General features: G+C 43.9%; 1 protein-coding gene across 1 annotated transcript; it reads right to left on the reverse strand.

Annotated features, from left to right (window-relative positions):
* Positions 1-957: 957 nt before the first annotated feature.
* Positions 958-105,621, reverse strand: NXN (nucleoredoxin). Its single transcript, XM_083174059.1, has 8 exons — positions 105,125-105,621; positions 41,102-41,219; positions 37,451-37,584; positions 35,943-36,043; positions 28,996-29,102; positions 21,246-21,425; positions 17,642-17,766; positions 958-2,490 (listed from the first exon to the last, which is right to left on the reverse strand). Exons 1-8 carry the CDS (start codon positions 105,455-105,457, stop codon positions 2,308-2,310), a joined length of 1,281 nt encoding a protein of 426 aa, XP_083030185.1. The 5' UTR covers positions 105,458-105,621; the 3' UTR covers positions 958-2,307.
* Between the last annotated feature and the right edge of the window lie 38,352 nt (positions 105,622-143,973).

The raw sequence follows: 143,973 nt of genomic DNA on the forward strand, positions 1-143,973 counted from the left end.
TACGATTTTATATCTTGCAGGTTTTGTTATATGGCAGAGTAAGTGGTAACATGTACACGCCTAACAGGTTTATAGTTTTACTGGATACATGTTTCCTGCCTTTATTACACACATTGTTATACAGATGACTTTTTATTAGTGTATTTTATTGTTTAGTAATGTATGTATGTATGTATGTATGTATGTATGTATGTATGTATGTATGTCTCTTGAAAAACATCTATTTATTCATCTATACTGTGTGGGTGTGTTATGTTATGTTATTTTGTTTATCTGAACTTGGTTAACTTCATTAACCCGTTGAGTGCCAACATTTGTGAGAGATGTGCACCCAAGGCAGGGAACAGGAACTGCATGGGTTTTTAAAGATGGCAGGTGCTAGAATAAACACTATAAAGGGAAACATTACAGGTCATGATAATGAATAAAAATGATTGCTTGGTAATTTTCACACCTATTTTGAGACTTGGAATTCACTTGGCACTCAAAGGATTAAACTTTGCAAAAACGTATTTTAGAGCAATACTGCTAGAACAGTGTTGGGAGAAGGACTGTTGTAATTGGTACCATCTAATGTTCTCTGCTGAATAAAGCTCAAAGAATGTATACACTGAATGTGCTATCTCCTATTCATTCACTTTGTTGGTCAAACAAAAAACATGAAATATAGTATATGTCTGTATTCTAAACATTTCAATAATTGGTTAATTCACAGGTTCTCAATCTCGGCCCTCAGGACCCCACACATTGCATGTTTTGCAGGTCTTCCTACAGAATCACAAGTGAAATCATTAACTCCACCTGTGGATCTTTTAAAGTGTGTCAATGAATGCATCTGTGCACCTGACGGGTGACCTGGAAAACGTGAACTGTGTGGGGTAATGGGGACAGAGTTTGAGAACCACTGGGTTAATTGATCTATATTACCCATGTAACAGAACTTCAAAGATACATTGCAATATTTACACATATGATCACTTTATTGAAACTGGCTTAAATCAGGCAATGTCTGTTGGTCAATATTTTGACTGGGAAATGCTTCTGATAACTCTGTTGCCTGTAGCTGATAGGACACACTCAGTATGTGATCCCATTTACAAAAGTCACAGGGAGGAATGTAATCGGATGTAAGGATCAGAGATTTTTTAAGAGTTCTCACATTTTTTTCAAAGTGGCAATTATTTACACGGCAGAACCAGGTTGATTTTGCCATGTAAATTATTGGAATTTAGAATGCTGATTTGGCAGAAATAAACCACCACAAAAGAGCAGAATAGAATTATCAGAAACCTTTCTCTCACCTTTATACCCAAATGCCTTTTTCCTAATTTTACATTCACTTGCCATCCTTTTTCAAGACAAGGTACAGTACAACAAAATAAAACACACACACACACAACGCCAATCTGTTATACCTTCTTCCCAAACAATATATATTTTGCTCCACAGGAAACTTGTGCAGAATCTCTAAATAATATTACAGGACGAAATGTTTATGAAAATGGATGACTACAATCTGACTTTAATAAACCCTGCAAATATAATCCACACCCTTTGACCTTTTGAATATAAAACAGTGTGATTGTATGGCTGTTGGGATAGTGAAAATCCCAAAAATGTAAGTTACTAATAAAGAATGTCAGGTTTGTGCTTTACACATAGTGAAGTGGGAAAGGTGTGAGGCGTTCGTAAAACTGGCACAGGATAACGTTATACTACAGGTTGGTTACAAAAGAGAGATGAACACGTGCGCAGCACTGCTAAGCCAGAAGGTGACGTACAGTACATAAATACTGACTTGTGTAATTCTATTCACGGTACATGAAGCTCCTTGAACATACAAAAGCAATCAAGCATAAAACAATGACTGATTGTGTATTAAAACTGCATGTGAATCCAAAACAGGGAATGGAAATGCAGAGTTGCAGCAGTGCCCGATACTGCAGACTAGGAAATACATGTACAAGAGATAACACTTTGGCACTGCTGAGGCAGTTCGTTGCAGGAGGAGATCAAAACCTGAATTACAGACATTCTCAGTAGCAAAGGTTTAGGGCCTACTGCTGATGACAAGGGATGCAGAAATCCAGGCTGGCAATACACTTGGTGAAGCTTTCTTGAGAGGCATATGGCACAGCAGAGTTCTGAAGGAGGATCAGATTGTTTAAAAACAAAGACACAAAGGCACCTCGACAAGGCAATCTCAGAAGAGATAATATATAAAATCCTTGTAGCAAGAGGAGATAAGTAGTTGCATTTCCTTTTAAATAACTTTTTGCATGGCATGGAGGATGTATCTGTATCGTGTTATATGGGCTCTGGTTTCAGTTTTTCTGCTAAGAAGTCGTTGACAAAACTCTCCACAATCTCTGGTGTTATCTCCTCCACATCCCTGACATACTTTGCTCTGGCGGACATGTCCAGTATGGTTAACAGAGGAGCGGCTTCTGGGAGGTTTGTGAAGTCCCGCAGGGAGTCTGTCATGTCATCCTGAAAGAACAAAGACAATCAATATTCCTGCTGGAAATGCAAAGCTGTCAATGCGGAAGCAAAACTGTGTAATATAAGGCTGTAAGGGGATGACAGATGTCCATGCTGCTTTAACACCAGGAATAAGTGAGCATCATGCTAAGGGCATATATTAACCCTTTGAGTGCCAACATCTCTGTGAGATGTTCAAAATATCTGGAAAAAAAATGCCAGTGTCGCTCACATTTGTTATATAATGAAAATAATAAATGTTATGTAAAAAAGATGATATTTTCTATATAAAAAGGTAAACAGTACAGGTCATAATGAGGAATTAAAAAAAGTTTGCTTGCCAATTTCTACACCTATTTTGACAAACTCACTTAAAACTCAAAGAGTTAAGTATGTAAAGACATAATCACAGCACCACTGTAGCTGTGGGTGCAGGCGATACAGTGCTTTTTGATAGTACAGAGCAGCCATTGGCAAATTTTATGCTGACTGCTGGCATCCTGACTGTAAAGGCCCCCATACATTAGGCCGACTTGTTCGAAGGACAAGTCTGACCTAATCTACTGACAAGTCCCCTGGAGGGGTCACATACGATTTATCACATGCAGTCCCCCGGGGGAGCTGCTGTCAGCGGGAGCCGGGAGCTGAGCAGGACATGGGGGCTGCAAGCAGGCAGCGGACGCAGCCTGTAATACCTGCGGTGGAGGGAGCCAGATGCCGAGCGGGGGACTGCAAGCAGGAAGCCAGGCAGGGGAGGCAGTGGGCGCACTGGTGCAGGCAGTGAACTCCGCGAGGGGACCAGAGAGCAGAGACCGTGTAGCGTAGGGGAAGCCGGGCAGCAGTGGGCGGACATAGAAATGAATTAACAGTCAGTGATTGGCTGAGAGCTCTCTCAGTCAGAGAGCTCTCAGCCAATTACTGGCTGTCCATTCATTTCTATGTGCCCGGCTTCCCCTACGCTACCCGGTCTCTGTCTCTGATCCCCTTGCGGCGTTCACCGCCTGGAAGTATCTATTTGCGGCATTCCCCCCCCGCCCAGGATAGTGCGCCCACTGCCTCTCTAGCCCGGCTCCCAGCTTACAGTCCCCCGCTCGGCTCCCTCCACCGCACGTACTATACGCTGTTTCCCCTGCCCGCCTTGGGCTGCACATAAGATTTAACAAATCTTATGTGCAGCCCGTCCGACCTCCTGAATCCGACCCGATGCGCACGGGACAGCGCATCGGGTCAGATGGGATGTCTACACATGCGATTTGGCCCGATTTCACGGCCCGATTCCTCCGAATCGGGTCAAATCGGGCCCAAATCGCATAGTGTATGGCGGCGGAGGGATAGCATTAGGTGGTGGTGGTGGTGGTGGTGGGGGGGGGGGGTTTGATGCTTGGTACAAGGATTAGGCACTATCAGGTAGAGTTAGGCTGTGCAGGGAGGTCAGGATGCCTGTGGCCGAATTCTAACTGCTGGCATCCCGTCTGCCACTCATCTGTATGTATTCCAAATGTACATCGCCAATGGTCCTGTGTACACTAATGCCCCTTTCAGGCCGCACTTTTTACCCCTTTACCCGGTATTTTGCAGTTTTTTTACAGTTTCAAAATGGTAATAATGTGAAGTCTGAAAGGTGCAGAGTGAATTTACTGGTTTTATAAAATTGGTATTTTGCAACGGTAATAAAGCAGTGTTTTACTCGTTTCAGAACCGTTTTTTTTTTTTTTTTTCATCCACTGTTTTCTATGGGTTTAAATGGGTTCAATGTTGTGAAGGTACAAAAAAAAGGCATTGAAATACCATTTAAGGACAAAAACTGCATTGAAATACAGTTTAAAGATATGCCATGTGTGAAAGGGGTTTACGCTCTCTGACCCGTTTTTAGAAATATTTAAAAATACCAGGTCCATGCCGTTTTTGCGGTGTGAAAGCAGCATGACTGTAATTCATACATACATTTGTTATGCCTAACATAAGCCTTGTACGTCTGACTCCTCTCATGGGCAACATATGCTAAAACCGGTACTTATGTAGTATCTGGGCTGCCGATTTCAAAATCGGGTCGGATCGGGAGATCGCATCGCATCGCATGCAACCATGCGATTCGATGCGATGCGATGCGATGCGATGACCCGATTTTTCCATAGGAATCAATGTTAAAATAGACTGAGTCCATTTTAACATGGAATTCAATGGGAAAAATGGGTCCTTTTCATACCCCTACTATCCAAGTGGGCATGGAGTTGGATATAAACCTGTGGCGAGCGTAGCGAGCCACCGAGCCCGAAGCGTGGCGAGCGAAGCGTGCCCCGCGAGGGGACGAATACCGTCCCCTCGCGGGGCTCGCTTCGCTCGCCACGCTTCGGGCTCGGTGGCTCGCTACGCTCGCCACAGGTTTATATCCAACTCCATGCCCACTTGGATAGTAGGGGTATGAAAAGGACCCATTTTTCCATAGGAATCATTTTAACATTGATTCCTATGGAAAAATCGGGTCATCGCATCCGATATCGGATGCGATGCGATGCGATATCGCATCGCATCTGATTGTATGCCTTAACTTAAGGCATACAATCAAAAAATCGGCAGCCCAGATACTACATAAGTACCCTAAAACCTTAACTGAGCTAGCCGCTTCCTGGCTGAGATGGCTGCATATGGAAATTGTATCCGCAAACAAAACAAAATTAACAATTCTAAATAGAAAAGCATTGCATTTATATTTTTCTTTCACTAGAGGGTACAAAGTGGGCACTAGATAAAGGGCAGTGCCAGGACAGTATGCTGAAAGCTGAGAACATGGTAACAGGAAATGCAAGGCTAAAGTACATAGATATACAGACAACACCTCTATGTGGGCTGTAATGGGACTTGTGCCAATCTAAATGCCATTTTACAATCAAAAATGACATTGTACAACTGGTTTACTCTGCCTGCCCTGCAAAAGATGTAAACACTCTTCTCTTAAGTGCCAGCAAATTAGTTACAGGATTATATAGTTGAATGCAGCAGCAAAACAAAAGTTATTTTTATAAAAGCGATGCGTTTCCCACCACCCATCTTCCAGACTGAGCACCCTGAGAATTGTTGTGTTGTGCTCTATAAACAATGCTCACACCATGGAGGGCTTTGCCATCTGCCAGCACAAGCAGCACAGCGGAGAATGTTTCATTTCTAGTAGTAAGCTCTGGTGCTCTGGTTATATTAGATCAACAGTGGGGGATTTATCAACGTCGGCTGGCTGCCAAGAACAAAGGCAACATTTCTTCTGTTTAGCTAATAGGCCACTACATATGGCAGCATTTACTAACAGTATGATCAGGGCAAGCTGTAGAATACTGCACATATACACACTACAATTCTCTTTAAGCATAATAAACCATGCTGTATAAAGTCAGTTCTAGACTGGTAAAATAAACACATAGCCAGTATAGGTTTGCAGTTTCGAAAGTCTGTGATCTTCCAGCCAGAGATACTGAAGTTGTTTTTCTGAATTGTCCAAGATGCAGCCAATGGATAGTCACCTGCAGTTTCCCAGCACTGTCCTTACTGTTGTATCAAGCAGCTGCTCCATGCCCAGAGAGGCTGCGGCTGACAGGGCCAGCCTTCATACCTCAGTCAGAAAATAGGCAGAAGTCATACAGGAGCTTCCAACTGTCCAAGAGCACTCCTTGTTGAACAGCAACCTACTGCATGTAAACTACATAGATAAAAGTGATTGGACACTGACTGTAAATTAATCAACAAGATTTTAGGATGACTTCATCCTCCCACAATAATTAAAACCCTGCGAAAGCCTACTGGCAACTTAGTCAGGAAAAACTCTGACATTACTGTAGTCCTTAAAAACGACTACTCCAAATGATATGGCTTACTCCCCTATACACACTGATAAGAAAAAGGCCTTCTGGGATACCATTCAATTGCCCCAGATGTCAGTCTCAGGTAACCTCTTTAATGCTCTGATCTCGAAAGAAGAGATTCAGATTGTGATAGCGGGTTTGCAAATGTCCAAAGCCCCAGGCTCTGATGGGTTTTCAAACAATTTTTTTCAAATATTATCCCCCAAAATCACAGATGTTCTCCACAAGGTATACAATTCAATTCCCACTGTCCCCTTTCCTTTTTTGCCATGGTCCTAGAACCACTCGCAATACAATTAAGGCAGTTGCCACAATTTAAGGGGATTACATGACATGTTACTCTTTGTGTCAGATCTGCTAGTGTCTATCCAGCTATAGTACATCAAATTGATGTTTGGGGCATTTGTGGGATATAGGGTCAATTACTCAAAGTCTGAAATGCTACCTCTCTTCGGATATATGTTGGAACTGCCCTATTGTACCAGTTTCCGATTGTTGCCCTCTATCTGAAGTACCTCATATGGAGATTCCCCAAAACTTTAGATAAACTACATTCTGTCCATATATCACCAATACTATTTACTATTGCTACACTTTTGGATAACTGGTGTTCTCTTCCTCTATCAATTTCCGGGAAGGCCACAGTTAATAAAAGCGTTACTTTCCCCAAGTTAGCCTATGTATTACAGAGGATACCACTTTCTATATCTAGAACAGATTGTAAAAAGTAGAATCCCTTTTTAAATGGTTCCTTTGGTCAGGCAAGAAACTTAGAATTCCATGTCAGCGAATACCGTAGAGCCACCTCATTCCGGTATGTCACCAATTGGCTATGGAATAGATCTATTTATGCTAATTGCAAACTGGAGGGAGAGTTGTTTGCCCCATATTCCCCTGGTGCTCTTTTACGTACTCCTGCCAAATTGATCCCTGGGGTAATTATGAATAATATCCTATTTAAAAGATACATACCGTTCTTGGATCTTTGCTAATGAGAGAAATGGTAGAAATCCATGTTCTTCGACACATACTACAACCAAAATTGTGAATACATGGAAAGCTGCTGGTATTGCAGCAGTCAAGGATGTGTTTGACCAGGGTGGCAGACGTCTTTCTTTTGCAGATTAGAGGGAAATATATCATGTACCAAATATACAACTCTATCTATATCTTCAAATTAGACACTTTATACAAACAATGCCAGAGGCAATGCCACCGGATTCGGAGAGGGACCCTATTACAGTCCTACTAACATTGATGCGCACTAGTCCTTATAGGTTGCGAGACTATTATGAGGGACTTCAGGTGTTCCATTCTCCAAAACTGTGGGACAACACCTTGTGGAAATGGAGGCAAGTTATACCTGAACTCACAGACCATAAAAACATCAAAAACAACCAATTGATATTTAAATATTTACACTCGGCCTCACTGCAGGAGGTCCATCTCAAAATTCTACACAGAGCTTATGTGTCACAAGCTCAAAGAGCTCATATGGGTGGGGATAACTCTAGCGAGAGCCCTAAATGCGCAGTGCAGAGAGTGTCAAAATCGCCTTGTTTTGGAATAAGGTAATTTATTTTATAATATAATACCTTCTCAGTATCAATTACAAATCACCCAATAGCATGCCTGTTGGTAAATTATAAAGTATAGGACATTGGACCTAGAAAAAAAGAAATTGTCCCAGCAATATCAGTAATTCTTACTATTGCCAATAAGTGTATCTTATGCCACTGGATAGAAAGACCAGCTCCCTCCTTAATGGAGGTTACTCATAGATTATTGAGGGTTCTTTACTATGAAAGGCAGGCAACGTTGGCCAGATATTGAGAAGGGGGTGCAGAGATATTATAGAAAATGGGGCATTTACCTGGATACCTTGAATGAGGACACACGTAAACATATTGACAAAATTGTTTGAGCATACCTCCTGGTTCTTGCTGAAGAATTTGACCTCTTAGCTCTTGAACAGGATATATGCGGGTCATGAGAACCTCACGTATAGCTATAGATTAGAGTGATATTACGGACACAAATTATTGAAAAAATATGTAAAAATGCTATCTCCCCTCGTTTTGTTTCCCTATTGTGTTACCCTTTATTTGTATCTTTTATATTTATATATTGTGCAGTCTTTTTGTAGAAGTTGGAGAAACCAAGTATACAGTATACTTCATCTATGAGTGGGTCTGGCTTGTTCATGGAGCTATTTCTGATAAGATGTGGGGTAGAGCAGGCAATAGATAATTTTAAACTGCTACATTTTTCTAAAAACATTTCTTTTTTCTGCAGAAGAGGAGATTGACCATCTACCAAGATGTTTCTTACCTCCGTAAACTAGACTTGACACTACCTATTCTAGATGAGAACTCCACAAAGGTTGAAATGATTACTCACAGACAATATGCTTTGCTTGATATGTTTATATCAATGAGTTTATGGAGAAAGGGGACGTGGGACGATCAGTCGCACAGGATTTATCAAAGCACTGTTATTTAATTTACCCTCAGTATGTTTGTACATAGGTTGGTTAACTGTAAATAGGGAGGGTGTGCTACCACTGGACACAGGTTTGACAATTTTAGAAAGAAGAAAAAGTATGTCTCTGTGTGGTGCACAGATTATCAAGGAAGTAAAATGTAACTTTTATTAGATATGTTTTAAAAGATTGTAGCGAAATATAGACAGACAGTGATACATAAAGGCACAAACAGTGTTAGTTTAAAAAGGATAAAAATCCTCACTCAGTGTGATCCAACTCAATATCCTCCTTAGGATTGGTTAGATTCTTTGTATTGGCAATACTGGTTTATTGTTCATATCTCATCATTAATTTCACAGTAAGAATTCTTGTGCGTTGAGTCGCCTAACACTGATCTCCTGGTAACAGTAATCTGGGTTTATATTCCCCTGTGATGTTAGTATTACTGATCAGAATGCTTCAATTAACAATATGGCAGGCAGTGTGGTGCCCCGCGGGTCACCCCTCAAACGGTGCGTGTCTGGTGAGATCTGCCACCTCTACACCAGCACTACGCGCCGCAAGTAAGAGGGAGAGCCGTGTCAATGAAGACGTATACCCTGCAGAGGAGCTCCAGCGTGTGTGAGTCAGCGCCGGAGATCTCCGTCTGTTAGGAGTCAGATGTAAGCGCTGCGGACGTGACGTCCGCAAGTAGCGCCTCTGACTGAGCGGTCCAGTGAAGACTGGCATGCTGCTCCGACTCGAAAATTTTTAAGCTAATACAGATCAAAATGCATATAATGGGGAAAGGGGAGAGGAGGAGAGCACACTGAGTGTTTAGGTCAGCGTACGCTTCGCATAGGAGCTTCGTCAGGACAACAAGAATTCTTACTGTGAAATTAATGATGAGATATGAACAATAAACCTGTATTGCCAATACAAAGAATCTAACCAATCCTAAGGAGGATATTGAGTTGGATCACACTGAGGGGGTTATTCTCGTTCACTCTTTCTGACAAAATCCTTCTTAGATGGACAAAACCATGTGCACTGCAGGGGGGCAGATTTAACATGTGCAGAGAGAATTAGATTTGGGTGAGGTATTTTGTTTCTGTGCAGGGTAAATACTGGCTGCTTTATTTTTACACTGCAATATAGATTTTACTTTGAAGTAAAACCCCACCCAAATCTAATTCTCTCTGCACAAGTAACATCTGCCCCCCTGCAGTGCACATGGTTTTGTCCATCTAAGAAGGATTTTGTCAGAAAGAGTGAACTAGAATATCCCCCTGAGTGATGATTTTTATCCTTTTTAAACTAACACTGTTTGTGCCTTTATGTATCACTGTCTGTCTATATTTCGCTACAATCTTTTGCACGGGGTATCCAATCACTTCTGTCGACATAGTGTATAATTTTTAGGATATACACAATGTATTAATGAAGCATTTTGTAATTTAAAAGTTGGAGTTGTCTCTACAAATAACATTGTGGTTGCACTATAAGAAAAATGTACATGTTTACAATAAAATCATACATAATAAAGGGTGCTGCTGCTCACCCCATCAGGGGTGATTCAAGTGTTTTGCACTCCGGCAGCCACTGGATGGCGCCCAATGGAGCAATTCAAGCATTACTCCATTTGAGCGTGCGCAGTTGCCATTGCTGGCATTACGGTTATGTTGTTCCTTCTTTTTGACAGGCTGGTAACTAGTAATATACATGTTTGCGTGCACACACGTGCACTGTACAGATGGGGACTTCTGCCAATCACATTGGCACTGCTCAGCTCTCTATTTAGCAGACACTGGAATCTATAAATTACAAGTCTAAGCGCTGTTCTGTCCCCACATTTAGAAGTACCTGCAAGTATTAACATGGCTAAATGTTGTTATATCAGACAGATACACACTGCCAACACAACTACTGCCGTTTCACTCCCAACAGCTGCTTTTCCTCCACGGTACTACAAAAACATATCTCTACCACCTCAAGCACTACAAATCACCCGTTCTGGTGAAAACAATTTAACAGTCATGGTTTTTCCCTGCACATAATGTAAACAACGTGTTCCATGCTGCATTATAACATTCACAGCACTTCAGCGGTGAATAGACGTTGCCTGGAGACAGAAGGAAAGGCCCATAGTGGCAAAATGGTATAATAAACTTTAAATTGGCGGTACCCTTGATTTGATACATGCAGGCTTCCAATGGTGAATTCAGAGCCCATACTGAGAAAGCACCATTGGAAGCCCACGTGTCAAATCAAGGGTACCTCCAATTTAGGGGGGGGGGGGGACGGGGACACTAAGATGTGTTGTACTATATGAAAAAACTGCACAATTGTATTTTGAATTGTAATATGTATTATATAGTGGCATTGTTTCAATAAATGTCTTTTAAAGCTATGAATTTAAGGGTGTTTCCGTAAACATTACACTTGAGAGAATTGGTTGAAAAGAAGTTTATTATAATATCATTAAGGTAATCCATGTACAATTAACACCCATTTCAGACCGCACTCTGAACCCGGGTTATTGATGTCTCACACCTGGGTCAAAGTGTGGTGTGAAAGTGCCACCCCGGGTCACGACCAGGATTGAACATAGCTCTGATCTTTGTTGAGCAACCCGTTCACAGTATGGAGGAGGCAGCGCTGTCAGCTCCAAGCGCTGCCTCCTTCCCCACCCCCGATAACGCGCTGCCCCTCAGCCCCACCCTCTGGGAGGTCACTGATCCGGCAATAAGCCGGGTTGGATGCGGAGCTTTGAGACCGCAAATGTCAGGTTGCTTCTGAGCCCTAATCCTAGGTGTGACCCGGCATTTGCGGTCTGAAAGAGGTATTAATTGACTTCTCAAAACAACTTTTAAGCACACGCACACACACACACATATAAATTTACCCCCATGCATAGGATAGGGGGTAATTATATACAACTCAGAGAGGCAGGGAACAGAGCTGTGGTGGCAGAGCAGCAAGCAGACCTCCACAACAAATGTAATAACTTCATACATTTGTATGAAAATATTTAACCTACAGTATTGGGTAAGGAAACAGCACAGAAGCACAGATAGGCAGTAACCAGAAATATCTAAAAGCTCTAGGTTGGATAGAGATGAAGTGAGGACAGTGATGATGAAGTTCAATCTGTTAGTCACATTGTCAAGCAGAGAGCAGCTTGTCTGTGCAATCCTGAAATGACATCATGTGCTCCTCCTATTTTTAAAATTAATTCCTTTACAGTTGGACTGTAATGCTGAAAAGAAACAGATGTGAAAAATACTAGAAAATCCTTCCTTTCCCAACTGAATAACATGATCGATTACAGGCATGAAAAAGTGAAGCAGAATATATTGAGGATAATAGGTCTACAGTACAACCAGTTCCCACACACCTCTCTTCAAAATGAACAGTCTCTGCCAGATACTAATTTAATGAATGGTATTTTATCAATTAAAACTGGCATAGTAATGTATATCAGGGTTATATACAAATTACAGGCATTTGGTGCAGACCGCTTTAAACTGTAAATTGAGGCATATAAAAGATTATTGCATCACACACCAGCACAGGTGTCCAAACCCCACAGATTGGGGGGAAAGTATTACATGGCTGTACAAGTACTTGAGTCTTTACATGCACATGACATATTTGTTGTACAAACATTATATAAAGATTATTCACATGACTACCTTTAGGAAAGGTCAATGTAGAAACATTGAGGCAGATGTATTAAGCCTTAACAAGAGATAAATGCAAGGGTGATAAAGAGAGAAACGTCCAGCCAATCAACTCCTTACTTACTTTTTCAAACACAGCCACATGGTTGTTAAGAGCTGATTGGCTGGACGTTTATCTCTATCACGCTTGCATTTATCTCTTGTTAAGGCTTAATACATCTGCCCCTATTTTTCAAAATACCAAAAGAAAATAAATATGCATGCTTCTGCCGTTGTTGGGGTTTTTGGTTTGTAAAAACATACAGGAAGGTGGTTACCTATTCAGTATTGTGTCAGACAAGACTGCATAAAAGGTACAGTTAAGGCCCCGATACATTATGGGATTTGGGCCCGATTTGGATGAATCGGGCCGTGAAATCGTCCCAAACCGCATGTTTTGACACCCTGTCCGACTCGATGCGTGGTCCCGTGAGCATCAGATCAGAGTCGGACCGGCTGCACATAAGATTTCTTAAATCTTATGTGCAGTCTCCGCACCGGGTCAGCGGGCGGGGGACGCCGGGAAACTGCAGGGAAGAGCCGGGCAGGGTGAGTTGACAAATAGTCAGTAGGCGGGGGACGCCGGTGAGCCGGGCATGAGGAGAGGCTGGCAGCAGAAACATAGGCAGAGGGCTGGGGGACGGCGGTGAACCGGCGAGGGGAACAGGTCACGTGCTGGGCAGGAGCTGCAAAGAAGAAAAACCCCAATACAAACGAATGGGGAGCCAGTGATTGGCTGAGAGGTCTCTCAGCCAATCAGCAATTGCTGCTGCTGCAGCAACCCCCCACCTGCTGACTATTTGTCAACTCATCCTGCCTGGCTGTTCCCTGCAGCTCCCCAGTGTCCCCCACCCGGCTCTCCTCCTGCAGCTCCCCGGTGACTGCATATGATAAATCCATGCGATTTATCATATGCAAAACACATCAAGTGCCTAATCGTGTGTTCCCCTCCCGGGGAACTGCTGGGGAAATCAAGTCCAACTTGTCCCTAGGACAAGTCGGACTAATGTATGAGGGCCTTTAAAGTATAATGAAGATAAGTGATTTTAATTCTACCCTATATAGCAGATAGATAATTGGATTATTGTCAGAAGCAAGGCAGTCCCTATGTTAAGTGGTAGAAATGTGACAAGTCACCATGACTCTGATTCTGAACAGATAATTTATAGAGTGCACATCTGATTTCGGTATGGAGAATTTTGGTTTAATGCAGAGATAGATTTGTTTAAATTTAAGACAAAAACTAATTTGCTAATAAAATAAGCGTTAAATCGGTATTTCAAAAATGCATACTTTCAATTAAGACCATATAAAAATATTGGTACTCTTTACCTAGCACGGCGCCCATCGCGGGTACATTTATGTGTGCCCGCGACGCGACCGACGCGATGCTCACGATTTCCCATTGAAACCTATGTTAAACATGGAAATCGCATCGGTCGCGTCGCGGCCGGCCATAAATGTGCACACGATGGCCGCGACGCGATGCCCACGATTTGCCATAGGAATTAATGTTAAAAGACCCGATTTTAATGTTAAATGGCTCAATGGACCCGATTTTAGCATAGGAAACAATGTTAAATGGGCCTTAGAGCCCAAATACTTACCCTGAACTCAGAAATGGCCCCCCCAATTTTTTACGCCACCCCACGATCAACGTGAACCCGAAGCGTGGCGAGCGCAGCGAGCCCGCGAGGGGCGGCGGTACGCGTCCTCCGACCTTTTCATACCCCCACTATCCACGTCGGCGTGGAGTTGAGAATAGAATAGTGTGGCGAGCGTAGCGAGCCACCGAGCCCGAAGCGTGGCGAGCGCAGCGAGCCCCGCGAGGGGACGCGGATACCTTCACAGCTAGACGCGTCCCCTCGCGGGCTTCACAGGTGTCCGTTGCGACGCGGACACCTGTGAAGCCCGCGAGGGGACGCGTTTACCTGTGAAGGTATCCGCGTCCGCTCGCCACGCTTCGGGCTCGGTGGCTCGCTGCGCTCGCCACACTATTCTATTCTCAACTCCACGCCGACGTGGATAGTGGGGGTATGAAAAGGTCGGAGGACGCGTACCGCCGCCCCTCGCGGGCTCGCTGCGCTCGCCACGCTTCGGGTTCACGTTGATCGTGGGGTGGCGTACAAAATTGGGGGGGCCATTTCAGAGTTCAGGGTAATTATTTGGGCTCTAAGGCCCATTTAACATTGTTTCCTATGCTAAAATCGGGTCCATTGAGCCATTTAACATTAAAATCGTGTCCATCGGGTCTTTTAACATTAATTCCTATGGCAAATCGTGGGCATCGCGTCGGGGCCATCGTGTGCACATTTATAGCCGGCCGCGACGCGACCGACACGATGTCCATGTTTGACATGGGTTTCAATGGGAAATCGTGAGCATCGCGTCGCGTGCGGGCATGTTTAGCCCGCATACGACGCGACCGACACGATTTTTTACCTCACGATGCCCACGATCAAGATCGTGGGCGCCGTGCTAGGTAAAGAGTACCAAAATATTTTTAATTTAACAAATGGTTCTTATTTTAAATAACAAAATATGTTACTAATGTAGAACTGTAACAGTTAAGTATTCTGTAGCTTTCCAGAATTATATACAGTTACAGCATTTAAGCTGGGTACACACTAGACGACACTACAAAAACGATGTGATTTTTGTTATGCTTCCATTAAACCACTAGACAAATGATAGAGTGTGTACACACAGCCATTTCACAAATAATATCGTCAGTTACCTCATCCAGGAGTTATCGTTGATGATCTCCTCAGATTGAGCTGAATGTACAAAGGACAAACGACAACACTAACAACCCGCGGAAGTTTGCATCGTTGATGATATAGTGCGTACACACAGGACGACATACATGAACTGTCGCTATGACTGGACGTTATTGTGCATATTGTTTAAAAACGATACGGAGCTGTATAAACATCAGCATTGCGAACAAATGTGAATACCTGTGCCACATTTGAAACAAACAGACTGCCCACATACAATGGATGTAACCATTTTGTGTCTCCAAACATTTTAATCCTATCGAAGGTACTTTGGGAAAATTTTGATATATTTATGAGGCCCCTTGGGACTTGCTGGGACCCAGGCAGGCCCCTAGGTTGTATTGTGGAAAATCTGCCTCCGGTTATGAGCGTCTAATGCTCAATGATTGTGCACAGTGAACACTAGTGCATCTGGCCCTATCCCACAGAAGAGATACTGTAAAACAAACTTTTGATAAAAATGTAAATGCTTGCTAAGATAGTTTTCTGCTGAAAAGTGCCTGCAATGGGCAGGTGAGCATCAGAATGGAACACAGAACTGTAGTCTGGACTGATAAATCTTTTTTTTTTTTTTTACATCATTTATATGGCTGTGTGCATGTGCATTGTTTAGCTGAAAAGATGGCACCATGATGCACTATGGGAAGAAGGCAAGCTGGTGGAAACATTGTGATGCTCTGGGCAATGTTCTGCTGGGAAATCTTGGGTTACGTCATTCAAGTAGATACTACCTAAACACACTTGCACACCATATACACACACTCATGGTAACAGTCTCCCCTGACGGCAGAGGCCTCTTTCAGCATGCTCACTGCTATACTACAAAATTGTTTAGGAATGGTTTGAGGAACATGACAATAGTTCAAGGTGTTGACTTGGCCTCCAAATTCCAAGATCTCAATTCAACATAGGGATGAGCTGGAGAAACAGGTATGAGCCATGGAGGCCTCATCTCGCATGTTACAGACCTGAAAGGATCTGCTGCTACTGTATTGGGTTTCAGATACCACAAAACACCTTCAGATGTCTTGTGGACTCCACACCATAATGGGTCAAAGCTGTTTTGGTGGCACTAGGAGTACCTACATAATCTTAAGCACCATATATACATTCACAGGGATAGATAGACAGACAGAGCGAGCTCAATATAATTTTGGAGCATGGGACCAAGGGCGTGACTTGCCCAAGGTCCCATGGAATAGTCACTGGAATCAAATGAGTATCTCCTAAATCTATTATGATACTATTGCATCATGTACTCAATAGTACTCAAAAGCCAAACAGAGATTTACTCCAACTGTCTAGTAACTGACGGCTGTAATGTAAGGAGAAACATTTTTATGTCCTACTACATCATTTTTATTACAGCACTGACTGACCAGTGTAATTTTTTTTTAACTTCCAAATGAGGTGTGATTACATACCATGTCCTGACTCCCTGCAGATGCTCTGTATACTGTTATATTAATATCAAGCTTTCTGTTCCACACCCAGAATTTTATACCAATCAACCCAAATGCATCTTTTTTTCCATAGCACAAGTGATTGATGCTAGTTTGGAAAGCATATCATGAGACTGATGCACAAGAGACTCGTATGCTCACAAGGCTGTCTTCATCACTCAACTATTTTTTCTTGCTCTACTCTTGGCAGTTGTATTTGATCACTTAAAACTATGAAATATACTAGAATTTGAACAAAAGAGGACTGCGCTAAAGCATTCTGGGATTTCACTTACTGGATATTTTAGAAACCCCAAGTCTGGAGTTATACATACTTTTGTCAGACAGTTTAAATGCATAAGCCTAAAGGTTTACAGTGGCTCTTTTACAATGACAGGGATGTCTGTGGAATAGGAAAAGAAACACAATATCTAACACACTGTCTTTGTATCTACACATTCAAACTGTCAAAGACACGGCTAGATGATTTTACATTGTCACATCTTGTTCACCTCAGGGAAAATGGGCTGAGAAGCAATTTTTAAAGACTCAGTAATATTCAGTTAATTTCACTTTCGATCAATATAGTATTATTTACACATACTGCAGTAAATATATGGAATATCTACCTATCTAAATATATCTATCTGTATATACACCTACATTAGCCTTATCGGATTCCCCTAAAATACTTCCTTCCTTCCTTTCATCTATCCACCCACTCTCTTTACCCATCGCTTGCTCCATGCCATGACTCGGTCTTCTCATTTTCAAACCACAGTCACTGTTGTCAACAAAATATATATAGGCTGGCTTGTGAAATGATCTGGGTTTTACTGCAGGATCTGGCAGTGCTGCAGTCCTGACACATTAGGATAGCTCAGTACTTTTCTGCACTCACCTCTCCGGCCACAAAGAACAGTAGTGGTGATTCCTCATCTTTGGCTTTATATTGTGCCATAATTTTCTCTGCTATGGGTCGAACAAGTTGTTTTGCTGCCTCTGACTCTCCATCATCATCAGAGTCTAGAAAAAAAATAATCGGAAAGTGATATCAATGTCCATCAAAAGAATGTATAGAAAATGTATTCATCATCAAAATGTAAATTACCCAGCTCTGTAATACCCCTTTTACACTTCCATGTGGCACCCAAGTGGCTTGTGACCCCTTTTACACGAATTCCAACCAAGCATAATGCCGGGCGGATCACGTCACCAGAAGCGCTGTGCCAGCACTTGGAGATCAGATATTCTCCCAGCGCTGGCTGTTTTATTGCTGCGACTGGGTCCCATCAACCTGGGTTACTCGTTTACACTGCACCGCAAGCCAGGTTAAATCAGTGTTCAACCCCGCTTGCTACCGGACTGAAATGCCGGGCCTCTCGACATGTGTAATTTAAACGGAGTCCTTTTACTCCGTACAATATCCCGGGTTGCAGTAAAGTTTGTAATGGTCGTTAACAAAGGACAAAACAATTTACCCACAATGCAAAAATCATCTTTGGCCCCACCGTGTGCCTTAATTTGCACAAATACACTTGGATATGAACACATACAAACACAGTTTTCTACTGCTGGACTCTGCACTTTGCAGGAAACAGGAAATGAAGGAATAACTTCCTTTCCCAGGCAAATATCTTTTTGCCTTCCCATGAATTAATAACCCATCACAAAGGAAACAGATTATAACATTGCCCTGTTTAGTATGAAGTACTGTATGTTACCACAGAAACCATTGTCATTTAACGGAAAATACAGCTATGAAGGAAGCTGCTGTACAAAGCACTTGCTATGTCGCTGCCAGTATGGAAGGCTTACAGATTTACTGTTGCGGTTTAATTACCAAAGCCAGATTAATGTCACACAGGAATGTTTCAGTGAGCTGCATTCCCTGGCCGGTGAAGATCTTTGATCTGTCTGTGGCATGCCTAAATGGTTTTTAGACTACAGTTGTCAATTTGTCAGTAGCTTTTTAGGTCTTGTTGACACCTGTCCACTAATAATGCACCTTTCATCTGCTAACTAAAGCATGAAAACATTAAAGATGGGATAAATGGCTCCTAATTCTGTTCTAAAAGCAAAGTAAAACATAGAATGGCCCACTGTATTGCTCATGTGGCAATAGATGCTTACAGGACAGTCATATGTATTGGTAGAAACACAATGAATGTAAAGGATAGGGAAAATAGGTAATAAATGCATATGCTTTCATGTGCAGTAAAAGATTTGCTAGCATATAATTTAGAACTAGATTTTAGTGGTTGTGTCTCACAAGTTGCTCAAAAATTCACATGTGCACAGCGGTATATAGAAGAAGGATCATAACAGAAGTACAATCATCAAATGTCCATGAGCACAGTATTTAGGCAAATTATTGATTCTACATACACTATATATAGTAAAGTAAACATATGTACCACTCACAGTAGTATTAATGCTTACACAGTAGTCCTAGAAAATACCAGATTGAATTCATGGAATACAATCTTCCGAAGCCTAGGAGTTTAAAACGGAGCACATGGGAAAATTATTTTAACCTCCATGATGGATAGAATTCTACCAATGGTTTGTGCATCTACAGGATTATTTATGCTCCTTGCTTGGGCCTCATGGCAAAATCAGAGTGAGCTCAATTGTTTGGGCCTCTCTTTAGATGCTCAATCAGTCACAAATGATTTTCCAAGGTAGCATTCAAGTGATTGATGGTTGCTGGCTGGAAACGCTCTTCTTAAATTACACATTAATAGTGATAAACTGACTCTATACTTGATTTTGTGGAAAACAATTCTCAGTAACTCCACAGGATACCAAGAGCCCAGTTATTTTAATTAGGGTTGTACATGTAGCATCCAATTTCATTAAAATGTGAGGACTATATGATAACATTAGCCATAGAAATTAAACAACTTAGATTAACCCCTTATGGGTACGCGCACAAGGACTGCACACTGCTACAAATACAAATTAAGTGGACATATTGAATAAAATGGGTTTTTTATTTATAATGTGGTCACAAGTATTTTAGGGGAAATATTATCTAATCTAAATCTGATGCTGCTAACAAGCATGAGAATGTCTTTGTGACGATAAGATTTATCAGTTTCAGATAAATTGGACAGAGCAGTAAAGGCCCCCTTAAGGGCCCCTTACATTAGAACGATATAGTGGATGCTGAAATTGGATGCAATTTCCCTTGAACTCCCCCTGGACCTTCCCAGGAGTGATTGCATCCAATTTGGTACTTTGGTGTCATTTTGTGCATGCAATTTGGTCCAATAAATTGTATGAGATTTATCTGCCCAAATTGCATGTGTACTATACTTTCTGCAGTATATTGCATACGATGTATCGCATGCGCCAAAAGCACTCCATTTTCTATCCGATTCCATCCGATTCCTACAAATCACAGGTGCGGTACGACCAACCTAGAGGCTCCCATCTGACTCTCATAGGACCGCGCATCAGATCGGATCGAAAACACAAACAATGTGGCACTTTTCAGATGATATATCGGCCCGAAACATCGAAATTGGCCAAAATCAAGCAAAATCGTTCTAATGTGAGGGGGCCTTTACACTTGTCCAACAAGTTGGACCTGATTGACAAGATTTATCCTATGTGCAGGAGGATCAATCTCTTGGTTCGACCCAATGCGCACGGGATTGTGCATTGGGTCCTACACATCAGGGACATCCGATTTTGTCAGACAGGCACATCACAGGTGTAAGGGGTCCTTAAGTAAAATATTTTAAATATGTATAAAGATACAGTAAAATATTTATTTCTCAATAGTAAATTGTTTCCTTGTATCTTAAAGTTATGCTGGCCATACACTAGACCAACTTTCATCCAACTAGTTGGTTGAATGATCTGGTACTTGAAGGGTGCAAAATGCCAAATCAGCAATTTGCTCACAAACACAGGAAAATCGACAAAAACTAATTGTTTAAATCAAACAGATTCAACTACAGAACCTTGTTGTGAGGAGTTTCCTTGCCATGGACCCAACATTTCATGGTTTTGTTCCTAAAGTCACTTAGTTATAACTTTTCCTTATGGTCAGAGAGTATCACTGACATGATGTCAGTTGTTCCTTTTGTGGCAAGGATGAAACGAAGTGGAAATTAAGATCATTGTCATTGCAAAGAGGGACTTTTTTCAGTGTCATCAGAATTCATCTGATGACACTCTTCATGACAATCTGCAGTATATGCAAATTGCCATCACAAAAACTGAGGCAGCAGACTCTGTGGCAATTAATATTTGTGTTTTTTTCTAAACTGTTGGACATGACTGTAGAAAATGTTTTTCTTTGCAAATAATGGTGGAAACTCATATCGAACCACCGCTGTGTTGGAATCACTAAACGTCTAGTTGTCTTGCAGTTCAAACATCAACCAGATTAAACATCACTTCACAGATATTTTTGAGAGAGATCAGTAAAACATGTTCTAACATGGTATTTTGTCATGTCCTATTAGAATAGTGACCTCTCTTCTTCATACCTACAAAAAGAACAAGGCAGGGACCCTCGTTCAGCTGGACAGCATTCAACTCGGTCAGCTCCACAACAGGCTTTGGGTGCCATGGGAACTCTTTGCAGTCAATATCATGTAGGACCTCCACTCTTCCCTGCCGTGTGACGACTTCTCCTTTCGGATCCAATATAATGAGATTGGGAATACCTAAAAAAAACAAAAAAAAAAAACACGTTTTGACCAGAGCAGATTTCCTGGATTACTAAACAAATTGGCATGTAACTATCCGTCAGGAATATTTTGCTGTGCCAAGAGAGCTGGTCACATAGATGTTTATTCACATGAACAAAAGTAGATCAATAAAATAGATCAATTGTTATGGCTAAAATATGCAGCTGCTGCTGATCACCTATTCTAATACAGTGCCATATCAGATTATTTTACACACATAAATGGCCCCAGCATACACTGGATCACTTTAGCCACCCACACTTCACCCTGTATCCAGTTCACTTCTAAGGGTGATCTGTCCCATTATTGTGGTTGTGACATATGTGAGCATGCAACACCTAACATACAGTGGGATCTATGATGCATACAGTGCACAATTGGTGTGGCATACCTGCAATAACATAATATCTATTAATTGTACCATACAGAAGATCAAGGTGGAACTAGGATAAGAATCCTGGGAGATAGTGCCTTCCCCAGGAGATACAGATCAATTCACTCAAGCAACATGTACTATGCCAAGGCCACTGGGGAAGCATAGATCTCACATAGACCCTTATTCAGATCTGATCGCAGTACAAATTTGTTCTCAAAATGGGCAAAACCATATGCACTGCAGGTGGGGCAGATGTAACATGTGCAAAGAGAGTTCAATTTGGGTGGGGTATGTTGAAACTGAAATCTAAATTGCAGTGTAAAAATAATGCAGCCAGTATTTACCCTGCACAGAAAAAACTTGCATACATCTAACTCTCTATACATATTACATCTGCCCCTCCTGCAGTGCACATGGTTTTGCCCATATTGAGAACAAATTTGTACTGCGATCAGACCTGAATAAGGGCCATAGAGTTATTGCATTCACCTTACAGGTGTCTAACTTGCTAATATAAACATCATATGTAACACAGAATACGCATCAAATTCTCTGTACACCCAATTCCCAGTATCGCAGCCAAAAGGAATTTGTTTTGTAAAAAATAATAATTTTTATTGTTTAGAATAAGTGTTTAGTGAACTTTCTGTATCCAACTGGAGTTTGCAGTGTTTGTGAACGATACTCAAAGCTTGGTCTCAATGTAAACACACTGCAAACCCATATACACAAATTAAAATTTGTTAACACAAGCATGATTGAGAGCAGACGGGTCTATGCTCAAGCATGTCGGGTGGTGTGCTTACAGAAAGATTCTAGGGCTGTAATAATGCTCACATGTGATTTCCTCCAGAGCTACTACATCTAATCTGCACTTTTTGAAGCATTTCTAATCCCCATAAAATAAACCTTACAAACAGAAAACATTGCATTTAACCACAACACAAATAAGCATTACAGCTTGCTGTGGCCGCGCTGGTATAAATACACCACAATGCTACCATTAAAGTGGAACTAGCACAGAAGTGCATAATGTAAATATCGTCTGCCTCTGTGTAAATCATGTTATGAGGATATTAAGTTGTCTATGGTATAAAAACTCCATCTGACATCTAGCCTACAACGCCAGCACTTTCTGTTTGATGAAATAAAGTAAGAAGATTACATTCATTATCTAGTTGTTTTTTTAAGCAACCAACTCAAGGCCAGACAAACTTCTGGAGTAAATCCAGCACTTATGATTTTGGGGTATATTCAATGCTATGACGGTGAGCTGTGCCGATAGCTCGCAGCCATAGATTGCAGGTCAGTATTCAACTGACCTCCCTGCACTTGCCATTTCCACTTTGCCAGGTTTTTCCAGCAAGGTGGAATCTGCAAGTGCGCTGTCAAATTAGCGAGGGTCACCTCTATATGCAGCGCGCTCGCTGCATTAGTGGCGAACCTCGCCGTTTGGGGGAATCCCCCGGAACATAGAATATGGAGAGCAGCCAACGAGGGGGTTAGATGGCGAGGATGGCTTGTATTCAGCAATTGTCGCTGAAAACAAGCCACCATCGCCGCAGAAACCCCCTCGCCATAGGGCCAGATGCACTAAGCGTCAAAAGTGATAAAATGGAGAGTGATAAACAGCCGGCCAATCAGCTCCTAGATGCCATGTCACAAGCTTGGTTTGAAAAATGACAGGCAGTAGCGGATTGCCTGGTTGTTTATCCCTCTCCATTTTATCACTTTTGAAGCTTAGTGCATCTGGCTCGTATACTGTAATAGCGGAGTTTCTAACTTATGAAGTAAACTCCTTATGGCAATCTAGCGCCTACATGCAGGAGCAGATTGGGTAGAAAAATCAACCCGGGAAATTTCTGGAAGCAGCCGTTGTGGAGGCAGGGTCTTTTAAACGGGTGGGGTCTGTCGAGGGTGAAAGGATCCCTCCTCATAGGGCCTGATTTTGTGTGGATGCAGTCGCAGATGTTCTTGCATCTTTTGCTAGATTTCCATCTGCGACTTTGATGCTACAAAGCCCTTCCGTGATGTACATCAATGCATCTGAATGCACAAGGACCGTGACAACCACTTTTAGTGTCTACAGATGTTACAATAAATACTTTGTGTATCTTTTGATGCCACTATATGCTAGGTAAACATCATCAGTTGTAGTATGGCTTCCAATGTGATTCAGCATCTACTGTAAGTATGCAACTTTTAGCTACACATCGGTATCACTCCAATAACACACCCATACTACACTACTTTACCCAGCACATTTCTAATGCTTCACACACAATGGGGGAGATTCTCTAAACTAGAAAACCATTTTTGGATGCTCTAAGCATCCCCCGCCGGGTTATCGTGTCGGGGGGCATCGCCAGAAAAATCTGCCGATGCCCCCTAGAAGCGTGTGGGCTTCTAATGCGACCCACCGCTGCCCCGCACCAACCCCCCCTTACCTAGGAGGGAGGAGGAGAGCCCAGTGCAGCAGCAGCAGCAGCACCAGGTAAGGGAGGGAAGGGGGAGCCGCTGTGACCCACCGACTCTCACCGCAAAGGACAGCTCTTAACGCAAGAGCTGTCCTTTGCCATAATTATCGCATATGTTAGTGCATATGCGATAATTATTAATGTGATGGGCGGCAAACGGGGCGGAGCTGGGGTGCGGATGTTAGAACATCCCCCCCATTATCTGATATGCTGCATTGCCAATATCATTAATGATATCAGCGGAGCCACGAAATGAACAATCCACGGGTTTACCACTTAACAATATTAATCATTATCGTGCATATTGTTAACGCAAATCGTATAGTGTGCACGCAATTTAGTACACACATTTGTGAATGTGTTTGAATCTGTATTGTGACTCCCTACAAATACAATCAGGACACATATGCAGAGCAACTCAGATGAAAATCACTGCACGAGAAAAACCATAAACCCCCCCCCCCCCCCCCCCCCCCCCAGCCTGCACTGACTTTCCAAAATCTGGCTACCTAGAGCTTAATGCAGGCATGTCCAAACTAATGCCCCCCAGCTGTTGTGAAACTACAAGTCCCATCATGCCTTGCCACAGTTTTGCTAATAGGGAATGCTAAAACTATGGAAAGGCATGCTGGGATGTGTAGTTTCAGAACAGCTGGAGGGCCACAGTTTGGACATGCCTGGCTTAATGGAACCGCGCTTAATGGAACTGCTGCCGATGACAAAAACCTAGGATCACCCTAATCACAATACATGTGGGGATACAGCGCCAGTGACATTACCCATTTTTTTTTCATAGAGGGTGCTGATGTAGGCATGGGGGAGGATGGGATGGAGGTATTTTCCTGGGGATACCCGCTTAGAGTCCATGGGAGATGATTGTCCAGGGGTGGAGTGAAGCTGTTTAGTAATATGGATTGCAGGGTTGGAGGTGATTTTTTTAAGTGGGGCTTAGGTCAGCTCTAGGGGAAAATCTGCGGTACTTATGTATTATCTGGGCTCCCATGTTAAATGCACCCCATTTTTTCATACCCCTACTATCCAATTACGCATGGAGTTGATTTTATATAGTGTGGCGAGCATAGCGAGCCACCGTGCCCGAAGCGTGGCGAGCCCCGCAAGGGTACGCGGTGTCATAAGAAAAACGGGAGCCCAGATATTACATAAGTACCAAATCTGCTATTGCCAGACACTGGGACACTTATCACACTACAAGCAGCAAACACAGCAGCCCAGAGCACAGGGCAGCCCACACCACAGACACACCTAGCCAGTAAACTGCAAGGCAGCCTGCACTGCAGACCTGGCCGCACACAGGACAGGCAGCCCACACTACAGGCACAGCTAAACACGTAGCACAGGTAGCCCTAACTGCAGACACAGGCTCACTCAGCTAAGGCAGCCTGCACTGCAGACACAGACACTTACAGAGATGTGGGTAAGGGGTGTTGTAAGCCTCTGAGAACAGAGTGATATAATGTACCGGTCCAGTGGGAACTGTCCTAAGGCCCCAGTGGCCTAACCTGACCAGCTTTCCAGGTTACCCCTGTTATAGCCAATTAGGGGAACAACAATATACAGTATAGTAAGTATTGCGTTAGTCATAATGTATAGTTAAATTTTACTGCATATTTATACACAATGGGTGATCTGGAAACACTTTCACAAGAAGGACGCAAAGGCATTTGTAATATTCTGGCACGGTTCATGTGAGCTGCTGATGAGAGACAGAACTATTTTAGAAGTACAGGAATTTACAGGAAATATAACCTGTGCACCTCTTATTAGTACATTCCCTTCATTCCGAGTAACAAAACACAGCCTCAAATTCCTATACACTGCTGTAGGATTATGAATCAAATTAGCACTTTGTATACAGTGTAGATTTACACACAGTAGACTCTGTGGTAAGTGCTGGAAACTGAAGGTTTTCTCGTGTGTTAAACAACAGCGGATGAATTTACCACAAATTTCCTCACAGGTCCAGAAATAGCAAGGAATAATGTGTGTTAAGTGCACCCTCTGGAACCTAACATGCAGGGATGCAGGACCCAATTGCATCGGCCTGGGCTCAAAACCTTAAGGCAGTGGTTCCCAAATTGTATGCTTAGGCACCCTGGGTGCCAAGAGGCTCTGGCAGGAGTGCTTTGGGTTGGTGGTCCAGCACCAAATCAAATTATGATAAAAGTGGTGGGCAAAACCAGTGCTAGTGGCTGCCAATCATAAAACATATGGACAATCAGAAGCACAGCTGTACATCACTACATAACTGACCCAAAAGGATGACATACAGGCAAAATTTATTTTACCTAATATATTTTTCCACATTTATCAATAATAAAAAAAACTTTTATCCTAGGGGTGCAGTGAAAACAATTCTGATACAATAAAGCAGTGGTCCGATAACAGGGTAAATTACCCCAAATGGGGTAAAAATTAAATTTGTGAAGGTATGAATCTATATGCATGCCTAGCTGTGTCTCGGCAGTGCGACCGTAAATTACCGCCAGGAATTTAATGTCATTGCATATAGAATCTTTATATATATTCTATATGCATGCCCGGCTGTGCATGTTACAGTTCTGTAGTGTGGAAGGACCGGACGCAGTGCAGTGCATCAGGCCCTTGTGTATAACAGGCTTCCCTGAGTGATGACCTGCCTCCACGTCCGCCCGCTTTTTCAGTACAGTAGACTAGCTGCTGTGCCATCTCGGCAGCGTGCAGTCTGTACTGCAGTGCAGAGTTTCTCTGCCTAGTTATAGGCTCCTGTCAAGGTATATCCATCTGTAGTCTAGGGGGAAATATTGCACAGACTGTCACTATATCATCTTGAAATACTGACACTAATAGTTGCATGGACGTCACATTATCATTGGCTTTACCACACACAGCCTGGCAGCCATTGATGGTGATAACAATGTATGGCTGTGAGTGGTACACATGGTAATCATCATCCTCAATTGATGACAGGCTGTGTACTGTACTAGCAGGATATATCATCAATTTCTGGGGGTACAGTGTGTATTACAATTATATGATTTCCTTCCTTTCAAATCAAAGGGGTAATGTCAGCTTATCTAAATATATTTTGGGACAAAATGTAAAAATGTTCCCTGACCCCTGCTCTAGAACAAGTGATTCAAGAAAGTTTGGTATCCACTGCCTTAGGGTTACATTTACTAAAAATTGGTTTTAAATGGGGACAGTGGCAGGTGGGGAGTTTGACTGGGGTGGTACACCTGTCAAACCATAACGCAGGTGTCCTAAGGAGGACAAAAACCTCCCGTGGAGCAGAAGGGCAATAGCTTTAGTAAAATACATTTTAATCTGTTTACATTGATGTTGCATTCCAGGTGAAGGGGGGTATGCAATCACGGAAGACAGCTGTCGATCCCTCCCAACAGTCGTGATCCTGGCACGTTTGCAGTTTGCTTGACAGAAAATCGGCAGGCGGGATTCAATGTCCCACCTGCTAATCAGTGAAAAGAGGGCATGTCCATCTAAACAGCCAAGGAATTTTGATATACGGCCGGGATTGCGACAATCCACAGCCGTTATCAGCACTCCTTCCACATGTGACAAATCGCATTCCATCTATCGCATGTAAAAAATGGCACATCAAGTGCCATGTCCAATGTGAGCCCTCCCGAGGAGCTGCTGGTTGAGCTCAAGATAAATCGAGTTGGACTAATGTATAGGGGCACGTGGCTGCATCCAAAGAAACAACCAAATCATCCTCCATCTTTTCACCAGCAATCTCTGAGCAGGCATCAAAGGGTACAGTGTATGTAGCGCTGCTACATCAATGTAGCGCTGCTCATCCAGCGCCAAGGCTCGCCAGACCACCCCTGCTGGCGAGCGGACTCCACATCTGACTGGGACGGGCGAGCGTCCCACAGGCACGCACATCCCAGTTTCCTGTCGGCGGGGGATGGGAACCCTTCCCGTTTCCATTACAGGGAGACGGGCAGGGTTGGGGGGGGGGGGGAGTGGGGGGAACTCGTTGGGGACTCAAGGGGTGCTCCGTTGTAAGGGGATGCGCATGCGTCCCCTTCTGGCGGCTGGCAAATCTACCGCCATCCCCTGCCTGAATGAGGGACGCTCCATCTGTATCAGCAGTCTAATACCAGTCTAATTTAAAAAATTACTTTACTTAGCCACAGAGATAAAATGATTGCTAGAATTAAATTATTATTATTATTTTTTTAACACTTTAACCCCTTCAGTGGCAATCCCGAGAATTTTCCGGGCTGTGCCTCAGTGCCCAATCTGGCAAGCCCGGAAAATTCTCAGGATTGCCACAGTTTAGAGCCGGGCAGATCACTCACTGATCTCAGGCAGCTTCTGCGCTGCCCGGCTCCCTCCCCTCTGCGGCGCCTCCTCCTCCCCCCTCCCCTCCAGCTTTTGTATTGTCCTGTCCGGCGCCTGACAAGCCGGGAGCAGGGACGGGGCGGCGGGGAGCAGCAACGGGCAGCGGCTGATTCACAGTTCAGCGGCGCTGCCCGGACCCAGGGAGAGTTATGGGGAGCGCGCTCCCCATAAAAAACTCGCCCAGTGGGGAGCGCTCCTTAAAAAAAAAAAACACCACTGAAGGGGTTAAGTGAGTTAAAATGTCCCTATGCTGGCACGCAAATGACAAATGCAAGTATTTTTGTGATTAAACTCCCCATCCAATAGCATATAACACAGCTCTCACCTTGTATTCCATACAATCGATTCAGTCGAGACCTTCTCGCCTCATCACTATATGGAACAGCTGTCCAGGGCATCTCACTGAAATACTGTTTAAATGATTCTTCCGATCTGTAAAACAAAAAGTAGACAAACTGTAGGCAACAAAATAATTGCTATAATCATAATGCAAAGGTGAGATTGTATATGGAGCCTATAAGTCTTGTTTTATTAGGTGGTTTAACATCACAGTACACTTTACCCTAAATCTGGATCCCATTAGCACAGATGGAGGGAGAAATTTTGGTAAAATTATTATTATAATAAAGTATTATTCTGAAACAGTTATAAAAAAATGGCTCCACAAAACGTACTACAAATGTTGTTTAAATATGAATTAAAACACTATGGGGGGTATTCAATCTGGGATTCTGACTGTCAGAACATCCCGACAGTCGGAATCTCGTCTGTTTTCGCTGGCTTCAGACACTAACTTGACTGTTGGCATTCAATGCACAGACAGTCGAGTGTCGGAATGTCCTGAAATAGACAAAAAAACACCTGTGAATTCCACAATCCACGGCCATTTCCAACAAAACAGACCTGACAGTCTTCAATGGTGAAGTGTTCAGTTGTGTCATCCTAACAATTAATAGGAAAATTTATAGATATTAGCACCTAAAAGTACATCACGGTTTGTACAGTAGTAGAAATATCAAAATTGGGCGGTAAATTGTGAATTACAGTATCAATAGTTCTGTAAACCATCCTCATATAGAAAGAATATTTTTATCCTCCGCCAGTAACCAACAAATGCAACACTTATATCTTCTTACAAACCAGAGCAGAGACCAGGCGACGAGGACTTTTAGGCAAACCTTAAATTCGACTAGGCAAAGGGGGCTGCAGTTGTGGCACTGAAATGCCGCAGCAGAGGCTGATTCACTCCATTTGCATTTCATTGAATTCACCCAATATCATCATTTATGCCATAAAATGCACAGAATAAAATAAATGTTGCGTCATTTCTGGTGGATTTCAGTATGGTTTGTTGGAAAATGTATTGCCCTTTCCTGGCATATATCCTTACATACTGTAAATGCACGCTGCTATATATAGTATGGTAAAACAGGTCAGTTTATCTTGGGGCTCAAACATGCTTGCCATAATGTTTTTGCCCCTGCTAGTAAGTGAGGCTATTTGCCACAATTATGGCACTGTTGGATTTGCTTATTCTGGTTTAAAATCCCATAGGGCTGTGCATAAAAATCCACAAATCTGGCATGAAATAGGGTTAAGAGCGTGGCAAGTTAATTGGATCAAACCCAAAAAGATCAAGCAGACCTTATAAACTTTGCTATTAATTAGTTTAATGGAGATTTAGTACAAATGACTAACAAAACACTGTGGGAAACTAATCAAGCTACAGTATGTGAATACTTCAATCCAATCCCTAATGTACAGATTACTGTTAAAACTAGTTTGCTTTGCTGCTAATTTAGAGATAAGCAAAATCATAGACCATGTACAAAGAAATTATACACATTTTTCTGCCATGAAGTATTGTACAATAACTAAATGGCATGCTCCCAAATATCATAAAAAGCTAGCAAATCCATAGTTCCAGTAATATGCCATATGCCAAAGGAAATACAAGTCAATTAAAACATTGAAAGTAATGTGCAAGGTGTATTATTAATTACACAAGAATTGTAACTAAAGCAAGGCAAGGTTTTACATTTAAAATACACATTTGAAATCCGTTAAACCAAATAATAATTAAAAAAAAGGAGTCAATGCTGAATATAGCAAAAGTACAATACTACACTATCTTCCCATAGAATAATCAAGTCTAATACGGCCTACACACATGCCAATATTAAGGTATTTTTAAGCGACTTTGCTTAGTTTGGCAAAGTCGCTTAGAAAATGCCCCCACATTGGTGTGTGTGTGTGTGTGGGCTATAGCGACAGCAATGCGCATCTCCGCGCGTTGCTGTCCGAGATTGATGAACAGTGTCCATCAATATCGGCATCGGCAGGGTTATCTCACCGGAGAACACTGGCGCTGTCCGCTCGCTCAGCACACAGAGCTGCCAGCTCGCTCTGTGTGGGGGCTGTCAGCTCTGTGTGCTGAGCGACAGAGGAGCAGAACAGCCCGACCTAGCATAGCTAGGTCACCCTACACACATTGGCATGTGTGTAGGGCCCATAAGTCTAGTTTCATTCTATGCTTTAAATGGTAACCAAATGTAGGTCTTTAAAGCTAAGGGCTGGAAACAAGGGTCATGGCTGCAGAGAGATGGGTATCAAAGTGTCCCTAAATTTTTATAATTATATAAAATCAGGTTGTGACAAATTGCAGGTTGTTGCAAGAATAGAGCCACATATCAATATATATCTCCCATTCAGGTGCATAATATAACTTTCACCAAAATAGAGGGGTTTTTTTTGTTGCAGTAAAATACCCAGTTATAGCTCTGGTGACCACACCTACACATGATCAGCCTTACAAACCTCAAAGCACACCATTACAAGGTAATTTACTTGGCATACATTTAACATACTGTAAAGTCCTACACCAGAAACTAAACAATGGGGCAGATGTATTAAGCCTTAACAAAGACAAATGCAAGGGTGATAAAGAGAGAAAACGTCCAGCCAATCACCTGCTAACTGCCATATTACAGCCTGTGTTTGGAAAAAAGTCAGTAAGGAGCCGATTGGCTGAATGTTTATCTCCCCGTAAAACCCCAGTTTTCTGGGTTTTTACCACATTTTCATATGCAGCAAATCCCCACCGCTTGGGCTTCGCTGCGGGGGGTTATGCCATTTCTAGGTGTCACAACCCCATAGGAGCCTATGGGTGTCCCCTGCTACCCCGTGCAAACCCCGCCAATCCGCGTCGTGCCTCCCTCCCCCTCACCTGTGTACAGGAAGCCTCCTGCTATGCTGCCCGGACCAGTGACCTCCTCCTCCCTGCACCTCTTTTGGGTGCAGGGAGGAGGTGGAGACCTGGCCAAGCAGCAGCAGACAGGTAAGGGTCCAGGGAGAGAGGGGGGACCCGCTGCACATTGCCGGCCATGATCACCCTTGCATTTATCTCTTATTAAGGCTTAATACATCTGCCCCACTGTCCTGTTACATACTGTAAGGTATCTCAATTAATAATGTTTCCAGGAAAAGTAGACCGTCACTTACTTACGATTTAGAAATATTCATCTGTTGCCAACTGATATCTACCAAATTTACTGTCCCCTGATCTATTTAAGTAGTAGGTGTAAGTCTATGACTGATTTCGTTATATCAAATATTCACAGGATACTTAGTTTGACATGAAACTATAATTTTTTGAGATATACAATTACATGGATACTAATTTGTCTACTAAAAAAGTAAAATTCATTTGATTTAGCTGTCTGCAATGTAAAATTAAAAACAAGAAGCAAATTTATACTTGAAACCATTAGAAAACCAGCTCTGTAATCATCAGACCAAAAGCAAATGGCAGCATTGCATAGATATGCTGATAGTCTACAGCCTAAACTGGATCATTGCACAGTAATTAAACAATCAAGAAAGAATAAGCAGGGCCCTACCAGACAGCAGGAAACTGAGCCAGAAAAGAAAAGACCAATGATCTCATCTCACAGCTCTGCACTGCCAAACCGAGGAGGCCAGAATTGTTGTGGAAAAACAGCTCTCCAGAGGCATTAATGCTTAAGTACTGAACAATGCAAAGCAAAAAAAAAACTGTATCATGCATACCGCAGTGCATTCACACATTTAATATTTTATGATATATATATATATATATATATACATATATAAATATATATTTTATTTATATTATCTGACACACACACACACACACACACACACACACACACACAATACATAAGTATATTTCTGTATTCTAAATGACATTAAGTGGAAATGCAAGCAAATCAGTATGATTTGAGCCATTAAGGTGCATACACATTGAATGATTTGGCATACAATGTGTGAGATCGGGAAGACAATTCAAATTGTTCTGTGTGTTTGAACGATAACGATGCCGATGCGCATACCCGCCACTTGTTGAGAGGTCAATGATCCTTTATGCATGCAGTATGATTGGGTGCCGGAGGACTCGCATGCAGTCGGGATTCCGACAGTCATTACCCTGACGTCACAATCCCAACTGCTAAAAGCCACACACATGTGCAGCGGCTATTCTCCCTCATGGGGGTCCACGACCCCCATAGAAAGAGAATAAATAGGTGGCGAGCATAGTGAGCCACTGCGCCTGCAGCGTGGCGAGCCCACAAGGGGCTCAGTTGCGCTCACCCCCGCTGGGCGAATGACTGTTGTAATCCCGACTGTCTGGGTTTTATACCGCACCCGAATGATCATAGTCCAATCTTTTGCAATGTGTTTAAATTGTTTTATGTGTATGCACGATAAATGATTTCGTAAAAGCGGATTTATTGGCTCCCACTCACATTGTTAAAGAGTGATTTTTCATATGTAATCGTTTGTTTAATCGTTCACTATTTGACACCAAATAGTTTGTCTAGGAGTTCTGAGGAAATTGTTAACAAGATTGGATCGTTTGCCAAATCGTTCTATGTGGATGCACCATTACATTTTATGTATCAAACACCTCAAACATGTATTATGTAGAGTTTAATGGGGGGTATCCTTCTACCGTGGGTAAATTACTGCAGCAAACTGCGTCACTGTCGGCTATCCTATTGTTCCGGAAAAGCCAGCATGAGCTACGGCTTACACAAGATTTTATTCACAAAAGAAAATCCTTGATAGGCGTCCACATGTTGGAGAGGCAAACACAAATAAAAAACACAGGTTTCAATGAACCTGTGTGTTTAAAATAATAGATATAGTTATTTTTTTCAGTCGACAAAATAGGATTGCCCCCCCAAAAAAATGACTGGCCAAATGGCAGGATTTTTGGCAGACAACTGGATATTTCTCCTTTGATGTGTTAACTCACTTTTTTGGCACTTATAATAAGTTAATTTTACATTTTTAAATATGTAGCTTAGTTTGGAAAGCAAACTACTTATAGCCCAGTACCACATGCCATAGTTAAGGAGCACACACACGGGCCGATTGCAGCGATGGTGATGTGCAGTCCTGCACGACACTATTGCCCACTGGCTTTACTGCTAGATCGAGGGGCTTTGCCCATCAAAAATAGGCAAAGCCTCACTCAGCACACAGCATTGCTGATGCACCACGATGTGTGCTGAGCAATCGTGCAGCAAAGAGCCAGGTCGCCCCTTGTGTATGGGACTCTAGTCTTTCCAAAAGTCTAATATATACGTCTCATACACATTTCCCAATATTGTGCCCAAGATGTAAATGCTCAAAAAAACCCTATGATTTAATGATCTCTTTGACATACACTAAAATTGTGAAGAAATGCAACCTAATGTTGAAGAAATACAAGATATGAAGGGAAAATTACAGCATAACGTTCACGCCACCTAACTGCAACAATAATCCTCCTGAGGTATAGAAGTTGGGAGGTATGCGAAGAGACAAATAATGTATGATCCCTGAAAATAAAGGACACTGGAAATGTGACAAGGTGCACGTAGTGATAGATTCACACCAATGATGTTTTGAGACAGGATTCATCAACACATACATGGTGGAAGAATTATGACATTCGTCTTGTATTCAGATAACGCTTGCAAACGTGTAAAAGTGGTCTCGTAAATGTCTCCCAGGAAGGAGTTATCAATTGAAAAGTGATTTGCTATAGTCGCATTGAGAAATGCAGGGCACAGTTTGTATGAAATTGCTTGCCTCTTTGTACCCTCAATAGATAAGCAGTATACAGTGCAAGCTATCAACTACGCCCTGGGTGTCCTACAGTGAACACAAAACCAGAGGACAAATTTATAAAATATTCTATTGCAAACGGGATAGATTGTAAACAGCTCATCAGATCCCTGCTGCTCTGATAGACAATGTGCATAACCACCTCTGAGAATTGCTACAATTGGGCTTCAATCAGAGGGGAAACTTTAGACAAATTTAACATCAGAATGCCCCACTTTTTGTATTGCTGTGATCGCCGCTAAGGGTGGATACTTTGATGAGAAAAAAATTTAAGGAAACCAAAATTCTATTTACTTGTGAACAAGGAGTACAAAATGTTCATTTATTTGCCAAACTATATAATCCTCACCAACTATCTTTTTTTGTTCCTTATTTTTAGAAAATGTGACCATTTGGGTGGTGTATTAAAGATAATGAGCTGTTGTGAAAAACTGTCCCAAAACAAACCAAAACCCCAATATTAAGAAACATTCATAATACTAGTTTATTGGACAGACCTGTTTTTTTACGTATGATAGGCAGTCACACACATACAATATACACGTGAAAAAATAAAACCCTGCCCTGTAGCAACATTACTAGTTCATAGTTCTGCAATACAGTAATACATTAACCCCTTGAGTGGTGGGTTTTCCTGGGGCAGAACAAACCTACCAGGGCAGGTTTGTCCTGCCCCAAAAATACTCACCACTCAAGCTGCAGCTCAGCCCAAAAAAACTTCCGGGTTTACCACTGAAGCGTCAGTATGTGACGATATTTTCAAACAGAGGAAATATCGGCAATTACCTAATCAATGCTGCCATTAATGACAGCATTGAACTTTTTTTACAGTCGGATCTGGTTTGTCGGAAACAGCTGTGGATTGTCTAAATCATGGCCCTTTTCCGACAATCCGCAGACATTTCTGACAATTTAAAGACTTTCCAACACTCGGTACATTGAATACCGATTGTCGATGTACTGTCGGATGAAACAAAAACCTGTCCAGGATTCCGACTGTTGGGACATTCCGACGATAGGAATCCCATATTGAATACCCCCTAAATTGGGTAAAAATTTAAAATAAAGTCATTTGTGTCATTGACATGCTGTTCATTCTACCTGTACTGTAACACTCACCTGTCAGCACTAACAAGAACAATTTCAAATTTCTGTCCTAACTCTTTGATCTTCCGGTAAGATTCCACCAGCACTCTGGTCAAACTTCGACAAGGCGGACACTAAATGAAAGATATGAATGTTCTTAGAAACTTAATAATAGGTGCTTGGCAACAAGAACATCTAACAATACTTAAAACGTACGTGTTAAAGAAAAAAATATAAAAATGTAAGTTTAGAGCTAAATGGGACAAACTTGCTTATAACACTTGCCAAATCCCTGGAGCCAGTCTGCAACACCATTTCTCCAGGTATCCCCCCAGACCATTGCACAGCCTTAGCTACCAATCATGGAAGGAGTTTGGGGAATGTGAGTGGAAGAGCTTGTGGCGCATTAGAAGGGAAGTGGGAATAAGGACCAGCACTGCATGATGGGAACTATTACAGTCATCAGCCAATTGGCACAGCTAAGGACAAGGACAGCTAAACCAATCTTCAAATACATTTTTCAGCGAAGATAGTAGTGAAGGAGTGAATTGGAGCCGATAAGTTATACTGTCAGCTGTGTTTTATGCCCATAGCAATTGGTGCAATTATGTTGTTTGATAACCCAAGGCACTGCTGTAATCCAGATGCGATTTTACAAACACATGTATAAATTTAGGCAGATCTGAGGGAATTAGGTGCTTGAGTCCGGCTATGGTTACTTAAATGAAAAAATAAAGATATTAAGTCGCAATCCAAGACGACACCAAGATTATAGACCTGTTCAGTGTTTTGTGGTTCTGAACTCCGATGCTTAAGTCCAGTTGATTGGCTATACTGCAGTCATGTCCTTGGAGGGTGAACACCTATCATAAGAACCTCTGTTTCATCAGGATTCAGTTGTAGCCTACTGGATCTCATCCATTCCTAGAGCTCTGCTATACAGACATGTAGGGCTGCTATTGTGTTCTCAGTACACAGAGCGAAAGATAGGTATAGTTGGGTATAGCCATGATGTCTAATTATATCAACAAGTAGTAGCATGTATGTGGCATTACTACAGAAGAATCTTTCTGTGACCAGCTCAGGATATAGGACAGTGGTAGCCAGTCCACAGAAATGTTTCAGGCACTCTAATGGATAACCACGTTTATGAAAATCATACAGAACATGGAGATCCACAAACGGTAGCAGTCAGATCAATGTAAATGGTTAAAGGTTAAAACACATCCAGGAGATGGAGAGCGCTCTAAGAAGTAAAAAGGAGTCTCCTACTGAAAGGTCAGCAGGGCAATTTCCTTTTAATTTAAATGGAACTTAGATGCAACATTTCCTTCAAAGGCACTTAGGAGTATATATTTTGAAGGAAGCATCATTTAATTCCTCAGGTAATTAGGTTAACTAGTTGCATGCCATCTCCAGTGCCAAACCCCTATACCCAGAATAAGCAGTGTCCCCAGATAGAATGTAAGGAACGAGATGTTGTCATTATAAAAATACCACTTGCAAGCATTGTAAGGCCAAACATCTACATATGCACTTACCCAATGTGCAGAGAAATAAACACCAACATAAGAGCCTTCCAAAGTACTGCTTTCATGGGACTGGCCATTGCTCCTGAGCAAAGGCCCAGCAATAACTTCACAGAAAGGCTTTGGACCCCAAGGGAACTCCAGACCTAAAAGAATAGAAGCATGAATTATTAGGACTACATTTACTCAGTTGACATTTTCAGGTGAAAAATCTGCGAGAGGGAGTAATTCAATTATTTTTGTGCCTTATTCCCCATCAGAACAAACATGGACATATTCAATTGTTTGTTTTTTTCCACACATGTTGTGCCCAAATGAACCATATTTAACGGCGTAAAGGCACATACACACTAGATTATACTGGTCACAATATCATTCAGAAAGGTCTTTCTGAACAATATGGATCATCATCCAGTGTGTACAATGTGCATCATTAACGATGTGCACTTCCGCGTGTCATTTACAACCCCCTCCCTCATCCAAGCATGTTCAGACAAGGAAGGACATCATCAAAGGTGGCAGCATGACTGTCGTTGCACCGCTGTGGTCGCCCCCCTCGTGTGCAGCATCTGCAAGTGTGTATGCAATTGCCGATGTGGCCCCCGACACCGGATCCTGCCACTGCAAATATCAGCATCAGCGGGATCGCCCTAATGTGTACAGGCCTTAACGCAGCTAAGTCAGTATGAAATTTTGCTTAGCGTGCCCAAAAAGCAACGAGCGGACACAGTAGAAGAAATGCATGATGGTTAATTTGCTTAATTTTTGGGACCATGCATAAATTGCTGGAAAAATAATTCTGAAGTCATTTACCAGAGAGTTACGAGTTGTTGTACATGCCATGTAGACTTGCATAGTCTCGAGATGTCTGCACACAGGCCTACAGCAGGCTAAATAAACCCCAGCACATACATTATAAATCTTACCAAGGAATATTGATAGATGGCTTCATATGACTAGATTTCAGTATTTAAAGACTGATGTTAGGGACTATATAAAAAGCAAATGTTATATATTCCTAGAAATAGAATCTGAAGAGACAATGAGTTCTGACGCCGCTTTCCCCGGGACTTCCATCTTTACCTGGTGGACAATGGCCTTTAAGCGCTTTTGCATAGCTGCCACCCAACAAGGGCACAGCCCTTTCTTTTATTTCTACACGATGGTCTGCAGGCTATAAGCTTTTTTTTTTTTGCATGGCCACCACCTACCCCGGTATTTCCATTGAGTCTTTTTCTATCTTCACCTGGTGGCGGCGGCCTTTAAGTTCTTTTGCATGGCCACCGCCTACCTGGGACTTCCACAGCATCTTATATCTTCTGGAGCTCTTCAACGATCCTCCTCTACTGTCAGACTGCCTCTTCTCCCTTGCACAGGCTAATATTGGCCTATACAAGGAAGCGAGGTAATGCCATCTTTGATTTTCAAAAATTGTAAAAAGTGACACCTCCTGAAAAATCAAAGATGACAACAGCAAGCCAATCATAATATTAGCCTGCACAAGAGCCAAAGAGGCAGTTCAATGGCAGATTGGCATTGAAGTATGCCTAAAGACCAAAGAAGCCATGGAAGTCCTGGATGGGTGGTGGCCATGGAAAAGAGCTTAAGGGCTGCTACCCACCAGAAGACAATGTGGATGTTCTGGGGGAGGCGGCCATGCAAATTAAAGGCCACCACCCACCCGGAAAAGACAGAAGACGCCCTGGATGGGCCGTCACCATGCAAACGAGCTTAAAGGCTGCCACCCACCAGGTGAAGATAGTGGAATATGCCCCTCTCTCTCTCTTGCACTCAGGGGGAAATGTAATGGTGGGCCACTATCGCTGGGCCTAGGGATGGCCGTGACCTTAAATCCACCCCAACAGGGCCACTATCATTTCTAATTTGGTACTGGCCACAATTCAGCAGATGCTCCTGGGCTGGCAGTTGACTGCCTTCTGATTGGTTACAGGACTGGCCACTACTATTGGCTGGTAACTGGCACCAAATTTAAAAGGCCACCAACGCTGTCTGTCTGCCAGTGCGGCACCTGTAAACAGCTAGCAACTCAGCACCCAATCTAAATATGCTAAATTTGCATAATGTTTAAGAAGCATTAAGGTGTGGCATGGGTGTGGGTTATTAGATAGACAGGTGTAAAATTACGAAGATAGTAGTTCTATTGAAGATGCGATGTTGTCCATATTAACCAATCAGATTCTACTTACTTATTTAGCACCTTCTAGAAAATACTAGATAGAATGATTGGTGGCTTTGGGGAACATGTCAACTTTAATAGAACTCCCATTTCGGTAAATTTACCCAACAGTGTCTAGCCATACAGTCAATAATTCAAAATCAATAGGTCAACATGCAATATATTGACAGGGTCAAAAGGTCAACACATGAAAAGGTCAACATGAGTTTTTTCACTTTTTTTTGTGCCATTTCTCGCAACAGGACGAAACGGCAAACAACCCGAGGGAGCCTGCAGTAGTGGGTACATCCTAGATCACGGGTGTCAAACACAAGGCCCGCGGGCCAAATCCGGCCTGACAGACCTCGTCATGTGGCCCGCGCAGCCGCCGCCAGCCTTCACCTTTTATTCTCTTTTTTGAGAGTTTTTTTTTGCACTGCCGGCGGCCACAGGAACATGGCCGCCGGCCTCCACGGCTACGTGGAGGAGGGCCCGGCAGCCTTTTCCCTCTTATCGAGGCAGTGGCAGACGCTGGGTGGGGACGTCATGACGATGACGCCTCACACCCACGCGTCTGCAGAGAGGAAGGAAGGCAGGCCGAGTCGGGGGGCCGCAGCAGGACAGGCCGCGGCGCAGAGAGTGGAATTGAAATTACTGGAGCTGCAGCAGCAGCAAAGGAGCCTGAGGGATAAAATACAGTAAGTTACATAAAAAAACAATATATCTGGTGGTGGTGTCATGGCATTACTTTTATATTATACAGGGGGAGCAGCCTGTGGTGTCATTATTATTGTACAGGGGGAGCAGCCTGTGGTGTCATGGCATTATGCCATGACACCACAGGCTGCTCCCCCTGTATAATAATAATAATGCCATGACACCACATGCTGCTCCCCCTGTATAATATAAAAGTAATGCCATGACACCACAGGCTGCTCCCTCTGTATAATAATAATGCAATGACACCACAGGCTGCTCCCCCTGTATAATAATTTGTGTCATGGCATTACTATTGTTATATTATACAGCGGGAGCAGCCTGTGCTGTCATTGCATTATTATTATACAGCGGGAGCAGCCTGTGGTGTCATTGCATTATTATTATTATACAGCGGCCCTTTGAGGGTGACCAAACTGCTGATGCGGCCCCCGATGAATTTGAGTTTGACACCCCTGTCCTAGATAATGTGACCAATATGTCAAATGACTGTGTACCCAATATCAGAAGTAGAAGTAGGGGGATTCAGGAATAGTAAGGGGAGTCTAGTCCAGGACCCAGATGCTGATTAAAAGTGTGCCTGTATGCTTTAAATTTTAGGACCTATTTTGCAGTAGGGAATGGAATTTTAGGGTAACTAAACATTTCCCAGTAGAGGGCAGTATAGCTTTCAGAATTGTACAAGTCATTATATGATTGATCAGGAAACAGATATCATGAGAATATTAGTTATAGTAAATTAAAGTTTTTGTGTAGTGCTTGGTACTGACCTTCTGGATCATCTCTTATTAGCAAGAGACCATTTCTGCACACAATCTTCCCTGTGGCTGCCTCAATAAAGATCAGTGAGGGAATGTTGGAAATTCTATACTTGTTCCACAGTTTCAACTGGAAAAAAAAGAAAAATGACATGTAACACTGTATTTATGTATACTACATATTAAATAATTATTATTATTTCTGAGGCACCAGATCCAAAACTTGTAAAGCGTCAATACAATGGGACAGATTCTGAACTGGGAGCAAAGCAAAACAAAAAACCCCACACAGAACAAACAATGTTGCAATGGAAAGGGGCATACACACCGGGCGTTAGTAGCCCATTTTCTAAGCAACCTGTTTAGAAATTGAGCATGGATTGCTCTGTGTGGAAGTCCCATAGCAATGCGCGGCCATCACCGGCTCAGATCATGACTACATTTAGATCTATTCAAATTGCCAGTGTTTCCACCAGAGAACACTGGTTAGCACAGATCGCCCATATATGTGCGATCTAGCCACCAGAAAGCTCAAGGGCAATTTCCCTAGTATACATCGCTCAGCATATAGGGGGATATTCAATCTCCGGCGAGCACCTCCCATCGGGGAGATGCCCGCCGGGCCCTATTCAAAGCTGTCTTCCCCGACAGCATTGAGCAGGGTATCTCGGCAGAACGAGCCCGACAGCACAAGCTGTCGGGCTCGTTCTGCCGAGAACAGCCGGGAAGTGACGAGCGGCCGGCTGCAGCTCGCCTCTTCCCGGCCGCGCCCCCAACTTGCGGCCACGCCCCCTTTTCGCTCCCCGGCAGGCGGGACATTGAATCCCGCCTGCATGTTCTCGGTCGAGCTGACCGAGAACGGGACTGGGTCACGGCGGTCGAGCAAGCTCGACTGCCGTGACCCTGACAATGAATACCCCCCCATAGGCTAGGGAAAATCACCCCATGTGTATGAGACTTAAGTGGCACGTGTGTGTGTGTGTGTGTGTGTGTGTGTGTGTGTGTGTGTATATATATATATATTTATTTTATTTATTTTTATTAGTAAATTTTGTATGCAAAACAATAAAGATAAAATACAAAAAAAAAGTAGTGCATTTTCTAAGCATTATTATGAGTATGACATTGAAGAGGCACATATATATATTTAATATAATTATGTTTCTGCATGTAGCTCACAAATGCTAGGCAGCTTTATTTATTTATTATGTATTAACAGTTTCGTATATAGTGCACACATATTCCGCAGCACTTTACAGAAAATATTTAAACATTCACATCTCCCTGCCCTAGTGGAGCTTACAATCTATATTCCCTACCACATGTACACGCACACACAGACATTGCAGGGTTAATTTTTGTTAGGAGCCAAATAACCTACCAGTATATCTGCAAAATACAACAAGAGACAAACCTCAGAACTGCGCCTAAAGCAGCTATTAGAAAACACACCAATAGAAAAGGTCGCCAAACCTCTCGATATACAAATAAACAAAAGACAAAATATGATGGTTTCTCCAATGACGCACTAATCGCTTACTGTCCCCAATGTAGAAAGGATAAAGGAGTAGAAAATGAGTTTTACCTCCTCTTCTTTTCTTCCTCTCCTTATTTCCTCAAGGGCATATAAAACGTAAGCAATTGTGTGAGCATCTATTATTGATCTGTGGTTGTGGTGGAATTACATAAAGATACCTTTATGTGTGTATAACAATTGGAATGAATGTAAGCTTGATGTAAGCTATCCTTCATGTCTGCACATTATGGTGACCCTCTACCACGAAGTTTACAACACCACCCATAAGGAAGATAGAAGGAATTTTTACTCCCCATATCGGATATTATTTTACTTGTGTGAAACCTACTACACTATATTCCCTCTCTTCTCTCTCTTGGTTTTATATGCCTTTGAGGAAATAAGGAGAGGAAGAAAAGAAGAGGAGGGAAAACTCATTTTCTACTCATTTATCCTTTCTACATTGGGGGCGATTAGAGCGCCATTGGAGAAACCATCATATTGTGGGGCCAGATTCTTTTAAGTTTCAAAAGTGATAAAATGGAGAGTGATAAACAGCCAGCCAGTCAGCTCCTGTCTGACATTTTTCAAACATAGTCTGTGACATGGCAGGTAGGAGCTGATTGGCTGGCTATTTATCACTTTTCATTTTATCACTTTTGAAGCTTAGAGAATCTGGCCCTGTGTCTTTTGTTTACCAGTATATCTGTTTGAATGTGGAAGGAAACAGGGAGTACCCGCAGGAAACCCAAGAAAGTACTGGGAGAATATAGAAAATCTGCACAGTTAGGGCCATAGTGGGAATCAAACCCATGACCTCAGTGCTGTGAGGCAGTAATGCTAACCATTACACCATCCATACTATCCCGCATTACTATTGCAATGAGATTTAGATTTTAGATTGGATGCGCTCTTCTCGAAAATAAATCACTCGGGCCAGATGCACTAAGCTTCAAAAGTAATAAAATGGAGAGTGATAAACAACCAACCAATCAGCTCCTGTCTGACATTTTTCAAACACAGTCTGTTACATGGCAGGGAGGAGCTGATTGGCTGGCTGTTTATCATCTCCATGAAGTATACTGCAGCTAGCTGTATATCATCAGCTGGCTGTATATCATCTCCATGAAGTATACTGCAGCTGGCCCTCTGCACGTTATATCAGCACCACCTGCAGTGCAGCAAAGTTGACAAGGCACAAGTGGGTAATTGTACAATTGGTCTCCCATGTATGAAGTAAAAGGATGACAGGGGTCCTATCCACAGTGCTGACCATTCTGACCCCTGCAGCTAACAATATCGACAGCTGCAGTTCATGTTGCCAATACACCACAGCAGTTATATCGCTGTCTCTGGCTGTGGTGTTTGCTGGCTCTGGGCTGCATGTGAGAACTGAGCAGTGAGACATAACGCATGAGAACTAGGCTGATGCACTCTGGGCCTTATTCTAGTTCACTCTGACAAAATCCTTCTTAGATGGACAAATCCATGTGCACAGCAGGTGGGGTAGATGTTACTTGTCCAGAGAGAATTAGATTTGGGTTGGTTTTTACTTCAAAGTGAGATCTATATTGCAGTGTAAAAATAAAGCAGCCAGTATTTACCCTGCACAAAAACAAAATAACTCACCCAAATCTAATTCTCTCTGCACATTTTACATTTGTCCCCCTGCAGTGCACCTGGTTTTGTCCATCTAAGAAGAATTTTGTCAGAAAGAGTGAACTAGAATAAGGCCCTATGTGCTTTGGTGGGCAACACCAGAAAGGGGTAGTTTTCACTCCCTCAGTTGGCGCCCAAGATATTAATACATATTGGTGACACGGCTTCTTGCTTTGCCTCTATAAAGCGGAAATATCTGTGCCACTATAGTACATTTACCCAAATATTACTTGTTCTTTTGTGCTTTTCACCCGTCAGAATCAGTCTTTAAACGTGCAAACTGCTTCCTCAAGCTTTTCATGTTACAAACTATAATACGCTGTATTGTCTGTTTCATGAAGGCCTGGACACATATGGCAAATAGCTTTTACTTCTTAATGGAAAAATGTTAGCCAACTTTCTGGATATGCAAGATCCATCGAAATCAGCAGACAGAAATGGAGGTTCCTGGTGCCATGTTTTTTAAATTATTCTCTAGTACTGATTCTTGGGTATATTTTTGTTTTCCTATACAATTACATTGTAAAAAAAACATACTGTATGATATAGTACTACTCTGCTTCATATCATTAGATGTAGGAAACTATTCCAGACTAATATATTTATACCCCTTTTAGCAACCCAGCCCCCCCCTTCCCTCTTTTCCCAACACCCCCCTCCCCCCTCTTAGTCCGGAAAACACTCACTTCTGTTGTGTCTATGTATGGTTGTGTCTTATGTTACGGTGTGATTTCTGTATTTTAATCTTTATTTTAATGTACTTATTATTTTTATCTTCATTTTTATTTTTATTATTTTTACTTTATTTTTATTTTATTTTAATTTTATTATTATTATTTTTATCTTTATTTCAATTAATATTCATTTACTTATATTTATTTCCAATAATGTCTGCTTGTATCATTATTTATGCATATGCATACAACTTCCATATGGACTCTATACTCGTTTATAATTAAAAAATACCCACAGCGGTACTAGGTGGTCATAAATCAACCTAGCTACAGAGTATCGATTAGGGTCACTACAGGGACATATACTCCCAAATCACGTTACAGGCCTAACAGCAGAGGTGCCGCTGATAAAAGACACAAGACAGAGGATCTGCGGCTGCAGCGCTGATGACGCGCAGGAAGGGCGAAAGTCACCAACAGGAGGTGACGGCTGTGAGGGCGGAAGACCCAATAAACGCAGCACTAGATACAGGGACCAGATGACGTGCGAGAAGGGCGGAAGTGCACGCAGTGAAACCCAGAAATGACGGGGGGAGAGGGCAGCAACCTAACAGAGGAGACGGCATAAAAAAGCCGCATCCAAGCTAAACTGACACTCTGCAAATTTCTTCCTGACGAAGCCTGGTACACAGGTGAAACGCGTTGAAGGTACAGAGGAAAATCGGACTCCAGACTGTCTTTACACACAGCTCAGCAGGAGTGAAGTCTGCCGGCAGACGTTTCGATTTATGGTCAGTGAGCATCTGGTGATAAGGTAAAACCCTTTCCAAACCCTCCAAGACCCCCACACCTATCGTCCATACAGCGGGTATCCTGGTTTACAGGACCCTTATCATCCTCATTGCTGGACTTTATTCTTGGCACAACTCTGGCCTTTTTTAAATATAACATTTGTCCCATTAGCAGGAGCTGAATCAGGCCCCTGTGGATTTTGTACATTTTTTTTCTATGTTTTATGTTTGTATGTCTAGTTCATGTATACTGGTATTAGAAGACACCCATTTTATTTCTTTAAGTGTATCTTATAAATGATTAACGTTGTGTTATTTTGCACAAATTAATAAAAGATTTTTATTCTTTACCAAAGAGGTGTCACATGTTAATTGTTATTTAGCAGTAGGGATTGCACACTCATATCCTATTCCCTCCCCCATGGTCTTTTCTACCAAGGTGCTATTGTAGTGCACCTCAGGACATTGTGCAGCAGCCCTATCTACGGGTTGGGATCGTTTGGTCGAATGCATTATGGTCGAATGTCATTACATCGAATCCATTAGGTCGAATTGCTAAAAGGTCGACATGACTCTAGGTCGACATGGGAAAAGGTCGAAATGATTCTAGGTCGAAAGGTCATTAGTTCGACAGGTCATTAGGTCGACAAGGTTATTAGTTCGACATTGTCTAGGTCGACATTCACAAAGTCGACATGGGGTTTTTCACTGTTTTTTTACCTGAATGTCAACACAGTCGACATGGACACAGTTTAAAGTGCACTGCATCCCCTCGCATCGCTCGCTGCGCTCGCAATGCGTCGGGCACGGTGCCTCGCTACGCTCGGCACACTATTTTATTCTCCCACCACGCCCTAGTGGATGGTAGGGCATGAAATACCGCCTGTCAGCACATGTCGGCTCAAAAAACAGTGAAAAACCCCATGTCGACTTTGTGAATGTTGACCTAGACAATGTCGAACTAATGACCTTGTCGACCTAATGACCTGTCGAACTAATGACCTTTCGACCTAGAATCATTTCGACCTTTTCCCATGTCGACCTAGAGTCATGTCGACCTTTTAGCAATTCGACCTAATGGATTCGATGTAATGACATTCGACCATAATGCATTCGACCAAATGACCGCATCCCCTATCTACACACTGCAGGTACAGCGCAGTCTTATACCTTTCTATATATAATATAGTACAACACATATAAACACCTAATACATTTTTTTATGCTACACACAATACACCATGAGAATGTCTGATTTTCAATTTTGCATTTGTGGAGAAGGGAATTAAATTTTTTCATTGTGCTGCAGCGCCAGTCTAAAGTACTTGGAGCTTTTCAATTGGTTGTACTGCTGGCTGTAAGTGCCAAAGCCACCCTCCTGAGAAAGAAAGAAGAAATCCGCTTTTGGGAGATCAACAGTTGTATCGGCGTCAAATGACAAAAAAAAAAACTGTAAAAAAAAAAAACAGGCGCAATTGAATACTAAAGTCCAAATTTTTCAGCTAGCTAAAAAAAAAAAAAACACGACTAAATGAAGACCCCCCCTTAGGGGTAAATGTAATAGGTGGCATAATACAGGCATTGGCGCGTCTGCCTGATGTTTTAAAGTAGCAATATTATAGAGGGCGGAAACCAACCTTTGCAGTACACATGTTATTACATATACCCCCATAGTGTCTGGAAATTCATACATACAAAACTGCTTTTATATAAAAGACTGATAAGAGAACATTAGGGCTACAAGCCAGTAAAAGTCCGTATTTATATGATGGACTTTGTGTTATAGTTTAAAACCCAGCATGAGGTTTCCCTAGTCTGGAACATGGAATGGAAATAAGAAACACGTGTATAATGGGCAATGGCCATTGCCAAGAACTGTCAATACAACGTTTGTACTATGATCTATTTATATTCCTCACTTGAGGAGATTCACGTTGAGGGTTATTTGGTTTTATTATTTAAAGGTCTAAATATCAAGGAACCATCTATTTTGATAAACTAGCATTATGGTAGATAACTGAAGCCCCGTACACACGGGGTGACTTGAGCCCTGCGCTGAGAGAGGTGTTTAAGCATAGAGCAGTGCCGACCAGGGTTTTGCCACTGCAGCAAAACACTGCGATCTATGCAGGATGCACAGCGTATGCACAGCGAGTGTCGCTTTTGACTTTGTTGATCCCCTATACTCCAGGACACCCTTTCAGTTATAGGCTTTTGAGAAAGGGAAACTTACTATGCAGTGGATTTGTAGAATTTTTCTTGGGTTCTGCATTATGACAATTTACTAAGATTAAAACAGCATAAAACCCCCATTTAGACAATAAAGCTACCCAGATTCATACCCATTAGAAGGATATAAACCGGCAAATGATGTTCTTTCCATTGCTACAAAAGCAACTAAAAAATCACACACAAAAAATCCATTCAAGACTTTAATTTTTCTTAGACAGAATACATGTTCATCACTAGCACAATGCTTGGAGTATGAATCCCTAGGGGGAACATGTATGCAAAAAATAAAAGCAAAAGCTAAGTTTACAGTCATTTGAATTGTTACAACACAACTAAATAAATCTACACAGTTCATTTTCACAGTGAACAGCAGAGTAATATAAATCAAAAGCTCTTAAGGCCATAAAAAGTGTCTCTCCTGTATTTAATGGACTGAATACCCCATAATGGTTTATGTATGCATAGCATATCAAAATTTAGATTTGACAGCGTAAAATCCAAACTTTCACTCTGTCATCATCCATAATTAAACACTGCATTCCAATTACACACAAAACACATCCTGTCATTGCTGTATATGAACTGTAAAATATTATTTTTCTTATGCACGCCTATAAAAAATATGGGATGAGGTATCAAGAACTGCATGACCCTGTATAGGGTAATAAGGACAGTTCCCACAACTTCGCATAAAAATTCCCTTCACTGTTATTAAGCTTTCGGCCTAAAAGTACGCACATGAAAGCCGGAGTTTTCAACCTATTGTCTAAATCACGTAACAAACTGCTGTTCAGCAGCTGTTTCCAATCTGCCTCATCAGCCAAAGCTAACACAGATGAAGAATCCATTAAACAATCCTCAAGCTGGGCTTTGTACTGTCCTCAGAGATATGAAACTGCAATTTGCGTGGCACATTAACCTCCAAAGTGCTTGACATGTCAAAAGGCACTGAACGTTACCAATTACAAAGAGGCATATGATCAACACACAGACATCTGTCACATGCCTATAGGATTTTCTATCCAATCAGATTTTTATTGTGTAAAGCCAATGTTTAAGTGTTTTCATGAAGGATCTGAGCCTCTTACAAATTAAGTTTCAATCTAGCTTGTCTACAGTGTCAAGAAGGCCACTATATAAGGTGCATGACTTCCTAGGGCTGTGTTATGGTGTAGGGCAGGGGTGTCCAAACTTTTTGCGACGAGGGCCAGATTTGGTGAAGTGTAAATGTGTGGGTGCCGACCATTCAGCCTGACATTCTTTGAATCATTAATCACATCAGAATGGTCCCCCACTCTGCCCCCATGCACTCTATGTCCCCCAGCCTGCCCCTTCACTGTATTTCCCCCCCAGCCTGCCCCCATTCACTGTATGTCCCCATTCACTATATGTTCTCCACTCTGCACCCATTCACTCTGTTCCCCAGCCTGCCCCCCTTCTCTTAATGTCCATCAGTGCCTCCATTCATTGTATGTTCCCAAGCCTGACCCTCCACAGTATGACTCCCATTCACTATGTACCCCACTTTGCCCCCATTCACTGTATATCCCCCAGCCTACCCCTGCTCCCCATTCTCTGAATGGCTATCACTGCCTCCATTCACTGTTTGTCCCCCACTCTGCCCCCTCCCTTCTCTGTATGTTTCCCAGCCCCTTATGTGAGCCAGAGGAAGGAGAAGCAAAGCAGGCACTGCAAGGACAGGAGATGCTTGGGCTCCTGCTGCTGCCTTCCTCCTCTCTGCATGTTACGGGAGCAAGCTTCCCCCCACTGCAGTCACTGTGATTGTGGAGTAGGGTGATATACGATTGCAGCAGCAGGTGTAGGATGCCAAACACATCTGACTGAGGCGGCCGGCACCTCCTCACTGCAGCAGACAGCAAGGTAAAGGCGCGCTCGCTGGGGCCCCACCTTTAGTGTCCTGTGCTTCCCACATCTGATGCTCTGCCCGCTTCCATCTGGAGGCTGCAGGCCGCTTGAAATGACAGGACGGGCCGCAATTGGCCCCCGGGCCTGACTTTGGACATGCCTGGTGTAGGGTGAGTAAATGAAGGTAAGTTGCAAAAGGTGAACAAGGCAAGGAGCACAAAATAGCACAAAATAGTTATATGAGGCTACTTTGAAACTAGTGCATCCATCTAGTTTCTATGTATTAATAATTGTGGCACTGCTATGATGGTTATCCGACATCATGCACGCATGACCTCAATCTGCGAATGAAAATGCGAAAGCTTAGGAATTGAAGTGCAGTCGGAGTTTGACTGACAGGAAGCCACATTTTGGGGGTAAACACATCCCGTTTTCTGGGTGTGTCTGAAAAAATGCAGACGTGTCCAGGTGTTTTTGGGGTGGGTCTATGACATCAGCACTAACCACTTCCAGACCATTTCAGTTGCAGATTAGTAGAAGCCTCAGAACTTACGAACATTTCCTCAGACGGAAATTCTGGGAATTGATCTGCGAATTGATCTGGGAATTGATCTGCGAATGTTAGCAATTCTTTCACAATTCTGCAATGGGTGTTTATTCTCTCATTCTGCGTGGCAGCTTTTATGATCCAACCTGAATTAGCCCCCATATACAGTACACTGCTCCTCCAATTCCCTCATCTAGGCACACCTACTACTGCACTCTGCAACAAACAATCTGCCTTCATATTCCTATGCGGCTAGCTCAGATTTTTACCATAAGTCAGTATTTTTATTAGCTTATTTTTCAGGTCCCCACTTTTCAATATTGAGAAGCAGAATATTATACCCACCAAACTTCATCCTTCTTGTGCATGCACATATTTGTGCAAACCCAAATATGCTGAGAAAGTAATGTTTAATTTAAATAACAACCGTGTTAAGGATACTGGTTTGTCTTAAGACTTCACTATCCCTTAAAAGCCAAGACTCATAGGGGCTGATTCCATTGTTTTGGGCGTCTATTTTTTTCTGATCAAAACTGGACTTTTCAGTTGCCTAAACAATTTTACCCAATTGATCTGTGTTTTGGTGCCCAGGCATATGGCACCCAAAATACAGGGGTTAACTGTGTAAAAAGTCTTGCTTTGGGCATGACAACTCCTTATTTGGACACCAAAGGTGACCATGAGTTGGGCAAATTATAGCATAAACCCAAGAGTTGGGCTAATCTAACCTCTGGACATAAAGAATTTACTACATGACAAAGCTGGGTCTGCCCATGACAATGGTGCTACCTGATGTAACAATATATTGCACACTGGACATTTACACTATACAATGATTGCGCAGATTGTTCCACTATTGCACAACATACTGTATTGTATAGTATTCACCGAGTTTAGTATTGACTGATGAAACCCTTAATACTGTAAGTACAGGTAGTTGTGGTGTTACTGGTCTATACAAACAAAATGTCTACATGTGGAATTGTGAAAATGCTTATATTTGCTTTATTCAACAATCCAAATTGAGTTGTCCCACTACATTCAATACATGCGAGAGACCACCATCCATACAAGCATGTGTCATCAAAGTGAAATGCTGCTGCCTACAGAGCGCTAGAAACACCAGGCTCCTGGCTCAGGTCTGTCTCCATTCTGGGCTGGACAGTCACAGTGACGTTCTTAGGGAAAATATACTGTACATATTGTTTTTATCATTGAAAGCTTTCATTGAGTCATCTCCACTTGACATCAATGCGGTTTATTTAAAAACTGCAATTAAATCCCACAGTAGAAGGCCTTACTTTGATGCACTAACATTGCATTTGCTTGAAGAGGATTAGCATGCTTAAAATGTCATTATTTTATGAAGGATAAAAAAGTTGAGCATCAGAATTCCCTGTTTAAAAAAAAATATATATCTTGAGTATTAATTAACAAGTGTCACATTTATTAGGAAACACTGGCCAATATAGTAAAAACTTATGTTTTAGAAGAATACTAAGGAATACATTTTTGGTTATAAATTTTTGTGTATCAATTCAAAATTCACGAAAAAAAACAAACAAACTGAGAATTAATAATTAATCACAAGCTGTTTCCCCAAATATAAAACCCTCACATCCTAAGGCCTGGTACACACCAGAACGATACTGATTGTTAGTAGATCGATCTGCATCCAATCTGATCTGAGTCTGTATCCAGTTGAATGGATCTTTTACAGATCCTACCTGCAGCAGGTAGGATCTTTAAAACGACCAAACCACAGCGGTGAAGTGCATCGTATTGGAATCGGATCTAAACATGCAAAAAACATGCCCAGTCTACATCCAATTGGTTAGAATTGGATCCAGATTGATGGGATTGAGCCCTAATCGTTCTAGTGTGTATCCTACATTAGAATACATTTAAAAAATTTTTTAACTAAAAACTTTATTTATTTGTTTTAATTCCTATGTTAATCGTCTTTTACTCAATGCTACAATCTGTGCCCAAGCGAAAGGCACTGTCCTTCCCTGAAGGATCCCGTTCCTTTACTGGGAGGTAATAGAGGATGAGAGAACATGAATTCATCCCGTTATTTCAAATGTATTCAATTATGGCATATTTACATATGGTAATATTAACATTAAATATTCTGGAGGTCTGTTTCTCTTATCCAACAATTTCCTAACACAGCAAAATTCTGGATGCATCTGGTCTCAAACTGGTTACACACTAGGACAATGCTGGCATGTTCTGTCATACACACTAGTCAATCCGAAAGATATGACGTTTTGGTTCAGCCGGATTGTCGAGTGTGTACCCTCAGTCGCCAGGTCATCCGTGCTGAACGACCAACTAGGCGATATTGTCAGCAACATCATGCATGCTAATAAAGTATGGAACAGTGGGCATAATTCAGGGGACTTATTTTGTTTCTGTGCAGCGAATACTGGCTGCTTTAATTTTTACACTGCAATTTAGATTTCAAATTCAACACACCACACCCAAATTTAAAGCACCGTATAAATGGTGAGATATTGGCTATGGCCAATTTTGACTAAGCAATTTTGAGTAGATGCACAATAGATTTTGGCTAAGTAATGATAGTCTATTATCTTGTCAAAATTGCCATAACTGCACAGTCAATTTATGCTAAGCAATCTATGCTAGAAAAAATTAGGAGATTTTGGATAACCTTCTACGAAATTTGACCCTGTAGTCAAAATCTCCTGTCAAAATCTCACTGTATGTACACCCCTTTACTCTGTCTGCACAGGTTACATTTACCCCACCTGCAGTGCCCATGATTTTACCCATTTTGAGAACAAATGTGCCCCGCGATGAAGAGATCAAGTCTGAATTAGGCCAGTGATCATGCCGTACCTCATTAGGATCGCTCTCATGTGTACCCAGGGTACAATATGTTGGCCAATCATCAAGCCTGTACAGAGCTTTATTGATGGACTTGGATCCTACTTTCCTTATATTATTATATTGAAATCTCAATAAGTATAGTTTGTAACAGAGAAGGGAAAGGGGGACATGTATTAAACCCTTGCTATATTTGAGAGTTTCTATCAAGGTTCAGGATGGAAACATTCTTTAAATGAAGAGAAGTATTAGAACATGAGGACCTGCACTGAAACTGAAGGGATGTAAGTTTGTGTGAAATTTGGGGAAACATTACTGCACAGAAAGGGTAGTAGACAAGTGCAATAACCTCCTATCAAAGGTGATACAGGCTAAGGCAGGAATTCCCAAACTTTTTGGAATCACGGCACCCTGGAGTATCAGAATTTTTTTCGTGGCACCCCTAGGCCAAAATTTTCTTATTCAGTACTTTCAAAAAAATATATATTAAATTAAATAAATTGTGTTTATATGTGATCCTTAGGTCCATTTATGTTGTGAGGGACAGTATTCACTTCAGTTTGTTCTCATATTGTATGATTGGAAGCCATAAGCACTGATTTTCCCTATTACATTGACCATAAATAAAATTAATTGTTCCTGGACCACCATCCCAGGGCACCCCTGCATGTGCTCTGAGGCACCCCGGGGTGCCGCGGCACACAGTTTGGGAACCACTGGGCTAAGGGCCAGAACACTAAAAAGTGATAACATGCAAAGTGATAAATAACCAACACAGTAGAGCAGTTTAAAAATGCATGGGATAGACATAAGGTTATCTTTACAAAGAAATTAAGATCAAATAGGGTTTGAGGCAACAATTAAAAGGGACAGACTAAATGGGACAAATTATACTTGGCTTCCGTCAAATTCTATATTTGTTTTATTGTACTTAAATTGAAATAAATAGATTGTTTTATATTTTAATAAAAATCATTTAAATAAATCTCTTATCCCAGTATATAAGTTACTACTGTTCATAAGGATTTTTTTTTTTTTTAGGGTTACGGTTTTTATTTCTTTTTATATTTTATTTTCTCTCAGGTTCAAACGGTATTTTTATAGGGAGCAGCATATTCTCTTTAATTTGCTTACACAGACAGTGGACTTGACATGCACGGATTAGAATTGTTCTCTCTTTTATATATTAAAAGTAGGTACACACTAGACAATATATCACTCGTAGAGTCCATCAATGACATTCTGTCCTTACTATCTGTGGAGGTACCCATACAGTTATACGTTAGGGGCCCTTTTGACCTGATTCTTATGGATTGGGCCAAGAAATTGGGAGAAAAGTACCCAAATCGTACGTGCCTAACCTCCGATTCTGTCCGTTGGGCGGTCCCATGCGCACAGCATCAGATCCAGAAATTGCAAGTGCTGCACATAAAATTTGTAGGATCCGGCAGCACTTGCTGGGGGGACGAATAATATACATTGTATGCTAAAGGATCAAATAAGATGTATCATATGCATAGTGTTCAGGCTAGGCTGTTTTAGCAGGGCGCCAAGTCCTGCCCGATTTTTATAGGAGAAAATGTGCACTGCTAGAACACCCTGCTTGTAACCACCAATGCGCACAGCGAAGCCCCAATGGGGACGTCAGTGGGCCTGGCCTGCCCCAATGGGGACGTCAGCAGCCTGGCCCTCCCCAAATTGTGACAGCAGTGGGCCTGGCCCACCCCCTTCATGCTGCCACTGTACCCCAATGCCCTGCCACAGCCAGATCCTAGAAGGATCACTAGAATGCATTACTGCTGCAGGGAGGCCAGGTGGCTTCATGGCGGGCAGTTTCCAAGGTATTGCATGCAAGGTTTTTATTGAAGTTTTACAGGAAAGCAAAAACATGCTCGATCAGAATACAGCAACAGTATTATCAATTAACAATATTTAAATCTTTGTAAGGGAATCCTGTGTATTATAATTCATCTCTAATTAGAATAGGGAAAAGGGAGTGGAATAATCTTTATCTGAAGAACAATCACTTTAAGATGTAATTTATGCATTGACCAGGGTTCGCAAATACTCGGTATACCGCGTTTTTTACCCACTTTTGATGTGCAGGGACTCATTTTTTTTAAATGGCTGCGTCCCCTGGGGCGCGCTCCTCCCTGTATGGCGTGCGCAGTATTCTTGCATATTCTCTGTGCAGGGATACTAGTCACAGTGGTGTGATGCGGTGCGCGGAGGGCTAGACCATATAGCCGAACAGTGAGGCCAGGGCAGAGTCAGTGCAGCACGTGAGAGGAGAGTGAGACCTTCTGCTCTTCTATCTGCCGCGGAGGACACCACCCAACCCGGCTGGGAAGCAGACAGACCGTGTGGATGATACAGCTGCCAGACACCTTGCTGCCACCGTGACCGCCCGTCGCTGCCAGAAGGAAACAGCTGCCGCCGGGGAGGACATCGCGACGGATGGTAAATGCATTACACCCGCCTGCTCCAGATCGGGATCATATGTAAGTGCATTGCTGGGGAAGAGGAGTGGCTCTGTGGGACTCTAGTCTAGTGAGGTGCAGGCTGAGGTGTGCAGCATGTCGGGAGAGAGGCGCAGGTGGGAGATAACTAACTATGAGCTCTTCACAGCTGACAATATGTGAGTCAGCAGTGCAGCCGCCTCACCTCATATTGTCATCGAAGGTGACTAGTAGCACAGTCACAGCGGCACCTCATGTATTACATAATTTGTACTGCATGAATAAATTTCTGCTCCGATGCTACTAACTAATCCCGCCCCCTGACCTGCCGCCACTGTGCTCTCTGCCGTTATTACTCTGTAACGGCAGAGAGCACAGCGGCGGCAGGTCAGGGGGCGGGATTAGTTAGTAGCATCGGAGCAGAAATTTATTCACATACCTCCCAACAGTCCCGATTTTCAGGGCCTGTCCCACCCGCGGGCGGCAGTGTCCTGCGGTGTGGGGGGGCTGTTGGGAGTCCCCCCTGTCAGCTGCTAAGCAGCGGGCAATAAACGCTGTGCGCATGCGCACAGCGTCTATTCCCGTAGCCAGGGGGCTGGGGGCATGGCTAGAGGCTCACAGAGCCTCTGGGTCATTCCCCCATAGCGGCGAAATGGGGGTGTGGCCTCGCGGGAGAGCCGCAATTATAGGCCACGCCCCCGAATTAGCCCCCCCCCCCCCCCCCCCGAAAATTTCGACGCGCCTGTGGCGCGCAGCAGCATCCCGTCTGCTGGTCAAACAAAGTTGGGGGGTATGTATTCATGCAGAACAAATTATGTAATACATGAGGTGCCGCTGTGACTGTGCAACTAGTCACCTTCGATGACAAATATTAGGTGAGGCGGCTGCACTGCTGACTCACATATTGTCAGCTGTGAAGAGCTCATTGACAGCGGCCCAGCAGTAAACAAGTGTGCCCCCCCTCCCCTCACACCCACCGCCGGAACACCCCCACTGCACAGTGACCCTGCTGCCAGTACGGAATAGAGTGTACGCTTGCAACAGGGCCCTCTAACCTCCAAGTCTGTCTGTCGTTACCCAGTTTGTTTTATCTCTGTCTACCATTGTAAAGGCGCAACGGAATCTGCTGCACTTTATAAGAATGATAATAGAACCTTCATTTCTGTTGGGACTCAGAAAAGGTCAGGTAGGACCCCAAATTTTAGATGTGAAGGGTCCCCGGGACCCACTTTTTTGGCTGGTTTTCGCGAACACTGTTGACTATATACAGATCATGGATGTATAACCTTATGCCTTCTTGTTGCACAACTTATGTTTTTAAATAAAGCAGACAAAGTTCATAGTATTAAAAGTTCAACTATTATTTTAGGACAAGTCGAATTTCCACATTAACTACCATTCCCCAATGATTCTGGAATTTACATGCACGACTAGTTTTTTAGTGCTTGTAAAACATGGGTTTAAATCATCAGTAACTAAAAAGGGAACGTTCTTTTTTTTTTTACATTTTCAAACCTTTTCCTGCACATAAAAATAACTATCAACAATTAACTGGGGGGGAAAAACCTATTCAACCACTATAAAAAGCATCATGCGGAATGTTGTATCATCCAGTAGGAGTAGAAAAGCTTACTCCCCCTTGTGAGAAACTGGCACATTCATGCCCCACTTTCAAAAATCCATCACAGAAGGGCTTTTTGGAAATTATTATAAAATAGCCAAAACCACGCAGCAACAGATTTCCACAGGCAAAAAATAGATAATTTATTTTAGGATATAAACGTATACCCCTTTCAGACCTACACAAAATCTTGGGATTCTTTACGTGCACGTGTATAATCCCGGGACTACCGTATGCCTGAATGGCTCTACCCAGAATTCGAGTCTTTTTTTTTTTTTTAAACCCAGGATTGTACCGGGTTTAAAATCCCTGGTAGTATGTCTGAAAAGTATATAATGTAGCGGGTTGGGATCATTTGGTCTATTGCATTATGGTCGAAAGTCATTAGGTCGAATCCATTAGGTCGACATGCTAAAAGGTCGACATGACTCTAGGTCGAAATGGGAAAAGGTCGACATGATTCTAGGTCGAAAGGTCATTAGTTCGACAGGTCATTAGTTCGACATTGTCTATGTCGACATTCACAAGGTCGACATGGGGTTTTTCACTGTTTTTTTACCTGAATGTCAACACAGTCGACATGGACACAGTTTAAAGTGCACTGCATCCCCTCGCATCGCTCGCTGCGCTCGCAATGCGTCGGGCACGGTGCCTCGCTACGCTCGGCACACTATTTTATTCTCCCACCACGCCCTAGTGGATGGTAGGGCATGAAATACCGCCTGTCGGCACATGTTGGCTCAAAAAACAGTGAAAAACTCCATGTCGACCTTGTGAATGTCGACATAGACAATGTCGAACTAATGACCTTGTCGAACTAATGACCTGTCGAACTAATGACCTTTCGAACTAGAATCATGTCGACCTTTTCCCATGTCGACCTAGAGTCATGTCGACCTTTTAGCATGTCGACCTAATGGATTCGACCTAATGACTGTCGACCATAATGCAGTAGACCAAATGACCGCATCCCAATGTAGCTATCAGGAACAGGCCTATAAGCTATTCTGGGCTTGTTTTCAACATTACATCACACTATTCTGAGCCATTTTGTAACCCAATGTGGATAATTCTAGTTAATAGGTCGACCCCAATAGATAAACAGGGTCAAAAGGTCAACAGGGTCAAAAAGGTAGACATATGAGTAGATTAATCAACCGGAACAAATTTAACAGTACTCTCAATCATATTAACCTATGTTCCCAGCAATGTATGGCCAGATAACCCATGAACTGCCAAGCAAGGCTACACTGTGACATATTACTTGGACATGTTAAAACAATAATCAAACCAAATATCTAATAAAATCATGATATACAAAGACAGATACAATAATAGAAAAGGTGACTTCCAGAAAAACTACTAATCCCACATTTCCACGGGAAAGGTTTATACTGGCTCCAGCTCCTGTCATACAGATAATTCCCAGTAAAAACAATGCAGCATATGTACTGAAACCTGCAGGTCTGCCATAATCATATTCCGGCAGACATATTTCCCTAAAATATATTTAACAGTTTAGCTCATAAAGGGCCAGATGTACTAAGCTTCAAAAAGTAATAAAATGGAGAGTGATAAACAGCCAGCCAATCAGCTCCTACCTGCCAGGTCACAGGCTGTGTTTGAAATATGTCAAGTCAGAGCAGATTGGCTGGTAGTTTATCATTCTCCATTTTATCACTTTTTGAAGCTTAGTACATCTGGCCCAAAAAGTGGTTTAACAGGAAAGGAAATAGTGTGTAGCAGACACAACCAAGCAGCAACACTATCTATGGAAAGTACTGGTTACTGGAATACACAAGAATATATGTGGAAAATACAGTCGTTTTTCCTGTGCTATTACAGGTATGACTGTTTTTGTTTTGTGTGCTAACTAGCATATTTATTTGTTTATTGATAGTGTATTTTTTTTTTACCGATGGTCATTATCGTGATTTCCAATTAGAGACTGTTTTTATTGTCCGAAAAATGAGCAGCGATAGTGCAACACATGGAATCCGGGATAAACTCCGGCAGCTACTTATAACAGAATCTGTTTCTGGTCCCAGAGTCACCCAAAGCATAATCCCTGATAACTGGGGCTAATAGGATAGTCCTGGCCTAATCCACTAGTTGCAGTAAATTACTGCAGCTAATTGGATACGGACTTGTGTATCAGAATACAGCGTTTTAACAAATCAATGGCTCAACACAGACACAAACATTTTAAATATCTCTGAAATTATAACTGGTGAAATGGTTGTTATTTTCTACAGTAGAGCGCATTCACAAATCAGATACATTCAAAATTTACTGTAGAACAGGCCCAGATACATTCTGTTCTGCAAGCTGGAGAAGAGCAGGATAGAATATTAACATAAAAATCCTACTTATTTTAACATAGGCACAGTATTACTATACAAAAATGTAAAAATGATGTACTGCAAAAGGCTGCTGTTATACAAAAATGTCCAACATATAGAAAAATAGAAGGGATTATAAATTGAATCAGTGATTCTGATAACAGGAGAAGTTTCATATGATGTGTCTGAAGAACATTCTATGTATCATTATACAAACTGTACTGTAAATACAAATAATATAATCTATAAATACAAAGAAAAATGCAACACAAATAAAAAGTATGCTTTATTTTGTTTTCATTTGTCCAAATGAAAATCAAAAAAGTTAAACATTATTTTCAAAAGTTACAAATAGCTAAATATATTCTTCTCTCATCAAACCAAATAATGGTATTTAAACAATCTGCTAATGAAAGACATCCAGGATATGGGATAGAGAACATAATACATTATAGTGTTAAGGTGTGTACACATGGCAGGATATGCCGTGCTATGCGAGTCCCGATACGATCAGATCGTATCGGGACTCGCATCTCGCGGCATGCATGCAGAGGGACAATTTAGACCAGGGCTGGGCAACACCGGCCCTCCAGATGTTGATGAACTACACATCCCAGCATGCCTTGCATCAGTTTCAGCATGGCCACATAGCAAAACTAATGCAAAGCATCCTGGGATGTGTAGTTCACTAACATCTGGAGGGCCGGTGTTGCCCATCCCTGATTTAGACTATATAGTGCAGATCTGCACTATATAGTCTTGGCTGCCCTCTCTATCTCACTGACGATTTGCGCTCACACGGGAGCGCGCATCGGGCTCAAAAGCCCTAAAAAAGCATGCGATATGGTTTCCAATGTTCACTATATCGGCAACATCGGAAGCCATATCGCCCCCGGGTGTACACACTATGAATTCTAGCACCTGCTATCTTTGAAATGCAGTTCCTCTTCCCTGCCTGGGGTGTCGCTGTCTGCTGTAGTGCTTCTAGCACAGTGTGGTCTGTATATCAGCACTGACAAGCAAACCAGACCTGTGCAAGAAACACCACAGCAGACAGCGTCACCCCAGGCAGGTAACAGGAACTGCATGGGTTTTCAAAGATGGCGGGTGCTAGAATGAACACTAGTCAATGAAATATCCCACTACATCAGTTGATAAAAAGAATGTTTCTTATTTGTACAAGATCATCTATATATAGGTCTAGTGTCTGTGAGTTTCCAAAACATTGCCATCTGCAGGCAGAGAGTGAAACTACATCTCTTTCTCACTCATACACAAACACAGAAGGTAGCAGACTAGCTTTCGAAGCCTCTGCTTAGGCTTACTCGTTTACAATGTCATCAGTCAAAAAAACAAACACAATCCCTAGCTCATGACCAATTACATGAAATTCCTTGCAATGCTCATTTCTTTGTATTAAATCTCTGCTTACAAATTCCTTTGCTTTGAAGTTAACACTAACCAACTCCAAATATTCTATCATCATCATCAATGTATCGTTATATATTTATTCCAATATTTTAAATTAATAACAGTAATGCTTTTTGTGGCAAAATGTCAAAAGACACGCCCCACCGTTAAATACGTAAAAAAAAAAACATATGCCCAGCAAATGATTTTGGGGGGTATTCAATCTGAGGGTCACGGCAGTCGAGCTTGCTCGACCGCCGAGACCCAGTCCTGTTCTCGGTCAGCTCGACCGAGAACATGCAGGCGGGATTCAATGTCCCACCTGCCGGGGAGCGAAATGGGGGCGTGGCCGCGAGTTGCGGCAGGGAAGAGGCAAGCAGCAGCCTGCATGCAAGAGGCAAGCTGCAACCCTGCTCAATGCTGTCGGGGAAGACAGCATTGAATAAGGCCCGGTGAGCATCCCCCCTAAGTACCACCATGCTTTACAATAAAAGAGAATGTGGTGCATACATTTAATGTGGCAATTTGTATATTTGCTGATATTGAACAATCGGGGAAATGGGGATTTGATTACAAAATCACAAAGAAAAAAAATTACATCCTTTATCACATATAAGTGTATACTCAATTAGCAGTATATTGCCTTAAAAATTAAATTGTGGACATCACACCCAACACGCGGGTATGTTTCCTCTTGATGCCCGCAGTATTTTTATTTTTTTGTTAATTGTAACAATTTTTTTGTGTGGGAAAAATCCTGTGGTGGATAATTTAAAAAATAAATAAATCTATCTGCAGCCCACCAGTTGGCTCCAGATGCAAGTGGACAAGACCCAGTAGTGTAGTGTGTGTGGGTAGCCCATGCAAGATGAGTGCTTAGTGCATGCGAGGCGCTGGTACAGGGTTAGGGGAAGTGTAGTGCAGTGTAGTGTGTGCTGGTAGATGCTGCAGGGTTAGAAGTAGTAAAGGGTAGTGTAGTGCAGTGCAATGCAGCATAGGGCGTGCGGGGGCTGGCGCAGGGTTATGGGTAGTGTAGTTACAGTGTAGAGCATGCAGGAAACTGGTACACGGTCATTTAGTGCAATGTGTGCAGGGACTGGTGCAGGATTAGGGGAAGGGTTTTGTAGTGCAGTGTAGTGCATGCGGTAGGCAGGTGCAGCAAGAGGGGTAGTACTGTACCTGTATCCAGTCCTTGGGAGCTGCTGTCTGCAACGCTGAGAAGAGATATGTTGGGGACGAGAGCAGGAGTGCAGAAGGCAAGTTAGTGTAAATCAAATCGGCAATTGATTAGTAGTTGGGGGGGGGGAGGGATCCAAAGGATTGTAAAACAAGGCATGAAAATGTATCCTTAAAATGTGGATTTTCTGTGTCCGCCGGGACTCCCCTCATGCAGATTCAACTGTTTAAAGTAGAATCTGCATTGTTGAAAGTGGGGGCTGTATTGCCAAATCCATGCCAGTTTCCACCGATCCAGAGTTCCCAACTTTTAAAATCTGTAAAGATGTCACTAGGGCAGCGCAATGGTGTCTGTAAAAGTATCTGGGTTGATTAGAAACAGTCCATGTATATGTAACATCTGTGTAAAAGCCTGTGGGGTCTATAAAAGGGACAATAAGGCATGAGCAAAAAGCTCTTTGCAATTGCCTTTGGGGTAGAGAAAGCATTACTGGGGTCTTTAAAAAAAGCTTTTGTAAAAATTATAAAGTGAGAAGACGGGTTTTCTGTGTGCAAATGGGGAAATAAAGTGTATTACAAAGCAGCTGTCAAATGTACCTAATCTGCAAGATCTTTTCGGCATGGTAGATATAGTAATAAAATCAGCAGCTACTTTGAAAGAATTTTTACTCACTTTACAAATATGCTGTTATAAAAAGAATCCCCACCACCAAGACAGTTCATAAAATGTACAGTATAAAAACTTATACCAAAAATGGTCTTAATGCAATCATTCAACACAAGGCACTTTTTTTTTCTAGTAGAACTAGGCCAAATAGCTATTTAAAGAAACTCTCCAAGCTCTAGTTAAAATAAAGCAAAAGAGCCAAAACACATGTTCAACCAGTTCATTTGATCAGAAATCAAATCAGCGCTCTGTTAAGAAAACTGTTACAAGTCGGGATAAAACACATCCAATGCTTTTATTACTTTGGAACAAAATAAATATTTGAGTTTTTTTTTTAAAAATGACCCTACTAGGTTATCAAGGGCTCCCCATCGGCCAAACTGTAGTTCAGCTACATTCAAATACAACATATAGACTTCTACTACTCCCAAAGGCCCATACACACTTGACGATTTTCAGCTGAAAATCGCCCAGTGTGTATGCCCCAGAGATTGCCGACTAGCGATGATGCGCGCTCCTGCATCATCGCTAGTTAAGTGGTTCATCTGCTGGTTTTACCAGCAGATGTGGCGATGATGGATGGTTTTTCATCCATCATCGCCATGTGTGTACGCCTGCCGGGCTGAAAGATTAACCACTTTCAGCCCGGCAGACCGCCCCGCTGCCTCCCCCCGCCCCCCCGTCCCTCGCCTGTCATACTCACCCTGCAGGATTGGTCCGCACTGCCCCACTCACACTGCTGCTGCGGCTGGATGCTGCAGAGCCTCGTTCCCCCGGCGTCCGCCTCACTTGTCCTCCTGCCGGGTCCCAGCTTTGAGCTCTGCCGCCCGGGCTCACTGAATAACACGCTGACGCCCCGCCCACCTCCCTCTGCCTCTGTTCTGCTCCACACGGAGCACCACTGTCCACCTATGTTTTCCCTGTTAAGCCAGTAATATATACATTGCTGGCATGTGCCAGCAATGTATATATTAATGGCACCACTGGGCACCAATGAGATCCTTAAAACAGTAATATATACATTGCTGGCATGTGCCAGCAATGTATATATTACTGGCACCACTGGGCACCAATGAGATCCTTAAAACAGTAATATATACATTGCTGGCATGTGCCAGCAATGTATATATTACTGGCACTACTGGGCACCAATGTTATTTATAAGCCAGTAATATATACATTGCTGGCATGTGCCAGCAATGTATATATCACTAGCACCACTGGGCACCAATGACATTCTTAAGCCAGTAATATATAGATTGCTGGCACGTGCCAGCAATCTATATATCACTGGCACCACTGGGTACCAATGACATTCTTAAGCCAGTAATATATAGATTGCTGGCACATGCCAGCAATGTATATACTACTGGCACCACTACCCACCAATGACATTCTTAAGCCAGTAATATATAGATTGCTGGCACATGCCAGCAATGTATATACTACTGGCACCACTACCCACCAATGATTATTTACTCAATTTATTAGCCAGTAATATATATCCGGCTGTCTCAGAGCAGGTCCATCCGTCTGTGGCATGGCTATTTCAAATGACGCGCCGGCTCGCGACTCCTGAGCCAATCGGAGCTAGCGGCCAGGCAACCGATCAGGCGCTGCCACGGCGCGAGCTTCGATTAGCTTGCGAGTCACGAGCCGGCACATCATTTCAAATAGCCGCGCCACGGACAGATAGACCTGTTCTGAGACATCTGGGTTTCCCACCACTCTGCCCCGGCTGTCTCCTTTACCACGGAGTGCAGTGCACAGAGTAACTTCCCCTGGCAAAAAGCATGAAGCCCCTGGCATAGAGCATGTAATCCCTGGCAAAGATCAAGAAAGTCCTAGCTGGCAGCGTAGGGTGGGGTTTACATTAGTTCTGAATCAGGCCCCAAGAACAGAAATACATTAAATACAATGGCCTCTGCTCCCGCCCTTGGAATTCAAACCCAGCCCATTATGTAAATCACCTTTTAATGAAAGACTTTCCGCAAAGTCTTTCGCCTCCTGAAAATCTTTTGCTCTTTGGGAAAATAGCTCAGTGTGTACGCACTACTTTGGTGAAAGATATATCTATCAAAGATTTTGCCAAAGTCTTTTGAAATGAAAATCTTCTAGTGTGTATGGGCCTTAAGGCCCATACACACTTGACGATTTTCAGCTGAAAATCGGTCAAAACAGCCGTTTTGAGCGATTTTCGGTTGAAAATCGCCCAGTGTGTATGCCCCAGAGATTGCCGACTAGCGATGATGCGCGCTCCCGCATCATCGCTAGTTAAGTGGTTCATCTGCTGGTTTTACCAGCAGATGTGGCGATGATGGATGGTTTTTCATCCATCATCGCCATGTGTGTACGCCTGCCGGGCTGAAAGATTAACCACTTTCAGCCCGGCAGACCGCCCCGCTGCCTCCCCCCGCCCCCCCGTCCCTCGCCTGTCATACTCACCCTGCAGGATTGGTCCGCACTGCCCCACTCACACTGCTGCTGCGGCTGGATGCTGCAGAGCCTCGTTCCCCCGGCGTCCGCCTCACTTGTCCTCCTGCCGGGTCCCAGCTTTGAGCTCTGCCGCCCGGGCTCACTGAATAACACGCTGACGCCCCGCCCACCTCCCTCTGCCTCTGTTCTGCTCCACACGGAGCACCACTGTCCACCTATGTTTTCCCTGTTAAGCCAGTAATATATACATTGCTGGCATGTGCCAGCAATGTATATATTAATGGCACCACTGGGCACCAATGAGATCCTTAAAACAGTAATATATACATTGCTGGCATGTGCCAGCAATGTATATATTACTGGCACCACTGGGCACCAATGAGATTCTTAAAACAGTAATATATACATTGCTGGCATGTGCCAGCAATGTATATATTACTGGCACTACTGGGCACCAATGTTATTTATAAGCCAGTAATATATACATTGCTGGCATGTGCCAGCAATGTATATATCACTAGCACCACTGGGCACCAATGACATTCTTAAGCCAGTAATATATAGATTGCTGGCACGTGCCAGCAATCTATATATCACTGGCACCACTGGGTACCAATGACATTCTTAAGCCAGTAATATATAGATTGCTGGCACATGCCAGCAATGTATATACTACTGGCACCACTACCCACCAATGACATTCTTAAGCCAGTAATATATAGATTGCTGGCACGTGCCAGCAATTTATATATCACTGGCACCACTGGGTACCAATGACATTCTTAAGCCAGTAATATATAGATTGCTGGCACATGCCAGCAATGTATATACTACTGGCACCACTACCCACCAATGTTATTTATAAGCCAGTAATATATACATTGCTGGCACGTGCCAGCAATCTATATATCACTGGCACCACTGGGCACCAATGACATTCTTAAGCCAGTAATATATAGATTGCTGGCACATGCCAGCAATGTATATACTACTGGCACCACTACCCACCAATGATTATTTACTCAATTTATTAGCCAGTAATATATACCCGGCTGTCTCAGAGCAGGTCCATCCGTCTGTGGCATGGCTATTTCAAATGACGCGCCGGCTCGCGACTCCTGAGCCAATCGGAGCTAGCGGCCAGGCAACCGATCAGGCGCTGCCACGGCGCGAGCTTCGATTAGCTTGCGAGTCACGAGCCGGCACATCATTTCAAATAGCCGCGCCACGGACAGATAGACCTGTTCTGAGACATCTGGGTTTCCCACCACTCTGCCCCGGCTGTCTCCTTTACCACGGAGTGCAGTGCACAGAGTAACTTCCCCTGGCAAAAAGCATGAAGCCCCTGGCATAGAGCATGTAATCCCTGGCAAAGATCAAGAAAGTCCTAGCTGGCAGCGTAGGGTGGGGTTTACATTAGTTCTGAATCAGGCCCCAAGAACAGAAATACATTAAATACAATGGCCTCTGCTCCCGCCCTTGGAATTCAAACCCAGCCCATTATGTAAATCACCTTTTAATGAAAGACTTTCCGCAAAGTCTTTCGCCTCCTGAAAATCTTTTGCTCTTTGGGAAAATAGCTCAGTGTGTACGCACTACTTTGGTGAAAGATATATCTATCAAAGATTTTGCCAAAGTCTTTTGAAATGAAAATCTTCTAGTGTGTATGGGCCTTAAGGCCCATACACACTTGACGATTTTCAGCTGAAAATCGGTCAAAACAGCCGTTTTGAGCGATTTTCGGTTGAAAATCGCCCAGTGTGTATGCCCCAGAGATTGCCGACTAGCGATGATGCGCGCTCCCGCATCATCGCTAGTTAAGTGGTTCATCTGCTGGTTTTACCAGCAGATGTGGCGATGATGGATGGTTTTTCATCCATCATCGCCATGTGTGTACGCCTGCCGGGCTGAAAGATTAACCACTTTCAGCCCGGCAGACCGCCCCGCTGCCTCCCCCCGCCCCCCCGTCCCTCGCCTGTCATACTCACCCTGCAGGATTGGTCCGCACTGCCCCACTCACACTGCTGCTGCGGCTGGATGCTGCAGAGCCTCGTTCCCCCGGCGTCCGCCTCACTTGTCCTCCTGCCGGGTCCCAGCTTTGAGCTCTGCTGCCCGGGCTCACTGAATAACACGCTGACGCCCCGCCCACCTCCCTCTGCCTCTGTTCTGCTCCACACGGAGCACCACTGTCCACCTATGTTTTCCCTGTTAAGCCAGTAATATATACATTGCTGGCATGTGCCAGCAATGTATATATTAATGGCACCACTGGGCACCAATGAGATCCTTAAAACAGTAATATATACATTGCTGGCATGTGCCAGCAATGTATATATTACTGGCACCACTGGGCACCAATGAGATCCTTAAAACAGTAATATATACATTGCTGGCATGTGCCAGCAATGTATATATTACTGGCACTACTGGGCACCAATGTTATTTATAAGCCAGTAATATATACATTGCTGGCATGTGCCAGCAATGTATATATCACTAGCACCACTGGGCACCAATGACATTCTTAAGCCAGTAATATATAGATTGCTGGCACGTGCCAGCAATCTATATATCACTGGCACCACTGGGTACCAATGACATTCTTAAGCCAGTAATATATAGATTGCTGGCACATGCCAGCAATGTATATACTACTGGCACCACTACCCACCAATGACATTCTTAAGCCAGTAATATATAGATTGCTGGCACGTGCCAGCAATTTATATATCACTGGCACCACTGGGTACCAATGACATTCTTAAGCCAGTAATATATAGATTGCTGGCACATGCCAGCAATGTATATACTACTGGCACCACTACCCACCAATGTTATTTATAAGCCAGTAATATATACATTGCTGGCACGTGCCAGCAATCTATATATCACTGGCACCACTGGGCACCAATGACATTCTTAAGCCAGTAATATATAGATTGCTGGCACATGCCAGCAATGTATATACTACTGGCACCACTACCCACCAATGATTATTTACTCAATTTATTAGCCAGTAATATATACCCGGCTGTCTCAGAGCAGGTCCATCCGTCTGTGGCATGGCTATTTCAAATGACGCGCCGGCTCGCGACTCCTGAGCCAATCGGAGCTAGCGGCCAGGCAACCGATCAGGCGCTGCCACGGCGCGAGCTTCGATTAGCTTGCGAGTCACGAGCCGGCACATCATTTCAAATAGCCGCGCCACGGACAGATAGACCTGTTCTGAGACATCTGGGTTTCCCACCACTCTGCCCCGGCTGTCTCCTTTACCACGGAGTGCAGTGCACAGAGTAACTTCCCCTGGCAAAAAGCATGAAGCCCCTGGCATAGAGCATGTAATCCCTGGCAAAGATCAAGAAAGTCCTAGCTGGCAGCGTAGGGTGGGGTTTACATTAGTTCTGAATCAGGCCCCAAGAACAGAAATACATTAAATACAATGGCCTCTGCTCCCGCCCTTGGAATTCAAACCCAGCCCATTATGTAAATCACCTTTTAATGAAAGACTTTCCGCAAAGTCTTTCGCCTCCTGAAAATCTTTTGCTCTTTGGGAAAATAGCTCAGTGTGTACGCACTACTTTGGTGAAAGATATATCTATCAAAGATTTTGCCAAAGTCTTTTGAAATGAAAATCTTCTAGTGTGTATGGGCCTCTAGACCTCTCACGAGTAAGTGATGAGCAAAGCATCTGATAACTGTAACATAACAATACAGGACTTTTATTAGGCATGTGTACATGCAAGACTGTCTGTGATACTAGAATGCAACAACCACAATAATTAGTGCATGGGAAGTACCTATTTGAAGGTTGAGGAAAAGAAGTATATGTAATACAATAGGCAAAGAATCAAATAACTGGCTATTCACAAAATGGATGTTTTATTTTTCCCACAGGAGAAATAGAAATGCAGATCACTGCTATCTAGGGAAAGATACTAATGCAATGTTGTACAGAGGTGGTTGGCCGAGCAGAAACCGGAGGTATGAAGAGTGCAGTATACATTTACATCACACTTCTGATTTCTTTGAGGAAGTCGCTGACAGAGCATTGCAGGCGGGGAAACGCGTCAGTGCATTGGAACATCAGAATCTTCCTACCTTTCGGATAGCACTAATAGTGCCAGCATAGCCTGAAGGGGGATTCAGTATTGAATCACGGCGGTCGGGATCCCGGCGTTCAGAATCCCGACGCCGGAATCCCGACAGCCGAAATGCCGACAAGGGGGGGGAAGTGGATCGCCCCCCCCCCCTTGCGGGCTCGCTGCGCTCGCCACACTAATTTATTCTCCCTCCAGGGGTGTCGTGGACACCCACGGAGGGAGAATGTGTCGGCATTTCGGCGTCGGGATTCTGAACGCTGGGATCCCGACCGCCGGGATTGTAACTGCATCCCCTGAAGGGAACACGATATATACCCTCCAAACTCCGGATAAAGCTGCAGGATCTCGGTGATTCAGCACCAGCAGCTGGGAGACGAGTGCTACACACTGCGGGGGAAATTTACTAAAGGAAATTTGTAAAAAAAATAGGTGTATTTGTATTTAGAAATACACTTATTTTTGACATTTACTATCCCGAAAATACAGCAATTCGTATTCGTATTGATGTGCTATCAATACGAATAGCCGTATTTTTGGGATAGTAAATGTAAAAAATAAGTGTAGGTACTTGTTTATTTTGGCGGCGCCCATCGCATCACATACCATAACGCATGCGATGGTATGCGACGCGACGCGATTTCGTGCCATAGTGTACGATGGCATACAATTTTCAAATTGTATGCCATTGTACATGGCATACAATGCCATACGATGCGATTAAAAATTGTATAAGCACCCTAATGGGTGCTTATACAATGTTAAGCACCCTAATGGGTGCTTATACAATGTTAAATGCACCCGTACGCCACACCCCCACTATAAACGTGAACCCGAAGCGTGGCGAGCCCGCGAGGGCCGGCGGTACGCGTCCTACGACCTTTTCATACCCCCACTATCCACGTCAGCATGGAGAATAGAAAGTGTGGCGAGCGCAGCGAGCCACCGAGCCCGAAGCGTGGCGAGCCCCGTGAGGGGACGCTGATACCTTCACAGGTATCCGCGTCCCCTGGCGGGCTTCACAGGTGTCCGCGTGGCAAGCCACGCGAGGGTACGCGGACACCTGTGAAGCCCGCCAGGGGACGTGTATACCTGTGAAGGTATCCGCGTCCGCTCGCCACGCTTCGGGCTCGGTGGCTCGCCACACTTTCTATTCTCAACTCCACGCCGACGTGGATAGTGGGGGTATGAAAAGGTCTTAGGACGCGTACCGCCGCCGCTCGCCACGCTTCGGGTTCACGTTTATAGTGGCGGGGGGTGGCGTGGGGGTGCATTTAACATTGTAAGCACCCATTAGGGTGCTCAAAAGCACCCTTTAGGGTGCTTATACGATTTTTCATCGCATGGGGTCAAAATCGTATCGCATCGCATGCCATCGGGTACATGGCATGCGATGCGATGCGTTCGTCGTACGATGCTGAAATCGGGCGCCGCCAAAATACACAAGTACCTAAGTGTATTTCTAAATACAAATACACCTATTTTTTTTACAAATTTCCTTTAGTAAATTTCCCCCTGCATGTCAATACCTCAGGTATTAACCAATTAATGTCTGGCCAGACATAAAGGACTGCCTTGTTTAACCTCTTATTGTTGGAATTAATAATCCCACTAACCTCTGCATCAACTAAAACCTGCAGTGCACTGCTTTTACTAATGATGTGTCTGTGGACCATAAACTAAAGGCCCATACACACTTGCCGATTTTCAGTGCAAAATCGCTCAAAACGGGAGTTTTGAGCGATTTTGCGCTGAAAATCGACCAGTGTGTATGCCTCAGCGATGAACTGCTAGCGATGATGCGCGCTCCCGCATCATCGCTAGCAAACTCGCTAGTCTGCTGGTTTTACCAGCACGTCTACCGATGATGGCTGGTTTTTCAGCCATCATCGGTAAGTGTGTACGGCCGCCGGGCTGAAAGATGACAGACTTTCAGCCCGGCAGACCGCCCCACTCCCTCCCCCCGCTCCCAGAGCCTGCTCCACATGGAACATACTCACAAGTTGACGCGCTGTGCCGCCCGCTCCCCCGCACAGTCACACAGCAGTGACATGAGAGGAGAGGACTACGTTTCCCACAACACCCGCTCCGCTCCCCCGCTCGGCCAGCCACACATCATTCACAGTGTCAGCGGGGCGGCACTGATTGAGAACGCCCCGCCCATCTCCCTCCCCCTGCACGGAGACCAGCAGCAAGGTCTCCTACACTGCCCACCAATGATTATTAGCCAGTAATTTATATACATTGCTGGCACAGGCCAGCAATGTATACATTACTGGCACCACCCACTTCCCACCAATAATTAATAGCCAGTAATATATACATTGCTGGCATAGGCCAGCAATATATACATTACTGGCACCACTGCCCACCAATGTATATTTTTTATGGTGGCAACGTATACATGGCTGGCGCAGGCCAGCCATATATACGTTACTGTCACCACTGCCCACCAATGTATATTTTGCTATTGAGGTAACATATACATGGCTGGCGCAGGTGAATAGATTTCTCCTACATGCACGGCTGCAAATAAAATTGTAGTCGTACACATGGGTGGGATTTTGCCCTGGCGGGGTTTACCTGATTGCTGGGCTCCGAATATATGCAGCCCAGCGATCAGTTCTGAATCAGGCCCCAAGAACAGAAAATGCACTGAATACAATGACCGCTGCTCCCAGCCTTAGAATTTAAAGGAATATTTACATAATAGGCGTCTATTATGTAAATATTCCTTTATATGAAAGATTTTCAGCAAAGTCTTTCGCTTCCTGAACATCTCTTGCTCTTTCTGGAAAATAGCTCAGTGTGTACGCACTACTTTGGGGAAAGATATATCTATTAAAGATTTTGGGAAAGTCTTTTGAAATGAAAATCTTCTAGTGTGTATGGGCCTTTAACACTGCTTGATTAACACTGCATGAGTGTATTTTCATCTTTGCCATCAGGGGATACATTAGGCTTAACAGCGGTACAGATTTTGTCAAACTGTCGATAAAAAAGTTAATCAGTAAGGCCAATTATGACTTTTTTTTTTTTTTTTTTTTTATTGTAACGTTTATCTATAAAAATAAAATTTTATTGTGTTAAATATTATCTTGACCTAGGCGCAGTGTTTCTAACAGTATACATTCCCCTTACATTATAGAATTTTGCAGCACCATAACTCATAAGATCATTGACCCCCCCCTTGAAGTTTCCACATAACTTAAGCTGAATGGGCACCCACAATCAATGGTATGAAGCTTGGAAAAGTGTAAAGCTAGAGCTCACAGTGCTCCACTGTGGCTCAAAGTGCTCTGCTGTGAGTCACAGTAAGCAATGTTGCTTCCAGCTTCATTATAGCCCTTCTAGAGCCTATTAAGCTAAACGTAAGTTATACCTCCCCTAATTGGCTTTTTGCTATGTGTTAGCAGAGGAGAGTCAGGTCTGTTTTCCTGTGTCTGTGACCTTTGTGCTATGTGTAGGGCACCACTGACGGCGTAACGGTTAGCATTACGGCCTCACAGTGATGAGGTCATGGGTTCGATACCCACCATGGCCCTAACTGTGCAGAGTTTGCATACTCTCCTCATGTTTGTGTGGGTTCTCCGGGTACTCCGGTTTCCTCCCACAATCCAAAAATATACAGGTAGGTTAATTGGCTTCCAACAAAATGAACCCTAGAATGTCTGTGTGAGCATGTACATGTGGTAGGAAATATAGACTGTAAGCTTCACTGGGGCAGGGACTGATGTTAATGGTCAAATAGTCTCTGTAAAGCGCTGTGGAATGTGTGTGCACTATATAAGAAACTGTTAATAAATAAATGTGCTAACAGAGCAGACCCGGGCAGGGTGTCCTGTGACACTTGCACAGTACTATGGTTGCCCATTGTCCTAAAGACTGACAGGCCGCACCAGGAGATTATAATGGCTGCTGCTGCCACCGAGGAGGGCACAACAGAAGCTGGGCTCCAGGGGTGGTTGCAGCATTATTGATCCCCCACCCAAGGGGCGGACACTGCACCTAAGCAGCAACAGGGCATGCAGAGTGGGGCATAACTTACAGCAGGTATGTGTCCTGGTTGGAGATGGTGGCTGGGTAGGTGAGCCCACGTGATGCTGGGGCTGGCACCGTGCCCAGCTTATGCCCACAGTGCAAGCATGCGCCCTGTATAGGGTACCAATGGCATGCTGCTATTACAGGGGCGCAGCTGGTGATCCCACTGCTGCCGCTCTCAATAGTTCAGTACATAAAGATTCAGGCAGGGCTAGAACATTCCCAGACATTGTATAGGTGCTTTGGGCCCCTGGCCAACTGCCCCTCAAGCCCATACCTTAAGACGGCCCTGGCTGGTCAGTAATATCATAGGACTAATGTCACAGCTAACAGAAGTCACTTATTGTCAAAAGCATGTATGGCTAATAGGGCTGACAGTGTCTAGGTCAAAATGTCACGGTCAACACGAGTTGTTCAGGTTTTGTTGACGACACCTGAGTACATGGACCTCCAACTAGTATACTGTGTTTGCTTACCATGATGCTATGGGCCACTTTACTGCTCCCAATCATAGTCCACATAAACGGCAATGTATGAGATATTTTAAGAAAGTATTAAAAAAAATGGTCAGTGCCATTTCGACCTTCTGTCTGTCAACCTTGTGCATGTCTACCATATGGCGTTGACCTATTAACTATCATCCAATCATCTGGATCTCTCATAAGGCTGGCTGTAATTATGGGTTCCATGTTAAACTGTATTCTCAGGTCTAGAACTAGACATTAAAAACAAAGTGCAGAGTTTGTGTATAATTAGGCATTCTGGTATACAAAACATTGTTAGGACATAGCATATGTCAACATGTAACCAAGGCCCCCTGCAATGCTAAATGTGAACATCACCCGAACAAAAATACCAACTGAATTCCAGCTCTGAGATCATACACTGTCCCTGGCTTAGTACAGACTAGGTATAGGATTTCTCATAAAACTGGCTAGCATGATCAAGCATAATGTGCTCAGTGTTTGTTTAGATGTGATGGTCTCCAAGCATTTTGTCACTGTCAGCACCAACAGTAATATCACTCTTACAAGAAAATGCTGACTGAAGGTGCATTAAAGGACACATAGTACTGTATACTCACACTGGTGTATATGGGGAAAAAAGGATGGTACTCTTTACTTAGAACGGCGCCCACGATTTTGATCGTGGGCATCGTTAGTAAAAAATCGCGGGCATCGCATGCACTAAAAAAATCGGGTACGATGCGACCGACGCGATTTCCCATAGGGAACAATGTTAAATGTCTCAATTGACCCGATTTTCCTGTTCAATGCCTCAATTGACCCGATTTTTCCATAGGAAACAATGTTAAATGGCCCACAGAGGCCAAATAGGCACCCTGAAGTGTGAAATGGCCCCCACAATTGTTAACGCCACCCCACGATCAACGTGAACCCGAAGCGTGGCGAGCGCAGTGAGGCCGCGAGGGGCGGCGGTACGCGTCCTACGACCTTTTCATACCCCCACTATCCACGTCGGTGTGGAGTTGAGAATAGAAAGTTTGGCGAGCGCAGCGAGCCACCGAGCACGAAGCGTGGCGAGCCCCGCAAGGGGACGCAGACAGCTGTGAAGCCCGCGAGGGGACGCGTATACCTGTGAAGGTATCCGCGTGCGCTCGCCACGCTTCGGGCTCGGTGGCTCGCTGCGCTCGCCACACTTTCTATTCTCAACTCCACGCCGACGTGGATAGTGTGGGTATGAAAAGGTCGTAGGACGCGTACCGCTGCGCTCGCCACGCTACGGGTTCACGTTGATCGTGGGGTGGCGTTAACAATTGGGGTGGCCATTTCACACTTTAGGGTGCCTATTTGGCCTCTGTGGCCCATTTAACATTGTTTCCTATGGAAAAATCGGGTCAATTGAGGCATTGAACAGGAAAATCGGGTCAATTGAGACATTTAACATTGTTCCCTATGGGAAATCGCGGGCATCGCGTCAGTCGCATCGCACCCGATTTTTTAGTGCATGCAATGCCCGCGATGGGCACCCTTCTAGGTAAAGAGTACCAAAAGGATTGTACACATTCTATGCAAATGAAATGCATCACCACAAGGTGTGTGGCCTAGCTGCGATCAAACCAAGGAAGGCTAGTTCATGCGGCCTATATGTTACTACCCATTTGGACTTAGAATGCCTTTTAAATTACATTTGTAACTGATTTTTCCTCATACATAAAGCATAGCTGATCACTCTGATCCCTATCAGTGATTATATTACTTAATTAAAATGTTCAAAATGAGTACGATATTTCAAAACTCTGCATTCTCTGAGACCAACATCTCATTGTTCTCATTGTGCATGTTAAGCAGGCAGAAACTACTTCCCTTTCATTTTGATTAATTATTTCCTGTAACCATAATTAGACTAAAAAAAAAAAAAAAAAAACAGGCTAAGGGCTGCACTGGAAAAATGGGTAACACGCAAAAAAACCAACTTGTTTAAAGTTGCCCACACATGGTGCGATGTTCTCTGTGCGTTTTGAACCAGAACGCATAGCCTCTAGTTCAAAATGCATGCAATACGATAGAGTGTATTTTGAACTAGATGCAATGCGATCTAGTTCAAAAAGTATGCACTGCAAATATTTTTTGTACTTTGTGATGTGATGTGCGAAGGAGAGAGCATCGCAAGCCAAAAACGCACCATGTGTGGGCACCTTTAGTGGTGCAACACTTGAGAGAAAGAGTAAATGTATAAGGTGCGCACCAGCTGCAAGGGTGGTTGTATCCCTAGGGTGTTTCTCTAGCACCCAAAAGACAATAGTGTAAAAAAGGGAATGAGATCAACCTCCACCAGCGCTAGAGAGATAGAGAATTTACTTCCCTTGTTGTGTGTCAGATTCCTCTTTGCGGGGTACCGGCAACACAGCTGTTTCCTCCAGCTCACAATCAAATGTACACGTGGAGAGAATACATAATCCACATAGTGTATACCGGTATTTAATCACACAACATATAAGTACATCAGCAAAAACACGACAATACAATAAAATCAATGTATGCACACAATATAAAATCCAAGGTGCAAGTACAGAGTGGCAAGATACATGAAGGGAATTACCAGATGTAATGTGAACCATATAAAATACAGTTCAAATAACGAACACCATCAAATCCCTCCCCCTTAATAAGGCCCCAGGCCCGGATGGGTTCACTTCGGATTTTTATCGCACCTATAGTGATCTATTAGCACCCTCCCTCCTGGACCTTTACACGGAACTATCCAAATCGGGCTCTGCCCCCCCGGAACTTCTAGAAGCCTGCATTGTAACAATTCCGAAACCAGGGAAAAATCCAGCAGCCTGCCAAAACTACAGACCCATAGCGCTCCTCAATTGCGACATCAAGCTCTTCGCTAAATTAATCGCTCTCCGCATTAACACCCTCCTCCCGCTGCTGATCCACCCGGACCAAACGGGCTTCGTTCCGGGGAGGCAAGCCTCTGACAACACTAGACGTGTATTTAACCTGATAGATTCTTTAAAAAATAAACAAAGTCTCCTCCTACTCTCACTAGATGCCGAGAAGGCATTCGATAGATTAAATTGGCCATATATGCAAGAGGTCCTGACCCGCTTTGGCTTTAGCAGACAGATTCTCACATCTATTCTCTCACTTTATAGTACGCCCTCAGCACGAGTGTTTAGTAACGGGTTCTTATTTGAACCCTTTCAAATCACAAACGGCACGAGACAGGGCTGCCCTTTGTCCCCCCTGATTTTTGTATTATCCATTGAACCCCTAGCTACACTCATTCGAGAGGATCCCAACTTCCCTGGCGTGAAAATCGGCCCCTCGCAGCATAAGCTTAGTCTCTTCGCAGATGACGTTCTCCTCTTTGTGACCGACCCTGTTAACTCGCTCCCCCGCCTCCATGATATTCTGGACGCATATAGCTCTGCCTCCTATTACAAATTGAACACAACTAAAACAGACGCCCTTCCGATAAATATCTCTGACACACTTCCTTCCCTCCAACACAAATACAAATACAACTGGCAATCCTCATCAATTAAATACCTGGGTATTCATATCCCTTCAGATACAACCCAGGTATTTAACATTAACCTCTCACCCTTAATCTCTTCCCTGACGACCCTCTCCAATTCGTGGCTCTCATTCGAAGTCTCATGGCTGGGTCGCATGGCGGCCTTTAAAATGACCCTTCTCCCAAGGCTCATGTACCTTTTCCGCACTATCCCCTACATTTTCCCCAAAAAGATGCTCCAGCTGGCGACTCGAGTAATGACAAAATATGTATGGTCTTCCAAACCCCCTCGTCTGGCCCGCTCTAAAATGTCCCTCCCGAGAGCATTCGGTGGACTTGACCTCCCTGACCTAGATACTTACCACTCTGCAGGCCTTTTAGCCTCACTCAAGTATTACGCGGGACCCCTCTCTTCCACAAGCTGGGTAACGGTGGAACAAGCCGCCTCCCCCCAAATCCCCCTCGCCGATCTCATTAGAATCCCAAATCATGCTAGGCCTCCCCATTTAGACCTACTCCCTTCCACTCGGGCCACGCTAAAAATATGGGACAGCCTTCTGTCCGACTTATCCGCCACAACTGTTGCAATATCCACAGTCCCCATTAACACAGTAGCCAAACTCATCCCTAATTGCAATCTAAAAGTTTGGGAAACCTGTGGTATATCTAGCATGAGTGATATCCTGAACTCCCGCAACATGATCCCCTTCTCTGAACTCCAAGACAAGTTCTCACTGCCCTCTGCAGAGTATCTCCACTACCTGCAACTCCGACATTGGTGGAGATCGCTAACGGTTACCTACTCTCCCCCAAGCGCGACTGCCCAAGCTGCCCTATCCAGGCCCTCTGCGATATCCACCAAAGGCGACATATCCTTCTGGTATAAACTTCTCTCCACCCCGACCTCATTCACTAAATCTCCGGCCCACTTGAAGTGGGAAGCTGATTTGAATAGGACGCTCACCCCATCACAGTGGCGACACATATTCCTCTCATCATACACAATGTCCCGGTGCTTAAACCACTCTGAAATGCATATCAAGCTCATCAACAGGTTATATCTAACACCAGACCGGCTGCACTCCTTCTGGCCATCATGCTCTAACCTTTGCTGGAGACAGTGCGGCGATATAAGCAACATTTACCATGTTTTTTGGACCTGCCCAAAAATTTCCCAATATTGGAAAGAAGTTTTCTCCCTCGTCTCCTCAGTTCTTAACTTCCACATTCCCCCTGACCCCTCGATTGCCCTATTGCATATATATCCTGACGAGATTCCCTTAGAGAAAAGATATGTTCTCGGCCATATCCTGATAGCTGCCAGAGCATCCCTCGCCCAAAACTGGAAGCAGCCCGAACCCCCACTGTTAAATCAGGTGATAGGCAAAATCAACCACCATTTTCTTATGGAAACAAATGATATGCCTTATTCTCCTTCCTCGTGCTCTCCCCATCTCTGTTGGCTACCCTGGCATGATTTTACCACGCTGAGCTCTAGCACTTGTCCAGATCCCCCCAGGGAGCCCTCCGAACCGCTGCAGTTCAGCTTGAACGAACCTAGTGAACCTCCCTCTCCTTGCACTACTGTACCCTCTTAATCGGCCCATACCCCAAGAGCATTAGTTCCTCCCTATGATATAGGCCTCTGTATATTATATTGCATTATATTATATTACATTATAAGATGCTTGAACTCTCTTTTTTCTCTCTTCTTTCTTCCTGAACACAAAGAGAGTGTATGCTATGTTATTGACTATTGCCGCATTATTTGGATTTGGATTGATGATGTATTATGCACTAACCGTTACCCCCTGTTCCCCTCCCCCCCCCCTCCTCTCTTCTTTTATGTTCTGTATGTTCCCCTCCCCTTTTTTCGTTTCTGTATCCTTTTGAAATTTAACTCAATAAAAATTTACTGAAGTTAAAATACAGTTCAATCTGCGCAGATTGAACTGTATTTTATATGGTTCACATTACATCTGGTAATTCCCTTCATGTATCTTGCAACTCTGTACTTGCACCTTGGATTTTATATTGTGTGCATACATTGATTTTATTGTATTGTCGTGTTTTTGCTGATGTACTTATAGGTTGTGTGATTAAATACCGGTATACACTATGTGGATTATGTATTCTCTCCACATGTACATTTGATTGTGAGCTGGAGGAAACAGCTGTGTTGCTGGTACCCCGCAAAGAGGAATCTGACACACAACAAGGGAAGTAAATTCTCTATCTCTCTAGCGCTGGTGGAGGTTGATCTCATTCCCTTTTTTACACCTTTAGTGGTGCACTTTCCACAATATGGGGGCAATAAAATTGCGCCGGGCACACCATGCTAGGTGTCTATACAAATGGGTGCCGAAATGACCAATTTAATGATTTTTCTGTTCGGGCACCTATCAGTATTTTAAATGCCTAAAAGTCTAAAATGCTTGAAGTCCTGCTTTGTGTCACCAAAATAACTCAGGAGGCTGAAAAAAGGATGACAATCTAATTGTAGCATTCACCCCTTGCCGAGCCCCTATCAGATCTATTCAATAGTTGCTCCAATCAAAAGCCCATTAGCATTTAACATGCCTGAAATAAAATAAAAATAATAAAAGGTCTGCTGTGGTTATTTGGCATCTTAGCAACAACTCTATAGCTCTGATAGACACCAATTTGTTTAGACGTGCCACAAGGGGTATGTGGCCTCTCTGCCCCATTGTTTCACCAATACATTATACTGTAAGCATCTGTTAAAAGAAATAAGGGTGCCATGTTCTAACGATTTAAACTACTGCAGCTACCAGTCCATCAAAATGACGGAACATCATAACAGTAATGTCAGCACCATCAGTTGTGCGTGCTTACACAGAGCAACACTTTAGTTGCTCTGGCAGGTATGATCTATTGGCTGTTGGCATGCAAAACACATACATTTCCCCAATAGAGGTGAGGAGCAGTGTTAGCCCTATATTATATATGATGTGGTTTTAAAATGTTGGAATGGGGACAACGCATTACTCCCTTATTCTACCAATATTGTGTGCTTTTCCTGCATTTATTAACATGTGCGAGATTCAGAAAGTAGGATAGCGGTGAATTAGGTATAGTAGAATAATTAAAAAAATATTCTGTGTTTATATCCTCTCTAAAAAAAAAAACTGCATTTAATTTGAAATAAACATGGATAGTTTATTTGGTGCTGGCGTTTGCCTGGCTTGCTTTATGCTTAGAGACAAATCTGCCTGTAATGCTCATCACCAGCATGTCTGCTACCTTGTAATTGCCTCTGTGTTAATGCATGTGTGACAGAGAAAGAGATGAAGTTTCACTCGCTATCAATAGATGGCAGTGTTTCGGAGACACACAAATGGACACTAGACATATATAGATTATCCACATTAAACTTTTTCTCTACTTATTTCATCTCACACATCAAGACTTTTAGATGGAAGTGTGGACTGGCCTATTTGTAAGCAAGACTGTTGATACAAAATAATAATAATAATAATAATAATAATAATTTTATTTATATAGCGCTCTTTCTCCAATAGGACTCAAGACGCTTAACAGCTAGAATGAATGTAATACAGTACAGAAAAGCTTTTCATAAACAACACTTAAGGGACTGAAGGAAACGCTTGAGTAAATAGGAAAGTCTTGAGTCTGTTTTTGAAGCATTCTAGAGTGGGGGTCTCTCGAACTTTGCGGGGAAGTGAGTTCCATAAAGTCGGAGCTGAATGGCTAATAGCTCGACCCCCAGATGAATTACGGGAGATCCTAGGTACTGCTAAAAGTCCTTCATCTACAGACCGCAGTAATCGGGTGGGACAGTATGGAATCAGAAGCTGCTTCAGGTACCTTGGGCCTTGGTCACGTAGGGCTTTGAAACTCAATAGATTGATCTTGAAAAGTATTCGCCATTTTATTGGCAGCCAGTGAAGGGAGTAGAGAATGGGAGTTATGTAGCTAGAGCGGGGCTGTTTAGTTAACAGCCTGGCAGCTGTGTTTTGTACCAGCTGTAATCGGTGCAGTTCTTTTGCTGGTAGACCAAGGTAAAGGGCATTGCAGTAATCCAAACGAGATGATACAAATGCATGTATGACTTTTGGCAGACCTTCAGAGGGGATTAAGTGTTTGATTCTGGCTATGTTCCTCAGATGAAAGAATGAGGATTTGATTGTGGCTGATATCTGATGTTTAAGTGTCAATCCACCATCTAGTACCACACCAAGATTCCGCACATGATCAGAGTTTTGTAATTCTGTACCCCCAAGTGTCAGGGTACAAGGATAACAGCCAGGGTCAAAACTAGAGGATTGTCAAACTGGCACTTGCCAGGGGTGCCACAAGAACTATCATTCACCATAGCCCCTGCCCCCTTTATTCTAAATTGTATGGTCTAGAGCCTGATAAATATGCCCCTTAGAACACAGCTGGAGTGTGTATGTATGTATGTATGCATGTATGTATGTATGTGGGGGGATGGGGGTGAAGTGCAGGAAGCTTGTACGCTGGGCCCCCCACCATGACATCACCAACTTTCCCTCTGGTCATACTCCACTGCAAGAAAATGAAATTGTTGTCTCAATTATGTAGAGCTATACACAGTACCCAAGCATTATTAAACCATTAGTTTAAGTCTAAAATATACCATTGGTTTAAATTTGATATACGCAATGTAATACACAGTCCCTCCCCAGAGCTCACTGCTTCACCTGCATTTGCCTAGTGGGGGTAGCACTGACAAGATGGAGTGCCGGAGGGGTGGGGGAGAAGACCTTACCCTGCCTCATACTCTTGGTATTCTAAAGTTTTTCTGTAGGATTGTGTTTAGTGATGGTTCATTTTTTTCATAATGATGACACTGCTAATTAATTGAATATATCAGTTAAATAAGAAGTGAAAACATTTTCATGTAACACATAGTAGATAAATATTGTCATAGCTATTAGGGTTAAACCAGTATATACATGGTGCTACATTTAACTGACTGCAAGTTGGTTTTTTTAGCCTTGTAAATGATTGCCACTTACTGGCCAACTCACACAAACCCCAACATCTCACAGGATATTTCATTTAGCCCAGTGTCTCATGTCAGTTGTGCTCTTCTGAAAACTGTTTATTGTCCACAGGTGGGACTACCTGCTTCAACAGGGTATGGAGAATGATTGTTTGCCACAGTAGTAATATGTCCAATTGGCCCTAAAAAGGTTTTTTTTTTTTTTTTTTTTAAAGGCTTATTTACCTAGATCTATGTAATTGTGACATTCCCGCTAAGTGGAATGTACACCAAGGACTATGGTAAAGGTGAGAAATCAATTCCACAAAGGTAATAATGACAGGAGTTAAAAACTCCTCCTTCTCTATGTGTGATTGCAAGCCATCAAATGAATATCTCTAAAGGAATGGGTTATTTATTAGTGTCCAGAGGCATACCAGTAATTACTGACACAGGAAGTAAACGTTTCATTTTACAAACAATAAAATTCACCTCCAGGGAGAGCTGAGGATAGAAGTCTTAGCACTGCTAAGATAATGCTACATAAAGACCAAGTAAGACCCTGCATAAGCTATGACTTACCAATTGCTGAGCTTTTACAACTATCAGCCTGTGAGTTCTAGACATCATTAAAAAACATAGTAAACCGTCATACAGGAACAGCAGACCACTTTCACACATTATCATCCTCTTTACTACTGAATAGGGGAAGGGAAAGAGAATAATGCGTCTCATTCCCATGAATTGTAAAAACGACATTCCAGGAAAAGCTGGGTAACATCTGTAAGTCCTTACAACATGTAAGCATCAGAATTATCTTATCAGACATAAATGGGGGAATTTAATTGTTTAATAGGCACAGGCCACTAGAGGGTGTCTGCCTGCAGCAATTCAATTGTGCTTCCACTGGTGCGCGCATACAGCCTGCACCGACATCCCAGGTGACGGCTAGAATAAAATGTGCGAAAGGTGACCTGTTTGGGCACCAAAACAGCACTTTTCAAATTGTGCCCAGAAAATGAGTAGGATTCAGCAGTTTTATGGAGCTAATGCTGACCACACATCAGACCAACTTTCTTCCAACTAGTTGCTTGGATGGAATAAAAATATGGTACTGGATGGGAGCAAATGTAATATTTACTTCAGAAATTTGCTACCAGAATCTGGAAAAGGACAAAACTGTCGCTCAGACACGGTACTGTAATTGAACCTGTTTTATTTAAACAATTTGATTGAATGTTTTTGTCCATTTTCCTGGGTTTGTGAGCACATTTCTGATTGTCCTTTGCTCCCGTCCAGTACCAGATTTTTATTCCATCCAAGCAACTAGTCTGGTCTGATGTGTGGCCAGCATAAGACCTGCCCCTCGATCTCCCATCACGTTATATTAATTAACCCATAAAAGATAACAATGGCAATATAAATAATACAAATTCTTGCTTAACAACTGTACATACTAACAAAGTGATGGCCAGAATATATACAATCAGCAGAGGGACACAATATAAGCAGACAATACAATTTTTGAAACTGTAAAAGCATAAATGGTTTATTTTACTAGGTCATAAAACCTTTGCAAGCTGGGGCCTTCATATGCACCTGAAAATGACAACCCTAAAAATGAATAGTGCCTGGATGACAGTCCTAAAGGTGCCCATACACGCTCCGATCCCGGGGTGCGTTCAGGGCTACAATAGCATCCATCACATCGCATTGCATGCCTTGTGCATGCAATGCGATGTGATGAAAAGCAAGTAAAAAAAAATTGTGCAGCACATACTTTTTGTACTGTGCGGTGAGGTGCCGCGGGAGCGCGCACCTCAAAGCACACATCACCGCCGGGAATCGGAGTGTGTATGGGCTCCTTAAGTGTGACAGGAGTTATCATTTACACAATATTGATTTCAATTACTTCAATACAAAGCCCATTGTTTCTTCTCTAAACAACGGCAAATTATTTTTGTCCTGCAAAGCTTTCCATCCCATTTACCAGAAATATCTGTATTTGCCCTGGGGATCTCTTTTTGTTGTACACCATTTGAAATAAACCCCAAACTCCCTTCATTATAAACCTGTTTGCATCCACAATATGTATACAGATGAATCTTTCCGATTCTCAGTACGTCTTTTAGGAAACTAAAAGAAACCAGCTGCAGTACACTAATTAAAACCATAATGTTGCGTTACATGTCAGAACAAGATATTTTTATTTAAAAAAATAAAATATATAAGAGGAAAGATTTCCTGTGGCTTAACTCTTTTGCTGCCGTAGGCAAAGTTGGGATTTTATTCTAAGCCTCTGTAAAACCAGGCCTTCACAGAAGTATATTCTGTGACATAAATGTGCTTCTATTCCTCTACAATTTTGTTCATAATATTTCAACAGTGGAAAATAAATGGATGGACTTGCATTCTTCAAAGATATTCCAGTTTGTTCAAGAACCAACCATTTGCCAGAGGATGTACCACAAGAGCCATTTGTCACTTGTGCTCTGGGGGATGACTTCTGTCAGGCACAGTCCCTTGTGGGTGCAGTCTATCAAGAAACAGGGTAAATATAGCTCTGAATCTTCATGTAATTAGCACAATCCATTCCTAGAAGGGATGGGGGAAGGGGTGGGAGGTTGTCTTGGTGGGTTTTTTTTAACCCTTTGTGTGCCAACGCCTCTGAGAGATGTGCAATATATCTGCTAACATATTACCAATGTTGCTTGCACTTGTTATATAAAGTAAAAGAAAAAAATGTGTCAAAAAAAAAAATTATAATAATTTTTCTTATATAAACATTACAGGTCATTATGATGAATTAAAATGTTTGCCTGGCACCTATTTTGACCAATTCACTTGGCACTCAAAGGGTTAGCCAAATGCAGTACTGTGATCACCTAGTGAATACAGTCTCCGAACAAAGGTACAGATGCTAAACTGAATGTACATTCAGTAACTGTCATCATCTATGTACTTTATTAAAATGGTTAATACAGAAAACAAATAATAAAGACAAACTAAAAGATATCAGACTAGTATTATGAAGTCTCATTTTACCATATAGTTATTTGAATAGCAGCCTAGTCTGTGTTGCTAATGTGGTATCCAGAAGCAACACATGAGTATACTGATGATCTGTTCAATGCCATAGAGGGGATTGGTTTGCCATTCTGACGGTCAGTATACCAACATTGGAATCCCCACTGCCAGTACTCAGACAGGGGGGCTAGCGAAGAGAAGCTCCTTGCAGGCGGTGGCTCGCTGTACTTCGCACAGGTTCTATTCTCCCTCTATGGGGGTCGAGGACCCCCACAAGGAAGAATAGCCCCTGACAATCAAAATCTGTTGAGCATTTAACTGCCGGGATTCCAATGTTGGTATAGTGACCATCGGAATCCCAACTGTTAGGAGGTTATCCGGCACCCCCTTAGCACAAACAATAATAAAACCTGGTTTCATTTTGAATTTAGAAATAGTTTAGAAATATATTTCACAATATTAGGATGATTAATGACATAGCAAATCAGAAAACTTGGGGCATGCCAGTAGTTGTGAAACCGCAAGTCCCAGCATGCTCTGACAACACCAAGCAACCATCCCTTTTATCTGGCATCATGGCAAAAATCTATGCAGCATTGAATATGTAGACTACATATTTGTGTGCTACATTACAGAAACGGCCACACAGTCTGGCAATGCAACATCAAAATACATGTCTTTCTGTTGGTTTCTGGCAGAGTCCTCACTGGTTAGGGTGGAGAAAAGGACACAGCCATACTCTGGAAACAGGGTAGTGTTCCTGTTAAAGGTTAGAATGATAATGCCAAAGGGCAGAACTACAAAACATGTTATTTATAAAATACATAAAAGGTGTCAGATTCCTTGGAACTCAGCACCAAGTACCAACCTAACCTCCAAGCGATATGTCTGTATCAGCATGCTTTTATTTGGGAGAGACAGACTTTTTAATTTGACTAGATTGTCTGTAAAGGTATTGGTCTTATTTGCAAAATAATCCCAACATGAGCAAAGTACAATGTTGATCCCAGTTACACTCGAGAGATCGGTATATAACAAAATGAATCAACTAAAGTGGGTCATGAAAAAGAGAAAGAAAAAAAATGTTCCCCAAATAGACAGGAGCCACAGTGATCCAATTAGGTGATGTACTCACAGTATACACATTAGTCAGGATCCAGCCACATGTTCAACAATGACTATATTCAAATTCATATTATTATCAAAAACCACAACAAACTATAGACACTAGAGTGGTGACAAGCACTACATAGACATGCTTACAATTCTGATGGTTAGAGCTAAGCACCATGTCAGGAGGCTTAAGGCCCCCATCCACTAGGGCAGTGGTTCCCAAACTGTGTACCGTGGCTCCCTGGGGTGCCTTGGGACACTTGCAGGGGTGATCAATTATTTATAGACAAAACCAGTGCTGGTGGCTGCCAATCATAAAATATGTGTACAATCAGAAGCAAATCCTGCCCTGTAACACATAACTAAACCTAAGAAGCACATATAATTACAATCTATTTAATTTTATATATATTTTTGGGGGCCTAGGGGTGCTGTGGAAAAATTCTGATACTCTAGGGTGCCGTGATTCGAAAAAGATTGGGAACCCCTGCACTAGGGTGATATGGCCATGCATTGCTGCTATGGATTGCATGAAAAGTAACACATCGCATGTCATTTTTGTGCGATTGCAATGTGAGGCACGTTCCCATGCACCTAGCATTGCAGTCTCAGATACTACAGGCTGCCATGAAAATTAATCGCAGCCCGGTACCCTTTATAGGTTCACATTCAATACATTGTATGCAAAAGGACCACATACAGTGTATCATATGCGATCCCGCTGCCCGGGTGAGTTGGCAGGGTATTGCATGCAATACCACGCCCTAGTGAATGGGGGCCTTTAGGGTTATCACAAGGGGGAGGGGTATTAGGATGTTGGGGGAAGGAAGTTAAGGGTAGGTATTAGCATTAGGGATAAATATATCACCTGCAACATCACCCGGCACAGGTCGCTGGCGGGACAAGTATTTTCTGGGCCTTCGGGAACGAAATGTCGACATTCCATTATGACGGCATGTCGACTTGATACTTGTTGACCTAACATACCCATTACATTTAATAGAAAGCACCAATTCTTCTGTTTTAGAAGCCGTAATATTTACCATTACAGAAATGGCAAAAATAACAGCGTTGGCCCAGAAAGGGACACCCCACACAAGGGTCTGCCTTTCTAAAAAACATTTTTACTGTGATTCATAAAGTGGTCTTTCTTCTTAGCTGTATAGTGACCATGTAATGTAGTCTGCCGAATATAAATCATTCTTTTACAGTTCTCCCTCAGGCACAGGCAGCAATTGCATTGCAGGCTTTCCAAAAATGTGGAACTACTTCAGCAATTTGTGAACATTATTCTGTCAGATGGTTTTTTGAAGCTGCAGCTTTCAAAATATTATAGATGTAAGTGCTCTATTTCATTTTAAATTGATCATTATTGTTACACTAGCCTCCTGTACACTGCCATTAAATATATATTTGCAGACACAACTAAATGAAACCCAATACCGGATAAAAATAAAAAAATAAAAAAAAATCACTACTGCTTTCTATAGGAAAAACATAATAATAACGTGGCATAAAAGACATACACAAATAATTAGATGCTAATCAAATGCACATATGTACTATACAAATGCATGCAAAGTACACCTATAAAATGTATCTATATGATATGTAGAAAACTGCACTGATTCTATATGTCATATTTGTATTAGTGCCTATGGTTTATGGGTATCTGGTGAAGCAGAAAGCTTATTGGAGTTATTATTCAGTTCCTATACTATCCATATTCGAATGGGGGCGGCTTCCTGCCATCACCGGATGTCACCCGCCGCCCTGTTCTCGGAGCAGGGTGCCGCTTATTTAAGTCATCAGCGAGTGACTTAGATTAATGAGCGCTCGAGAAATCATTCCATGGTCGTGACCATGGAATGATTTCGGGCCTGCAAGCAAGGCTGAACATGGATGTTTATGCAAAACTTCCATTTGCAGGCCTGCAGTGACATTCAGCGCCCAGCAGGGGGTGGGCGTTCATGTGGGTGGCATTAGTTTGCTGACAAAGCAGTAAAATACCGCTGAGTTGCAAGTGAACCAGAATCAGGCCCAAGTAATAAGCACTGGTTTAATTGATATAAACTCAGACTATAAGTCTGTAGCTTTGACATTCCAGGTATCCCAGAATTCTTTATTTCTTACCACATTTCATGTAACTGTACCACCAGCTCAGGCAGAGAAAATGTTACAGATCAGCCAAAAATCAGCTGGAGATCAACATCTTGGTATGATAACAATGTACTTTGTGTGCTAACAAATATCTTCAGTGCATGCTTGTACTAAGAGGCATTTCACACAAATGCCAAGCTCTTAGCAAGGCTGTTTTTCAAATATGCATTTTCTAAATGTAGTTGAAAATCAAAATTTTATACTTCTGCCAAACAAGTAAAAGAGAGCGGCACATGGGTTTTCACAAGCATCCAGCAGTGGCTACAAATACATTATATAATAAGCAAAACACAATGATGGATTGTCTCTTGTGGACATAGGGCGGGATGCTGTAACGGCCCCTTCGCCGGCTACAGCAATTTTAATAACGGCATATGCTGTAACATATGCCGTTATTAACGCAAGGAACAGCTCTTGCGATAAGAGCTGTCCCTTGCGATGCGGTGCCGGCACTGGACTTCCGGGTCTGTGACCCGGGAGTCCATCTGCGCATGCGCAGACCCCGGCGCCGGCCGCAGGGCATGCTGGGAGGGATCCGTGACAGATCCCTCAAACAGCGCTGCGGTAGGAAGCCCACAGGCTTCTGCAGGGAATCCCTCCACAGCGCTAACACTGCGGTGGGCTAATACAGCATACAGAAATGCGGTAAAAACCTTGATAACGGGGTTTTTACCGCATTTCTGTGTTACAGAATCGCCCCCATAAAGTGGTGCTTGAAAGTTTGTGAACACTTTAAAATGTTCTATATTTTTTGTTGAAATTTGGCCTAAAATTACCTCAGATTTTCAGTTCTAAAAGTAGATACCAGAGAGAGAACCAAATAACATAAATTAAACAAAGGTAAACTCTAATCAACTGAAGGAATCACTTATTAGCTAATGTTCATGAGTCCACCAACAGGACACTGGACAGTAATATAGCGCAATGCAAGCTTGCAAGGAGAAGCCACAGCACTCCAAAAAAAGAACATTGATGGCGTTCTTACAGTGTCAATCACTTCTCCTCTTTTGTCTAAACATTTATAAAAGTGCCTGTAAGCTTATGCAAATGTTTGTGTGACCAATCCCGCATTCTCACTTGAGGATACTTAGTACTGGCTATATTAAGCAGATTCTCCAGTGCTAAGGGACAGTGCGCTGTAGCCCCAAAACTCTGCTTTACACAGCTTTATGCAGCTCAGAAAGGTGTGAGCAGAAATCTGCAACAAGTACCGCCTCAGGACTGGTCAGCCAAAGCAATTGAATTAGCTCACAGGCCACTATAGATGGTAGCTTATTCCCTCAAGCAAATGAATTTACCCTTTAGATTTTATTACACAACATTTATTTATACTCTATGAAACAGTCTCACTCATACATTTATATTTTCTGACAACATTACTAAAAATTGGTACCAAGCTCCAATTACTGAATATGATGAGAATGTTCTACTAGCAAAGATGTGCAATATTTCAAACCAATGCTCCTCTACAAATCCAATACAATACTGAGGTGGTACTTCTAGTGGATTTAGGGGCTTGCCTAAAGCCCGGACTGAGTTTCTGTTATGAACAGCGCGTCATTGCTCACAGAACACAATGGTCAGACTGAGCGAATGAAACAAGACATGGGCCCTTTTTTGGATTCTCAGGAATCTGCAATGAAAATACATTTGTGTGCAATTTTCAACCACAAGTACAAATTGCAACCATTTACTGTTCACCTTACATCAGAAAGAACACACAAACCACTTGTGGTGTAACATAACATGTTATTATGTAAAGTAGGTGATACTAATCTTAAAGAACCACAGTTAAATCGTTATTTTGCTATGTACAGCAGAGGCTGATCTCTGTATTATTTTACCTTTTTATGAACAATAGTGGTACATTCATAAATCAATCTAGTTGGGAGATAAATTCAGTGTACAAGTTTGTCATCTTTATCCAATATACCAATTCTGTCTCATTAAGATACTTGTACAGGTTCTGACTGAAGCTATTACCATCTCAAAATGAATGAAACATAAGAAATATATGGCACAACAAGTTAACTTACATAGGGGTTGAGCCAATTAATTGCAAAGGGTGTGCGAGGTACCATTTCCACGGTGTTTACACAGCTTTTCAGGATGGTTTCAGTGTGTATTCTCTCAAAACTGATCACTACCCTATGGAGCAGCAAACACTTTTGTCCGAATTCCGGTAGCCATAAATTGCAGTTGCTGCCGTGATGATCCAGATCAGCAAATTAATCGCAAATAACAGGATCGACTCCTTAGTCTGAAGAGAAGAACAATAGCTGGCAAGTCTTTTATGTGGGAATTGTTCATACTCAGTACCAGAGGCTAAGTGAATAGCACTAAACCTTGATTAAGGTCCGTTGGTTTTTGAGATCCATCTAATGCAGGCATTCCCAACCACGGTCCTCAAGGCACACCAACAGTGCAGGTTTTAGTGATATCCAGGCTTCAGCACAGATGGTTTAATCAGAATCCCTCAGATACTAATTAAGTCACCTGTGCTCAAGCCTGGATATCTGGAAAACCTGCACTGTTGGTGTGCCTTGAGGACCGTGGTTGGGAATGCCTGCTCTAATGTCTCAGCATAATTGGCCTTCTTTTGACCAAGCTGTCATAAATATATCTCACTGCATTTAAAAATACAAATGAAAGCAGTAAAGATACTGTGCAGATTCTAGAAGCAGCAAGGCATGTTGCTGCCAAAGACTCTATAGACCAGTGTTTTTCAACCACTGTGCCGTGAGCAATTCTCAAGTGTGCCGCCAAAGCCAGAAATGCATTTTTAACTCTACACCTTGGGGAACTCCACATTGACAACAGTTGGCATACAGTCTACCCAGTGTATTGCCAACAGATAAGCCTGGCAGAGACACTGTACTGTACTTTACGGTGTTCATAGTGGGCCAATAGAGTATTGTACCTGCTGGCATTGCAAGTTTACCCTTACACCCTATATAGGTATAAAAGAAAACTTGCAATGCGGGCTCTATCGTATATGGGCGATGAGTGCTCCTAATGAGTGAACGTGAATTTGGGTGCATGCCTTGACCCTTAAAGAAGAAGCCATTGTTTCTTAGTGCCCAGGCCGTTATCTTTTTTCTATTGCTAAAGTGTATCTCTTAAACGTTGTGAGTAGTGATGCAGACAAACTTGTGTGTCATATGGCAGGGTAAGTATATTAAGCCTAATTAATCCCATCCACTTTTCTGTGTACTTGTCACATGTTAAATGCATGAAATTAGTCAATGGTGCAGTTCCGTTTTGTAAGGGTACATTTAAAATTTTAAAAGCAGAGCACTTCCTACAGTATTTCTCCCAATTTAATAGCATGCATTGGTAATGACTGGTATGGATCATTGGATAGACACCAACTAGGTTGACATGGGTTAGGTCAACAGGGTCACTAGGTCAACATAGGGAAGGTCGATGGTCAAAAGGTCGACATGGGGTTTTCCACTTTTTGTCCCGAATGTTGGCAAAGTAGACATGGACACTGAAAAAGTGCCCCACTGCACTTGCCATGCCTCGGGCACGGTGCCCCGCTACACTTGGCACACTATTTTATTTTCCTACCAAGCCCTAGTGGAAGTTAGGGCATGAAATACCGCCTGTCGGCACATGTAGGCTCAGGAAACAGTGACCTTTTGACTGTCAACCTTCCTCTAATATCACCAAAGCACTCCCATTCCTGTATGCTGTCAAGGATGAAGAAGTTAGTGTTGATTGCCACCTGCCTATTTGGAAAATATATCTTGTAAAAGGGCTCTATAGCCATTTACACTGAAAATACTTTGACATGAAAGTTGCAATAGTATAAATTATATTATCATATTCTTCACATATATGGGGAAATTAAAATAAATGTGATGTAGAGGCCATCACTTATCAATGCAGCCCAGCTCCTGCCTCCACATTGGCTCCGCCCCCAGCCCTACTTGAGGAGGATTCCGCACAAGCCAAGCACCACAAGCGTCTCTTCTAAGGTGGCTCGAAGCTATGGGCACCAAACCAATTTTTATATTGGCCTCCCCACCCGTATTTTGACGCCAATGCGTGTGATTAGCATGACTATTGGTCTGAAGACACAGGATCGGAACATCTGTGTAAACATTGATCATCTGACCAACTCTCAGGTTGTGCAGGTGTTTCACATTGCCATGCCAGTCCCTGACATCAGCACATCCAGAAAAACAGTACTGCACTCACCCATTTTCTCACCATCACCGCTCCCTCTCTACCCCCAAATAGTCACAGCATGTCACCATGTTGTGGTTTAGGAGCACCGCAAGCATCGTCACAGAAACATATCTGCACATGTGCAGCACAGTTTGCCTTATATCGAAGATGTACATAAATAATGTTTGTGTACATCTCTGATCAGTGTCTAGAATGTATGTGACATCAGTGCAGGAATTACAAAATTCCTACAAAATTTATCATGATATAATTCAATATCTCAGTTCAATATATATAATGCCGGTATATGTTCCCTGTGTGATAACTGTACTGTCTCTGTTTACATTGTTACCTACCTGGCTGCTGCAACGACTAAGTGTGCTGCTTATGGCTGCTAGGCGCTGTGCAGCTCAGCAAAAATATGTTCCCTGTCTGACAACTGTATTGTCTCTGCTTATTATGTTACCTACCTGGCTGCTGCAATGACCGGTGGCACCACTGATGGTTGCCTAGGCACTGTGCAGCTTGGTGGGTATGTGTTCCCTGTGTGACAACTAGTGTTCCCGCTAGGCCGTTTTAGCAGGGCGATGCGTCCTGCTCAATTTTTAAAGGGAAAAATGCGCCCTGCCCCTCTAACAAGGGAAAAAAGATCTGGCGCTATGACAGCAGCTGTGGTTCTAAGTAAAGCAGCTGCTCAAAATGTGGGGGTAGTCAGTCCCCACCTAGCAACGCACAACACCAATTACACACAAGGCATGTGAGCAGCACTAATAAATTATAACAGTAGTTTGAAACGAAGTGTTAATTTTTACTATCAAGATGAATAAAAAACATATGTATGAACAAATACAATATAGATGCACAATAAAATTCAATAATAAATGGATAAAAATCACGCCACTGGATGAGAGGTGAGGTATGGAAATGGCCCAAGAATCAGGGGAAGTAAGGGGTACAATTGGTCACAGGTAAGTGCACTTTACAGATTTTTTGTAGGTGACTTATGAGTCCACTTTAATGGAAATTAAGGTAATCCTCACTAGTTGTTACGGTGCTTGTAATTGCTGTTGGAGGAAAGGAATCATAGGCTTCCGCAATAGCTGGTATGTAGCTTTCTGGTCTGTGTAGGACCTTACCCACCAATGGTGGTCCAGGATGCGGTGTCCGCCTAATGAGTGAAGTGGAATCTGAGGAAGAAGGGGCTTCTGCTCACAGGAGACAATGTCCACCCGCTATGCTGGCTAGATGGTAATATGCCCTGCCCCTCTAGCAGTGCCCCACTAAAACAGCCTGGTGTCTGCCTCGACACACCACACGGGGAAGGCCAGCGCCGCCATAGACTGCGATGCCCGGCGCTTCCCCAGCAGCAAAGCGACTTCGGAGGGGCCGGCCCACCCCCTTTGGTGATGGCGGTGGCCAGGCACGCTCCCTTTGGTGATGGCGGTGGCCAGGCACGCTCCCTTTGGTCATGGTGGTGGCCGGGCCCACCCCCTTTGGTGATGGTGGTAGCCGGGCCCACCCCCTTTGGTGATGGCGGTGGCCGGGCACGCCCCTTTTGTGACGTCGGTGGCCCGGGACCACCCACAGCTGTGATGTCAGCGGGCCATTCAGCCCCTACGGCCCTTGCCCGCACAAAATGCTAAAGTGAACACTAGATAACTGTACTGTCTCTGCTTATATTGTTACCTACCTGGCTGCTGCAACGACCAGTGGTGCCGGTGATGGCTGCCTAGGCGCTGTGCAGCTCAGCAAATATATGTTTCCTGCATCTATAATCTCCAGGGTACATCTAGCATATACCTGTATGTTTTACCGTCACTGTTTAACTGCTACCTAACTGGCTGTTGCACAGCAATCCAAATCGAATTCCTAATATACGCAAGTATAACTGGCCAATAAAGCTGATTCTGTTTCTGATTTTATTATATAATTTTCATAGAACCCCACTGTCAGGAGCAAACCGTTCTATCTACATAGTTTCCTGCTGAGTATGCCGCGTGAGTTAAGCAGAGTACACAGTTACTGTTAAAATGATAAAGATCAGGAATGTGGGGTACATCACTTGTGCAACACACGTAATATCATTCCACCAATCTCATTATTGCAGGAGCATTTGAAGCAGTTTATGCCCATCAGTCAGCTTGTTGGCTGATCAATCTAACCAATATTTTGCTTGCCCTGTATTAGATATATAGTTTGACATAGAAATAAGAATAAACTATTTACATTCTATTTAGATTCCAGCATACCTGAACTTAACAATTAAGGGCTACTACACATTAATAAAATTTTAAGGTGTGCATTGTATCTTGTTTCTGAAAGTCGTAATATTGTCCATTTCTAACATCAATTCAACAGTCAGAATCAATCTTCCAACAGTCAGAACCGTTTCAACTGAACATGGATGACCCCCATGTTAGTAAGTGCTAAGGAACAGGAACAGGTCTTTACCTACAGCTTTCATGGTGCACGTTCAGGGGTGGAGCCAAAGAGAGAGTGGAGAGTAACTGGTCTCGTGCTATGGTTCCACCCCCACGCCATCCACCTGTCCCCCTGAGGCAAAAAGGTGTCCTCAGCAGCACTGCATGCTGTAGCGCAATGGCAAGCAGCTCAGCCAGCCAAGACGCTTGTCATTGTGTACTGGTGGGGGGCACCAGGCCAGACAGAGGGGGAAATTCTCTAAACTAAAAATGCGGTTAAAAACCCAGTTGTCGGGGTATTTACTGCATTTTGGGATGCTCTAAGCATCCCCCTGCCGGGTTACCGCGATGGGGGGCACTGGCAGAAAAATATGGCGATGCCCCATAGAAGCCTGTGGGCTTCTAACACGACCCACCGCTGCCCCGCACAACCCCCCCCCCCCTCACGTGTGTTCGGGCAGCACAGAGCTGTGCTGCCCGGACCTGAGACCTCCTCCTCCCTGCACTATGATCCTCTTCCGGGTGCAGGGAGGAGCAGAGCCCAGCGCAGCAGCAGTGGCACCGGGTAAGGGAGGGAGGGGGGAGCCGCCGACTCTCACCGCAAAGGACAGCTCTTAAAGCAAGAGTTGTCCTTTGCCATAATTATCGCATATTTTAGAGCATATGCTATAATTATGTATGCGATGTGCGGCAGAGCTGGGCTGCGGATGTTTGAACATCCCGCCCAGAATCTGTTCCCGGGCCGTGTTGCCCACCCCTATACTATACACTGATCCTAGCCAAAGACCTATAAGGAACTGAAACAGATGAGCAGTTTATTTTAATATGCACTTTGTTCCTGTAAAAAGAAAAAAATCCTTAGGATTAATTCTACATTAACATTCTACACTAAAATATTGTGTTCAAATTCACATACTTAGAATTTCTTCCACATCTAGTAGGCCTCCCCAATGTAAACAGTGACAACGTACAGTAGCCATGTTGAAGTACACTTCACAGACCTGTATCTACACTGCAATCTATTGTATTCCACATCACCAGACACATTTAATGAACAAAGCCACTATTCTGTATTCAGTTTAAGGTTATTTTCCAATTTAATTACTCATTTATTGTATACAATGTAGAATGTGTGTATTTCAAATCGTAAAAGACACTTCATGTAAAATAAAGCTGGCCATACATCTATAGATCAATTGTCAGATTGGACAGGTTGGAATAAAATCCTGGTAATGGATGAGAGCAAATGACAGTTGACCATTTGCTTTGAAATGCTGGAAAACTGCCCAAAACTGTCACTCAGATATTACCAGGTTTTTGTTCCAACCAGCCCAATCTGACAATCAATCTGTAGATGTATGGCCACCTAAAACTGAATTATTTGCTGAAACTACTCATCTCAGTTCTGAAATACTGTATATATGTATTTCATTAACCTGTGCCGTCTGAATTCATCCATCTAGGTGATTTCCTATTCAACACTGATCATTTAGAAACTTTCTTATAAAATTGTTCAGGTCAATAATAACAGAAGTTATTAAATATAAATATTCATGGTTCAAGCTGACTGACCACCTAGGAGGAAGCAGAGAATTCTAACTATGCCCAGCTTGTATGGACAGCGATGATCGCGCTCATCGCTGCGGGGAAAGCCGCTCAGTGCATACACACTGAGAGGCTTTCCCCCTGCCCGGCGCCGACAGAGGGGGGAGGCCGGCGTTGCATAGCGCAGAGATATGCAAAGCCGTCCTCAAAGCCGCTCATCTGCTGGTATAACCAGCAGATAAACGGCTTTCCCGTCGATGCTGCGGGAACGCGCAGCAGCGCTCATTGCTGGGCCATACACACTGGGCGGCTTTGAGCTGAAAGACGCTCAAAGCTCCTGTTTTGGGCCTTAAGGTTCTGACACATCACTGGAACTCTGTGCAGCCATGATTCCTTAAACTCAGTAGTTAGCTCCAGCTTTCAGGAAAGCTCTAAAGCAGCCCATACACGGTCCATTTAACGGATCCGTTTGGGACTTAATTAGCATACATCGGATCGGATCCCTAGTGCATGCAGTGTGCATGCACTGCGATCCGATCTGATGTGTACCTAGTACAAAAAGTATGTGCAGCACATACTTTTTGTACCATACTATGTGATGCGCGGGAGCGCGCATAGCATAGTACAGAACGGAGCCATACACAACGGACCGTGTATGGGCTCCTTAAGACTGATAATTTGGGAAACTGATAAACAAGAGAAGCTGCAATCATGGACATTGTGGCTTTTTATTGATCATTCCACTCAAATGCCTATATTTCGCCATTTGAGAGAGACAAAAAAAAATGTTAAGATAAATTCCTGGCCACGCCACTGTGAGTGAATCCATCAATCTGCATAGAGTATGTGTGACCTAGGAGACTTCAAAACAAGCACAAAGGTCATTTAAGAATGATGCACACCACAGAAAGACCATTGTGTCTGTAAAGTCCTTCTAGCGTACCTGGAGGTGCACCACTAATCTCTCTTTTGGGCTATGCCACTGAACACCATTGCTGCATGGTGATATGTAGAGAGACCAAGACATCCAGGGCCAAAGAATGCAAAAGTTTCATTAAAACAAACCATTTCATTTTTCTTTAAAGTACATTTTCTTTCATCCTTATTTAATCTTAAATGAATCGCAACTTGTTTTTTGATCCAATTCATTGATATAAATCCATTGGTAAAATCTCACTTCCTGTACCACCTTTATCCAGTGATATCCGTAATTCCTTTGATACTGCTATGTTGTTGTCAAGGACTTTAACAGCCACAGAGTAGTTAATGAAAAAACCTGCATCAAGCAAGACTGGACCCATTCGGACTTATACAGATATTATGGGAAGCTAGCCAGTTTCTATGGTTAGTTTCACCTAAATATCCAAACAAAACAACTTTTATTTGGGGGGGGGGCAGAGGTAAATTTTATTTTTATGATTTTTTATTTATATGATTTTCTAATACGTTAAATGAATGGTTAATCAATATAAACAAAGTAAGTCAGCAAATGTTTATTTTGACAATGCATTGACAAGCTGGTTACACACGTATTCCTTCGCTGGATGATTGGGCTAACTCTCTCAATGAGTGTGGTTGTGTGTGTGTGTGTGTGTGTGTGTGTCTGTGTGACCCCCTGTGAGGCGGTGGCAGGGTGGAATGTCTCAACTGTTGCAGGAGACATTTATGGGCTAACGTTCCTGCATTGGAAATGCATACACTATCGATATCGAAAGAATGGCCAAATAATGCATATGTACCCAGCTTAACACAACACAAGTACAAGAAAGAACATAACAGATTTCACTTAAAATTGTAATGGGGCGGGATCACCAACCTCTACTATATGGGATTGGGCAATTTACTGTATGTTTTATACATTTTTCACTTAAAAAAAAATAATCGAAGAATATGTTTTTTATTTCTGTATTTACAAGAAAGTACCAATATGTTTATGTTTAAGCACTGAAACATGATATCCTGCTAGCATCTTCATTGCAAGATATTTAGGAGTATAATCTCTTCTCTAAACTAAAAATAAATAAATGCCAGTGCCAGTCTAACGCACGCCATCGTAATTATTCACCTCACTCACAAAATAATAATCATGTCATACTGGGCTTGATGATTTATTTCCCCCTAGTTTAAAAAAAAAAAAAAACACACCTCTGATATACACGCTGTCTTGTCACTGTTACTGATTAACTGCAGCATACTAGCCCATATTTACTGAGCAGTAGCATTCCAAAGGACACCTGCTTGTGTCAAAGAATGAAAGTTGCTAAATAGCCCAAAGCAAATTTAGTTTTACAAAAGAAGGCACAATTTGTAAACCAAATGCAAATTCTCTCCCGTTTATGTATTTGTCCCATTTTCCTGGTTGCCTGCTACAATTAAGCTTTCCTTCTATCAATGGAGATGGTTCAATTAGCGAACAGACTTCACACAGAGTTTTAGATTCCGGGTTAAGTGCCCAAAGCTATTCAATTATTGGTTCACCAAACATAGATTTCTACTCACACTGCCAAGGTGCAAACAGAAATCCACATTAAGCAGTGTTTCCAGGGCTAGTGGCAATGTTACAGTAGAGGTAATTGCATACTTCCAGTCACCTAAACATGGAGATTACAGACATTAGTATTACCATGGGAAATTATTGAATAGCTCTGGGCACAAAACCCATGAGCTAAAATCCTGCAGCTAACGGAATTCATCCCACAGGGATTAATATTTCCTAAGCAACCATATATCCGTTATTTTCACGAGCCTTCTGTAATGCAATATGTTCAGTAGAACCTTAAAGGTACATTATTTGTATATCACAAGCATATTATATTCTGCTGCTGTTTGAAATGATTTTAAAGTACAATATTGTTGTAATAGACTATATGACTAGTGCCTGGACTTCCTGAGATCTTCTGTAATGCAGCAGAGGTAATATATTTACAACAGAAAAAAAACTGATTGTGAACAAACTTGCAGCCAATATAGGCTCTTACTTTCAGAATTGACCTCAGGTAATGCAGATGTATATATGTGTCCTCATATACTGCTTGTCTTTACGCCATACGGTGCAAGACAACTTGTCAGGCTAAAGCCAGGTACACACTGGCCAATATGCCATTCGGTCTGCCGAAACGGCATATCGCACATATAGCTCAGTGTGTATGCGTGCTGTACATCAAACCTAGTGACACCATTCACGTTAATGATGGACAGAACAGTGATCACTTTGTACTTCATTAACACTACTCGAGTGTCTACAGGTGACCTGGGCTGGCAAGATGCACTAAACTTCAAAAGTGATAAAATGGAGAGTGATTAACAGCCAGCCAATTAGATCCTACCTGCCATGTCACAGACTGTGTTTGAAAAATGTCAGGCAGGAGCTTATTGGTTGGTTATCACTCTCCATTTTATCACTTTTGAAGCATAGTGCATCTGGCCCCTTGTTTCAGACTGTGCACTAATTATACATATGTGACATTATGCGGCATTAGTTTTTAATCTGGCACATTACCATGCATATCCTAGCAGTATTTACTAATTATTATATTAAGAGGACTAGACATGCATTCACTAATAGTTAGCCAGGCTTCTGTGTGGGCTAGCCACACCCCTAAGCAAATGCATTCCCCAGGTGGGCACTTCATGCCCAAGTTTGCCACCAAGTATGACCCACATTGTTTTTTAATTTCAGCGTTAACGAAGGTGAAGGGAAGAACAGCATCTCATATATGAACTTGTTTTTGTACACAACTGTACAACACTGCAAGACCCAGAGGCCAGTGTACACTAGGGTACATCGCGTCGCATACCACTAATTTAGGTATGCAATGGCATGCGATGGGACCCGATTTCAGCCTTTCCGCGGGAGGTGTGTACAATTTTAATATCGTGTCGCATCGCATGCATTTAATATAGGAATCAGGTATCTGGGTGCCTGTACAATTAAAAATTGGGTACAATCGCATCGCATGCGATCATATAGCATGCGATGCGACGCGATCTTGTGGTTGTACAATGCCCTGCGATGGAGATCGGGGGCGCCGTGATAATACACAAGTACCTACACTAGTGAATGTATTTTTTTGCTTCTTGCTGATTTTACTGGTGCAAATAGTATGCAACTTTTTAAAAAGGACGCATGCCGAAGCCCAGACATGCCAAGGAAAGAGATTTGGTGCACCTAAGCCTCAGTGTACAAGGGGCACATCTGTACAGGCATGTTTTACAATTAGGTTCACATGACTTCTGTTAAGACTGTGGCTTTGCAATATGCAGAGTAAACAGTCTAGTCAGCACTATACATTATATAGCCGATGTGTCTTCTACGTTAAATAAAATTCCACATTCTCAACACAGTAGCTTTATTTATTTACTTGTAAATAAATATTTTATTAAATAACAAAAGCATGCAATAATTGTTCTCCGGCACTGATAGTATACTTATACATGAACTATGATTGGTATCATGGTTGGTTAGGTTTTATATATTTGACACTGTATGAAAGGTGGATCAGAATGCCTTCCTCATCCGTTTGGTAAAAAGATAATAACTGGGAATGTCCAAACAATAATTATCAATGCTTATTGGTTGGTCATTTCCAATTACTGACAGCTAACCAAATTAATGACTAAGGGATTCTGATCCACCTATCACAGCGTGTCAGAGACATGCAGTGACAGCACCAAAGGGTAACGTGACTATCCCATCAGTGCAGTCTTTTACTGCATTAGACTATCCACGGGGGAGACCCATTCTCTCCATTATGGTACATTCCCCTTGGTGCCATCCTTTTCCCACCACACTCAAAAGTAGCAGATAGAAGTCTCTCGGCTTGTCATGTCCCAGTTCCTGGTATCCATGAAAAAAGCCAATGGACACTGTCTTTCTGTCAGTGTTCTGGGGGAATTCAATGAGTTATACACTCACACAAGATAACTGGACATTCCCTATAATGACAGCTAGGGGAAAAAAAGTTTTGTAGTGACACCCATATAACCAAAATGTGCAAGTTATAACAATCAATTAACTACTGAATGGGTCTACTTGGGTATGTAACATGCACAAAAAAACTACATAACAGGTTCTTTACAAAGCCCACACTTAATTTAGCACATTGCAGTTTCAAACATCTACTACAGGTCAGAGTGTTAACCCTTTCAAGTCCAACGTCTAGTCAGGCTCAACAGCCCGAGTGCTAGTAGCAGACCCAATGGTGACCCACTTTGAAATAAGAACATTAACATTGTAGAACAATTTTTAATTAAAAACAAATATATGCAATTCATTTAAACATTTCAACCAGATTGTTTGAATTGTAAAATAAAACTAAAAAAAAACATTGGACTGCAAAAGGTTAAAGAATAATTGCCTGGGGTCATTTTTCATAGTGTAAAAAATGTGACTTTGCAGCATGTCTTTTATTTTGAAAAAAAATTTGTGGGGGGGGGGGCAATCCAATTAGAGCCAATTTTTTTGCACAAAAATGACATGGGATACTTTAGAAAAGTTAATGGACCTGTGTGTTTTTGTGACTGCAATCAGAGGGTCCTGAAGAAACCCTGATAAATTTGGACTGCATTCAAATTCCCCCTTAAGTAAGTAATGGTGCAAAAATCAGGGGCGGGACCGGTATTTTTTTTTTGTTTTAGTTTAATGCATAAATGAACTAAACAGTGGTCCTGTTGCTCTCAGCCAAATATTATAGTTTATGTAAAAGTTTTATGTTACTTTAATACTATACTAATAAAGCTGTACCTAAAACTCAACACCGTATGTATACCACGTGACTAGTAAGCATGGCTAAACGTACTAAAGTGTGAGTTTTTAGAATGAGAAAAGTTGCCCATAACAACCAATCAGATTTTACTTTTTAATCTAGCACCTTCTCATGATAATAGCTAGAATCTTATTGGTTGCTTTGGTCAACAGCTCTCACTTCTAAAAACTCACTTTAGTCAATGTACCCCTTATGCTTAGGATCAGCTGTAACAAATGACATAAAATGCAGATGGAAAAAAATGAATTTGCTAACCAGCTTGTGTAACATTCTAGAAACTAAATGACCTGTGCAATTGTGACTTCCAGTACAGGCTCTACCCTGCAGAATGAATTCTTCATGTTCTCAACTCAATTAGCAAAACCAAATCTCCATGAAACCATGGAGTATTACACCAAAATGCTCAATTAACATTACCGCAGCTTACATTCTCCTCTAAATTACACTTATTTTTTTAAATCCCACTCTGTAAAAGCTTTTATTACATTTCTCCAATACTCAATCTGAATGTGACATTCTAGTTCATAGGTCTTTTGGAACGAACCAATACAGAAGGGAAACAATTGATGCAGAATACATAAGACAATAGTTAGGTAGAGATCCAATATAGAGGAAGTTCTCAATGGAGACTTGCGTTCTGTGCATCCGCATACATGTGGGTTGGGATCATTTGGTCTACACAGCATGATGGTCGACAGTCATTAGGCCGACACGTTGTTAGTTCGACAGATCGTTAGTTCGACCGTGAAAAGGTCGACATGGAGTTTTTCACTGTTTTTTTTTTACCTGAATGTCAACACAGTCGACATGGACACAGTTTAAAGTGCACCGCATCGCTCGGCACACTATTTTATTCTCCCACGTGTGAAATACCGCCTGTCGGCACATGTCGGCTCAAAAAAAAAACAGTGAAAAACTCCATGTCGACCTTTTGACTGTCAAACTAATGACCTGTCGACCTAGACCCATGTCGACCTAATGACTTTCTACCATAATGCTGTAGACCAAATGACCGCATCCCATACATGTAATATGTGACTACCAATGACATTTCATAACGATTCATTTCAGCATTATACTTTACTTAATTAACCCCATAGTTTATCTTTGGGCACTTCCCTGAAAACATTAAGTATCCCTTGGATGTATGTAGGAGAGACCACAGCAGATATCGCGGACACCTGCTGCGATCCCTCCATTCCAGGTGCGAACCGCATCCCCCATAGTTTGTGAAGCATTCCCAAAATTGTCCCCGTAGCTATGGCCATATGAAAATGATGGTAGCCCACTGTAGCATACGGGCTAATCATCACATTTGCAGCCAGCAGAGTTTCTCCGGAACTCTCCATGGAAGTGGCTTCTGCGTATGTGCAATCAGGCTGAGCGCACATGGGCAGCAGCACCCTTTGCAGCTTAGAGCAGATCGAAGGGATGGGCTCCTGTGGATGCTTATTAATACAGTACATCCACTTGATGTGATCGCATATTGTAATGCTATCATGGGTGCAATATCGCTTTGAATATGCAATCTATGATAAATGGGCCCCAGTGTAGGCTTAGCACATAGGCAAAAAATACCTCATAGCTGTGAGTAAGCTTTGAAGAAAAGTTAGGATTTTCTAGTTACACAGGGAAGCATTGCTTTAAAAAATAGTCTGGGTGAGCCCGAATTCCGAACGTTAAATTAGCATCGATAAGGCATTTTTACTTAAGGGCTTGGCCTAGGGATAACCGCGGATGGTCTAACACCAGCGGTAACTAGGTTTACTATCAATGGACACTCAGTGATGGTAAAACACAAGCATAGAGGCCCATTGTCAGACAGCAGCATTCAGAACTAGTTTTCTCAAAATGGATGAAAAAGTAATCAATGGCCACATATTTGAATAAACAGACCCCTAAATATGTGACAAACTGCCCTACCAGCTAAAGAGAATTGTACAGCTCTTTGCCATCCTAGAGCTCTGTGCTGTAATTCTACTCTTTGCAAATGACAGTATTGGGCAATGATGTTACAATTATGTAGGTTGCGTCATCCCACTCATGTTACCAACTTTACCTATTTTAAAATGGTGCAAGCCCTTAACCTAAGAAATGGCAGAGACCTCCAAAATCAGTTTAAACAAGTAGAGCACCACTGAGGGTGCGGCCAGGATATTATAGGGGGTAATTGGACTGCTGCTGTATACAAAATCAGGCATAACCAAAAGGAAACAGCAACCTGGCAAAGGATGTAAACCAACCATCTGCAATATGACATTCTGCAAGGGTTAGACATCATTAGCCATGACTGAATAAGGCAATGGGTGGATGGGTTAGGTGCCCTTCTTGTGCCAGGAATATTTCAGACTGGCATCTGCCATGGCTACAGCTGTGCATGGTCCAGCAGGATGTGTCCATATCTTGCTAACAATCAGCATGACCCATGCCAGACACAGCCCTCCCCCACTCCTCTCACCCACCTTCCTGTGCTTCTCCTGGTAAGGTAGTGCCAGCCAGGGCATGTCCTTGAGGAAGAGCTGCCATTTCTTTTGGTCGGGATCTGAAGAGATGAAGACGATCTCCAGGCGGTCCCGGGTCTTGCAGTAGAAGTCGCTGAGGCCGGGTAACAGCTGCAGGCACGGGGCGCTCATCCCGCAGCCGAACAGCAGCCCGAGCAGTGACACCCGGGAGCCCAGGGACTGCACGTCCACCTCCTCCCGCTCCGCAGTCACCAGCTTCTCCCCCAGCAGCTCCAGCAGCAGCAGCCCGGAGTGCTCGCCCCGCTTCTCCCCTGGCAGCCCGGGCTCCGACATACTGCTCCCCCGCTCTCCTGTGCGCTGGATCCGGCTTCACACAGACGCGCTCCCCGGCGGCCGGGTGGGGGTGAGCCGCCTGCGCCACACAAGCTGCGCCAGAGACAGTCCGGGCTGCACTGAGCCGATTGGCTGCTGGGCGGACGGGAGCCGGCGGCGGCTGCACATGGGCACAGGGGAGGAGGGGAGGGGGATCTGCTCTGCTGCTGCTGGTGCCATCTGGGTGCTACCGCCCTGTATTATCCTCATTATCTTCATCATAATCGCTCTGTCCCTGTACAGTGACATTAGGTAGCAGCATATTGTCCTGTCCCTGGACAGTCATATTTGTTGTGACCTGTACTTACTATATGGAAGTGACCCTATATATGGATAAAAAAAAAAATGACCAAGTACATAGAATAATTTTTTGGCCTTTATGAGTGGATTAACTACAGTATATCATGCAAGACTTCGTACCATTCCAGTAGACAGATGTAATACTAATATATATGCTATTTCTATTTAATTATTTATTAACAGTTAAAATTATGCCAATTATATCTTTTACAAGTTTATAAAGTGCAATTCCAGAGGATTTTATGTACCACCCTCTCCATACTCCGAAACTATTACTTCACTTTTGTGAAGGGCACAGTGTCCATTTGATGCCCAGAGTGCTGAATGCATTAAGTTATGGTGCCTTCCCATTAGATGAATATACATCAAAAATCAGAAATCGGCAGCACGTGGGATTTTTTTTGGATCTCAAATAAACAGGATATGGCCTGAGGTATATTGTGGGTATGGGTAAAAACCGGACCCAGACAAGACCCAGGACCGGACATCAAAATCTGTAGTCCGAAGCTTGTAGTGTCCTGTCCTGGGGGTGTCCTTCACGTGACACCTGTCACCAGGGAGAGGAGGAGGGAAGAATAAAGCCTCCCTGTATTGTCCGGGCATGTAGCAAAAAAACTGAATGGTTCGGACCACCCGGGGAGGCTGTAATCTCCGCTTCCCTATGTCCCTGGTGAAAGCTATCACAGGCATCCCCCCGGACAAGGACCCCCCCCCCCCCCCCCTCCCGGACTGGACACTACAAGCGCTGCAGACTGCAGATTTTGATGTGCGGTCCGGGGTCTTGTCCGGGTCCGGTTTTTACATAATCCTTGCAGCTGCAACTGTATCTTATTAAATAGAGTAACTGGGTCATTATGCTAAAGCTGCAACTGTTAGATCTTGTACTGAGGGGGTTATTCGCTTACCCCATGCGTTCGTGCGGGAGGGGACTGATGTTGTGTATCTGGCAGCGGTACTTGTTTAGTTTCACAGCATGGCCGCCCGCTACTTCCGGGTTCGGCGTTTGGAAAACTATCTAAAATAAAGTCCATGCCAACGTGAATTGGTTCATACCCCCACTATCCACGTTGGCATGAAGTTGATTTTAGATAGCGTGGCGAGCATAGCGAGCCCCACCCACTTCCTTCTGAACGTGCACGCATATGTAAGGGTGCCTCAGAGCACCCTTAAATATGCGTGCACATTCCACATCATTTGATGGTCGCTGACCATCGAATTATATGGGTGTTCCCCTGAACACTGCGAATGGATGTTTATTTAAAACATCCATTTGCAGCCAGTGCGAAGAAATGCACCTTGCGAATGATGGGCCGGCGTACCACCATTTGCAAGGCGGGGTTAGGTTGACACACAAGGATGCAAATACGCATCAGAGCGAAACAAGCAGAATAACCCCCAGAGTGTAGCTAGCATTAGTGGCTGCCCATTATTGCCCAGAGTGTACCTAGAATTAGTGGTTGCTGATTATTGCACAGAGTGTAGCAAGCATTAGTGGCTGCCCATTATTGCCTAGAGTGTACTTAGATTTAGAGGCTGCTCATTGTTGCACAGATTGTAACTAGCATTAGTGGCTGCCCATCATTTCACAGAATGTACCTACAGTAGCTTTAGTGGCTGCCGATTATTAGCATATATGCTGGCTGGATTATTACCTGTTTCCAGTGTGAAGATCTCTGGAGAAGACTGCACTATTGGGGAGTCACAAGCAGTCGGGAGTACCCACTTGGAAGATCAGGAATAACATTAATGCCACAATAATTTTCCAAAAACTAGTGGAGTTCTGCAAGTAGACAAATTTATGGGGCATACACCCGAGGTGATTTTTGCCTGTTTTCTAATACCCCTTTTACACCAGAGCCTTGACTCGGGTTATTACCAGTCCGGGCTGGGGCTTGGTGTTCATGGGCTGAAAAAAATTAATCACAGGTCCAGTTCCCAGGCTATCTGATACGGGAAATGCTCAGGGTCGGACACGGGCCTTATCTGGGATTAGTGCCTGTGTAAATGGTACTTATCTGAGTTATTTGGCTCAGAGAATGATGCAAAGAACTGATTGGCGCTTCTGTGGCTCTGACAGATGATGTCATCTGCCGGAGACCCACACAGGGCACATGACAGCACATGGAGCATCGCAGCAGCAGAAGCAGCATTACCAGGCTGTTTGTAGTCTGTACCCTACACTACAGCAACAATCTGTCCTGCAAGAACTCTGCACACTGTGTTTACAGCCTCATCTGCAGCAACACAAGCGGCCGGGGGAGGCGGGCACGCTGAGACTGCTGAGTCCCCCGCAGGGCACCTTGGGAGATGTAGTCTCCCCCTTCACAGCTCACACTACCGGAAGAGCAGCCAGTGATCAAACAAACTGCCACTTGGAACTCCAACTCCCAGAGAAGGTACAAAAATCGGTACATTCGGTACAGTTAGATTTAGCCGGTACAGACCATTAAAACACGGTACTGTACCGGCTAAATCAGTACACAAGAAAAGCAGTGCTGCTAGGTCGAATTGGGTTAACAACGTTTGAAAACACAGCACTATGCAACCATACAGTAGCCCTGTCCTCCTCGATTGCACAGCATTGCAGGCAGGCAGACAATAGCCAGGATAGCCATGATGTACGACTACCCAGGCCAGCCAGCCGTCATCACCATTCTCACCAGCTTCAGAAGGCACTAAGACGTCAGTACACCTGAGCTCGGCATCACCGCACCTGTTTGGTGATGATGGTGCAGACTGCAGAGAATACCTGTGAAGCCCGCGAAGGGACGCGTTTACCTGTGAAGGTATCCGCGTCCCCTCGCGGGGTTCGCTGCGCTCGCCACACTTCGGGCTCGGTGGCTCGCTGCGCTCGCCACACTATTCTATTCTCAGCTCCACGCCGACGTGGATAGTGGTGGCATGAAAAGGTCGGAGGACGCGTACCGCCGCCCCTCGCGGGCTCGCTGCGCTCGCCACGCTTCGGGTTCACGTTGATCTTGGGGTGGCGTTAACAATTGTGGGGGCCATTTCACACTTCAGGGTGGCTATTTGGGCTCTGTGGGCCATTTAACATTGTTTCCTATGGAAAAATCGTGTCAATTGAGGCATTGAACAGTAAAATCGGGTCAATTGAGAAATTTAACATTGGTCCCTATGGGAAATCGCGGGCATTGCGTCGCACCCGATTTTTAGTGCATTCAATGGCCGCGATGCCCGCGATTTCTAGTGGCGCCGTGAAAGTAAAGAAGTACCGTCAATTTTTATTTACACCCATTTCACATAGTAAAATCAATTAAATACAAACTGGGGGTGGGATTCTCTAATAGACGTCTGCCATCTTTGCCACCTACCGTTGCATAATCCTGTATGCACTTACATGTGCAATTATTTATGCAAAGGACAGCTCTTGCAGTAAGATCTGTCCTTTGTGATGTCACACCATGCTTGGAGGGATATCTAAATGCGCTGCGGAGAGAAGCACATAGGTTTCTATAGGGTATCACCAGCAGCGGTGTGCCACCAGAGAGGCTTTAGTGCATAACAAAATACATTATAAAGTCCAATGCTTTGGGTTTTTAATGCATTTTCTTATGAGTGCATCCCACCCGGTACCTGTTGCAGAGTATTGCTAGCATGCAGGTGGGAGAAGGCCACTAGCACATTTATGCAAAGAACACTGCTATTTTTGGTACTTTTTACCTAGCACGGCGCCCATCGCGGGCATCGCGGCAATCAAATGCACTAAAAAACGGGTGCGACGCGATGCCCGCGATTTCCCATAGGGAACGATGTTAAAAGTGTGATTGGACGAGATTTTACTGTTCAATGCCTCAATGCCCGCGATTTTTCCATAGGAAACAATGTCAAATGGGCCACAGAGCCCAAATAGTCCCCCTGAAGTCTGAAATGGCCCCCACAATTGTTAACGCCACCCCACGATCAACGTGAACCCGAAGCGTGGCGAGCGCAGCGAGCCCACGAGGGGCGGCGGTACGCGTCCTCCGACCTTTTCATACCCCCACTTTCCACGTTGGTGTGGAGTTGAGAATAGAATAGTGTGGCGTGCGCAGCGAGCCACCGAGCCCGAAGCGTGGCGAGCGCAGCGTGCCCCGCGAGGGGACGCGGATACCTTCACAGGTAAACGCATCCCTTCGCGGGCTTCACAGGTATCCGCGTCCCCTCGCGGGGCTCGCTGCGCTCGCCACGCTTCCGGCTCGGTGGCTCGCTGCGCTCGCCACACTATTCTTTTATCAACTCCACGCCGACGTGGATAGTGGGGGTATGTAAAGGTCGGAGGACGCGTACCGCCGCCCTGCGCGGGCTCGCTGCGCTCGCCACGCTTCGGGTTCATGTTGATCCTGGGGTGGCGTTAACAATTGTGGGGGCCATTTAAGACTTCAGGGGGACTATTAGGGCTCTGTGGCCCATTTAACATTGTTTCCTATGGAAAAATCGCGGGCATTGAGGCATTGAACAGTAAAATCGCGTCCAATCACACTTTTAACATTGATCCCTATGGGAAATCGCGGGCATCGCGTCGCACCCGTTTTTTTAGTGCATGCGATGGCTGCGATTTTTTACCCCCGATGACCGCGATGGACATCGTGGGCGCCGTGCTAGGTAAAGAGTACCCTATTTTTATATATCAGTTGTCATAGAAATGTCTAATGTGATTGTTTTTTTTTCCCCAATTGCAGTGTACAGCGTTCCTGTCAAAAACATGGGGCTAAAGCAATGACATCTGTGATAGTGGAACATCTCCTATAATATGATTTTAATGTCCAATCAAAGGAGGATGCTTGCATGGGAAAATGGTACTTCTTTACTTTCACGGCGCCACTAGATTAGGACAGATAGAAAATCGCGGTCATCGCGGGCATTGAATGCACTAAAAAATCGGGTGCGACGCGATGCCCGCGATGCCCGCGATTTCCCATAGGGACCAATGTTAAATTTCTCAATGGACACGATTTTCTGTTCAATGCCTCAATTGACACGATTTTTCCATAGGAAACAATGTTAAATGGCCCACAGAGGCCAAATAGGCACCCTCAAGTTGTTAACGCCACCCCACGATCAACGTCAACCAGAAGCGTGGCGAGCGCAGCGTGCCCGCGAGGGGCGGCGGTACGCGTCCTCCGACCTTTTCATGCCCTACTATCCACTAGGGTGTGGAGTGAGAATAGAATAGTGTGGCGAGCGCAGCGAGCCACCGAGCCCGAAGCGTGGCGAGCGCAGCGAGCCCCGCGAGGGGACGCGGATACCTGTGAAGCCCGCGAAGGGACGCGTTTACCTGTGAAGGTATCCGCGTCCCCTCGCGGGGCTCGCTGCGCTCGCCACGCTTCGGGCTCGGTGGCTCGCTGCGCTCGCCACACTATTCTATTCTCACTCCACGCCCTAGTGGATAGTAGGGCATGAAAAGGTCGGAGGACGCGTACCGCCGCCCCTCGCGGGCTCGCTGCGCTCGCCACGCTTCGGGTTGACGTTGATCGTGGGGTGGCGTTAACAATTGTGGGGGCCATTTTACACTTAAGGGGGGCCTATTTGGCCTCTGTGGGCCATTTAACATTGTTTCCTATGGAAAAATCGTGTCAATTGAGGCATTGAACAGAAAATCGTGTCCATTGAGAAATTTAACATTGGTCCCTATGGGAAATCGCGGGCATCGCGGGCATCGCGTCGCACCCGATTTTTTAGTGCATTCAATGCCCGCGATGACCGCGATTTCTAGTGGCGCCGTGAAAGTAAAGAAGTACCGGGAAAATATTTGGAAGCTGAGAGACATTACCAGCAGGCATTTATGTCTCAATTGATGGCTATGCAAGAGAGACAAATGCCAGCACCACTTCCACTTCTTTTTTTTTATGTATTGTGTTACAAAAAAAGTTTTATAAAGTGTCCTAGAATGTTAAAGTTGTTGGGCACAAAGTTTTACAATTGGTCTATTTTCCAAGTTTTTGACTGTTACTTACTCATACACATCTTTATCTGTCATTATAAGACTGTATAACATCTATATATAAACAATGTATGAAAAGTTTTATGCATATTTTCAGCATAATAAAGCAAAAAAAACTTGAAGATTAATAATGCCTTTTTATTTTAAACCATTGAGGGAAGGTTTGTTGCAAAGGTGTCCCTGATTCTTTCTGAGGTGTAATCATGGTCCCCATCATAATCTGCTGATTCAGGATTGCCCCCTAACTCAGTGTCCTTCACATTCCACTCTGGAAGAAAGTGTTTCTTTTGAATTTCACAAATGTTATGGAGAATGCAGCAGGCTGCTACTAAGTGGGGCATTAATTGTAGGTCCACATCATTCCTCTTAATCAGGCAGCGCCAACGTCCTTTTAAATGTCCAAAGGCATTTCCACTGCCATCCGAGCAGAAATTAGGGTGTGGGTGTAGGTGACCTTTGCCGTGGACAACTCAACATGTTGTGTGTAACCCTTCATGAGCCAATGTAGTAGAGGATATGCAGCATCGCCAATGATATGGACCGAGATCTCCACCTCATCTACGAAAACTGATTTCTATAAAAAAAAAATAGAGATTGTCACTATAAATACAGAGGAGGCAAGTGTACATTATAGGATAAGCAATATGTCACGTTTAAACCACAGCAGAATATTTGTGTTAGCCAAAAATACATGGGTCCATCAAAGAAAAAAAAACATTTACACTATATTTTTACCTGTCTAGGGAACAGACATCCACCCGGCTTGTCCTCAGCAATCTCATACAGCTGAGAGTTAGCGAACACTCTGGCGTCATGTGGTCCCCCAGGCCAGCCAATGAAGACATCTATAAAACTAAAGAAAAAAATACCTTATATCTAAAAAAATAAATTTACAAAGGTTCATAATAAGCAAACGGTAAATATGTGCTTACCAGTATTGGTGGTCCATAACAGCCTTAAGTATAATAGAATGCCACCCCTTCCTGTTATAGTAGTCCGCAGGGTTGTCACGAAGAGCAATGATGGGGATATGGGCATAGGCGTGCGCAGCCCATTTTCTTAGGGGGTGCACCATTGGAAGGGCATGTCCATCACCCCCTACTGGGCGTGTCCATCACTGCCTACTGGGCGTGTCCATCACTGCCTACTGGGCAACAATGCAAACTAAATAGAAGGTGATTTATTTATGTATATGCACTTCAGAATTTATGATACCCCACCACACAAACCGGAAACTGGCAGTGCGCACCGAAGGTGCGCTCCAAAATTTTACACTGTAATGCCCATTACACATAATGCCACACACTGTAAGGCCCATTACACATAATATAATGCCACACACCATAATGCCTATCACACATAATGCCGCACACAGAAATGCTAATTCCACATAATACCTCCCAACATAATGCCCATTTCACATAATGCCAAACACCTTAATGCCCATTCCACATAATGGCAAACACAGTAATGCCCTTTACACATTATGCCAAACACCGCAATGCTCATTACACATTATGCCAGGGCTTTTTGTAAAATAGGGACAATAAGGCAGGGAAGGAGGGGGTAGGGTTAGGCAGTAGGTATAGGCTACAGGGAGGAAGTGTTAGGCAGTAGTGAGACAGTAAGAGGGTTAGTAATTAGCAGGGAAGGTTAGGGTAAGCTGCGGGGGGGGGGGGTGCATTATGATGGTGAAGCTGGATAGATATCTGCAAGACTAATAGCTCATCATCTCCCCTTAGCATAGAATAGTCCCCTCCTATTCAGACATATTGATTACATCTAGTAATAATTGCCTCTTCCTCCCCTTAGCACTAAATAGTTCTCCTCCCCCACAGACAGAACATCTCCCCCCAGTACAGAATAACCCCCACCCCCTTCCCCCCTCGAAAAATACACACACTCAGGAAAACTTTTTCTTACACTCACAGCGGGTGCCGGCATTGGCTCCAGTCTGTCTCCCCACCGAGTCCTACACTCTGTGCACAGCGCAGCATCAATTTGGCTGGCAGGCACCATCTGATTGCGGCCAGGGGAGCGCAGCACGGCGCAGACAGGGGCAAGGGCTGGACACGCTCCTGCGCTTCTTCATCCATTATCTGCGGCCGTACTGACGTTGTCTAATTGTCATTCAAGGCAGCGTGACCAGTAATGCACTGAGGGGGCGTGACCACAGTTCACAGGCAGCTCCGGTCCTCAGACCCGCTGCTGCCATTGTAAATTGCGTCCTATAGTCTGCTACTGGTCCCCGCTGTTACCCTGAGCCAGCCAGCCGGCTCTGATTAGGAGGTGCGGCAATCGTGCGGGGGGTGCCTGTCATTAGAAGGTGCCTGTGCACCCCTCGTGCGCACGCCTATGGATATGGGTCCCATCTATAGCAGCTCACTGTGGGTAACCACGCCTCAGGAAGCCTTAGATGGTGTCATTAAGGCGCTGTCCTTCCGGCAAACAGATGAACTGCTGGTACAGGGTATCCACAAAGGCCTGTGTCACCTGGTAGATGATCCTGCAGACTGTGCCAATCCCAACTCCAAATAAACAGGAGAGTGTGCGGTACTCTCCAGGGGTAGCATACCACCGAAGGGCATTGGCTAATCTGCAGATTGGGGCGATGGGCTGCCGGTAGTGGGTGGTCTGCATTGTCAGGACTGGTCCAAGTAGATCCAATATGTAATAGAACGTAGCACGTGACATCCTGAAGTGGGCCATCCACTTCTCCTGAAAAGATTCCATGGTCTGCATGAAAGCATCGGTCTCTGACCGAGATCCTGCGATCCCGCATGGTCATCAGTCTCAAAATGGAGGTAAGGCTAGATGATATTAGCGCTCTCCTCCGGCACAAATATTGGCATTGAGATCTAGACCTCTCAGTCAAGAATTGTGGCTTCCTCATCCAAGTCTGCAGCAGTTAGCACAGTGTGAGAAGCTGCTTCATACTCTATTGCTGAAAAGTACAGCAGAAAGAGAAACAGCTACTCAGTGTGCCATCTTTGCTGCAATGCTGGGAGCAGATCCCTTTTTTTTGTGACCTCATCTCAAACAGGCCAAAAAGTCCATTTTTTATGACAGCAGCAAGGAAAGGCAGGGCTGATTCAGTTTCAGTGTAAAAGGGTATTACCCGGGAAAAACCCAGATTGAAGTGCAGTGTAAAAGGGGTCTGAGGCAGGGAGCGCCCTGGCAAACTCCTGTGTTCAAAATCCCAGGTCCTACCCTGGATTCTGGTGTAAAAGTGGAGCTCTGTCTAGATTGCTTACAAATTAAGCACAAATTGCTCCATGTGTACACATGTTGACATTCAGCTTGTGTCGACCTTCTGTCACTGTCGACCTATGGTATGTCAACGGGATGCGGTCGGAATCCCGGCAGTCGAAATACCGACGCCGGAATCCAGACGGCCAAAATGCCGGCACTTTGTCCCTCTATGGGTGTCCACGACACTCATAGAGGGAGAATAAAATAGTGTGCCGAGCATAGCGAGGCACCGGGCCCGCTGCGTGGCGAGTGCAGCGAGTCCGCAAGGGGGGGTGATCCACGGCTCCCCCTTGTTGGCATTGTGGCGGTTGGGATTCACACTGATCCCTCCCCATGTTGACCATTCTTAGGTGTCGACCTAGTCACTGTCGACCAATAATGGTTGACTCAGACATTGTCGATCCATTATCTCAGAACCAATGTAACTCCTTTGATGTGTTATTAAAAGAGACAGAACCCCGGACAAATGCAATAACTGGAAATTTTTGCATCTGGGACAACAAGAAAATTTGACACCACCAATCCTAAAATTAAACCTGGCATATTCATTCCCTATGCCCCTTCCACATGTATGTACTGGGCTATTGCCCCCTAGTTATGAATGAGATTGACACCACAGGCCAATCACGGGAAGTCCTGGTCAAATGAGTTATTGTGCTGTGGTACTAAAGGTGCGTACACACGGGGGGAGATATATTGCCTGCGACCAGCGATTACAATGGGGCAGAAAACGGGAGCGCACACACGGCTCTTTATCGCTGGTGCGCACTCCAATCACTGGCAATATGGTCGCCCGTGTGTACACAGCATAAGAAGTGAAAAGTTTGCTTTTTTTTATTTTATCAACATTTCAATTAAAAGAACAACATCTGGTTTGTCTTATTATTTTGGATAACAAATGAAAGATATTTCCCTTTGGATTAAAAAAAGAAAATGTGGTTTAGTTTATCAGTTTGGATTGCAAATTAAGGACATTTCCCACTGCATTATATAATCTAGTTTGATTTTCTCTTTTGATTGTGTAAATTAGAGTAATTTCCTATTGGATTAACATAAGAAAATCTGGTTTTGCTTGCTCTTAAGGCCCATACAGACTGGGCGACTTTAAGCTGAAAGACGCTCAAAACTGCAGGTTTGGGCGGCTTTCAGCTTAAAGCCGCTCAGTGTGTATGGCCCGGCGATGAGCACTGCTGCGTGCTTCCGCAACATCGCTGGGAAAGCTGCTCATCTGCTGGTATTACAGCAGATTAGCGGCGTTGAGGACGGCTTTGCATAGCTCAGAGCTATGCAAAGCCCCTCGCTGGCAGTGCCGGGCAGGGGGAAAGACGCTCAGTGTGTATGGACAGAGCGGCTCTCCCCCCCCCCCAGCAATGACCTTTAGTTGCAAATGAAGGACTTTTCCATTTGTATTAACTACTTGAAGAATACAAATATATACACTTACTAGTGATGCCCATCAACATATTTACCATCCATGATGATTTCACACCATCAGTAATAATCATAGATTGGTAGAGCTGCACAAACAGTACCTGCACATGCGCAAACCAAAGCTAGCACATCACTGTTGGTGAAAAACACCATCGCTATCAGACCATCCATTGTTGCTAACCATTGATATTTGTTGGACAACCGTAATATACGTCAACACAATGTGAACTCTATATTTATGATTCAGCTGCTTAATAAACCATGCTGAATTAGGGCCTGATTCTGTGTACTCGCAAAAGCAATCTCCTTCTTTAATGGACAAAACCATGTGCACTGCAGGTGGGGCAGATGTAACATGTGCAGAAAGAGTTACATTTGGGTGAGTTATTTTGTTTCTGTGCAGGGTAAATACTGGCTGCTTTATTTTTACACTGCAATTTCGATTTCAGTTTGAATACACCTCACCCAAATCTAACTCTCTCTCTGCATGTGTTACATCTGCCTCACCTGCAGTGCACATGGGGCCTTATTCTAGTTCACTCTTTCTGACAAAATCCTTCTTAGATGGACAAAACCATGTGCACTGCAGGTGGGGCAGATGTAACTTATGCAGACAGAATTAGATGTGGGTATGATTTTACTTCAAAGTGAGATCTATGTTGCAGTGTAAAAATAAAGCAGCCAGTATTTACCCTGCACAGAAACAAAATAACTCACCCAAATCGAATTCTCTCTGCACAAGTTACATCTGCCCCACCTGCAGTGCACATGGTTTTGTCCATCTAAGAAGGATTTTGTCAGAAAGAGTGAACTAGAATAAGGCCCAATGTCACAGATCTGATCATCACATACCTCCATCTAAAGTCACTGCGCTTTTAAAGTAAACACATTTTTGAATAGATTACATGTACAGATGCCAATTTAAGCATTTTTATGTATGTCCATCTTAATTGTCCGGGTCTGTCTTACTGTGAAATTGGGCAAATTGGGATAGCAATGATGCGGGTGCACAGAGCAGGCCTGCTCTGTGGGAGTGTAGTTAATGCACCATGCATACAGGGATGGGAAACCTGTTTCTGATGGATGCCCTGCACGCAGCATGGGGTTGGTGCCCATACTTATAAAAGTAGATGACATAAAATGGATGGGTTGCATGTGTTTATACTTAAAGATGCAGAAAGTAATACAATAAATGTAAATGTAAGATATGGAAATGGTATAAAAGTAATAATAATAATAATAATAATGATGATGATGTGGAGGTTTGCTTGTTCTTACAGGATAGATGGAAACTGTGCGTGGTTCTTATATAGCATTTATTAAACCATTCGAAAGCTGCCCATACACTCTGCTTTGTGAGCGTGCTTTCCGTGCTGTACTAGCACGGATCACATTGCATTGCATTGCATTGCATGTGCATCCGTTGTGCATGCAATGCGATGCAATGTGATGAAACCTAAGTACAAAAAGTATGTGCAAGCACATACTTTTTGTACTGTGCGATGAGGTGCCGTGGGAGCGCGCACCTCAAAGCACACATCGGGACAGCACGCATAGCAGCGTGTATGGGCTGCTTAAAGGTCTAAAAAAATCTGTATTAAAAGAACAACATACAGTACATACAGTACATGTGATAAGATTGCAATACACTTGATTATAGTAGGTAGGAATGAGAAAGCTGAATAATGCTTGCTTCGACCTCTGGTGCCCCCCTGATGCTGTTGGACCGCTTGGTGCCCTCTGGACCGGCTTGCTTTGGACGCGGTGAGACCTCTGGCCTGCTTTCTTCTATATCTAAAACGGCCGAGACCAGGTGCCATCTTGCATATTCTGCTCGGCGTCCCAGGACTCCTGCAGTTCCTCACCGCATCCTCCCCGAGTGCTGCAGTGGGCCGGCTGTTGGGCGCTGATTGCTCTCTGTAACGGTGAGCGGTGTATGCGGGAAGCAATCTTGTAAGGGATAAGCTGCCGCTGTCCGCGCAGTGGGTGACAGTGTCATCCTGCCCGTGTGCTGCCCGGGCTGTGGCCGCCTATTGACATCCTCCTGCTCCTACCGTTCCGGATCCCCATCAGATCCTCTGAGATTTTGTGCTACTGCCGTTATACTTCTGTTGTGGGAAACAATGCTGGACGCTGACGCCATACTCCTGGATTGGACGCTTGGCGGGGCAATTGGTGACAGAGGTCTGGCATATTTGATCTGACTGTATACCCCCTGTTTGCTACCTCACCTATAGCATTGCCTGGACTGCTTCTTCTGTGGTGAACACCTCAGTGATACTGTATTTTCAGTGACTATCCTGACTGAGGTGGAGTGCTAGCCTCCGCCATGTCTCCTGTGTTCAGTACTGCTACTCATAACCTATTGAACACCCTATACATCGCCATGGATTATTCTATCCATCATATATTGGATGCAATTTCTGCTTCTTCCGCTAGACTTTTGTCTCAGCTGGATGGGGTGCTGGGAAGTGCCCCATCCTCTCCGCTTACTCCTGAGTAAAAAAGCACAGTGGTTGTGGATGACTTTTCTGTACCCGGTGCCCTGATGGCCCCTTCTGTCTATATACCGGACTCAATATTGACCATGTGCGACTCTGCGACCCTGTGTAAATTTGTGGACATATGTTGCATCATCTCCACATTTACTCCTGGTAGCAATGTTTCTGCTCGATCACCTTTATTGCTGTTATTGGGTATGATGAGATCCTGGATTCTGCTTACTCCTATTTGCACTGCCACATTTATACGCTCTGGTCTCTCTCCTATATTTGTTATACTTCTCCAGGGAACTGAGAGCTGGCCTGATTAAAGTCTCCTAATCTGGTCTATCTATACTCTGTTATGTTGTTTATTTTTCCTTTTCTATATTGCTGTCTTTATTATTATAACTATTGTATCCTGTTTGCTGCTCTGTATGTGCTACAGTGCTATACTTAGAGGAAAGAGATGACATATTTCCATCTTCTTTAAGGTCCTACTCTAATAGCTTTCAGCATATCCTGCTTTAACTATCCTTATTGAATATCCTATATATATATGGGGGGGGGTTATTGTTTAGTAAGTGTACTTTAGTAGTTTTTAGAGGGGAGGTTGTTAGGTTTAGGGCTCCAGGTATTCCCAGGGTGGGGGTTATTGGGGGGTTTGATTTGGGTCCCTTTTGGGTTTTTCTTTTGTCAGTATTAATATGGTTTATTTTGGATTTATACTTATTTGCTTTTGGACAGTGGTATTTTAACCACTTCATACTGCAGACTGGTAGTGTGTAATGAACCTTATATGTTATATCTCTATATTTGTGTCTCTGTTTATTCATCCGCTTCCGAGGACCCAGATGGTGCCTCCGGGTACTTGAATGTTTGTATATTTGTCTCTATCCTGGAGTGATGAAAGTCCTATATATCCTGCTAATTGTGTATGAGACTACGTATGTTTTGTTATACATGCCTATGTAGTTACATAATACTCTGGATATTGTATATTCCTTTTGCACACCACACAAGGTCCAGGTGGGAGACATTCTTCACAGGAAGAGGAGCAGCAGAACACGAGGACATGCACTGAAACTAGAGGGAGGAAGATTCAGGGGAAATGTGAGGAAGAATTTTTTCACAGAAAGAGTAGTAGATAAGTGGAATAGCCTCCCAACAGAGGTGGTAGAGGCAAATACAGTAGTACAATTTAAACATGCTTGGGATAGGCATATTGATATCCTTACAAAAAAATAAGGATCAAATATGGTTTGAGGTAACATGTTTAAAAAAGTGGCAGACTAGATGGGCCAAGTGGTTCTTATCTGCCGTCAAAATGTTTCTATGTTTCTACTGATATCATAGAGAAAAAGGGAAGTGGTGTGCTCTGCGCTGCTAACCACACATAAATCTATGGGAATATACTCCACAAAATAAATAAAATCAATACAGACCAGCGTGCAAAGATGAAGCGGACACACTGCTTTAAAAAAGTATAAATTTTATATAATTAAATACATTAGATCAGGGGTTCCCAATCTTTTTTTAATCAAGGCACCCCTAGAGTATCAGAATTTTTTCACGGCACCCCTAAGCCAAATTATTTTTTTTAATACATTGTGTTTATATGCGATTGTGTCAGTTATGTGTAAAAGGACAGGATTTGCTTGTGTTTGTACACATTTTATGATTGCCAGCCACCAGCACTGTTTTTTCTCATAAATGATTAACCATTAATCATTTTAGTTGGTCCTGGACCACCAACCCAGGGCACCCCTGCAAGTGTCCCGAGGCACCCCAGGGAGCCACGGCACACAGTTTGGGAACCACTGCATTAGATAAAAGACAAATAATTCATGAAAATAAGCATAAAAATAAAAAATGCAAATTATGAAAATGAAAAACACAATAAGTACACTGTATAACTGTTAAACAGGATAATAAGTAACAATCCTTAATAGGGTCAAGAATGGACGTTATTGGCTTAGGGGTGCACCGCTGTAGGTAGGTAATAGAAGTAATTAGGAGTCGGATGATAAATGCTGTTGGGTACTCTTTACTTAGAAGGGCGCCCACGATTTTGATCGTGGGCATCGTTAGTAAAAAATCTCGGGCATCTCGGGCATTGAATGCACTAAAAAATCTGGTGCGATCAACCGACGAGATGCCCGAGATTTCCCATAGGGAACAATGTTAAATGTCTCAATTGACCCAATTTTCCTGTTCAATGCCTCAATTGACCCGATTTTTCCATAGGAAACAATGTTAAATGGGCCACAGAGGCCAAATAGGCACCCTGAAGTGTATAATGGCCACCCGAATTGTTAACGCCACCCCACGATCAACGTCAACCCAATGCGTGGCGAGCGCAGCGAGCCCGCGAGGGGCGGCGGTACGCGTCCTACGACCTTTTCATACCCCTACTATCCACGTCGGCGTGGAGTTGAGAATAGAAAGTGTGGTGAGCGCAGCGAGCCACCGAGCCCGAAGCGTGGCGAGCGCAGCGAGCCCCGCGAGGGTACGCGGACAGCTGTGAAGCCCGCGAGGGGACGCGGATACCTGTGAAGGTATCCGCGTCCCCTCGCGGGGCTCGCTGCGCACGCCACGCTTCGGGCTCGGTGGCTCGCTGCGCTCGCCACACTTTCTATTCTCAACTCCACGCCGACGTGGATAGTGGGGGTATGAAAAGGTCGTAGGACGCGTACCGACGCCCCTCGCGGGCTCGCTGCGCTCGCCACGCTTCGGGTTGACGTTGATCGTGGGGTGGCGTTAACAATTCGGGTGGCCATTATTTACTTCAGGGTGCCTATTTGGCCTCTGTGGCCCATTTAACATTGTTTCCTATGGAAAAATTGGGTCAATTGAGGCATTGAACAGGAAAATCGGGTCAATTGAGACATTTAACATTGTTCCCTATGGGAAATCTCGGGCATCTCGTCTGTCGCATCGCACCTGATTTTTTAGTGCATTCAATGCCCGAGATGGCCGAGATGGGCGCCCTTCTAAGTAAAGAGTACCTGCTGTTGTAATATTATTAGAATGATGGTTAGTAATGCTCAGTCCGATGCAGGTTATTATTTATGAGAATGAAGTTAGTAGTGATCAACAGTCATTTATGCAGATAGAATGAATAAAGTAGAAGTCAAATGCGACTAATCTCCACGCCAGTGTAGATGTGTATACAAGCGGCAATAGAATAAGCAGCACTAGGGCACAGGGGTTTTGTTGGTTGTCTCACCCTGTATCAGTAGCGGCTTGAGCGGTCTGTTGGTTGCTCCGTTCTCGGGGGCGGGTGGCCGCCGGTAGTTGTCCTCTATGGGTCACCTTCGGATAGGTGCCGGCGGGTGCAGGCTTATCCTCCCGTTATACGGAGCGTCCGAATGTACAGACTGCGGTGGTGTTGAAGAAAGGCGCTTGTGACTGGTGGAGACGCTGGGAAGCTGTGAGCGGCGTGGTTACTCCTGGGTCAGCGATCAGCCTCTAACGTCACTATGCAATGACGTCAACGCGTTTCGTCTCCTACGTTGTATGGAGACTTTTTCAAGACGGATTTTTATTTATTTTGTGGAGTATATTCCCATAGATTTATGTGTGGTTAGCAGCGCAGAGCACACCACTTCCCTTTTTCTCTTTTCTAGTACTTAACTCTGTGGGTATAGGCAATCCCCACAGGTGTGTACTGCAGCAGCTACCACCTACATATTGATTCCACTTAAGCTTGATTGAGAGCGCTGGGGATCCTGCTGACTGTGCTTTTGGCTTATCCCCAAGCTCACAGCCTGTAAGGATTTTTTTATCTACTGATATCATGCAATACTACTGTCTGTGGTATCATTTTTCTTGGTTGTTTCTATGTAAAACCAATAAAAAATACGGTACTTGTTTCCTAGAACGGCCACAATCGGGGGTAATCGTGTACCTTAACTTAAGGTACACGATTACCCCCGATGGACCCGATTTCCTTTGAAATCAGGTCCATTTTGCCGGCAAAGGCAAAATCGGGTCCATCGCGTCGGTCGGGTGCATTAACATGGCACGCGACACGACCGACGCAATGCACCCGATTTTGCCATAGGGTTCAATGTTAAAATATTTTTAACATTGTAATCGGGAAAAAAATGGGGAATGGGCCAATATGGACCATTTCTCATTGTATATGCCCCCCCCCCATTGTGAACGTCACTCCATGATTGACGCCAACCCAAAGCGTGGCGAGCGTAGCGAGCCCGTGAGGGGCGGAGGTACACGTCCTCCGACCTTTTCATACCCCTACTATCCACGTCGGCGTGGAGTTGAGAATATAAAGTGTGGCGAGCGCAGCGAGCCACCGAGCCCGAAGCGTGGCGAGCGCAGCGAGCCCCGCGAGGGGACGCGTATACCTGTGAAGTTATACGCGTCCCCTCGCCAATGGACCCTATTCACATTTCAATCAATGTAAAAATCGGGACCATGCGATGCGATGCGACCGACCCGATGAACATCGGTGTGGCCGTTCTAGGAAACAAGTACCAAAAATACATCATTTAAAAAATAAATTCGTCAGTGGATGGCCTGAAAAGTTTCAAAGCTCTTATATATGATATAATATGGAGCCGGGGTCCCGGTTTTTATATGGTGAAATGTCTGACAGGATAGGAGCAAATGCCTATTCCTTTTCAGGATATGGACACTCACCGCACTGAGCACAGGGACCAGTGGCGTAGCTAGAAATTTTTCTCCCCCCTGCCAAACCAACCCCCCCCCCCCCCCCCACGCACAAGAAGGGGTGAGGCTATGGGCTACGGTCGCCGCTGGCTGAGCTGACAGACAACCCAAGCAGCAGTGAGCGCTGAGCTGGTCCCGCTCCATGCATATCTAATGAACGGGTCCCCGACCCTCTCATTACATATCCACTGGGTGGGACCTGCTCATTCAATATGCACTGCACTGGGTCCCCGCTCATTAGATATGTACAGGGCGTGACCAGCTCAGCGCTCACTGCTGCCTGGGTCACCTGTCAGTTCAGCCAGCGGTGCTGCTCCCCCAAGCCGCCGCAGGGTCTGCCACATATGTAGCTACGCCACTGACTGGGACACTCCGATGATGTACTGGGTTTGATATCAGCTTCAATGCTGTCACTCTCCCCATGCGGTGTCCCCTTGTCAGCGCGGCTGTCTACTATTCAGAGTCAGACCTAGTACTCCTAGTACTAAAGCTGTGTACACACGGAGCAATATGATCGTGACCATATTGGCAGCGATTTTTGGCCCGTGTGTACGCACCTTAACACAGGAATCCATGCAGCAGTGTCATTTGGAGTAACTCCGCCCACGGAGTGGAGTACTAATTTGTCAGGTTGGAGGGATGAAAGTCAGCCAAGAGGGAAGCCAGCCAGACTTATGGGCCTCCAGGATGCAACCTGATGGTGGAGGAGGAGATGGCGGCCCTGTGGCAATAGTAGTCAGCAGTCAGTGCACGAGCTGTGCAATCACACACACTTAGTTAACTAAAAGACTACAGCACATTCTATTGTATAATAGTTCAGCCTAAAAAATGGATTCCCCCTGTGACTGCAAATCAAATCCTACTTCCTTTGCAACTATCTGCATAGAAAATATTTTGTGTTAGGAGGCACCTTCAAAAACTTGGAATAAAGTTGCCAACACATGCAGGTATCCTATTGGGTGATGTATGCATATCTGATAGTGGGGATTCCAACTGTCATTATACTGACATAGGAATTCCGACAGCCGCTACTCTGACAGGGGGAAGAGCTCGCTGCACTCACCACCAGTGGCGTAACTATAGCGCCGCAGCCCCCGCAATGGCGGGGAGGCGCTGGGGGTCTGCGGGCCCTATTGTTACTCCCCCAGCTCCCCCTCCTTGTGTGTGCAGCGGGGAGCGAGCAAGGGGGGCCCGTCCGGCGCAGGGGTACCTGCGGTCAGGGAGAGCCTGGAGGTCCCTGCGGCGCTGACTATGACGTTGCCGGGTCCCTGCAGTGACCTGGAAGCAACGCACTATCCGCCGTTCGGCAGCGTGGGAAACGCTTCTGACTTTGAAAACACTGGGCGCACGCTGAGGGCGCTGAAATTGTCCCGGCGGGGGAGCGCAAATGTTTTTGTTACGCCACTGCTCACCACGCTGCAGACTCGGTGGCTTGCTGTCGGCTGCGCACAGGGATCCTGACTGCTGTGCATTTGAAGAATTCCGATGTCGGTATACTGTCCGTCAGAATCCGACTGTCAAAACATCATCCAGCACCCATCCTATTAGTAGCGGTCATTTTTCTCTGCTAATAGATTTAGCTGGGATATCCTATTAGCCCTATTGCAGCGTGCTGTAAGGGCTGCTGCAATGCTTCTCGGCACTCTACGAAAAACTTCCACCTCCTGCTTGCCATCCCACCCCACGCTGAAACAATACCCACTTTCCATCCCCTCAAGTTAAAGTGTGGAGGTGGCAACAACAACAAGGATGTTTTCCTCATAGACATCCTTAATTTTGTGATAGGCAGACTTGGTGGCGCTCCCCAGATGCTTGCACCCTAGGCAGCTGCCTAAAGCTGCCTAATGGTAGAGCCAGCCCTGCTGAACCCCCATGCTGGCATATAAACCATAATCTAAAATAACCAGCCCTTCAGAGCAAAATAACTCATGGGTGACGGAAATTATCCCAGATCCCAATATTTCTCCCTTGAAAACGGGAATTTTTTTTTGCCACTCACTATTCTCAATATTAGCCTCATTTTTTTCTGACAAATAATTAATGGGGCTAATAGAATACGTATGACAGTAAATAAATAAAAAAGAAAACAACATAAAAGCAGAACTTTAGTCCCTCAGCTAGTAGATTTCAGAAATAAATTCCTGGAATGTCTGTACAGAATTTATAGCCCGATTTTGACTTTTCAAAAGAAAATGTGCTCTGATTCATGCATAACTCACTTATTCTGAAATGCTTCTGTTGTTCCTAACAAATCTCTGAATGACATCACTTTTTTTTCTAGATAGACCAAAAAATATTACTGGATAAATAGGATGGCAGCTTGCTCATCTTGGCCGGGATTTAATTGTTTCTAGGTTTATTATTCTTGGCAGTTCCTTACAAACTCGGTTTTGGTGTACATGCATAGTTAATGCTGTGATGTGAATACAAAATGAAGGAATAATAGGAATGATTCAGTTGATCTACCCCTGTATGTAGCAGCGATAAAGGAGAAGTGATCCAGAGGAGAAGTGGCCCATGGCAACCAATCAGCTTCTCTGTATAATTTTATATCATGCATATTATACATGTTACTTCAGTGATGATTGGTTGTCATAGGCCACTTCTCCTCTGGATCACTTATCCTCCCTAATCCCTGCTTCAAATAACTATTCCACAGTGTACTGATGTAACTGTATGTTCAGGACCTGTACTGGTTATATGTGCAGTACGCGTCCTGCCTCATCATTCACAAAGCCATACCTCAGGGAGGAGGAGGGACGCTGGTGCGCGACAAAGGCGTGCCTGAAAATTTTGGGGTGTGGCCTGCTGGGAAGGGGCATGGCCTATGCTTGCGTTGCTCCTGTGAGGCCATGCCCCCGGTTTCGCCTCTGTAAGGGCATGAATATGCGCACAGCATCTATTCATGGGTGGCAGGGGGACTCCAAACTGACCCCCCCCCCCCCACCACCACCACGGGACACTGCTGGCACTAGGCAGGATGTGGGAACATCCCCCCAAAAATTAGAAAACGGAACAGTTGGGAGGTATGACAAAGCTGCTGCAGTCTGCAACTCTTTGGAGGTGCCGCCTCCATTTTGTGGGAATGCCATGGTCCCCATCTTCTAGACAGTCAGCATCAGTGGCATAGCTATAGTGCCGCAGATACCGCAGCGGCTTGGAGGAGACAGCGCCATGTGGTCTGCGGCAGAAGCGGCATTGCTCCCCGAACAGATGATGTGAGTCAGAGACGCGGAGGAAGCGCTTGCATCCCTGACTCCTCCCCCTGATTTTTTTTCCTTACAGGCTGGCTGCCGGTGCCACTCGCTTTCCTGGCCGCTGAGGGTTGAAAGCAGCAGCGCACAGTCGCACACAGCACGCACAAGCGCTGCCCCACTTGTAAGCCTCTCTCCTGCCTGCCTGCCTGCAAAACAGTGCTAGAAGACCTTATAATGTAGCTGCAGTGCTGCACACCTGCACCACAGCCTGTGTGGTAACAGAGCTTGTGCAGCACCAGCACCCAGAGACTGTTTATATTATGCAGTAGCACACAGTCATCAGTGGTGTAACTATGAAAAAAACTCCCCCCCCCCCCCGCCACAACTCTTTTGCATGCCCCCCCCCCCCCCCCCCAGCTCGACCCCCCAACCCCCTTACCCCTCCACGTAGTGCCGCTGCGTCTGCCCCGGGACCTTCCGTCGGTGGCGAATCAGTCTGCGCTGCGGCTCTCTGTCTCCCTGCTCTCCCAGCTCCTGCTGTCATAAAAAACATGTCACTCAGAAAATGGCTGCCCCTACAGCAGACTGTTTTTAAAGATGCTAGAGGAGGCCTCCGCCTCCTCTAGCATCCTCAAAAACGGTCTGCATTAAGGGGGCAGCCATTTTCTGTGTTTCACATTTTTTATTGAGCCGGCAGAGCAGGGAGACGGAGAGCCGGCGAAAGGTCCCATGGCAGACGCAGCGGGACAGGTAACAATAGCCCCGCAGCCAGAGGCGTAACTAGATATTCGTAGGCCCCATAGCAACAGTTTGTAAGGGCCCCCTATTTAGCAGCTGATAAATGTATGCAAAACATATTAGATTGAGAGCAAAGATGGGCCCCCTTCAGCTCTGGGCCCCATAGCAGCTGCACCCCCTGCACCTATGGTAGTTACGCCCCTGCCCGCAGCCCCCCGGCACCCTCACCTTCCAAGCGCCTCCCCGCTACCGCGGCGGCTGCGGGGCGATAGTAACGCCACTGACAGTCATGTAGTCACTGCTGCTTTAAGGGGGCATGTGGGCAGCTGGTGAGGATGAGTGATGCTGCCCATCCTCTTGTGCTGAAGTTGCTGCAGGGACAGGTTTATTTACCTGCCTGTCCAACAGGTATGTGGTGTATGTACTGTATCTCTGCTGGGGTTGGGGCATGGACACTTAGTATAGTGTGAGGAGCATTACAGTGTGTGCGTATAGTGTAAGGGGCATCATGGTGTGAGGCATATAGTGTAATGGGCATCATGGTGTGCGACGTGTAGTGTAATGGGCATTGCGGTGTGGTGTATAGTGTAAGGGGCATTACGGTGTAAGGTATAGTTATTACGGTGTGAGGTATAGTGTAAGGGGCATTACAGTGTCCAGCGTAAAGTGTAAGGGGCATTACGGTGTGCGGCATATGGTTTAGGGGGCATTATGGTGTGCGACATATAGTGTAAGGGGCATTACGGTGTGTGGGGTATAGTGTAAGGGGCATTACAATGTGTGGCATATAGTGTAAGTAGCATTATGGTGTGTGATTTATAGTGTGAAGGGCATTACGGTCTGACATAGTGTGAGGGGCATTATGGTGTTTGGTATAATGTATACTGGGCATTGCTGTGTGTTGTGTAATGTGTAAGTGGCATTATAGTGTGTGGCATACAGTGTAAGTGGCATTATGGTGTGTGGCAGAATGTGTAAGGGGCCTTATGGGGGGGGCACCCAAAACTATTTTGGCTTGGGGGAGCAAAATGTATAGTTACACCACTGGAGGAGGCCACAGCATCCACCCTCTACGAGGGAACGGTCTAACAGCGGGGGACGCTAGGAACACACTTGTCAAAAGGTAATCCAGGGGCTTGTGCACTGCAGGGAGTAGGGACCCCAGCTCCCTGCAACACACCCCCTGGTATTATCACACAGCAGTCTGGTGTCATTCTTATTGAAAGAGGGACTAAGTTATCCAACAGCCCCACCGGATTTGGTTCCGAATATTTGCATGCATGCCCCCCTTTTTTACATTTATATTAATTGGTATTTTCTTTTGTTAACAATATTTGCACTTCCACTGTATTATTTAGATATTAAAATGTATTCTTTCTTCATACATTCTTTTCACATTGATATATCATAGAGTACGGCACCATCTGGTGGTGACCATCATAACTGTATACATTTGAGAATATAGTTTTCACATTATACCATTACCACTGATAGTGTTAGGACAAACATAATTTAGATATTGGCAGCCCAACTTCCTATGTTTATATATACAGTGTTGTATTTGTCTTACCAAAATGCCATGGGGGGACAAATTTTTGGGCAGTTTGGAGCAAAATTTATAGTTACGCCACTGACACCCCCCCTGAAGCCGAACTATACACCCTCCCTTCAGCCTAACTATACACCTCTGTAGTCTAACTAGACACCCTCCCGCAGCCTAACTATACACTCCCTCTCACTTAGCCTAATGCAGCCCATACACGGTCCGTTTAACGGATCCGTTTGGGACTTAATTAGCACACATTGGATCGGATCCCTAGTGCATGCAGTGTGCATGCACTGCGATCCGATCCGATGTGTACCTAGTACAAAAAGTATGTGCAGCACATACTTTTTGTACCATACTATGTGATGCGCGGAGCCATACACAACGGACCGTTTATGGGCTCCTTAAGTAGCCTAACCCTAACTAACTCTAACTATATATTCCCCCCACAGCCCAACCATTCACCACCCACCTGCAACCCTAACCATACATACACGAATCGCAGCCTGTAACTCAAACCATACACACACACAGTGGTGTAGCTAAGTGCCAGGGTGCCCGGAGCAAGGGCATGTTTCGCGCGCGCCCCACCCCCCCTCCCAGCTATTTCCCCCCACCGCCACCACCTTGATTTAGTGGAGTATGGAAGCCCCTTGTGCCCCCTTTATTTTACCTTAACTGGGGTATTCCCAGAGGGAGGTGTGGGTTGGTGAGTGCACAGGTGGCTTCTGGAGATGGTATCCCTGGATCCGTGCCGTCCAGGCTGTCCTGCCAGCGTCTGCTGTAGATGGCGATCCACTGTCCAGCGGACAGTGTGTGTGGCCGAGGCTTCCAGTCCAGAGGAGGCCGCAGATGTCATGTGCGGCACTGTCCTGCCGGGAGCCGCCGGGTTGCAGGACCGGGACCGGAGAACCCTCCTCAGGTGGAGGTGAGTGAGATAGGGGCGCCCCCCGACAGGTGGAGGGGACCAGGGGAAGGGGTGTTGGCGGCGTCGGGCTCAGGTGATGCTGCTTGGTGTTTTCGGCACATCCCCCCCGCCGGGTCTGCTGAGCGATAGTTACGCCGCTGCCCCACTGACTGATGCCGGGCACAGCAGGGAGCGGGCGAGCAGGGCAGGGGAGCCGGCAGCAGAGCTCAGGCGCCAGGTGACATGTCGGCTCCTGGAGCTTGTGCTCCGCTGGCTCCACCCTAGCTACGCCTCTGCACACACACCGCAGTCTATAACCCTAACCATAAACACCCCACAGTCTATAAACACCCCACAGTCTATAAAAACATGTAGATAGATTTCAATATCAACTGCTTATAGATTATGCTGAAATCCAAAAGAGATAATAAGTGCCAGGAAAGAAATTAAGAAAAACAAAGGAACTAGGACTGAGCCCATACTTGGCGACTTTTGTTTTCTCCTTTCCGGGAGAAGCCCAGAGGAGACCTGATAGTAGCATGTCAGAGGGCAGGCAGACGTCATCAAGCCCCACCCCCATGGCAGGCAAACAACGCAATTCACGGGAGTCCGCAAATTGGGGGAGGGGCTAAAATGATGTGAAATTACGTGATTTGCGGAATTTTAGCCCCTGCCTGACCAATGCGGGAGGATTGCGGGACCCGATTTTCGGAAGTTATGAGGAATAGAACAGAACAGGGGATCTCAAACTATTTTGCTCTAGGACACCTTCTAAAAATGATTACAGCAAGATACCTCAGCTTATATAATGTAAAAAACAAAACAACAAAAAAAACTTGCATGGGAAACCTAAGCAATTTCACAACCAACCCTGGATTATTTAGCCTAAACTGGTAGTGAAACATGTGGGAAACTGCATCCGATCTGCCTTATTTTTCACTAACCAGCAATATACCGAAACAGCCAGGGTTGGTGACCCTATTTTAGGAAGACCCGTAGCATGGGATGCCCGCCCCTATTATAATGGCAACTCAATCTAGCCTGCTTAGCCTGGGGTTGGAATCCCTAGGGAAGTGGAGCCCAAAAAAGAATGCAATGACAATAACAATACAGTAATAGATAAGCAATAGGCAATAATTCTCTTTAGTTATTAATCAGACTCCTTATACTAATGCAGCCAGGAAACCAACCTTTGTAAACACCAGAGAGCTCATAAAAGTGCTTCACACAGAAATCTTGTTTAACACCAGAGGATTCACACACTATTGTGCAAGTGAAAATGTGTCACTGTATTTTTATGTGGAAATGTTGCAGCCAGTTATTAACCCCTTCCCGACATTTGACGTACATTTACGTCATGGTCGGGAAGCACTTCCCGACACATGGCGTAAATGTACGTCATGGATTTAAACTGTCACCGCGTCTATAGACGCGGTGACAGTTTCAACATGTCTGCTGTCCCTGACAGCAGACATGTCCGTGCATGCCCCGGGGGGGCTGCGATGCCGCCCCCCCGTCGGCGATCGCTGTGATTGGCTGTTCAGTGTGAACAGCCATTCACAGCGTTTTCCTGTGTCACCGGCGAATAACGTTCGCCGGTGACACGGGATCAGAGGTGATTGGTGCTGTAAAGTACAGCACCAATCACCGCGGGGTGTAAGGGTGACACTGGTGTCACCCCACCTCACCCCGCCCGCCCCCAAAGGCCGTGATTGGTCCGTCGGACCGACGGACCAATCACAGCCAAGGAGGGAGATTTAAACTAACGGTGACTGCACTGCAGACGCCATTCCGGTCTGGAAAGCGTGCAGTGCGGTCACCGTACCCCCCTGCCGCCATACTGACCAGAAATACTTGCTGCAATACTTACCTGATCGCTGCTGATTGCTTCCTGGATCCTGTGCAATAATTGTGCCATACTGTGATATTGTGCTGCTGCACTGTATTAGTATTAGCTAGATAGATAGAGAGATAGATAGAGATAGATAGAGAGAGATAGAGAGAGATAGAGAGAGAGAGATAGAGAGAGATAGAGAGAGATAGAGAGAGATAGAGAGAGAGATAGTGTCAGAGAGTGCTATATTTTGTGCTGCTGCAGTGTGATATAGTTATAGATAGAGAGAGAGAGATAGAGAGAGAGAGATAGAGAGAGAGGCCTACTGACAGAGTGCTATATTTTGTGCTGCTGCAGTGTGATAGTTATAGAGAGATAGAGAGAGATAGAGAGAGAGAGATAGAGAGAGATAGAGAGAGATAGTGACAGATTGTGCTATATATTTTTTATATAACTGACTGCTGCCCCCTCCTTTTGTGCTGATCAGTATAAATTAACTGATCAGTAACTTTTTGGGGGCGCAGGTTTTTTTTTATATATAGATATACCTGTGAGTGCTGCTGCTGCAGTGTCATAGAGTGTTAGATAGTGTTAGATAGTGAGAGATAGAGAGATAGAGAGAGATAGTGATAGAGAGTGCTAAATTTTGTGTCTGCTGTCCCCGCCTTTTGTGCTGATCACTATATCTGAGGTGATCAGCAACTTTTTTGGGGGTACAGAGGTTTTTTTTTTTTTATATATACCTGTCAGTTGCACCAAAGGTTGTGCACCTGCTGCACCTCACTGGTAATCAGTGTCGCATCACTGATCACCTTTTTTTTTTGTGTGTGTGCTGTGGGGTATTTTTTTAATTTTTTTTTTTACACACACTGTGATTTTGTGGGTGTCCTGTGGCCGCTGTGCGCTGATCAGTGACGTACATCACTGATCATCTTTTTCGGCACAGGGTTGATCTATTTTTTTTTTTTTTTGATCAAATTCCTGTTGCCTTTGAGCGCTGTTCAGTGACAGACGTTACTGACCAACATCTGTGCTCAATTTTTGGCGCAGGACCTTTTTTTTTTTTAACCCCTTCCTTTTTTTTTTTTTTAACCCCTTCATTTTTTTTTTTTTTTAACCCCTTCATTTTTTTTTTTTTTATTGGTATAAAGCATTTTTTTTTTTTCTGCACTACATACACACTACACACTACATACCCCCCGGATTGAAATAAAGTTTGTGCCCCCCCCTACACTATACACGTGTTGAAACATTTCACTACCGGTAACACAAAAATAAAAATGTCCTCCCAAATGTCCTCCCAAATGTCCTCCCAAATGTCCTCCCAATCATCCAGGAGAATGTATTCAGTGGAGGAGGCATATGCCATGCTTGCTTCTGACTCTGACACAGGCAGTGATGCAAGCGGGGAATTTGAAGGATTTGCCTTAAGCTCCTCTTCCTCCTCTGCTGATGAGGGACCCCCTCAAAGACGCCCCCGTAGATCAGCTGAGATTCCCCCCCCAATAATTGATCTAGTATGGACCCCACCACCAGACAATTTTGAGCCCCAGGTTCCTGAGTTTTTGGGCATGCCAGGAATCCAATTTGATTCCACAGGTCTCAGAGAAATTGACTTTTTCAAATTATTTTTCTCTGATGATTTTATAAATTTAATGGTGGACCAAACTAATTTATATGCCCAGCAGTTTATTGCTCAAAACCCCACGTCATCATTTGCTAGGTGGACCCCTGTAGATGCAGTAGAGATGATGACGTTTTGGGGTCTGGTGTTTCATATGGGCATAGTAAAAAAGCCAGAAATTAGGCAATATTGGAGTACAGATGTTCTGTACAGTACTCCATTTTACCGTATGGCCATGCCCCGGACTCGATTTGAGACAATTCTTAAATTCATACATTACACCGATAATGCACAGTGCCCACCCAGAGATGATCCCACCTTTGACCGGCTATTCAAAGTCAGGCCGGTCATTGATCATTTCAGTGCCAAATTTGAAGAGGTGTACATCCCTGAAAAATTTATTTGTATCGACGAGTCCCTTATACATTTTAAAGGAAGGGTTAAATTCCGCCAGTACCTTCCCAATAAGAGGGCAAGGTATGGCATAAAAATGTATAAGCTGTGTGAAAGCACCTCAGGGTACACTCACAGGTTTAGGGTATATGAAGGGAAGGATTCAAGAATTGAACCGCCAGAATGCCCCCCCTCCCTCGTAGGTGTTAGTGGGAAAATTGTCTGGGATTTAGTGCACCCCTTCCTGGATAAAGGTTATCACCTCTATGTGGATAACTTTTACACTAGCATCCCCCTGTTTAAGGCCCTTGGTTCAAGAGGTACAGCAGCTTGCGGTACTGTGCGCAAGAACCAAAGAGGCCTCCCAAAAACGCACATTGCCCAAGTAATGAGAAGGGGTGAAAGCAGGGGAATATGCAACGAAAATATGTTGTTGGTCAAATATAAGGACAAGAGGGATGTCCTTATACTGACAACAATTCACGGAGACAGTACCACCTCCGTCCCTGTACGAGGTACCAGTACCCACACCTCCAAACCTAATTGTATCCTGGATTACAATAGGTACATGGGCGGAGTGGATCTTTCAGATCAGGTACTGAAGCCGTACAGTGCCCTGCGGAAAACAAAAATCTGGTACAAGAAGGTGGCCGTGTATATCATCCAGATGGCACTGTATAACGCTTACGTGCTATTCCGTTCTACCGGCCAGAGGGGGACATTTATGCACTTTCAAGAGGAAGTCATAAAGGGCCTAATATTTGGGAACCAGCAGGCAGAGGGCCCCAGTACTTCTAGTACTGGCCCCCGTATTGTACCAGGGCAGCATTTTCCTGATGAAATCCCCTCCACTGGAAAAAAGGGCAGGACACAAAAAAGGTGCAAAGTTTGCTATAAAAAGGGAATAAGAAAGCAAACTATTTTCCAGTGTGACACTTGCCCCGACAAACCCGGCCTATGTATAAAGGAGTGTTTTAAATTATACCACACATCTATGGAATATTAGGTTCATAATTTCACCGTGCTTCGGGGGTCTTGCTAATGCCACATAGCACCCACCATTCATTCCACCAGAATCTGAGCCGCAAAATCCAAAAATCACTCCTTCCCTTCTGAGTCCTGCCATGCACCCAACTGGTATTTTTTGGTCACATGTGAGGCATTGCCGTACTTGGGAGAAATTGGGGCACAGATTTTGGGGTGCTTTTTCTCCTTCATTCCTTGTGAAATTGAAAAATTTTGAGCCAGAACTGCATTTTTGTGTAAAAAAATGTAATTTTTCATGTTCACTGCCCACTTGTATCAAAATTGGTGAAACCCCTGGGGGTTTGAAATGTACACTATACCCCTAGATGAATTCCCTGAGGGGTGTAGTTTGCAAAATGGGGTCACTTGTGGGGGGGTTCCACTGTATTGGTGCTTTGGGGGTCTTGCTAATGCGACATAGCACCCACCATTATTCCACCAGAATTTGTGCTGCAAAATCCAAATATCACTCCTTCCCTTCTGAGTCCTGCCACTTTTTGGTCACACATGAGGCATTGCCGTACTCGGGAGAAATTGGGGCACAGATTTTGGGGTGCTTTGTCTCCTTCATTCCTTCTGAAAATGAAAAATTTTGAGCCAGAACTGCATTTTTGTGTAAAAAAATGTAATTTTTCATTTTCACTGCCCACTTGTATCAAAATTGGTGAAACCCCTGGGGGTTTGAAATGTACACTCTACCCCTAGATGAATTCCCTGAGGGGTGTACTTCGCAAAATGGGGTGACTTGTGGGGGGGTTCCACTGTATTGGTGCAACATAGCACCCACCATTCATTCCACCAGAATCTGAGCTGCAAAATCCAAAAAATCACTCCTTCCGTTCTGAGTCCTGCCATGCACCCAACTGCTATTTTTTGGTCACATGTCAGGCATTGCCGTACTCGGGAGAAATTGGGGCACAGATTTTGGGGTGCTTTTTCTCCTTCATACCTTCTGAAAATGAAAAATTTTGAGCCAGAACTGCATTTTTGTGTAAAAAAATGTTATTTTTCATGTTCACTGCCCACTTGTATCAAAATTGGTGAAACCCCTGGGGGTTTGAAATGTACACTATACCCCTAGATGAATTCCCTGAGGGGTGTAGTTTGCAAAATGGGGTGACTTGTGGGGGGGTTCCACTGTATTGGTGCTTGGGGGGTCTTGCTAATGCCACATAGCACCCACCAAAATTCCACCAGAATCTGAGCTGCAAAATCCAAAAATCACTCCTTCCCTTCTGAGTCCTGCCATGCACCCAACTGGTATTTTTTGGTCACATGTCAGGCATTGCCGTACTCGGGAGAAATTGGGGCACAGATTTTGGGGTGCTTTTTCTCCTTCATACCTTCTGAAAATGAAAAATTTTGAGCCAGAACTGCATTTTTGTGTAAAAAAATGTTATTTTTCATGTTCACTGCCCACTTGTATCAAAATTGGTGAAACCCCTGGGGGTTTGAAATGTACACTATACCCCTAGATGAATTCCCTGAGGGGTGTAGTTTGCAAAATGGGGTGACTTGTGGGGGGGTTCCACTGTATTGGTGCAACATAGCACCCACCATTCATTCCACCAGAATCTGAGCTGCAAAATCCAAAAAATCACTCCTTCCGTTCTGAGTCCTGCCATGCACCCAACTGGTATTTTTTGGTCACATGTCAGGCATTGCCGTACTCGGGAGAAATTGGGGCACAGATTTTGGGGTGCTTTTTCTCCTTCATACCTTCTGAAAATGAAAAATTTTGAGCCAGAACTGCATTTTTGTGTAAAAAAATGTTATTTTTCATGTTCACTGCCCACTTGTATCAAAATTGGTGAAACCCCTGGGGGTTTGAAATGTACACTATACCCCTAGATGAATTCCCTGAGGGGTGTAGTTTGCAAAATGGGGTGACTTGTGGGGGGGTTCCACTGTATTGGTGCTTGGGGGGTCTTGCTAATGCCACATAGCACCCACCAAAATTCCACCAGAATCTGAGCTGCAAAATCCAAAAATCACTCCTTCCCTTCTGAGTCCTGCCATGCACCCAACTGGTATTTTTTGGTCACATGTCAGGCATTGCCGTACTCGGGAGAAATTGGGGCACAGATTTTGGGGTGCTTTTTCTCCTTCATACCTTCTGAAAATGAAAAATTTTGAGCCAGAACTGCATTTTTGTGTAAAAAAATGTTATTTTTCATGTTCACTGCCCACTTGTATCAAAATTGGTGAAACCCCTGGGGGTTTGAAATGTACACTATACCCCTAGATGAATTCCCTGAGGGGTGTAGTTTGCAAAATGGGGTGACTTGTGGGGGGGTTCCACTGTATTGGTGCTTGGGGGGTCTTGCTAATGCCACATAGCACCCACCAAAATTCCACCAGAATCTGAGCTGCAAAATCCAAAAATCACTCCTTCCCTTCTGAGTCCTGCCATGCACCCAACTGGTATTTTTTGGTCACATGTCAGGCATTTCCGTACTCGGGAGAAATTGGGGCACAGATTTTGGGGTGCTTTTTCTCCTTCATACCTTCTGAAAATGAAAAATTTTGAGCCAGAACTGCATTTTTGTGTAAAAAAATGTAATTTTTCATGTTCACTGCCCACTTGTATCAAAATTGGTGAAACCCCTGGGGGTTTGAAATGTACACTATACCCCTAGATGAATTCCCTGAGGGGTGTAGTTTGCAAAATGGGGTGACTTGTGGGGGGGTTCCACTGTATTGGTGCTTGGGGGGTCTTGCTAATGCGACATAGCACCCACCAAAATTCCACCAGAATCTGAGCTGCAAAATCCACAAAATCACTCCTTCCGTTCTGAGTCCTGCCATGCACCCAACTGGTATTTTATGGTCACATGTCAGGCATTGCCGTACTCGGGAGAAATTGGGGCACAGATTTGGGGTGCTTTTTCTCCTTCATACCTTCTGAAAATTAAAAATTTTGAGGCAGAACTGCATTTTTGTGTAAAAAAATGTAATTTTTCATTTTCACTGCCCACTTGTATCAAAATTGGTGAAACCCCTGGGGGTTTGAAATGTACACTCTACCCCTAGATGAATTCCCTGAGGGGTGTACTTTGCAAAATGGGGTGACTTGTGGGGGGGTTCCACTGTATTGATGCAACATAGCACCCACCATTCATTCCACCAAAATCTGTGCTGCAAAATCCAAAAATCACTCCTTCCCTTCTGAGTCCTGCCATGCACCCAACTGGTATTTTTTGGTCACATGTGAGGCATTGCCGTACTCGGGAGAAATTGGGGCACAGATTTTGGGGTGCTTTTTCTCCTTCATACCTTCTGAAAATTAAAAATTTTGAGCCAGAACTGCATTTTTGTGTAAAAAAATTTAATTTTTCATTTTCACTGCCCACTTGTATCAAAATTGGTGAAACCCCTGGGGGTTTGAAATGTACACTATACCCCTAGATGAATTCCCTGAGGGGTGTAGTTTGCAAAATGGGGTGACTTGTGGGGGGGTTCCACTGTATTGGTGCTTGGGGGGTCTTGCTAATGCGACATAGCACCCACCAAAATTCCACCAGAATCTGAGCTGCAAAATCCAAAAATCACTCCTTCCCTTCGGAGTCCTGCCATGCACCCAACTGGTATTTTTTGGTCACATGTGAGGCATTGCCGTACTCGGGAGAAATTGGGGCACATATTTTGGGGTGCTTTTTCTCCTTCATTCCTTGTGAAAATTAAAAATTTTGAGCCAGAACTGCATTTTTGTGTAAAAAATTTAATTTTTCATTTTCAATGCCCAGTTGTACCACAATTGGTGAAACCCCTGGGGGTTTGAAATGTACACTATACCCCTAGATGAATTCCCTGAGGGGTGTAGTTTGCAAAATGGGGTCACTTGTGGGGGGGTTCCTAAATTTTAGCATCTTATGGTGCCTAGAAACCTACATGGTGCCTAAAAAATAATCTCAGAAAAAGGAGTCTCCAAAATCAAGTAGGTGCTCCTTCTATTATGAAGCCTGTGGTTTGGTCAACGTGCACACTAGGGCCACATATAGGATATTTATGAAAACAAAAGAATTGGGGGAATCAATTTTTAGTCACATTTCTCTAGTAAAATGTACTGTGTTCCTTAGAAAAATGTATTAAAATTGCAAATCTGCAAAAAAAAAGAAATTTTGAAATTTCACCTACACTTTGTTTTAATTCCTGTGAAACACCTAAAGGGTTAACAAACTTCCAAAATGCTGTTTTGAATACTGTGAGGGGTGCAGTTTTTGAAATGGCATCATTTATGGGGGTGTCTCACATACAAGTCCCTCAAAGTCACATCAGAACTGAACTGGTCCCTAAAAAAATCAGTGTTTGAAATTTTCTTGAAAATTTGAGAATTTGCTATTCATATTGTAAGCCTCCTAGTGTCCAAAAAAATTAAAAGGAAGTTGAAATAATGATGGAAATATAAAGTAGACATATGGTCTATGTTAGTTATTAACTATTTTGAGTGGTATGATTATTTGTCTCACAAGCAGAAAATTTAACATTTTGCAAATCGCTAAATTTTCCATTTTTTCACGACATTTTGGTATTTTTCACAAAAAAACACAGACTGTATCGACCCAAATTTACCACTAATTTGAAGTACAATGTGTCACGAAAAAACAATCTCAAAATCACTGGGATAAGTAAAAGCAAAAAAAAGTTATCCCCACTTAAGTGAGACATGTCAGATTTGAAAAAAATGGCTCTGTCAGGAACGCCAAAACTAGCTCTGTCAGGAAGGGGTTAAACAAATATTTTCTGCTCTCCTAGCATTGTTGTATTGTTCTATCTTTGGTTTCCTATTTCACACTTATCTTTTAATGTTCTTCTTTAATAAAGCTCCAATAAATGAAACGTTAATAAAAGTAATAGAAATATTTATATTTCAAGGTAGTAATTGAATTGAACCAATACAACCATATGGTCTCCAAAACAATGGCTGCTGTTGGAATACAATGGGGGAAATTGACTAAGCTGCTGAATTACGTCCAGTCCCAGGAACAAATGGATACAACCTGCATTAGCCGTATTTTACATACAGTTTGTTAGTAAATTTATAATTACCATTCGAATGAATGGTGATTCCGATTCATAATCTTTCGATGATGTATGCATTCGTATTCCTGAATATGAATAGCCCTGGGAAAAGAATATGAATGCTTGTATGCTAGCCTTTGTAATAGGAATATATGGCCATATACGGGTAGAAATGTCATATTTTTGTAAATTTCCCCCAATATGGCGCACACAATACTAATTGAATGCCTGCACATATCTTGCTGAAGCAACTTGCTGTAGTTTATTACGAATAATGTAGATACTGTGGTTTCATGGCTTGTCACTTGTTACATACCCCTAACATAAGATAGCCAGCTTACACCTCTTCACAAGCACTCACAATCTAACTAATGTGTGACGCGAAAACATGGAATGGTACTCTTTACTTAGAAGGGCGCCCATCATGGCCATCTCGGGCATTGAATGCACTAAAAAATCGGGTGCGATGCGACCGACGAGATGCCCGAGATTTCCCATAGGGAACAATGTTAAATGTCTCAATTGACCCGATTTTCCTGTTCAATGCCTCAATTGACCCAATTTTTCCATAGGAAACAATGTTAAATGGGCCACAGAGGCCAAATAGGCACCCTGAAGTGTATAAAAGCCACCCGAATTGTTAACGCCACCCCACGATCAACGTCAACCCGAAGCGTGGCGAGCGCAGCGAACCCGCGAGGGGCGGCGGTACGCGTCCTACGACCTTTTCATACCCCCACTATCCACATCGGCGTGGAGTTGAGAATAGAAAGTGTGGCGAGCGCAGCGAGCCACCGTGCCCGAAGCGTGGCGAGCGCAGCGAGCCCCGCGAGGGGACGCAGATACCTTCACAGCTGTCCGCGTCCCCTCGCGGGGCACGCTGCGCTCGCCACGCTTCGGGCTCGGTGGCACGCTGCGCTCGCCACACTTTCTATTCTCAACTCCACGCCGACGTGGATAGTGGGGGTATGAAAAGTTCGTAGGACGCGTACCGCCGCCCCTCGTGGGCTCGCTGCGCTCGCCACGCTTCGGGTTGACGTTGATCGTGGGGTGGCGTTAACAATTTGGGTGGCCATTATACACTTCAGGGTGCCTATTTGGCCTCTGTGGTCCATTTAACATTGTTTCCTATGGAAAAATCGGGTCAATTGAGGCATTGAACAGGAAAATTGGGTCAATTGAGACATTTAACATTGTTCTCTATGGGAAATCGCGGGCATCTCGTCGGTCGCATCGCAACCGATTTTTTAGTGCATTCAATGCCCGAGATGCCCGAGATTTTTTACTAACGATGCCCACGATCAAAATCGTGGGCGCCGTTCTAAGTAAAGAGTACCCATGGAATACATGGATACACCATTTTCAGAAACGATAGAGTAAATAGTAGATGGGTGGGTGTCTTTATGTAAGATCAAACCTCATGTTTAAAGGAGCTATCAGCTGATCATATTGGGGATAATACTAAGGGCAGTATTCAATGCTTTTTGTGAGCTGTGACAGACAAATTACTTCTAGGGTATGCTTTAAGCCACCTGACATTAAAGAAATGGAGGAAGCACTATTTCTAGAGCTAATCAGCAGATATGGAGCAGGTATTAATTTTGGGGGATATTAACTATCCAAACTGTACTAATGAGATTACCATTTCAGCTAAAAGAGGGGTTTTTCTAAACAAGGACCAGTATATCACGCATTCGGTAGAAACTCCAATTCGAAATGGGGCCATTTTGGACTTGTATTGACAAATAATGTGGAATTAGGGCCCTGATTCTCATTGACTTGGTAAGCTGCGAAGCCCGCAGCTTATCGAATCCTAGTGTGCCCGTCCCGCCGAATCGCAAGACCCCCCACCCTGTATCCACTCGCAACCAGTGAGGGGTTGTGTCGCATGTGCCCGCTGCCGGAGAAATCGTTCGATGGTCGGCATCCATCAAAGGATATGTCAGTGGAGACTGACTTATATTTGCGGGCTTACGCCCGAAGATGGCCAGCAACCCGCAACATGCTGCTATTTGCATAGAAAGCCCAGCATTTGCATGGGAATGCCCATGAAATGCTGGGCATTCCAATGCCCCATCCCTGCCACTGCCCCTGTCTGACCCCCCTGTAGCCCTGCATATGAGCATAACTCATATATATATATATATATATATATATATATATATATATATATATATATATATATGCAATAGTCACACAGGTGAGCACTGGGTATCCTTTCCTCTTTTCTTCCTTGACTCAACAGGGTGATTTGGGCTCACCCGATACTTAGCAGCTCCCTAGCATACCATTTGACTAGGCCCTTGCATAGCCAAATTATTAGACACAATCTACACTGTAACTCGAGCATCATTGCCCACGTTTTTTCCTATAACTTGAGTCTGCACCTTCCCACATAAATCACCAGTCTCTTATGAGAGACTGGGAGACACTACCCTGTTTGTCAGAACAGAAACACATTAAGATAGTGGTGAATTCACCTAAAAGTGGTTTTCTGGCAATGCTTCATTTAGAAAACAGTAATTCTTCTGTTTAGTTCTTAGTTAAAGACAATTCTCAGTACCTCCCACAATTCATAGGCAGGTACTTTACAGACCGACAAATTCATGCATACTGGTTTATATTCTCAGGGGAAAATTTTCTAAGATTTACGAATATGGCAGATGCCGGGTATGACTCTATACGACCGTAATTGGCCATATTCTCTGGAAAATACAATTCGTAAATAGGGCAGATTTACTAAACTACCGTATTTACGGATTCGTATTTCCTCGATGGCATAGGCGGCTATTCGTGCAGGCTGCAATGTAAAAAAATATTGTAAAAATAAATAAATAATTTACAGCCATAACCAGCCCTGGGCTCAAAGAGCAGGTCCTGGTTTTAAAAATGTAGGAACAAACCAAATAGTGGTTCCCCATCATTTTGAAAAACAGCAGCAGGTTCAAAGGCCGGCCCTGGTTCCCAAAATACAGGCGACAAAATGAATAGGGGTCATCCGTATTGTGAGAAGCATCACCGGACCCAACCAGCCAGCAGGGTAATGGGCCAGCCGGGGCACACTTACTATATAAGGTCCCGTGGCTGAACCATTAACCCCCTGACCGGTCAGCCCGGGCAGAGACCCTTAGGGAGTAAGGACCCCCAATAAAGGGGAGTCCCCCTCCAGAATGAATCCTGCCTAGGCTAGGCTGAATCCTGGGGCTGTCCCTGGTGCCCCAGGGTGGTGGACTGATTACAGTGTAAAAAAACAGATTCAATTATTGTACATTGTTGCGGAAGTCCCAGCAAGCCTGCACTGAAAAGAAAACAAAAAATGCCAGTACCCGAATCCAGGACGGACTGTCAGAAGCGCAGATTGTTATTGTTTATATTCTGCGCTCCTCCCCCTGAAGTGTGTCGAGTTTCGGAAAATGCGCAATGCATGCCTGGGCCTGCTGAAGCTGCTGCTTGTTGCAACGGGTAATTAAGGGGCCCTTTTACCAGAGGAAGACATTTGCAATGCGATCTAGGTAGGATTTACCACCCAGGATCGCATTGCAATATCCTATCCTATCAGTGTGATGTATGTCCCTGCAGGTGCAGGGCCTCCGATTGGAGACAGTCCCTGCGATCTGTTGGTCTGCGCATGTGCAGTTTATCCTGACCCCTTGCTGACCCCACTGCCCCTCTTGCAGTGTGGTCCCACCATCTCAGAATGGTGGAAGCCTAGGGGCCTGATGCGATGCTGCCCGATGTTGATCACATCGCCCATAGAATCCTGGGGAAATCGGCCACGAGCATAGCAGGGGTGATCGCAGCAGGTAACGAAAATTTGTGCTGCGGTCCATCCTACATACATTCAGGGGATACTTAACATTTGCGGCTAACCCCCAAAATCTGGTGTTTTCGGGGAATTAACCGCAAACATGCAATAATAAGTGGGCCCCTAAGAGTTTTCCACTTTAGGAGTCACTCGTGATCTACTGGCAGAAGCTCCGTAATCGACGGATAGATTACGATCGACTTTTTGCCCAGGTCTGACACACATATTCCAGCGATTTACAGAGAATATTTGACCTTTCACATCAATCTCTGCCCGCGTGTATTTT

Source organism: Crinia signifera, chromosome 2 (assembly GCF_055691185.1).
Source record: "Crinia signifera chromosome 2, ASM5569118v1, whole genome shotgun sequence".
Classification (NCBI taxonomy): domain Eukaryota; kingdom Metazoa; phylum Chordata; class Amphibia; order Anura; family Myobatrachidae; genus Crinia; species Crinia signifera.

Bases quoted from the DNA above. Each gene is read 5' to 3' on its own strand.
- NXN (XM_083174059.1), bottom strand. From the start codon at position 105,457: ATGTCGGAGCCCGGGCTGCCAGGGGAGAAGCGGGGCGAGCACTCCGGG. The intron at 36,044-37,450 runs GTAAGTGCATAT...TCTTTCATTTAG, and splicing joins TTTATTTCTCTGCACATTGG to TGTCCGCCTTGTCGAAGTTT. The intron at 29,103-35,942 runs GTGAGTGTTACA...TTTGTTTTACAG, and splicing joins GTTCTTGTTAGTGCTGACAG to ATCGGAAGAATCATTTAAAC.